A 111685-nucleotide genomic window follows, 5' to 3' on the forward strand; every position below is an offset into this window, starting at 1 on the left:
TCATTACGTTTGAAAAGAGTTTGGAAAACCACTAGGCATCACAAATAACTTAGTGCCTTGCCAAACTTAGGGTTTTGTTTACTCACTAGTCAAAACTACCGATCGCTTGTTTAGATAATTTGAGGAATTCAACTATTGATTCAGGCATCAAACAATCAAAGTATTAAGACCCTAGAACGCATACTAAATAGGCCTCCAAACCATATAAACATAGACTTCATAAATGAGAAACATGGTGAACTAAACCTCAACTTTATTAATTAGAAAACATGTTGAAGTCAAAGCATGTTCTCTAGAACTAAACCTCTCCTTCAATTCCCATTCCCAATTTTCGTTTCCACTACTTCTACTCAAGACCCAATTAGGGTTTCACTGTTTCTGATCTTTTTTTGTTCTGATGTGACAGAGAAAGAGAGTTGGTGATCGGAGCAAATGGGAGGAGGCGAACATGCGCACGGCGAGGGGGCCCACGGCGGAGACTTCAGGGCGAAGGTGTGGAGCATGAGCGGTGGGCCCTACTGCAGGCCCAAGCACTGGAAGCGCAACACGGCCTTCGCCATGTTCGGAGTCTTCCTCATCTGCATTCCCATCGCCATGAAATCTGCCGAGCTCGAGGTTCGTTCACCTCACCGAAACTCCTTTCTCTTTTGGTTTCGGCTTTGGATTTCTGTTTTAGAAATGTAGGAACCTAAGAGATGGTAAAGTTTCATATTCTTGGGTTGTAGGTGAAGATTGGGTTTTGGATTGTGAAATTAGGGCCCAGATGAACTCTAAGCTCGACTGAAACTGAGGCTGTTAGATATTGTTTTGCTTTAGTTGAGGTTTAGGTTTTTGATTCTTGGAAATGAGTACATAACTAATTAAGTACATGTATCGAGAATTGTTTCGTGGTTTCTAAATAGTACTTAGTGTGATAGTCAGGTTCCGTTGTGATTTGTGGGGAATGGGGTGCTGATCTGGGGTTGTCAGTGTTTTATCATTGTCATCTTGTTCTACAATATACTGTAGCATCTTGTTCTACAGATGAGTTTTTGTTAATGTAGTGACTGAAATCTTGAAGTAGATGAACAACTAAAATTTGGTGGTAGCAGCCAATCAAAAATTGGAATTTGAATAATGTTTTGAAAGAGAATTTAGAAGATGCTGGTATATAGAATTCTCAGAAAGCGATGATGCTCTAACCTGGATGTCGTACCCATTATACCCTGCGGTTAAGATCATCTGGAGGACGGACTTTGCTCCCTAGTTGTTGTACTTTTCATTTGAAGATAAAATCTTTTGCCATCACAAATGCTTTCAATATCTACAACAAGCTACCAGTGTCAGAAACTTTAATACTAGAAATGGTTTTACTTTTGGGTAGTGCTGTTCGCATTCTCTATTACTCCTCACACTCCCTTTCATTTTTACTAATTTTCAATGTTGTGTATGTTTTTCATTCTTTTCATTTCAAAACTACACGGACCCCTTACTATCATCACTACTGCTTTCCCAACGTTTGAAGTCCAGAACCATCTACCTCTCCACCTAAGCTGGTGTACTCCACAATGCCCGGTTACCCAAACCCTCAAAGCAGCGGAGTCTTCTCCTTCCCACGCTGCTCACAGACCCCAGCACTGATAACGACTAATGTTAACAGTTACGGTGCTCTTGCAGCTCCTTAGCGGCCATTCGTCCGACCTGAATCGGGTGGCTCACACATAACCCCATTCAGCGGCCGGCAGGTGCATAAAAGGAACCATGCCAGGCATTGTAGTGGAATGTCATGGATGAATGGGCAACTTTGAAAGACATTATTGACAATTGAAATATTGATTAGGCAACTAGTCTGTATCCATGATTTCCAGAAAGACTTGGAATTGGGTTTTTTTGGGACCTTATCTGTTTGAAAAGTTACTTTTGGTTTTGCGAGTTTGGTGTAGGATGATTGATTTTTAAGGATTGGAGTGGGACTGTTTTGAGCTGGTAATGCTGTATGACTTATCAGACTGAGAATTTTGGATGTCAAAAGATGAAACACTTTGGAGCTAAAACTGAGTATAATATAATTTAGGCTGCAAGTAAATTTCTCTGAAGGGGTGGTTGAATTTCAGATCTCAACTCATTCAGGGGTGAGGTGTGAAGAGATATTTTAAGGATGAGCTTTAGAAACCCATATGATCAAATAAGAAACCATTTATCAATTCATGATGAGTTTCGATGCCCTGTTTATGTAAAGGACGTCGTACCAATCATCCTTGCTTTGTCCAAGACATGGATATCAGGTATGAAGTTTCTATAATCATGACTGCAATATATTTCTTTTTGGTTGAATGTTTTTGTTTGTGGGCTATCAGGAGACTACTGTTATTTTCTACTTCCTATTGAGAAGTACTTTCACTTGTATTTTCATAGTACTGAACTACTGATATTCATGGAAATTTTTGCACAGGCTAAGCATAGAAAATCGCTACTGAATGTTGGTGGACCAGACAGGTTATCCCGTGTTCAAATGGCTGAGACGGTTGCTGATATAAGGGGATACAACCTCTCATTAATTAAATCTGTATCTGCATCATCGGTATGTATACTTTGCTACATTTTCTAGTATTCCATTATGTTTGAGATATTGGCGTTCAACTTCAACACCTTTATGTCAGAATTACTAATACATGACCCATCAGTTTCAAGTTGCATTCTGACTTGGTTTTCACATTTCCCTTGTCTGGACATCTCCTATATGATCGAAACACGCAACTAGAATGTCCAGCCATATGCTTTCTTCTCTTTCGACCAATTAATAGGATAATGATCTGTTGTGTATGCTCGCCAATGAAAGCCTATCATTTTTTAAGCTCCTTGGGGGAGAGTTGGAGTAAGGGTTAGGATTAGTATAGTCATGGCTCAATATCATTGAATGTTCCAAAAATGTAAAAAAGTAAAATAAGGTTTTGGGTTTTGTCGATTAAAAAACTCCGTTCTTTATGTTGCTGTAGTAACCAATTTATATATTTATACAGTATTTCTCTACCTTACAATATTTCACTGTCATGTTCATCTTCAGGTTGATCATGGAGTTGTGTCTCCTGCTGACATATCCATGGATATATCTAAGCTAGTTCAGACGCTTGGTATTTCTCCAATTTCATTTGGAAATGGTGTCAGATTGACGCTTGAATTGTGACCGGTGACCAAGTCTTGATGCCATGAAGGTCTTGTAAATTGCTTCATTATCGTAATAGCGAGGAATACTCATCATTTTCACCGATACTTATTGATTGGCGTAAAAATGTTGTTAAAAAGTGTGTTCTAGAGAGACTTATCTTTTATCCCAAGAAGCTTGAAATTTCTACTTGTTTGAGAATGAAATGCTCATGACCCAAATCTTAGACAGTTAGTCTCATTAGCCTCATGTCTGTCAAAACGATCAATATAAAGATAAACAATTTTAAACAATAATCTGTTTGCTTGTTTCTAATTGGGAGGGTCGGATTCTTTAGTAATTAACTGGATAATGTGATTGGAACGAGGAATATACCCTCTGTTGGATTTTTCATTTTTGTGTAGACTTTTTTTTTGGGGGGGGGGGGGGGGTGTTGGAATTTCTATGGTAAAGGTAATGCAAATGCTCACGTTTGTCCAGAAATGTTGTGGTGACAAAAGACTTGCTTCATAGATGGTCTCCCATGTCCACAAATGTTCTGAATGAACCTTTCGTGCGCAATATATCAAATTATCAATCTCTTCTTCTCTAGTTAAGCTTTTTATAATTTCTGTCAATCCTCTTCCGACATTCACTACTTCTATAGTTCGACATTAAAGCTTGCTTTCTAATTTCTATTTATGCTACATACAATTTTTTGCACACTATAATAAGGGAGCTTTTAATATTCTTAAATGAAGATTGAATATCAGTTCATACAATGTTTTCAAGCACATTGTTTTTTTTTAGGGTTAATTACATATAAGTGCATCTTTAAATGTTTTTTTAGCCATAAGGTCACAAATTAGTTTTTTCCCTCATAAGCCCACTTGATTAAAAAAGATGTTATATTTTAGATATAAAAATTAACATATTTACAGAAATGCCACTATAGTAAAAAGTCAACAATCATTTTCTCTCTCCTCCGGTGAGGTCTCAGGTCAACTCTGCGGGTCTCCGACCAACTTCCAGCAAACTCCGACGGGTCTCCGGCCGACCTTCGGCCAACTTCTAGCGAACTCCGGCGACCACAAAAGCTACTGTGACTAGCAACAAAAGCTACTCTGATGAGATTTCCGGTAACCTCCGGCGAGGTCACAAAAGCTACTATCACTAGCAACAAAAGGTACTATCACTAGCAACAAAAGTTACTCTGGTGAGATTTCCGGTGACCTCCAGAGAGGTCACAAAAACTACTGTCACCAGCAACAAAAACTACTCCTGAGATTTTCGACAACCTTCGGTGAGATAATAAAATCTACTGTCACCAACACCAAAAGTTACTCTCACCAGCAACAAAAACTACTCGAGGAGATTTCCGACGAAGTAAGAAAAGCTACTGTCATCAATAGTATAAGCTACTCTCATTAACCACAAAAGATACTCTTAACAACAACAAAAGCTACTCCAGTGAGAGTTTCAACGAGATAAGAATAAAATGATGTAGGACGAGAATGGACCCAGTTTAGCCGAAAAACCATAAAAGTAAAGAAGCGGTGTAGAATCAAGAAGAGTGATTGGAAAATAGGTAACTCACACGTAATCAGGTTACTAGCCGCTGGAATATTCAAGAAGATTTGGTTTTGGACTTTTCGGGTTTCTCGTGCGAAAAGTCAGGTTTTGATTTTGAATCAGATTTGACTAACTTTTGGCCAGAATGTCCGTTTGAAACGCATGATACATTTCCAGAATGGGAACGACGAGATCTTCAAGACTCACTTTAGTGAGCCCTATCAGATTTAAGCCAAAATGTATCGTCTTAATTATCCGATTCGTGATTTAATATTTTTATGTTAGTTTTACATTCTTTTTATTTTAGGTTTTCTAGTTTATTTTGGATTTGTTTTGTTTTAATCCGTGGGCTTTAGGGTTTCATTGTTAGTCGCCCTAGGGTTTCTTTTCCCATATATAAGCAACCTTAAATGGCTGCAGAACGATCTTTTATCATATTATCAATCAAAATTGAGAGTTTTCTCTTTTATCTCTGGTGGACTCCAGAATCTTTGTTTTAGGTTTATTGCTTGTAAACCTAGAGTTACTTCCGCCCGCGTCATAAAAGCTATTGTCACCAACACTAAAAACTACTCTCGTCAACAACAAAAGATATTCTTACCAAGAATAAAAGCTACGCTTACCAACAACAAAAACTATTATCACCAACATCAGAAAGCTGCTCTCACAAATAACAAAATCTACTCTCAACAACTACTAAAACTACTCTTACCAACTCCAAAAACTACTTTTACCAACAACAAAAACTACGATCACCGCCAACAAAAGCTGCTCTAATCAACAACAAAAGTTACTCTCAATAATGTCAAAAGCTACTCAAACAAACAACAAAATCTATTCTCACCAATAACAAAATCTACTACCAAGTAACACAAAAGCTAATCCCTTAAATTAAGACTAATAACGCTACTCACAATGACTAAGAAATTTGTTCTCAACCAATACAGAAGCTACTATGAAACATCAATTAAATATAAATTGAAAATGTCCACTACTTGAATCAAATTACTCTGATTTCAACTTCAAACATACACAACTCAAGAACTTGATAAAGTAATCATCACTTTCATCCATCTATACCAGAACAAAATGACAATCCTTCTTAACAGAAACTTCAACAATTCTCATTCTATCATACAATTATGAAACAATTTCAAACTAGAACAATTTCAATCAAAATGGAACAAATTCAATCACAACATGACTAATCTGGTGATTTGTTAATACGAAATCAAGGATAACAGTGCCAGAATTCACCGAATCAAGTTACAGAGTGGAGACCGGAGGTTCTAGGCTTCTGGTCGTCGAAGGTCATCGTCCGGATCCACGACCTCAGATCGCTGAAGCTTCTAGACTACGGCTGCGCTACGCTTTGGACTCGCTGGCGTTCAACTGCGTTCGACCACGAGTACAACAGACCTCGTTCTCGCCGTTAACCGAAACAACGGATCTCCTGACCTCAATCTAAGCTCAATCCACTGCAGCCGCGATCCAAGATCCGAAGGTTTACCTGCTTTGTGGAGAACCAGATGTTTCGGGTTAGGCTCAAATTGCTTGCCGTTGATGATCAGATGTTTTGCTAGGGAGCTTGTGAGGTCTGAGGTTTGCAACGGCGTCGTGTGGGTTTGGGAAGGGGAGAGAGAGAGGCAACGGTGTCGTGTGGGTTTGTGAAGGACTGAAGGGGGGAGAGAGAGAGAGAGAGAGAGAGAGAGAGAGAGAGAGAGAGAGAGAGAGAGAGAGAGAGAGAGAGAGAGAGAGAGAGAGAGAGAGAGAGAGAGAATGTGTGGAGCAGAACATTTCAGCTCGTTTAGATAAGGTGGAAGGGCAAATATAAGATGGCCTTGTGACTAATTAAAGTTTTAAAAGAACACTTGTATGTAATTTTTTTTTTTTTTTTGAATTCGGGCAAGCAACACCCGTTAGGTTGGAGTGGTGGTGCTCCTCCCTAAGCTTTCATTATTCATAGAAGGATAGTACACCGAGGGGGACATATAGACTGAACCTCGATTTAACATACAATCATCCTCAATAAAGACGTCCTAAATAATATCAGGAGTTTCCTCCACCCAAAACTCATTCAAGCACATTGTTACAAATAGGAAAGTTCGAGCACATTCTTTTCACACATCACTACAAATACTGACTAAGTTTGCCACAAATTTATTTATTATGTGTTACAAATTGAAAGAGTGTGAGTCCAACGTACAGAAAATTGCACAGAAACAAAGCATAGATCTAGTCCTCATTAGCAAAACGAGGCCAACAAAAAGTTAGGTGCATTGATCTTCACAACCATTTTCAACGTCTCCACTATCTTTTATGGACATAAACATGTCTCCTGCGATGACCAAATCTTTGTTCCAGCAGGGGGAATATGTTTCGAAGCATGTCATACATAGCTCTGTAATACCATTTCCTCCATCTCTTGCAAAACAAAAGCGACCCGATAACAATCCCAAACCCACATGTAAAACCAATTTTGGGAGAGATAATATCCCAATCAATGTCATGTCCAGGATTTGAATGGCTTCCTTCCAGCTTTGGTGATGAAAACCCTGTCTCATTGTCTGCTATTAAAGGAGGCGCCCATAATCCATTATTACCTCCGAATGAAGCTGCATCAAATGTAGAAAATTGAGCACCACTTGGTATCCTCCCGACCAATTGATTATATGAGAGATTCAAGAATGAAAGGAAAGTGAGTTTTGTAAGCTCCAATGGGATTTGACCGCTTAGTTTGTTACTTGAGAGGTCCAAAGACTCCAGCTGACTCGAATTACTTAATGATGATGGAACTGCACCTGTGAAAGCATTGTTGGACAAGTTGAGGGCATATAATGATTTGAGTTCTCCAATTTCCTCGGGTATTGATCCATTGAGCTTGTTGCACGAGAAGTCAATGGAGGTGAAGATAGGTTAAACACTCACCAACTCCATCTCTAAACCTTTGTTTGTTACCGTGATAGTATCTTCTTGATAATAAACTCCATCCTCCTCATATTGAAGTTTACCGATCTTCCATGGGGCATTATCTTTGCTAGTGCTCATGGCCTGCCAAGATGTCAAAGTTGTTTCGGGTACTTCACCACTAAAATTGTTGTGAGCTAGATCTATGATTTGAAGTACTGGCCAAGTGTCATTAGCCTTGCGACATCTAATGCGCCCATAAAATTTATTGGATCGTAAGACAAGGACACGCAAGGTGGATATGTTCTTAAAAAAGCATGGAAATAGTCATGTTATCAGATTGTTTCCAAGGTTTAAAACCTCTAATTTAGTGCAGTTGACAAGAGATTTTAGGAATTGGCCTTGAATCTGATTTCCACTAATGTCTAGCGTTCTTAAATTGTTATTATGAGAGAATTCATCAACATTTGTAAGATTGTTTCTCCTCAAATTGAGTACTACAAGTGTGCTCATTCAGGGGCGGATCCAGGATTGAAACTTTGGGCGGGCTGGGATTTCTTCAACAAAAAAAAAAATATATATATATATATATATTATAGAGAATCTCGACAGTGCGAGAGAATTTTATTAATTTAAGAAAAATGTACACCTAGTCGCCGCGGGGGGGGGGGGGGGGGGGGGGGGGGGTAACGTAGTGAGCCTTACCCCTCAAATGCATATCTATACAAAACTAACAAACAAAATAAACGTGCAATGCAATACAAGAACCTAAACTAACCACAATATAAACCACAATGATATATATGTACTGATGCACAATGAAACTATGAAAGGAAAAGAAAACAGCACCTCAGATTCTCGGAAAGCAGTAGACTCATTGACTCAAGCTTTTGCCATTCACCAAAACTTAATCCCTTTGTGTTCCACTTTGTATTTCCAGATTTGGATTATCAAACAAGACAACAACTGCAGCTAAAAAAAGCAGCAAATAGGTTGGTTCAATGAAACCGCTTGACAGTTTACACAAATCAATCACAATTCTGTGACAGATCACAGATATGTTCCCATTTCATACAATCATACCTCCATTTATAAGTTCTCCATTCGGATCATCCACTTAATCAATTAATCAAACCCACTTAATCAATTAATCAAACATTCAAACCCATAGACTCACTTACCCACATCACATTTAACCCACAGCAATTAAACAATAAAATGATAAATTGCAAATTTGCAAGACAAGGAGAAGGAGAGAATGATCAACAGTCAACACTGCATACCAGATTTCCAGAATTCCAGACGATGAAACGAAGAGAATTTGACCGCAAGTCCCGAAGTCCGCAACCTTCATTCTTCAATGAGTTCAATCCACGAAATCTTCACCTGAATACAACCTACGAACATGAATTTCACATCAATCCTTAAACCCTATAAATTGCCCCAAATTGGATTGACTCAATTAAACAAAATCTTACATTGAATAATTAAATCATTGCCCCAAATTGATGTTGATGTCTTGGAGAAGCCGAGAATGCCAGAGCCCAGAGGCCAGAGCTGCAGATTTGCAGAAGTTTAGAGGAGGAGGAGGAGCCGACAGCTGAGGGTCGGATTAGACGAATTGGGGATGGAGCGTAGTTGAAGAATCAAAGTCGACTAGTAGAGTGAACGAGAAAAAAAAAATTGGACGGGCTTGGGCTGGAGTGCTGGACAATACCCAACTAAAAAAAAAAAATGTATACATCTAATTTTTTTTTTTAGCCCAAAATTCTCGGACGGGCTTGAACCCGCCCCACTTATATACTGGATCAGCCCCTGTGCTCATTGTAGTCAAGCACCGGGGAACCATGCCACTCAAAGAACTATTGGACAGATCAAGAAACTCAATATATTGTATATTGCATAATGATTCTGAAATGATCCCCTTGAGGTTATTACTCGAAAGTGACAAGAATCCAGTGTAAAGAAGCACATCTCCAATGGTACTTGGCATGATAGAGCTGAAATAATTCTTTGAGAAATCTAGATAATAAACAGAGCAATGTGGTCGAAAAATTGGGATATGCCCATGAAATTGATTGGAATGCAGGTCAAGGTACTCTAAACCATTGAGATTGAAGGAACTTCTAGAGAATCTAGGGAGTTGTAAGAAAGATTTAGGTAGTTAAGATTACTAAAACTCCAAATCCAGTTGGGTACCTTGCCATTTATCTGGTTATCTGAAATGTCCAATCTTTGCAAGTTAGATTGATTTCTCAAGAAATTAGGAAATGTTCTCAATTTCAGTGACACCAAGCTCAAAATAGATAGATGAGAAAATGAGAAATTAGTATGATCATGGCTAAGAAACAAGTTATTGTGTGAAAGATCAAGTTCAAAAAGATATCTCAGCTGGTGTAGACCATCAAGAGGAAACGAGCCACTTAAATTAATCACCCGAATGTTATGTGAATATTATGTGGAAGTTTCAGGGGATTCTCGTACATTAATTTCTTAAAATAGTTGATGCCAAAAGTCTTGCTAATTGTGGAAAAGCATTAGCCTTTTTGGTTGTAGTGTATGCTCCTTGAAATTGATTCGTTAGGTGATTCTCCAATTAATATTGCTTGCTTCATGTTATCATGTAAAGTTTTGCATGGAATTTGTGCTTGATCTTGTGATGTGAAGTTTTTCCACATTATCATCTCATTTTCACTGATGATAGCATATGATCCAGTTGTTGAAATTTTTAGAACATAGTCGGTTCAATACGACCTCTTTACCTTCCATTTCTGGATCCAGTTTACTACGACTATTTGATCTTCAAGCATATGTGTTCCACTGCTTGTTACAGGCTACAATTGTCAGCTACTTTAATAATTCCTACTGAAGATATGGCTTAAATTGTTTGCGATGCTTGTGATGATATCGTGATCTTTGCAGAACACACAGAAATATCCAGGATAATTTCGAATTCTCTTACCCTTGACTTATATTAAAACTGTCCCATTGTCATGCTGTCCACTTTCCTTCGCATCGTCTTCTTTAATTAGCTAAGCTTCTAATAGTTTCTATCGATCATTTTCTTTTGACTTATGTAGGAGGACATAATCTAGGGGCTGTATTTTTTTAAATCACACACCTTGCCAATAATTTAGGAGCTCCACAATTCATCATTCAAATTCTGATATTTCATTCTGCCATATATTTATAGAAATGCCAAGGAATAAGCTACTACTGCTGTTGCTGAAAGTGCAATTGCTGCAAATATTAATGGTGTTCCACATGTGCGAATTGAATGACTGATCCAGTTGTGAACATATGTGAGACCTGAAAACGGAAAGGTTTCAAAGGTATTCCTGAATCGGAGATGTCAACATGAGAGAAGTTCAAATTGGTATGAAAAAACTTTTGGCATGAGCATTCGAACAATCACACCCACCAAGCATATTCCTTCTCCGTCAGCAGCTCTAGTTCTTCGACATTCTTGATTTTGCAGTGCAACTGCATCTACAGTCATGACAAAAGAAAACAGCAGGATTAGGTTGTTATGCATCATAGATGGCTCGAATTGCAACAGATAGCAATAGAAAACAGATGGCTAGCAACCATTTGAGCACAAAGAGCATCAAAAGGACAGACTATTGGACAGTTTCATTATCATGCAAGAAATCTGAACCAGAAAATCATGAAGAGTGTCAAGTGTAAATCTAGTTGTCATGCACGTGCAGTGTGTGCGTGTAAAGGATTCAGTGAAGACAAATCTTGGAATAGTAGTGAAACATTGGAATGAAGCATAGTTGGAGAGTCTACTTCTACAGCACTGGAAATTGCCCGCATGATAAAACTTGACAGCTTTTCACCACTCTGGAACATTTTCAGAGAAAATTTTCACTTTTCTTAGTATGATCAAAAGAACCAGTGAAGACTAATCTTGCAGTCTATGAACAAATATGAGTAAATATGGGATACTGTTGTCACTAAAAAATTTCCATACAAAGTATGAGGCATGTTGAGGACATATTCAACCTTATGAATATGATACAGCAGCCCAACTATCCAATACACATGACAAGTAGTCATTAGGCATCATGAAGGATAATGTATTTGTTCCATTGAGAATATTATAATATCAGATGTTATAATCTGAAGTTCTGAACTTACAGGAGTATAGGGATAAGTAAAGATTCAAACCAAATTAGGGTCATGCCAAGTTTAAAGTAACGAAAGGCCATAGGATTTGCCATCATGGAAGACATCATGCATCTACACGCACCTATAATCAGCATACCAATGCGCAACATGCTTATGTGAAAACTGAAAATTCATAGTGATGCAGCACCAGAAGGAATTATGAGAACAATTGAACAAAGCTAAGAGAAACAGAAAAAGGAGAATATTAATGGGAAGAGTTTCTCAAGTTTACTCAGTAGTCTGGCAACATGGACTAAGAAAGCCTTAGTAGCAGTGTGCTCTTTCCTTTCTGTCTAGTGTGGAAGTACTTTCTTTCCAAGTACCTGTAATTCAGGCTCATGGATAGCTAAACAGCTTTTTAGCTGTTTACCTGAGAATGAGGCTCTGAGTTTTAGTCTGTAATTATGTTTGAATAAATAATTTCGGATTGCTCATCCAGCTTGTCAATATTTCTGCAATATTTAAAATGTTTGTTCATAACTGTTGTTGGCCTTACTCCTGTACTATTTTTAGGTTTAAACTTTCTGTTTTTTTTTTTTTAAAGAAATTTTGCCTCAGCTTAAGGTAGAAATAAGCAACAGTGATTCCGCCTGTTATAGTAACCGCTAGGCAAGTGGCCCTTAGGTGAAAAACATGCCCAAGGCTAGTTTTGTTTATGTCAAAAGTATGAACATGTTTTCTTAAGAAAAGGCAAAGGTTAGACCCAAAAGTCAGCATAGGATCTCTTAGGCATTACTTTAGAAAAGACTACCCTTATAGGTCTTTTCCTCTAAGATTTGTGTCAATTGACACAATACAAACTTGTTGGTGCAAGTGGGCACAATACATGTGATTTCTGGATAAAAATGAATTATCCAAAAAAAAAAACAAAAATTGGGCATTAAATTGAATGAGAGTGAGTCTACCAATTCTAAATAAAGTGTGTCTATATTCCAAATACTCAAAAATTCCAAAACGGAGCTCTTTTAGAGAAATTTTAAATACACACCCCAAACTACTTAATACACATCCCTATTATTTTATATTTCAAATAAGATTTTATAGGTACATTAAATGACCAAAATAGACATCTATATATTAGGAGAAAAATAATAATAATAATAATCATATCTTCCTTATATGATTATATAATTATAAACACAATAAATTTCTATACATGCATCCTCATTTAAAACAAGAATAAAGTTCGAAACCATCTAATTTAAATTTTCCTTAAATAAATTGTAATTAAATGGGGTGAGAAACCATATCATTTAGAAATTTCAAAATCAATGGCATATATTTTTAAAACAAATCGCTTGATGTAAAAGTAAATGGAGATTGGAATGGTCTACTCATTTCATTTCGTAGTCCCTTTATATAGGGATAGAGTTACAACGGAAACATTAATTACATTAAATACATTGAATGCTGATTGATCTATAATTGTGCTGATTGATGGTAATCACTGATTCCTTGATTCCCTCTCCGTCAGTTGCTTTGACGAAGGCACACAATATGTTTTTCCTTTAACACTCCCCCTTGTGCCAAGTCAAAGACGAAATGGTGCATGAGTTGTTGCCTCACTAAAAACCTTGCCAAGTAACAATAAAAACCCTGTGGGACAAAAATAAAACTTGGTCGAAGGAAAAGAGCATAACGCACCTTTTACATTTGAGTATGACATGTGTGTGTTAGATTCCCCCTGACGTCTACACCTCCCCCTGATACTTACATTAATCTAGGGAGCTTGGAAAGTCTTCGCATTCCTATGCTTTTCACATGTTTCTCAAATGTGTCCTTAGGCAATGATTTGGTGAACAAATCTGCCACATTCTCCTCAGACCTTACTTGATTCATTTGAATCTTGAGGAGAGTCTGTTGTTGCTGATTGTAGGACAACTTTGGCGATATGTGTTTTGTGTTATCACCCTTAATATAACCTAGCTTCATCTGTGTACATACATGTGCATTTGCAAGCATAATTAGCTATAATGAGCCACGCTCATCGTACCGCCAGGGGTACCAACGCCCACCATATAAGTGACTGGCGTAAAGACAGCTAGCCAGGTTACCGCCTGAGCCCCGGAGCAACCCCAAAGCACCGCCAACGCGCCGCCACGCGCCGTGTCAAGTTAGCATCAGAAGCTACTGAAACTGGGAACTGAAGCACATCAGTCCCACATCGAAAACAAGGAGAAGATCATCCTCTTCCTCACCTATAAAAGGTCCTCTCCTCTCTCCTCATTTATTACGCATTCAATACTTGCTTACTGTTACTTTGTCAACATAAATACATCGACTAACTTAGGCATCGGAGAGCTGAAGACCGCCCAGCGCGGTCTCCCTCTGACGCCCCTTTGTATTTCACTTGACAGGTAACGGGAACTACAACAACATAAGTATCGATCCGCCCATCGGATCAGCGTTAGCTAAAGTCCGGCTACCGCTAGACTTTTAGACATTAACATTGGCGCCGTCTGTGGGAATCCTTGAACAGAAGGTCATCCCATCACAATTACCATGACTAACGGTAGCGGGGGAAATGTCGAAGAGCAGGCAGACCAGTCCGCCGTTCCCCAACCCACCCACCCAGCGGTATGCATCAACCGCGCACTATTCAACACCCCGGTCAACCCAGGCGGTGAAACAAATCCAAGCAGCAGCCGTCCCCCAGGTCAGGACCTCACCGCCTTGTATGAGCTGGCGCTCGCGGACCTCCACAAAGCAAACAGGGAACGCGAGCAGGAACGCAAGGAGAAGGCGGAAGCCCAACACCAGGTGGCCACACTGATGACACGTTTCGACGAGCTAAGGCGGACGCTGGACGCAAACGCCAACCCCGCACGAAGTGAGCATTCACACAGCACCAGACACAGCCGGCCTACCGCTGGTATAGGACCCATCGTGCAAATGCAGGTACCGCCAAACCCACCTGAGCTGGCGGGAATGGGACCACCCCCTGTCCCACAACTGTTGGAGCAGGAGGCGGAGTCATCGCTGCGCACCCACCGCTCGAGGACTAGAGCAAGGACTGAGGGCAATCTACCCATTCCCGGGCGGGGGTTAGTTCCGCGGAGCTCCCGAGCGGGCCCCGCCGGCGACGCAACCACCCAAATTTTGGAGAGGATGCAGCAATTAGAACGGAGACTAATCCTGGCAGAGGCAGGCACCCCGGCGCCAGCCCCAAACCCACTCTTCGCGTCTAGGCCAGGCCCATTCACCGCTACAATTTTGCAAGCCGTCAGACCAGCGTTTGCAAAGACCCCAAAAATGTCACATTATAGCGGTAAGACCGATCCCTTCGTCCACATGGACACGTTCAAGAAAGTCACCAACAACAAGGGATTCGATGACGCCACCCTGTGCCACTTGTTCAGCGAAACGCTGGATAGTGAGGCAATGAGTTGGTTTTTCGAGTGTCCGCCAGGGTCCATCGACTCATTCCACGCATTATCTCATGCTTTCCTCTCTCGATTCATCTTATTGTCCGCCGGTCATCACAACACGAGCCAGTTGTTTGGCGTCAGGCAGGGAGGGGACGAATCGTTGAAGGCATTCGTCACAAGATGGCGAGCGGCGGCATCTCAGTGCCGCGATCTCGACAAAACGATGGCTTCGGCGGCTTTCAAGCAGGGACTCCTCAAGGGACCATTCCTCTATCACCTCAACTACAATCATCCCAATGCGGCGTATGATCACCTTATGAGTGAGGCGGTCATTCATGCCCAGGCGGAATTTATCACATATGGAGAAACCCCACCGCCACCAGCAACACCAAAAAAGTCATCTCAACCCTCCTCCAGCCATCAGGAGACCGCCAGCAAAGCCCCCACTGCACCGCCAGCTGACAAGAAGAGGGAATGGCAGCAGGGCAGTTATCAAAGCAAGAGGCAGAAAGACAACCACTACAAGGGCAACCGCCCATCCCATGGGGACAATCGCAACAAGCAGACGGAATCCTCTCAGCGGTATGCAGTATTCACCGTCCTCACAGCCTCGTACGAGGAAATTTACAATCAATGTAAGGATCAGATACCACCGCCACCCTCACCGAAATTCCCCAAAAAGGGTAAGCCAAAAAACACCGGCATGTGGTGCAAATACCACGAGGACAGCGGTCACAATACCAACAGTTGCAACGCTCTCAAAACGGCCATTGAGACCATGTACCGTGACGGCAAGATGGATCAGTTTAAGGTGCGCCAACCGCCACCTGTGATTGCCAACATTGAGCCACTGGGCCGCATCAACACCATCGATGGCGGGGCTCCAATCACCAACATGTCTCACAGGGCAAGAAAGCGGTATGCACGCGCAAGTCACCCAAAGGAAGTCTGCAACATCCACTACGAGAGATCTGCCAAACTCCCAAAGTCTGGTTGGGAGCCCATCACCTTCTCAGAGGAGGAGGAGCGCGGAGTACATCTACCCCATGACGACCCATTTCTGATCGATGCCATTCTCGACAGATGGTCAGTGGGAAGAATCCTGGTGGACAGCGGATCTGCTGTCAATGTCATATTCAGCGGTTGTTACAACAACCTTAGGCGGAACAAGAAACTACTACAAGACCACGAGCCATTGCTTAGCTTCTCCGGCGATATCACTCAACCGCTAGGTTCTGATTACATGCGGTTAACCGTCGGTTCCAGTCCATGTATGGCACAGGTGCATACTGAATTTATAGTTGTGGATTGTTTCAGTTCGTATAATGCCATCATAGGACGGCCGGCACTCAACAAGCTCAAATGCATCATCGCCGGATACATGCTTCTCATGAAGTTCCCCACACCCAACGGCACGGGCTGTGTCAAGGGAAGTCAGCAATTAGCACGAGAGTGCTACTCAACCACCATTGCGCGGTCAACCCGCCGCCACGAAATCCTAACGGTAGGAAATCAGGCACCGCCACCAGATATCTTCGAGGATCCTAGGGATGAGGAGGAGAAATATGTAAGGAAGGAACCGGTCAATCCGGAAACATCGTTGAAGGTCATCAGCATCTCTGACGAGCACCCAGAGCGGACAGTCCGCATAGGAGCTCAGCTAGACCCAGAGGTGGCCGCAGAACTCACTCAATTCCTGCGGGACAACGCCGCCGTTTTCGCATGGTCATATGCGGACATGCCGGGTATCTCTCCCGAAATCATCACACACAAACTAACCATCAAGCCATCCTTCCATCCCATCAAGCAGAGGCGAAGGGCCTTCGACGAGGAGAAATACCGCGCCATAGGAGAAGAGGTCGCCAAACTCCAGGGCATTGGATTCATCCGCCAGGTAGTCTATCCCCAGTGGATCTCCAACCTGGTCATGGTCAAGAAGCCTAGCGGCAGGTGGCGGATGTGTGTCGACTTCAAAAATCTCAACAAGGCATGTCCAAAGGACAGTTTCCCTCTGCCACGCATTGACCAGCTGGTCGACGCGACCGCCGGGCATGAACTCCTCAGCATGATGGACGCCTTCTCCGGCTACAATCAGATCAAGATGCATCCCAGCGATCAGGAGTGTACCACCTTCACCACCGACAAAGGGCTGTACTGCTACAATGTCATGCCTTTCGGTCTGAAGAACGCCGGTGCAACTTATCAGCGGCTGATGAATGCTATGTTCGCTGAACATTTGGGCAAGATAATCGAGGTCTACGTGGACGACATGTTAGTCAAAAGTATAAAAGCCAGCGGACATGTGGCAAATCTCAAGATCATAGTTACCATCCTCCTGGCCTATGGCATGCGCCTCAACCCAGAAAAATGCTTCTTTGGCGTCACCGCCAGCAAATTTCTGGGTTATATTGTCAGTGAACGAGGAATCGAGGCTAACCCGGACAAGGTACAGGCCATACTCGACCTGGCGGACCCTGAGTATAAGATACACGTCCAGTGCCTCCAAGGCAAGTTAACCGCCCTTTCTCGATTCATCTCCAGGCTCTCTGACAGGTGTGCCCCATTTTTCAAGCTCCTCAAAACGACTCACAAGAAAGTCATCAACTGGAACCCAGAGTGTCAGACGGCGTTTCAGGGCTTGAAGGATTACCTAGCGGCAGTCCCACTACTCTCTATCCCTGTGCAAGGAGAGACACTGTTCATATACCTAGCGGTATCGGTATCAGCGGTGAGTTGCGCCATTGTCCGGCGGGAGGGACAGGACGAGCTCCCAGTTTTCTACGCCGGCAGAGGCATGAACGGGGCAGAAACAAGGTATCCACCCTTAGAACAGCTAGCTCTTGCACTCATCGTTGCCGCCAGACGCCTCCGCCAGTATTTTCAAGCGCACACAATCCACGTGCTGACCAATCAACCACTAAGACAGGTGATGCAGAACCCTGAACATTCAGGGCGCCTCAGCAAGTGGGCCATCGAGCTCAGTGAATTTGACATAGATTACAAGCCAAGAACCGCCATGAAGGGCCAGGCGGTAGCGGACTTCATCGCCGAGCTCACTGAGCGTCAGCCCAATCCCAGCACGGAGAATGAGCCCGGGACGGAAATGGTCACCGCTAAGGAGCCAGCTCCCCTACAATCAGATTGGAACCTGCATGTGGACGGCTCCGCCAGCGCCAAGGCCAGCGGCGCCGGAGTCATCCTCACAGGACCTGGGGGGCTGAATGTGGAATACGCGCTAAAATTCAACTTCAAAGCCTCCAACAATATGGCGGAGTACGAAGCACTCATTGCCGGCTTACTCCTCGCCATCGATTCAGGGGCTGACAGTGTCAACATCTTCAGTGATTCCCAGTTGGTCGTTAACCAGGTCAATGACAGCTTCCAGGCCAAGGACCAACAGTTAGCGGCATACTTGGGGTACGTTAAGACACTCCTCAAGAAATTCAAATTTCATAACATCACACAAATCCCCAGGGAAAAGAACGCCAAGGCTGATTCACTGGCAAGACTGGCAACCGCCCAACCACATCAGAGTCCAGCGGACACAAGAGTGGAGTGTCTTGACAAGCCAAGTATCACAAAAACCCTGGCGGAGATCTTCAACATTGAGGTCAATAAAAGCTGGATGGACGAAGTCATTGAGTACAAGCGCAACGGCACATTGCCGGAAGACAAAGTTAAGGCGCGACAACTCCAGCGGAGGGCAACCCGCTACAACATCCAGAACGGCAAGCTGTACCGCCAGGGATTCACCCATCCCAACCTCCGCTGCCTAACCCCAGAGGAGGGAAAGGTCGTTCTGGCAGCAATTCATAGCGGAGAATGCGGAAACCACTCAGGCGCCAGATCCTTAGCCAATCGCACAATGCGACAAGGCTATTTTTGGCCTACTCTCGGCGACGATGCCCGCCAGGTATCAAGATCATGCCACAAGTGCCAACAATTTGCTGACATCCCGCATGCACCGGCGGAACCACTATCGGTCATCGTCGCTCCATGGATCCACTCAACTTGGGGCCTGGATCTGATGGGAAAATTTCAAACCGCCAAGGGCCAGTTCAAGTACATCATAGTGGCTATCGACTACGACAGCAAGTGGATAGAGGCGGAACCACTAACAGCAATAACTACCGCCAAGGTAATTCACTTCCTCTGGAAGAACATCTACTGCCGTTACGGTGTCCCACACACGATAATCACCGACAATGGCACACAATTCAACAACAAGGAGCTCATCTCTTTCACCGCCAACTTGGGTACTAAGATGAGTTTTGCATCTGTCGCCCACCCCCAGACCAACGGTCAGGTCGAAGCAGCAAACAAGATAATCAAAAAGCTGCTGAAGAAAAAACTCGACAAAGCAAAGGGTCTATGGGCGGAGAAACTCCCGGAAGTTCTATGGGCCATCAGAACAACCCCAACTTCCGCAACTGGTGAAACTCCTTTTTGCATGATGTTCGGAACGGAGGCTGTCCTGCCTATTGAGGTCTCTCAACCTACCGCCAGAGTCGAGGGCTACCGCCCAGAGACCAACACTGACGGCATCAACCTGGACAAGGACCTCCTGGAGGAAAAGCGACACAAGGCCCATCTATGCAACCTGCAAAACAAGCAGCGGGTATCGCGTTTCTACAACGCCAGAGTCAAGGCCCGGAACCTCCAACTGGGGGACTGGGTAATGAAGGAAGTCATTCCACCGCCAACAAAGCTTCGCCCAACTTGGGAAGGTCCATACAAAATTGTGGAAGTCGTTAGCCCAGGCACCTTCTACTTAATGGACAAGGATGGCGTCACAACGACCCACCCTTGGAATACCGAACACCTTCGGTATTATTACAAATAGTCATGCCGCTACCCAAGAGCATCTTGACTTAGCTAAATTTTTGTTCAATATTTAGCTAAGGGAAGCTACCCAACGGGTACTACCCCTCTTTTGTAAACGCTGATCAGTCAGCTATCAATGAAACGAGGAATTATTCAAACCATTGTTACCAAGTCTAGCACTGAGGGCAACTGGCAACGCCAGGAATCGTCAGCGGACCACGTCCGCTACGTGGTGCACTTGGACCAATTTTAATTCCTTTAATGTTTCATTGCTTGGCAAAAGAAAAATCTCTACGTCAAAACTCTAGCGGTACAAACACATCATGACAAACGTCAATCTCTGAAATTTCATTTCAGGGCTGGGACTCCCCACCCAAAGTAGTTCATTATTACAAAGTGTAAAAAAAAAAAAAAAAAAAAAAAAAAAAAAAAAAAACTATGGAAGTCTCAGCTAGCTTCAGCGGTTGTCTTCAGCTTCTACGGCTTCAACAGGCGGCGGCACGACCGATCGGCTCGCCTGATCGGACCCTCGAGCTGTCGGACTGGGAGTCTCTATAGTACCATCCGCCCGGGTGTGTGCCTCCAGAAATCCGGCACGTGACACCTCCGACGGGGTCTGCTGGGGAGTCTGCCGGGACCTTTCCGGCGGATGGGAGCCACTTTCCCCGCTGCCCGAATGAGTACCCGCCGCAGGGTCAGGCACGACTTCTGTCTCCGGCGGGACACTCTCGACCACCGGCACGTCGGGCTGTGACGCCTTTGCAAAGTCAATGGCGCCCTTCCGCTTCAACATGTCTATATTGGCCCGGGCCCCAGACTTCGCCGCTTCGGTCAATGTCTTTTTATACTCCGCCGACAGCTTGAACGCTTCAACGGCGGCGGCCGCTGAGGAACTCTGTTCATTTTTCAGGCGGTTAACCTCCCCGTCCAGCCGCTGCACCTCATCCAGTCTGGCGGCAAACTCCCGCTGCACAATAATGAGCTTCTTATCTTTAGCGGCTATCCACTCCTGCAGCAGCGCGATCTCCTGCTCCAACTTGGAGACGCGCTCATTCCTCTCCAGATCCCGCCGGATGGCCGCATTAAGCTTGCCACGAGCGTCCGCATAATCACACTCCGCCTTGACCAGTGCCCGCTCGACCTCCGCCAGTCTCTCCTTGGCCTCCGCCAACTCCCTCTGGAGACCTCCGATTTCTCCCCTGAGCTCTTCCTCAATCCGGGGCTGCTTAGACGCCGCCTCGAACATACCATGTAATCCCGCAGATATTTGACCAAATGCCGAGCTGAAGGGCGATTGGTCAATTGCCGTCGGGCGCGATAGGCCCGCCAGACCCCCGAACCCCAGCCGCTCGCACAAATGGAAAAGGAACGCCCGCTCCCCTTCTGTCATGAATGGCGCATACTCGGCGAAGGAGTCCAGATCACTGACGGCTGCCGCCTCTCCCTCCACCACGGCAACCTTCGACGCAGCTTGCCGGGCCTTCTTTTGTTGGCGGACTCCGATCACCACCCCTTCTTCCTCTTCCTCGACGGGGGAGTCAGGCTGCCGGCCTTTTTTTCTCCAGCGCCCTTTGTGTCCCAGCAGCGGTCCTCGTCACCCGCACCGGCGGCTCGCCCCTGGACTCGGTGGCAGTCTCCGTCGGCTGCACCGTCTTCTTTTGAGGACCGCGCCGGGTGGTAGGCATCCGCTCCCGCGGCCCGGTAGCAACAATCCCCCTATCCCCGCCGCCCGCTTGATTATCCGCCTGTACTACCGGCAGACCATCCTCACCCAGATGGGAGTGGTGCGGCATCGGCAGCTCCACCGCAACCTCGGACTGGCTCAGCACCAGCGTCTCCGGGTTCACCACCGTCTGCTGGGCCGCCAGCCCCTCGGCATACATAGCCTCCAGAAAATTTTCTATCTCGGCACGATCCATTGCTTTTTCGAAGGCGTCGCGACTAGATTTGTTACCGGGCGGGTTTCTGCAAAGAAAAACACAAACACCCGTCAGTCCGGATCACTTACAAAAAAAAAAAAGAGGTGTGGCGGAAATGTTCTCACCAATAGAACGAGTTAGCCGCAGGTCGACCAGCAATTCCCAACCGGTCAGAAGACGGAAGTCAAGCAAATTGCGGTTCCGCCAGCAGCCACGGATCCTCGCCACGCGACACTCCTCTTCGCGCGTCAAAATGTACCTCAGTCCCGCTGCACAAACACAATAATCATTAACAAAAAGCGCAGGTTTGCAAAAGTTTGAACCCGCCAGTTATTTTTAGCGGAAACCAGTTGCCAACCTCGGATGGGCTGGAATTCCGACTTAGTCTTAAACGTCGGCCCCTCCACATTCGACCTGGTGTGGTATTCCCAGCCATCTGTGGCGACGCAGAAGGTCCCCCGCCAGTAGGACATTGAGTCCCTTAGATTCTCAATCAACTTGGGCGCTCCCTGGCGGCGGCTCAGGTTCACACACCCTCTGCAACCTCGGCGCTTCACATACACTAGCTCGTAGAAATGAAGCACTTCCGCCACGGTAGGCCCCTCGCACCCCGACAAGCGCCACAAGGAGTTCATCGCCAACATCAACCGCCACATGTTGGGACAGATCTGACCAAGGGCAAGGCCAAACTCGCACACAAGAATTTGGAGATTGGGCACCAGCGGGAATGTCACTCCTTGGCGGAATATGGCCTCGTGCACGGCAGCACATCCCGCTGAGAGCATCGAGGCCTTCTCATCCGCTGTCGGCGGGCGCAGCTTCACCGAGCCCGGCAACCGGAACGTCTGCTTCATCCGGTTAACGGCGGCGGCATCCATCCGCCCACCTGCCTCGTCGACGGCGGTGCCGTCTGAGAGGTACCACGCCTACTCGACATTTTGGCCCGGCACTTCCCCTTCGCCAGCGGAGCCGCTAGCAGCACTATTGCTCGCCAAGCTCTCGTCGCGCCTAGCAACCTCACCCGCCCTAGAGCTCTCTGGACGCGAACCACGATCCATAGCTACTTCCCAGGGGATGGTCTGAAGTGGCTCAACTTCAAGCGGTTCTGGCAGTGAGGTTCCTGCATGGGCAGACGGACGCAACGAGTCAATAAAAGTCATATCCGCCACGCTGAACGACACGTCAGACCCGGAATCCTCACTGCTCGAAATCTCTATGACGATGGCCATCCCAAACCCTAAAACCCACATCAGTCAGCACAAATACAGATCTAACCTACTCTCACATCAGATATAGCCAAAGATGTCAAGAACAATTACCCACAAAAAATACCAAAACAAAAACAACCACACACTCAACCCAGATTGGACCATCTAGCAAAACCCAAAACCCCAACTTTCTGTCAAACACCGTAACCTCCCTCAAATCTCTCCCTACACCCTCCGAGAATAACACAGAAGCAATATCATACCATTAACAGAAATACCAAAACCCAGAAACCACCATGGGAGATTCAATGAAACAGGAAAAGGATCCGAAATACCAACCTCACGTCGAAGACTTTGGAGTGCAGCTCGTCTTCACTGACAGATTTCGTCCTCTCCAGTCCGACTACTCCACGCAAACCCGGGGATCTCCTTCGCAATTCGCAGACGAACAAGGCTCGAAGGAGGCAACTCAGATTTGAAGATTTTCCAGAAGTGTCGAAACTCGCTCAGTTCCCCCCTTTTTATGTCAACATCAAGTAATCCTGAGCCGTCCGCTACAAAACGACATCACGTAGCAACCGTACACGTGTCCCACGTCTTCACTAACTCCCTGGATTAGCCGAGGCGTCGCCTCGGTTACGAAATCCATCATTACTCACATTAATGACGAGAAGACGGCTAGGCTTAGCAGACAAACCTCCACACGCTAACCCTCTAGGAGTTGGCCACGTGTCAACCGTCGTCTTCTTCAGCTTCCAAGGGAAGTCACCACTTGAGAAGAAACCCCAAGTGACGGAGTCTCCGCTGAGCGAAACCCCGCCAGCGGACCTTCACTTGCCATTCTCCAAGTGACGGAGTCTCCGCTGAGCGAAACCCCGCCAGCGGACCTTCACTTACCATTCTCCAAGTGACGGAGTCTCCGCTGAGCGAAACCCCGCCAGCGGACCTTCACTTGCCATTCTCCAAGTGACGGAGTCTCCGCTGAGTGAAACCCCGCCAGCGGACCTTCACTTGCCATTCTCCAAGTGACGGAGTCTCCGCTGAGCGAAACCCCGCCAGCGGACCTTCACTTGCCATTCTCCAAGTGACGGAGTCTCCGCTGAGCGAAACCCCGCCAGCGGACCTTCACCTGCCATTCTCCAAGTGACGGAGTCTCCGCTGAGCGAAACCCTGCCAGAGGATTTTCTCACTTGTCATCTCAGGTGACAGTCCACTGAGCGACACCCCGCCAGCGGAACTTTTCTTGTCACCATCGAAGTCTCCACCGGAACTTCCCTCGTCATTCGGTAAATGGGGCGTCCTCCGCTACACAGCACACCGCTAGCGGACCCCCTTTCTCATCTGACAAGCTGCGTACTTTATTCAGCGCAATACCGCTCAATAAAATACCACCAAGCACGTCTACTTGACGCTGCTTCCTGCTACATCTAGCAGGGGGACTTCTGCCAGCGGCGGATCCCGAGGCCACGCCTCTCTGACAACGCCGCCACGCGGAGTTACGGTCAGAATGTCCCTACGGGACACGGGGACTAGTCAACAGTCTACGACAGCCCTGATCAGGTACGTTGACCCCCGTCACTTGGGTGCTAAGATTGGGCTCGCAACCCAACACCCTCTGCTCCGTGCAGCGCTGCTCCATGCAGCTCCCCCTCAACAAACAATAATAACGACCATCCGGAGGTCCATCTTAGCCGGGGAGTGGGGGACTCCCTGGGGGGCCTAGCAGGGGCCCACCCGAAAGGGCACAAAGCGTTTGCTCGGTAAATCCATGGTTGACGACGCACTGACGCTAATTATGCTTCTGCAAAGTCTAGCGGGAGAAACGATTCAAACCGCCGATCAACTCCCCAACCAAGATTGCCCTCCTTGACTGGGGATTTGGGGGACTTGTACATACATGTGCATTTGCAAGCATAATTAGCTATAATGAGCCACGCTCATCGTACCGCCAGGGGTACCAACGCCCACCATATAAGTGACTGGCGTAAAGACAGCTAGCCAGGTTACCGCCTGAGCCCCGGAGCAACCCCAAAGCACCGCCAACGCGCCGCCACGCGCCGTGTCAAGTTAGCATCAGAAGCTACTGAAACTGGGAACTGAAGCACATCAGTCCCACATCGAAAACAAGGAGAAGATCATCCTCTTCCTCACCTATAAAAGGTCCTCTCCTCTCTCCTCATTTATTACGCATTCAATACTTGCTTACTGTTACTTTGTCAACATAAATACATCGACTAACTTAGGCATCGGAGAGCTGAAGACCGCCCAGCGCGGTCTCCCTCTGACGCCCCTTTGTATTTCACTTGACAGGTAACGGGAACTACAACAACATAAGTATCGATCTGCCCATCGGATCAGCGTTAGCTAAAGTCCGGCTACCGCTAGACTTTTAGACATTAACAATCTGTTCGATGCAAGCTGCATTGTGTTCGTAAATGCAAGTAGGCTCTTCAGTGGTAGAACTCAAACCACTAGTCCCTTGAATATGTGCAATGATAGTTCTTAACCATACACACTCAAGAATCGCCTCATGTAGAACAATGATCTCTGAGTGGTTCGAGGAGGTAGCCACAAAGGTTTGCTTGGTTGATCTCCAAGATATCGCTGTGTTCCCATTGGTAAATACATAACCAGTTTGGGAACGATATGTGGGTCAGATACGTATCCAGCATCAGCAAAACCGACCAAAACGTCATTTGGCGTTTTAGTGTAGTGAGTGGCGTTTTCGCCATCAACATTTCCTTTAGGGATTGCAGTTCCATCTGCGGTCCCTCTTGTCTCTCTGTAGGGAAAGAACAGTCCCAAGTCAATGGTTCCTTTTAGGTATCGAAAATGTTCTTGATACCATTCCAATGACGCTGCGTTGGTGCTGAGCTAAATCTAGCTAACAAGTTCACTGAGAATGCAATGTCTGGTCGAGTAAATTGGACTAAATACAATAATGCGCCTATTGCACTTAGATAGGGAATTTCAGCTCCCAACACTTGTTCGTCATCTTCCTTTGGACGAAATGGATCTTTCCTTGCATCCAAACTTCGACTGATCATGGGAGTGCTAGCAGGATGTGCTTTGTCCATGTTATATCGCCTGACTTTTGGACATATGCAGACTGGTGGATTAATATTCCACAAACTCGGTGTTCTAGTTCAAGACCTAGATAGAATCGAGTTTTCCCAAGATCCTTCATCTCAAATTCGGATTTCAAGTAGCTCGCGGTTTCTCTTATTTCATCAAGAGTACCAGTTATGACATATACTACTACAATTTGCAAATCCGGAACTTGTTTTCTTTATGAATACGCAGGGGCATAATTCATCGTTCTTATATCCCTTCCCAATCAAGTAGTCACTTAGACGGGTATACCACATCCGTCTGGATTGTTTCAATCCGTAAAGTGAGCGTTTCAACCTAGTTACAAATGAACTCCGTGGTTTAGAGTCACTTGGCTTGGGTAATGTAAGGCCATCAGGCACTTTCTTATATATCTCTGAATCTAGATCCCCATAGAGATATGCAGTAACCACATCTATGAGCTGCATTTCCAGTCCTTTGGAAACTACTAAGCTAACTAAGTAGCGGAACGTTATAACGTCCATTACGGGAGAGTATGTCTCCTCGTAGTCAATTCCAGGGCGTTGTGAGAAACCTTGCGCCACAAGGCGAGCCTTGTACCTTAGGACTTCATTCTTCTCATTACGCTTTTTGACAAAGACTCATTTCTGTCCTACAGGCTTTACACTTGGTGGGGTTAGCACTACCTGACCAAATACCTGTCTCTTTGTCAGAGAATCTAATTCTACCTGGATTGATTCTTTCCATTTAGGCCAATCTGCTCTTTGTTGACTTTTTTTTCAACAGAGTGGGGTTCGATATCATCGTGCTCTATGATTCCTTGAGCAACAGTATATATCATCAATGTGTATGGAAGATCTTTCTATCAACTCATATGTACTCTCGTAATCCTTTGAGATTTCTTTGTTCTCTGGAATCATTTCAAACATCGGAGCGTCCTCCAGTATTGATTCATGGACATAACTATAATCAGAGACAATCTCATGAGAGGGATTCTATACATTGATGATTGGTTTGTGCCTTACTCACCCTCTTCTTCCTTGGGTGAGTGTCAATCGAACCAAGTGGCCTCCCCCTCTTCCTTGGGGAGCCACGGCCTCAACCACACCTCCACTAAGTGGGGTTGCAGTGCCTCTATCTACCGCACAGTGCCCCTTGTTGGGGATTTCTAACCTTGCAGGCACATTTGCAGCTGGTATATATGATCTCGTCACTTTTACGATATCAGTAAACGCATCAGGCATCGAATCTGCTACGTTCTGAAGATCGATTATTCTTTTCACTTCACTTTCACTTTATGAAGTGTGGGGATCAAGATGAGACAGAGTGGGGACAAACCACGACAATTCCTGTCGTTCCCTTGGAAAATCCTTTTTCCTATCTCCCCCTAACGACGGGAAGACTGTCTCATCAAAGTGACAATCCGCAAATCTAGCGGTAGAGAGATCGCCTGTCAAGGGTTCCAAATAGTGGATAATTGTTGGGGATTCGTATCCAACATAAATACTTAATCGTCTCTGAGGACCCATTTTGGTGCGCTGTGGGGGCGCAATAGGCACATATACTGCTCAACCAAATATGCGTAAGTGTGGAGTGTCAAGCTCATATCCAGTTACCAACTGGTACGCAGAAAATGGTTGGCTAGCTGTGGGTCTTAAACGAATAAGTAAAGCTGCGTGCAATTTTGCATAACCCCATGCAGATATAGGCAGGTTGGTGCGCATAACCAATGCCCTAGCCATCATCTGTATCCTTTTGATGGTGGCTTCTGCGAGACCATTTTGTGTATGCACATGGGATACAGGATGCTCTACATCGATCCAAATAGATATGCAATAATCATCAAATTCTTTTGATGTAAAACTCTCCAACATTATCAAGCCTTATAGACTTGATAGGGTGATCAGGGTGGTGAGCCCTCAAACGTATAATCTCTGCTAGGAGTATTGCAGCATTTCTTGTGGACAATAAAACGACATGTGACCAGTTTGTCGAAGCATCCACCAGAACCATAAAGTACTTGAATGGTTCGCATTCTGGATGGATAGGTCCACAGACATCTCTTTGTATCCTTTGTAAGAATGGAATGTTTTGTTTTGTATCTTTAGCATAGGAAGGTCTCGATCCTGTTTTTGCTAAAGAGCAGGCTTTGCAAAACGAGTGATGTACCTTTGAAATAGTCAATGAGGCATAATGGGAGGGAGGTAGTGCTTCTGGTACTTCAGAAGGCAATGACTGCATTTGAGCAATACTAGAACCGACACCTTGCAGTGTGGCGGATTTTTCTCCCATTTTTCACTCGAAAGAAGGGATGTCCGTGTGAGTTCTTGAAAAATACGGATCATCATGTCACGACCTCGGTGCCATAGGCGGTCATGCAAAAGCCTGTATGAGTCAGTGTCCCACAATTCATCGTTGATGACAGTATAGGATTCAATGATCCGAATCGTAGTGAGGTACAGTCCACTAAATTGACTCATAAGTTTCTCTAAGATGTGTTTCCTTCCACAATCATTAGATGTAATATCAAGGTATTCAATTCCATTCTCACGGTGTGTTTTTACGTGATAACCGTTGGCACAAATTGCTTTGAAACATTAACAAGGTTCGATTAGCTCTTGGTGCATATAGAGCGTCTGTGACTTGAAATGTTGCGCCATTAGGCAGCAAAAAATTTGACAGTTCCTCGCCATTTTATTAGTTTTGATAATCCAATCATCGTAGTCACAGAGGAATTATGGGCTATTAGTTCAATGAATAATTGCCTATTACTTAATATTGTGTGGGTAGTCCCACTATCATCTAAGCACTCAAGTTCTCCTCCATTCATTCCTACAAATAAATGGGAGGTATTTAGAAAATATAACTCATATTCTTTAGAGTATTTCTATTTGCGTAGAATGGTATTCTTTTCATTCTAATAATTTTTCTCTAGATGTATTGCTTTACATCTTTATAGTGCTATGTCGAACCATGTAAATATGTGTAGTAAATAAATTTGAATAAATTCAGTGCTTCAGAATAAAATTCAAAATTTATTAATAAGCCAACGATAATCAAATCAAGGTCTTGTTCAGAAATCTTATTCATCAATCCATGATTGAAAATAAACTTTAAGACCAAACAATAGTCTAATTAAAAATGAGGCATTATGCCTTCACAACTGTCTTTGGAAAATAAAATGAATAAAGCAGATCAGTCAAGATTGAGAGCATCCATTGACTAAGCAAGTTCCTCTTTGCCATTGGAGTCTGCAACTGTAAGGTTCACGTCTAGGTCATGACCTCCTTCTTCCATATAGTGAGCCACTTGTTCTTTAGACTCTCTATACCTCTTGTAATTGGCTACTACTCTGTTGTTTGCTTGGCAGTTCTTGTACTAATGCCCAATGAATCCACACCTATAGCATGGTTCATTGTCAACTCTTTCCTTTGGCATCTTGTTTCCATGATCCCCATGTCCCTTTCCACGTGGTGCATTGTTGCCACGTGGGTAGGGATCAACACGTCTAAACCCCCTTGCATTAGAGTTATTTCCACCTTTCATTTTTTCATAATTAGCCTCGGGAATTTTCTTTGTCCCAGTGGGCCTGGCATTGTTATTCAAGAGAATCTTATTTTGTCTCTCAGCCACTTGCAGTAGGCTTATCAACTTATTGAAGGTTGTGATTCTTTTGTTGTCATAATCCAACTGATACTGGTTCGCTAGTATAAAAGCTGAATTAGGAAAGGTGGTAAGAGTCTTGTAGATCATATCATCTTCTGTGATTTCCCTTCCACAGAAATTGAGACGTGCCTTTAAGCGCAACATGTCCTTGTTGAAGTCATTGACCTTTTTATAGTCAAGCAAGCGGATTCCATTCCACTGAACAGCCAGTCCTGGGAGCAAAGTATCGTGAATGTTCCCAAAACGTCTTTTAAGGGCATCCCACAGTGCTTTGGGTGTCTTCAACTGAAGGTACTCCCAGCGTAGGCTAGGATCAATATGTCGCCTCAGAAAAATTAAGGCATCTGCTTTCACCTTATTAGATAGTTCATCATCTTTGGGATCAGTAATGGTGGCAGTGTAGTCTTTTGCCACAAAGGCAGTTTCCATATCGGAAACCCAACGATGGTACTCAAGTCCTTCTGAGTCCAAGATGTCAAACTCAGGTCGAGTTGGATCAGCCATCTACATAAAACAAGAGAGAAGATATAAATTACGCAGTCATAAAGACATCCACGTGAATTATTTTCCAAAAATATGAGTTAGATTTCAAGACCAAGATTCGTAATGGTCACACATTTTTTTTTTTCGATGCTACGTGAAAATGCATTATCACGGTGAGTATGTATAATGCTCATGAATTTTCATTATCATGGCAAAGCGGATTGTATATGTTGCATTCTAAAATTAATAATAGCACATTTAATAATAAATAATAAAAAACATAGCATATAATAAATTACATGGCATGCTCAAATGTCACAAATATATACCAAAATATATGCCACATATAATAATAGCGATAATATATCATGCGTAAAATAAAATATAAATAATAGCATAATATAAAGGCATGCTTAGGAATAATTATATAAGAGTAAATAAAATTCACAAAACATGCTCACAATTGCATAATAAAAACATGGGATAATGCTCATACACCCCGATTCTACCAAAATACTTCCCCAAAACCCCAGCTAATTATTTCCTTTCCCTTTCACACAAGTATCTGTCTCTTTCTTTCTCACTTGCACAAACTCTCACTTTTTCTTCCAGCTGTACCCTTGTGATGTTTATATATATTTAATATTTCTGTTACGATTATGAAACGTGGTGGGCCCATTCTCAAAATTATTTAAACAGAAGTCTGTTAGTTTTCATCTTCCATTCAAAGATAAACAGTACGATTTACTATTCATAATTTCGATCGTTGACAGACTCGAATTAGTAGCTATCTGCAAACATACTGAAAAAGAACTGCAAACAGAAAAAGAAAAATTGAGAAAATTGAAGGCCTATAGAGATAATCTTAATAGAGAATCCCCCAACTATTGGGATATCATTTATAGACTTCAAAATAGAATTTATAAAATAGAAGAAGAGATAGAAAATCTCTTATATGTTCTGAAAGAGGAACAAAAACCTCTTGATCACTTGAGCATTGGTTAGATCCGCACCCAACTGGTATCAGAGCTTGTAAAAGGCTCAAAGGAGAACCCCTCCTTAATGGGGACAATGTCCGAATTGTTACTAGAGAAAATAAATTCTCTACTAAAAGCTTCTGATGAGAAATATCAGAAGATGTTACTAGAAATATCTAGATGTCAGTCGACACTAGAAACAATACCTGCTATAATCCACCAATTGGAAAGATTGGAAAACAAACTGGATTATATCAAAGAACTTCCAAAACGGAAGAAGAAAGACTGACAAGTGTCAGTAGAAAAATCAAAGAACAGCAAAAAACGCTGGAATCTATACTGAAGGACAAGAAATTGCCTACAGTAAAAAAGAAGACTAATGGGTTCAAACCATTAGAGAAACCAGACTCAAATCGTGTTCCTAACATGATTTTTCTGGAACCATCTACTAGTCATACTAGTATCCGGTATGAAAATCCGGAGAATACAGAAAAAGAGAATTGAAGATGTTAAGCATCTTTGGAAAAAAGAAAGGAGTTCAACTTTTAAATGCCGAAGAATTTGAGTTCAATGAGATTGAACAAGAAGTAAAAAATTCCTCAATCCCAAAGTTAGATTTCAAACAGATCTACAAAAGAGGAAAGTTTGATCTAATGGACAGCCATTATTTTAAACTACTGGAGATTACAACCCCAGCAACCGCCGGTGGAGAGACTGATCTTCTACTGATCACTCTAGCAGAAGTTGCCAGAGCACAAGCAAAAAAATATCAATTTATGCATATTGGAGCAGTCCAAGTAGGCATAAATCTGCTCGCTCGAGAAGGTATAAACTGTTCAGTCCTCTGTGTACTACAGGACAACAGGTTAACAGACTTCCAAGATAGTCTGTTGGGAACACTCGAAGCATCTTTATGTGACCAAGTGGCATATTTCAACTGCTTCCCCAACTTCACCACCAGCTTGAAAGATGCAGCTCATTGTCTCAGACTGAGAGTCAAGACAGATGGCATATCCATGAAAGAAGATATGCAAGAACTAGCAATAGTATATAGGATATACTATAAATTGATGAGTACTACAGTAGCTCCTAAGACACGGATTACAAATATCCCAGGTCTTACTACTGGATTCCTCACCAATCAGAAGAACCATTCACAGCAGATCCACAAAGTTACTTGGAATGAAGTAACATTTCCTCTTGAATGGAAATTATCCGGTCCAAAAAAGCAACCGGAAAGAGCAAAAGCAAAAATCTACGAGAGTAGAAGAACTGGAGAAATCAGCCTCAACTTCGACAATCACAGAAAGAGTGATGTCTGTCCTGAGAACCTCAGGATGAACAGCAATCTTCTGAGAAGAAGCTACAGCACCAGAGAAGCAAGTGTCAGTGGTACAAAACCCACTATTGAAGAACCAATATCAGAAGAAGATCTGGAAGCTGATCTATGCAGACCAGTCCATATGCTCAGAGCTGAGAAGCTCTATGATCTTTACAAAGAAGCTGAGAATTGTGAAAGTCCTGAACGATTAGAAAAACTAATCGAGGAAATGAAAGAATTCAAATGCAGAAAGACAAGAAAAGTCTTTCCTTACCAAGATGTTGAAATGGAAGAAGGAGGAAGCTCCAGAACTTTCATAAAAAAGAAACAAGGGAAATGAAACTCCCAGTTCAGAAAGCCCCCACGGGTAAAAAAGGAGAAAGAAATTCTCAAAGATTCGTCCCCGAGGACAATCTGCCAAGAGTTCCGATCACGAACTATGGCATCTGGTTGAATCTAGACAAGAGTCTAGACAAAAGAAAAACCATTGACCAATGGGTAGATAGCCTGATGATGGCCTCTGCACTCACCCTTGGAAAATTTGAAGCACCAGATTTGCAGGTGTACTATGAAACTACTCTCACTGGAGTAGCAAAAAAGTACTACCTATCTTTCAAAGAAACTACCAGAGGAAGAGACTGGCTTGAAGAGATAAAAAATTCAAAGTCTCCGTATGATTTTGCAGTACCCCTGTACGATCAATTCTGTGGAGATCTCTCAAATCTGAGTGAGAAAGCCAAAGAAACGGCAAAGTCGAATATCTATGCTCTCAAGATCTGTGACATGAGATATTTCGAAGAATACCTGAATGAATTTCAGGAATATTACTGTACAATTGGTGAACTAGAGAATACTGATCTAGTTAATCTGTTGCACAGAAAGCTCCCTGAACCATGGAGAACAGCTGTGAGAGAAAGCATAGCTGAAAAACCAATTGAACGATTTTCAGTTGGAGGAATTGCCGACAGAATCCGGCAACTACTGAAGGAGCAATGCAAAGCCAATCTTAGAGCTAAGATGGCCAAGAAGCAACTCAAAGGAGTTGAAAATTTCTGTTACGGAATACTGGATATACCCACAAACTGGGGATGTCATGAATCCAAATTCCACAGAAAGAAGAAAAAAGAAAAATATTACTCGAAAAAATTCAAAAAGAGTAATCAGAGAAAGAATTGGAGATTCAAGAAAAGCTCCAATTACAAGAAGCAACAGGATGAAGATCCAAAAAGAAATTCTTCAAGAAAAAGAAGAATACTCAGCAGCATAAACAACCTAGCAAGAAAGCTTGCAGATGTTGGTTGTGTAAAGCTGAAGGGCACCATGCCAATGAATGCCCGGAAAAGGGTAACAGATCTACTAAAGCTCTCTTTGAAGAATATGAGCAAATAGTAGAGGTAGCAAATATGAAAGGCTACGAACTAGCCTATTCTGATGATGAAGATGACGACAGGTCAGTCTATTCTGCCTGGTCTGAAGAAGAAGAAAGTTCATCAGAAGAGTCTGAGATAGATTCTGAAGTAGAGTACTTCGAATCCAGACAAATGAACGTTTTGAAAGTCAAAAACTGGGAAGAAAGCAAGACAGAATCCTTCATGTCTTCTTATCAGGTGAACCCTGGTTCATTCGTCTGTGACTACTGTTTATGTCACGAGAAGAATGGTCTCCCTATGTTCTGTGAAGAGTCTAAAAAGACGTATCACAAAGAATGCTTCATAGCTGAAGCAAGAAGAAAAACCAAGAATGGTCTTGTCAGCCAATGGGTTGAGCAAGAATATGAAGAGTATTTCGCTGAGAAAAAAGCGAAAGAAGTTGAAACTCTGTTCCAGGAAACCATGGAACAAACAAAGAATGTTGCAACAACTGTAGTCCAAGAAACGACTATGGAACAACCATCTTCCTCAGAAATAAAGGAAGAAATCATCGGTGAAGAAACAATCGATGAAGATATTGAACTGGTTGAAATACCAGAAAATGTCCATCTCTTAGAAAGACAAGAGATAGCTGCGGATACTGATACATGGGATCTACTTGGCCAACCTTCCGGCAAGTTTGATTACAAAGTCAGATATGATCCTCCCCCCTGGTTCAGTAATCCAGACAGCAAAGAGATAACTCCTACAGATTGGGATGATGATGACAAATCACCCACTCAGGAAAATGTTCCAAAAGAATGTAAACCATTCATTCCAACGGAACAAGCTCAAGAAAATGAGCTTCACCAATCGAAAGTCGTCTCTACAAGTAGATACAGCAACTACATAGAGATCGGACTCAAGTTCCCTGATCACAGGAAATATCATCTACATGCTTTTGTAGATAATGGATCAGGATTTACTGTTGCAAAGAGATTTGCAATTCCAGAAGAACTCTGGAACGAAGACAAGAAAAAGTCAGCTACTGGTGTTACATTCGATGGAAGCCATCTCACCATGAAGAAAGTAGCAAAAAATGTTCATATCACCATTGGTGGAGGAACATTTATCATCCAGAATGTTTGGCAATCTGAAGGCCAAGGATCTGATTTCTTGTTGGGCAATGATTTTATTCTCCAACAACGATTCATTCAGGATGAAGAAGCGATAGGCTTCAGAAAAGGAGAACGGGTGTTCTGGGCTGACCGCCTCACACAAGCATTCAGTGTGGCCGGTCCCGGTTTTACTACTCAGTATCAGAGATCGCAACAGAATAGTGGTGATCTTACCCCCTACAAACCCAAATTTCAACCCATACTCCAAATCAAACAACAAGAAGAACTGCTTGTTGAAGAATCTTCAGAAGAAGAAGAAGAAGCTAGTGAAGATGAAGAAATAGTTTCATCCACGAGCACAACCTCAAGCACTTTCAGAACAAGCTTGAGTCTCAACAAACTCCCACTCTTGACAAAATCAAGAAACTACTCGAGCAGAATGTGGATACAAATCCTCAGAAGTTTTGGGAAAAAGACCCAGTGGTCTGTGAATTGAGATTGCATGACATGAATGCTATCTGCCATGTCAAAGCCATTCCTCAGTACAGAGAGGAAGATCAAAAAGAATTCAGAAGTGATATTGAAGATCTCCTGAAAAAGAGATTAATTCAACCTTCCACTAGCCCTCATCATGCTCCAGCTTTCTACGTGAGAAATCATGCAGAGAATCTAAGAGGAAAAGCTAGAATGGTTATTGACTATAGAGATGTCAATAAGAAGACTGTCAAAGACGGATATCAGATCGCTCAAGTCAGAGTCCTGATCAACCAGCTCAGAGGAGCTAAAGTCTTTTCGAAATTCGATGCAAAGTCGGGTTTCTGGCAGGTCAAGATGCATCCTGAGAGTGTACCTCTCACTGCATTTGGAACACCACAAGGTCATTACGAGTGGCTAGTAATGCCTTTTGGTCTTAAGCAAGCTCCCTCAATCTTTCAAAGAAAGATGGACAACATCTTCAAACATGTAGCGGAGTTCTGCGTCGTCTACATAGATGATATCCTAGTCTTCTCCAAAAACAGAGAGGAACACATGAAGCACCTCCACGAGGTAGCAAAGCTGATAGTCCAGCATGGAATTATCCTAGGAGAGAAGAAAATCTTCTTTATCCTCGATGAAGTTGATTTCCTAGGAATAAACATCAAGAATGGAGTCATAAAGCTCCAACCTCACATCCTTGAAAAGATCTGGAAGTTCCCAGACAAAATTCCTGATGCTAAGAGTCTAGAGAGATTCCTTGGTGTCATAAATTATGGGAGAGATTTCATCCCTAGAATCTCAGGGTTAACAGCAATGTTATCTCCCAAGACAAGTTCCAAAAGGAAATGGAACTTCACAGAAGATGATGAAAAGATCGTGAAGCAGATAAAAAACCTCTGCAAGAACCTCCCTCCTCTTCAACAACCAGAAGAGAATGATGAAATTATCCTCCAGACAGATGCGAGTGATAATTACTGGTCCGGTGTTGTTCTGGCGAGAGCGCCTGGAACTAACATTGAAAAAATCTGCAAATTTTGTAGTGGCAAGTTCAGCCCTGCAGAACTGAATTATCCCACAGGGGAAAAAGAAATTTTAGCTGTCAAGAAAACAATTTTAAATTCTCCAGCTTATCTGGGAAAAACCTTTACTGTCCGCACCGATTGTGCTAGAGTAAAGAATTTTAAAAATTTTAAACTTGACAAAGCTGCTGATAGAGGAAGATTAGCCAACTGGCAATTGTTTCTTAACCAATATGATTATACTGTTGAATTAATTGCAGGAAACAAGAACTATCTTCCAGACGCATTGACCAGAGAACTGGCAATGTTCAGCCAAAGAGAAGACGACGAAGGTCGTAATCCCAGAAGCAGAAGGACTGGGAAAGAACAGGAATCTGAAGAAGATCCAAAAGAAACCAAGGAGAAAATCCTTAAAAGGTTTCTGCTAAGCTCAAAAGGCTTGGCCTCAACTGATCATTCCCAGGGTAAAGGATTGGCTAGCCCGTCTCAAACGGCAGACGGTAAAGGCACATCAAGACCGTTGACGGCTGCTGCTTTGCCAAAAAGCAGACCAACTCCTAGTGGAGTTATAAATGTTTTTAATTATGAATTAAGAACTTTTGATACTCCTGTGTTCAGAACTGGCAGGAGACTAGCGTATCACCAGAAGGCAATCCTGGACAATCTCTTATTTGCCTTTCAAGAAAGAAGCAGTGGATTAATGTTCCCAGCTCTGTTTGCATTAGCTGAAGAACTCTACGAGAATGGTAGACCACAAGGTGAAGAGCTTCATACACAGCAGAGTGCTGTAAGGAAAGAAAAACTATCCTTCCTTGAAAGTCCAGAAAGTGCTAGGGTCCCTATCATAGCACTCAATGAATCAGATTGGTATGAATTCCATAATCTGATAGGAAGGCACAATCCTGAAAACCTAGTTCCTCCAACCCTCTTTATTGTCTCAGGACCATATGTTGGAAGATACCTGGTAAATGTTCAGAGTGAACATCCTCAAGAACACAAGCTATGGCTTGTTGAAAATGGTTTTGTCCATAATTTATGGACTAAAACTAATGATGATCTGAGAGGCTTGCCGCCTATTATTGTCAACACGGTCAAGAACATCAGAAAAGACAACTGTATGCTTCGTCTGAAGTTCAGATCCACACCTCCTGAATGGATCCAGAAGACAGATGGTGAAGTTGAATATATTCCTCCATATCATTATGTGAGAATTATTCAAAGAAGATATCTTCAACCAGCCTGTGTAGCATACAACGGCCAACCAAATTCTAGCATTCCCTGGATGAAGGCCATGGCTCTTGACTACATCAAAAAGATCATCTCTGAAGACATCAACAACACATTCCTGGCAGCAGGAGAAAAGACAATTATCACTGCTTACGATCATCCTGACGTAGTCAGCAGCGATATATTCCTATCTCTAACCAGAAAAGAGATAGACTCGACAATGGCATGCATGCGTTGGGTGGAAAAGCTTGAAAATGACAACCACTACAAGATGTATGTTGATACAGACGTTGAGGATAATGCAACAACAACTCGCATGGCCCAGACAGACAACAACTCCTTTGTCTTTGGCCACCATTCTGAAACGGACGAGAACATGTGAAGCTACAGGTGAAGAATCAGCACCAAAATAGCAACTGTAGAACTTTAGACTTTTCTAAAGCTACTTTTGCTTTTTCCTTTTCAAAAAGAAAAGGTTAAGTGAAAAACATTTCACTTTTTCCTTTTGCTTTTCCCTGACCGACCTCCACCAGCAGGAGCACTACGAAAAGCAGAAGTCACGGAGTTGTCCTGTACATTTTTGTATTTTGAATTCTAGTTTGAGTTCCGCTCCCTATATAAGGAGCTTCAGCTTCTCTTAGAAGGCATTCGAAAATAGCCATATCAATTCTAGATTCGAAAATTAGATCAGAAAATTGAGTAGAAGAGTCTTCTCTCAAGAAGTAAGAAAGCCATAATAAGTAGTGTGCTTTTCCTACCTATTCAGTGTGCAGTAGTGTGCTTTCATTACAAGTAAGTACCTGTTTTTCATTCCTATGGATAACTAAACAGCCTTGTGCTGTTTATCCTAGAATGAAGCTCTGAATTTCTAGCATGTATTTCTGTTGAATAATAAAAGGGAATACCCACCCATGTTTGTCAAATGTAGCAGAACTAATTAACTTTATCTATCACTATCTAGTTTGCATTATATCTGTTATTATCCCTTAACCGTGTTTTCTGTCCATCACCATCTACTTCCTATGTGCATCTAAAGTTTGAAAGGTCTTTTTCACCAGAAAAACTCAGTTTTAAAACCAAGATTAAGACAAGCAGCAGTGATTCCACCTGTTAAAGTATCCGTTAGGCAGGAGGCCGTTAGGAGAAAAACTTGGGTATGTTGAAGGCTAGTCTTGTTTTCAAACTTGCTTTAAAATAAAAGTTTCGAAGATGAACAAAATCTCTAAAACTCAGGATAACACATAGGAACAACCCCTTTTGGTCTTTTTCCAAGCAAATAGTAAAATACGAAAAGGTTGGTGCATTTGGGAACAATACATAGGATTTTTGGGCAAAAGGGAATTACCCCTAAAAACATAAGCAATAAAATATAAAATATGCTTCAACATAATTATAAATCATGCTTAAATATAATGATATAAAACATAAATAATAAGGCATGCTTAAAACAATCAAAATTATCTAATTAAACATGCTTAATAACAAAATAAAATAAAGGCATAAACAATATGGTATAGAGCATGCTTAGTTAAAAATAAAATAAAATAAAGAAAACATACTTGATTTCGAGAAAATAAAACGATCCTAGCACACGCGCGTGTGGATGCAGGCGTGCGTAGCGATGTTTTTGGACTTGAGAAAACTGGACTGCTTCGTCTTTCTTTTCAGCAATGAGCTTTCTTCTTTTTTCTTTTTTCTTTTTCTGTTTTTCTTCTCTGGGCCTTTTTTTCACTTTTTTTTTTTTTTTTTTTTGTGGGCCTCAGGGCCTCCTTTTTTTTCGTTACCTTTTTTTTCTTTGGCCACATGCCTTTTTTTTTTTTTTTGGATTGGATGAGCCGGGTATTCTTTGGGCCGGGTCTTTACTTTGGCCCGGTCACCCTTTTTTTTTTTCTTCGACGTCTTCTTCGCGTCTTCGTCTACTTGGGTGTGGAGGCAGCGCCGACGAGCAGGATGAGGAGGCTAGTCGAAGGCGGCGCGAAAGAGCGAGATGGCTGCAGGTGGGAGGCCGAAGTCGTGCGCTGCAGGTGGGAGACCGGAGTCTTGCGCTCAAGTCTGGAGGCGGAGGCAGGGGTTGGAAAGTCCGGCAAACTCTGCCGGAGGGTCTCAAGGTCTGGGTGGAGCGACTGCAGCCTGCTTCTGCTTCTGATCTAGAGGTCACAAGTGTGGACGACGCAGCAGCAGGAGACCAGTGATCGGTTTCGTCTGGGTGCCCTTAGTAATTCGGTGGAGGCCGGTGGTGGCTTGTGGTGCTCGGCCGGAGAGGCGGAGGTGAGGCCGGTCTGGGGAGGCCGGAGCGACTGGGATGAGTTGGGGCCTATCCGGTGGTCGAGTCGGTGCTGCTGGCCGGTTTGGATCCGTGCAGTGATGGGCGAGCAGGAGGTGGGGAGGAGAAATCGGGATTTTGGAGGATGGAGGATGGGGTTTTCGATCTGCTTCTGCAGAGTTTTTTTTTTTTTTTTTTGAAAGCGGCAGAAAAGAAAAACTTTTTCTTCTTTAGGGTTTGGATTTTTTTTCTTTCTTGGCTATTTGCTCTGAGCGTGCCGATAACGTGTAAAAGTAAATGGAGATTGGAATGGTCTACTCATTTCATTTCGTAGTTCCTTTATATAGGGATAGAGTTACAACGGAAACATTAATTACATTAAATACATTGAATGCTGATTGATCTATAATTGTGCTGATTGATGGTAATCACTGATTCCTTGATTCCCTCTCCGTCAGTTGCTTTGACGAAGGCACACAATATGTTTTTCCTTTAACACTTGACTCCCATTTTTAGTTTTTTTTTTTTAAGTTATGATTAGTCAATTTATTATCTAATATAAAAAATCACAGATATAAAACTTTGTAATTGTTAATTTGTTTGACCATCCAATAACAATTTCATAGTTCAGCCATTGTGGAGAAACTATTGATACAGTCTTGGTTGAATGTTCGACTCAAAATTTTATACTTGATCAATATGGTGTTTGGTGGATGAGAACTTAAATAATACAAAACCTATTTCTAAGCATCTATTTGGAGGGAACAAAAATAATTCTTTATGGATTTCTCAATAACTAACACAAGTAATTAATATGGTCAATTATAAAATACTAATATGTTAATATATACTAATCAAATTAAATAGTAGCCTTAATGTAGTTAAATAATAGTGTATTTCATGGTTTTTTAGATTATGGATATTTTAGGTAATTTGGGTTGTGTATTTAGTAAAATATTAAAATGAGTAATTAAATAATAGGCGTATTGAGTAAGGAGTGTGTATTTAAACTCGCTCTTTTATTCTCGAAAAAAAAAAAAAAAAAAAAGGGAGCTCTTTAGCATACACATGATTTTTTTGTTATCTTTGGCTCTAAAACCAAATGCGTGAAACACACCGGAAACTAATGGATCTCTCAAACAAGCGACACAGACAACAGAAATTTCCTCATAACCCCTAAACCCATTCGATCTGAACCTCTTCCAACCGCCCCAAACAAAACCCAAATCAGATTCACTCCCAAATCTCCCACATTTCCACACACAGAGCAAATAGGATAAGTAGGAAGAGAGTTTTGATAGTTGGAGGAACAGGTTACTTGGGACAGCATGTATTGCAAGGCTTTGCAGAGATTCAAGAAACCACTCCTTGTGATCTGGCATTTACCCACCACTCAAGTCCTCCTCACCAAGCTTTGCTCAATGCATTTCCTAGCGTGATGCCTTTCTCTGTGGATTTGAAGTCTGGCAATGGATTTGAAGCCATTTCTCATCTGTTTGGTCCGGTCAGTTCTCACCCCATTAAGCAATTTCTTGTATATGTTGATTTTGAGTAGTGATTTTATAATGTTGGTGCTATGATTTGAAGTAATGGGTTTTGTGGAAAGATCAATTTTGTTTACTGGGTTTGAATTTTTTAAATGCCATACTGCCCTGTTCAGCTGTTGGGTTTGTTCCTTAGCTGCAATGTACTAGCTTTAATGGGTTTTGTTTTGTTGTTGTATTACATAATTGCTACTCTTTGGTTCCATTTTTCAGAGTTGAGCCGTGTGCATTAGTATGGTTCTGTAATGTGCTCAAGGGAACTTAAAATCTCTGAACATGCTAAAACAATCAAGTAAGCAACTCTTAAGTGCTGAGAGGTGTATTCAGTTGAATTCCCAACCTGATGTATGTGCCTAAATGCAATGATCTAGCTTGCATGGGTTTGTTTTCTTTTTATATGGATGATTGCTATCCTTCTGTTCAATTTTGAGTTGACATGTGTACAAATGCCATTAGTTGTTTAGGGGAAACCTACGCTATCTTAAGTGCTAAAAGAGCTTGCCTTCTGGTATACGATTTGATGTTGTTGTTCAAGTCAACAACTTTAAGTGCTGAGTGGTGTGCTTTGAATTCCCAGCCTGATGTGGTAGTAAACTGTGCTGCACTTTCGGTTCCTCGTGCCTGTGAAATGGATCCTGCTGCAGCTATGTCAGTTAATGTGCCATCTACTCTTGTTAATTGGTTATCGAGCTTAGAAGAGAGTAATTATCTTCTGATCCATTTGTCAACTGATCAAGGTAAGTGACTCTTAATTGTTTCGTATAATGTAATTGTTCATATTCCTAGTTCAGTTACCCGGTAAAGATGGATCAATAAAAGCAAACAAGAGAAACTGGTAAGAACTACAATGGCACATAGTTTTTACTTAGCTTTTGCCATCAAATAAACTTTCTCAAGTACTTGAGAATCTGAGATAGAGATTTAGATTTTTAATTACATTATTTACTTTTTATTGTGAACGACCCCTGTTGGTCTACAGTTGAGGTAAATAAGATAAAGGAAAGGACGATACATATTGTTGGATTAATTAACTTGATCATACAAATTGTTGGATACATAAATAGCTATTTGTAGATGGGACTGATGTGAATTCCCATCAGTTTATGAAGGGGTGAAGTCCTTTTACAAGGAAGAAGATGAAGTTGTTCCGGTAAATGTTTATGGGAAATCAAAAGTGGCAGCTGAGCAGTTCATTACTGAGAAATGCTCAAACTTTGCAATTTTGAGAAGCAGTATCATCTTTGGGCCACAGACGATCTCACCAGTTTCAAAATCTCTACCGATTCAGGTTTGCAAAAGATAAAACAGACATTAAAATTGTACTATTGCCACTTTGTTGGCAGATTAGCTTGGAGACCATATGAAAAATTGAAATTGGATCTAGGCTAGTTTACTTTGTTCAAATTAGTGATACCTGCGATTGATGTAGTGGGTTGATGGTGTCCTCTCCAAAGGAAATACAACCGAATTCTTTCATGATGAGTTTCGATGCCCTGTGTATGTAAAGAATGTCGTAGCAATCATACTTGCTTTGTCCAAGACATGGATATCAGGTATGAAGTTTGTAAACTCATGCCTGCAATATGTTTCTTTTTGGTTAAATGTGTTTTTCGTGGGCTATCACTACACTACTGTTATTTTCTACTTCCTATTGAGAAGTACTTTCACTTGTGTCTTCATTGTACTGATAGTCATGGAGATTTTTTGCAGAGGCTAAGCAAAGAAAATTGCTACTGAATGTTGGTGGACCAGACAGGGTATCCCGTGTACAAATGGCTGAGACGGTTGCTGATATAAGGGGACACAACCTCTCATTAATTAAATCTGTATCTGCATCATCGGTATGATACTTTGCTACATTTTCTAGTGTTCTATTATGTTTGAGATACTGGCGTTCAACTTCAACACCTTTATATCAGAATTACTAGTACATGACCCATCATTTTCAAGTTGCATTCTGACTTGGTTTTCACTTTGCCATTGTCTGGAGATCTCCTATATGATCGAAACATGCAACTACAATGTCCAGCCATATGCTCACTCCTCTTTCCACCAATTAATAGGATAATGATAAATTGTGTATGCTCGCCAATGAAAGCCCATCATTTTTTAAGCTCCTTGGAGGGGAGTTGGAATAAGGGTTAGGATTAGGACAGTTGAATGTTCTTTATGTTGCTTTAGTAGTCAATTTATTTGTTTATACAGTTTTTCTGTACCTGACAATATTTCACTGTCATGTTCATCTTCAGGTTGATCGTGGAGTTATGTCTCCTGCTGACATATCCATGGATATAACTATGCTAGTTCAGACGCTTGGTATTTCTCCTATTTCATTTCGAGATGGTGTCAGATTGACGCTTGAACTGTGACCAGTGACCAAGTCTTGATGCCACGAAGGTCTTGTAAAGTGCTTCCTTATGGTAATACTGAGGAGTACTCATCAATTTCACCCATACTTGACTGGGGTAAAAGTGTTGTTGAAGTGTTCTAGAGAAACTATCTTCTATCCCAAGAAGCTTCAATTGTATTACCATGAATTTCATTTCTACTTGTTTGAGAATGAAAATGATCATGACCCAAATCTTAGACAATTACTGATTTTTTTTTTTTTTTTTTTGACTTTGTCAAGGGGAACCCAAAGGCTTCCTAGGCCCAAGATAAACCCCTTCGGCGCATGTGAAACGCTCCAATTGTGCATTGCAGCACAGTACCTGGCCACTTTGACAGCTTCGGAGTTCAAACCTAGGTTGGGGAGCACACCCAATTAGGCAAGAATCACTAGGCCACTTGCAGTGGTTACTGATTGTCTCCTTAGCCTCATGTGATTGTCTCTTTAGCCTCATGTCTGTCTACGACTCCAGGCCAATTATAAGGATAAACAATTTTAAACGATAATATGAAGCAAAACGACATTTGCTTGTTTCTAATCAAGAGGGGCGTATTACTAAAATTCTTTAGTAATTTTTCAAATGAAATTAACTGGATAATGTGGTGGGAACGAGAAATAGACATTCAATACTTATATAGTTGGACATTAAAGCTTGCTTTCTAAATCTGTTTATGCTAGATACAAATTCTCGCAGACTATAAGAGAGCTATGTATAGTGTTAAATGGATGAATGAATATCAGTCCATACAATTTTGACATCTGCAACAGCTCTGGTAGCCCCAGATCTCAATGTCATTCCGCCAGTTCTTCTTCACCAGCTTTTTAGAATTAGAATATCTACCAAGTCAGGAGTTCACTGTAATTCAGTATAACTTCAAAACACACATAGGAAAACAAGTTACGAACATGACAGTTCGAGCACATTCTTTTCACACATCACAGGCAAATATTGAGCAAGTTTGCCACAAGTTTGCCACATTCTTTTCACACATCACATTCTTTTCACACATGTTACAAATTGAAAGAGTGAGTCCAACATACAGGAAAATACGCAGAAACAAAGCACAAATCTTTGTCCTTATTAGAAAACCGAGGCCAACAAGTAGTCAGGTGCATTGCTCCTCACAACCACTTCAACGTTTCCAGTATCTTTGATGTGCATAAACATGTCTCCTGTGATGACCAAATCTTTGTTCTAGCTGAGGGAATATCTTTAGAAGCATGTTATACATAGCTCTGTAATACCATTTCCTCCATCTCTTGCAAAACAAAAGTGACCCGATGACAATGCCAAACCCACATGTAAATCCAATTTCAGGACAGATAATGTCCCAATTAATCTCATGCCCAGGATTTGAATGATTTCCTTCCAGCTTTGGTGAAGAGAACCCTGTTCCATTATCTACTGTTAAAGGAGGCCCCCATAATCCTTTGTTACCTTGGAAGGAAGCTGCATCAAATGTTGAAAATTGAGCACCGCTTGGTATCCTCCCGACCAATTGATTATATGAGAGATTCAAGAATTCAAGGAAAGTGAGTTTTGTTAGCTCCAGTGGGATTTGACCGCTCAGTTTGTTTTTCGAGAGGTCCAAAGACTCTAGCTCACTCAAGTTACTTAATGATGATGGAACTGCACCTGTGAAAGCATTGTTGGACAAGTTGAGGGCATACAATGATTTGAGTTCTCCAATTTCCTCTGGTATTGATCCGTTGAACTTGTTGCATGAGAAGTCAATTGAGATGAAGATAGTTAAAACATTCACCAACTCGAACTCTAAACCTTTGTTGGTAACTGGGATTGTATCTTCTTGATAATAAGTTCCCCCTCCCAATTCAATGCTACCCAATTCAATGCTATGGATATTCCTTGGGGCATTATCTTTGCTAGTCCTCATCGCCTGCCAAGTTGTCAAAGCTGTTCCAGGTACTTCACCACTCAAATTGTTGTGAGCCAAGTCTATGATTTGAAGTACTGGCCAAGTGCCATTAGTCTTGCGACATCTAATGCGCCCATAAAATTTATTGGATCGCAAGACAAGGACACGCAAGGTGGATGTGTTCCTCAAAAAGCATGGAAATGGTTCTGCTATAAGATTGTTTCCAAGATTTAAAACCTCTAACTGGGTGCAGTGGACAAGAGATTTTAAAAACTGGCCTTGAATTTGATTTCCACTGATGTCTACCGTTGCTAAACTGCAATTATGGGAGAATTCATTAACATTTGTAAGATTGTTTCTCCTTAAATTGAGTACTTCAAGCGTGCTCATTGTAGTCAAGCACCGGGGAACCGTGCCACTCAAAGAATTATTGGACAGATCAAGAATCTGAAGAAATTGTGAATTGCATAATGATTCCGGAATGATCGCATTGAGGTTATTGCTTGAAAGCGACAAGAATCCAGTGTTTACAAGCATATCTCCAATGGTACTCGGTATGGGAGAGCTGAAATAATTTCTCGAGAAATCTAGATAATAGACACGGTAAAGTGATGGGAAAATTGGGATTTGCCCATGAAACTGGTTGGAATGGAGGTCAAGGTACTCTAAGTAACTGAGATTGTTTGAAGGAACTTCTAGAGAATCTAGGGAGTTGCAAGAAAGATTTAGGTACGTAAGATCACTAAGACTCCAAATCCAGTTGGGTATCTTGCCATTTATCTGGTTATCTGAAAGGTCCAAACTTCTCAAGTTAGATTGATTTCTCAAGAAATTAGGAAATGTTCTCAATTTCATTGACACCAACCTCAACTCAAAGAGCCGAGAAAATGAGGAATATGAGAAATTAGTAAAATCATGGCTAAGAAACAAGTTATTGTGTGAAAGATCAAGTACAGAAATATTTCTCAGCTGGTGTAGACCATCAAGAGGAAACGAGCCACTTAAATTATTTGAAGAAACATCTAGAGCGGTAAGACGTCGCAAGCTAAAGATAGACATAGGCAGTGGCCCTTCGAGATTGTTGCTACTCAAATCAAGTTCAAGATCAGGACCATTCAGCAAGAAGGAGGACACATTAGAAATTTCAGGGAATGGACCAGAGAATTGATTGCTGGAAAGATCTAGACGATACAACAGGGGAAGAGAAAACAGAGATGCTGGGATATTCCCATCGAGCTTATTGGATCCCAAACTGATATAAGATAGCTTAGTAAGGTTTCTCCAGTAGGAAGACACATTAGAAATTTCAGGGAATGGACCAGAGAATTGATTGCTGGAAAGATCTAGATCATCCAAAAGGGGAAGAGAAAACAGAGATGATGGGATATTCCCATCGAGCTTATTGGATTTCAAATCGAGAGAGGATAGCTTAGCAAGGTTTCTCCAGTGGGTGGAATTAATAGTACCTGTTAGACCATTGTGGGAAAGGTCTATGCCGACCACATTCTTGGCCCCACTGAATGACGGAATTGAACCTTCCAACTTGTTACCAGACATCCACATAGAAACCAACTGTGTAAGGTTTGTCATTGACTTTGGCATCGGTCCGGTGAAATTGCAACCTTGAATATATATGGTGGACAGCATTTTGAGATTGCCAATAGAATTTGGTAATAACCCTGAAAATTTTGTCCAGCTTAGATGCAGGTGCTGAAGAGATCCATTCCTCGGGAATTCTGGCAAGGAACCATCGAGTTGGTCATTATCTGAAAGGTCAATACTTTGTAGAGAAGGTAACTGAAAGATCTCTTTGGGAAATGTTCCATGCAAGTTGCATCCCGGGAGACTCAAGACAGTCAAGTTTGAAAAGTTGGCAAAGAATCCTGGAACTGGCGCAGAGATATTGGTCCTGTCCAACCTAATCACGGATAGAGACCGAAGCTTAGCAAGGGACTGGAGAAAAGGGCCTGAGAGATCACACGAGGACATGCTCAGGACCCTGAGGTTAGGAAGGGAATCTGATATGGCTCGGCACCACTTCCTCCCCTGTTCTGATATTTGGACACGATCAAGATATAACTCTCTAAGTTCTGTCTGAACAAACGTGTGTAAATTTGGACTTCCAAGTTTTAAGGTGGCAGTATTGTAAGAAAAATCAACAACTACCAACCTCGTCAATCGTGAAATTTCAATGGGAATTTTCCCTGAATAATCATTAAGAGATAAATTCAGATACCTCAAGTTCAGGAGATTTCCGATTGCGGATGGAATTGATTGAGAGTTACTGCCAAGTCGGTTGTCGGCCAGATTGAGGCTTTGAAGATAATGAAGATGGAAGAGACAGCTGGAATTGTCAATTCCAGCTGCGATTCCTTGGCTGCTTATGTCAAGACCCAGAACACGCCCATTACGGCTGCAAGTGACGCCGACCCAAGAACAACAATCAGTACTTGCATTCCAAGAAATAAGCTTGGCGGAATTAAGGAACACAAGGCTGCTCTTGAATTGGAGCAATGATAGTTGCTGGTCTTTAATACACTGGCTGTGAACTGCTGGAATGATGATACTGACCCAAAGTGTGATCAAGAGAAGGAAGAAATGTAGCAAAGTTTTCATTTTGGCTGTGGTTAAGTGAAAAACACTTAATGGTTATGGTGGCTTTTATAAAGTGGAATTGGCAAAATCCTCCATGAGATTTGTGGTCGTTTTGAAGTGTTCTGTACTGTGGCCTAAGTCGACGAAGACTTGGGCCGACAATGACCCTGAGAGTCAATCTTGCAGTGAAGCATGCTTCGGGCAAAGTGGACGAAGACCCTGACACTTGCTTCTCTGGGCGCCAACTTGAACTGCAAAGTCTAATTGAAGTCGAAAAATTTTAAATCACACAATTAAAAGATAAAATTCCACTGTCAGAGGAACCTACAGAAGAATCTATAAGAAAAATAGTTTTTAATCATTCGATCTTATGCAAAGAAACGTAAAAAGGTATAACCAATTGTACTCTACTGCTTTGCCCAAAAAAAAAAAAAAAATTGTACTCTACTGTGGGAAAGCTTGAGCATTAAATTGTGTAACATCTTGAAATTGGTTCAGAGGTTGTTTTCGGTAAACTGCTATATATGTTACGTCAATTGCCCGGACTTTGTTTGAAGTGAATATTATGTTGAAAGTTTTAGGGGATGCCAAAAGCCTTGCTAATTGTGGAAAAGCTAATGCCTTTATGATTGTAGTGTATGCTCCTTGAAATTGATTCGTTAGGTGATTCTGCAATTAATATTGCTTGCTTCATTTTATCATGTAAAGTTTTGCATGAAATTTGTGCTTGATTTTTTGATGTGAAGTTTTTCCACATTATCATCTCATTTTTCACTGATGATAGCATATGATCCAGTTGTTTAATTTTTTAGAAACATAGTCAGTTCAATACGACCTATTTACCTTCTATTACTGGATCCAGTTTATTACCACCATTTGATCTTCTAGCATATGTGTTCTACTGCTTGTTACAGGCTACAATTGTCAGCTACTTTAATAATTCCTACTGAAGATATGGCTTAAATTGTTTGCGATGCTTGTGATGATATCGTGATCTTTGCAGAACACACAGAAATATCCAGGGTAATTTCGAATTCTCTTACCCTTGACTTATATTAAAACGGTCCCATTGTCATGCTGTCCACTTTCCTTCTCATCGTCTTCTTTAATTAGCTATGCTTCTAGTAGTTTCTATCGATCATTTTCTTTTGACATATGTAGGACAGTAGGAGGACATTATCTAGGGGCTGTATTTCCTTGAATTACACACCTGGCCAATAATTTAAGAGCTCCACAATACATCATTCAAATTCTGATATTTCATTCTGCCATATATTTATAGAAATGCCAAGGAATAAGCTACTACTGCTGTTGCTGAAACTGAAATTGCTGCAAATGTTAATGTTGTTCCACATGTGCGAATGACTGATCCAGTTGTGTACATATGTGAGACATGAAAACGGAAAGGTTTCAAAGGTATTCCAGAATCGGAGATGTCAACATAAGAGAAGTTCAAATTGGTATGAAAAAACTTTTGGCATGAGCATGAACAATGGTTTCACCAATCTTGCATTCGAACAATCACACCCACCAAGCATATTCCATCTCCATCAGCAGCTCTAGTTCTTCGACATTCTTGATTTTGCAGTGCAACTACTTCATCTACAGTCATGACAAAAAAAACAGCAGGATTAGGTTGTTATGCATCATAGGTGGCTCGAATTGCAACAGATAGCAATAGGAAACAGATGGCTAGCAACCATTTGAGCACAAAGAGCATCAAAAGGACAGACTATTGGACAGTTTCATTATCATGCAAGAAACCTGAACCAGAAAATCATGTGGAGTGTCAAGTGTAAATCTAGTTGTCATGCACGTTCAGTGTGTGCGTGTAAAACATTCAATGAAGACTAATCGTGGAATAGTAGTGAAACATTGATGAGATTCATTGGAATGAAGTTCGACAGCACTGGAAATTGCCCACATGATAAAACTTGACAGCTTTTCACCACTCTGGAACATTTTCAGAGAAAATTTTCACTTTTCTTAGTATGATCAAAAGAACCAGTGAAGACTAATCTTGCAGTCTATGAACAAATATGAGTAAATAGGGGATACTGTTGTCACTAAAAAATTTCCATACAAAGTATGAGGGATGTTGAGGACATATTCAACCTTATGAATATGATACAGCAGCGCAACTATCCAATACACATGACAAGTAGTCATTAGGCATCATGAAGGATAATGTATTTGTTCCATTGAGAATATTATAATATCAGATGTTATAATCTGAAGTTCTGAACTTACAGGAGTATAGGGATAAGTAAAGATTCAAACCAAATTAGGGTCATGCCAAGTTTAAAGTAACGAAAGGCGCGCCTTAGGATTTGCCATCATGCAAGACATCATGCATCTACACGCACCTATAATCAGCATACCAATGCACAACAGGCATATGTGAAAACTGAAAATTCATAGTGATGCAGCATCAGAAGGAATTATGAGAAAAATTGAACAAAGGAAAAAGGAGAAGATTAATGGGAAGAGTTTCTCAAGTTTACTCAGTAGTCTGGCAACATGGAGCAATGTCCGTATTTCTATAGCGTCCAATAGAACTAGATCAAACATTTGTAAATAGTTTGACATAACTATGCCAGAAAACCAAAGATAACAGCTACATATTTAGGGGAGAGAGAGAGAGAGAGAGAGAGAGAGATATACCACATAAGAGATGAGAGCTGGAGGGGCACTCATAAGAATGGCTTTAAGGCCAAACTCTACAGTAGCAAAAATCTGTTATCAAAGTCACATCAGGCGCAAGAAATTTGTAGAGATGAGATGTGAACTCCATGAGCTGCTCGAGGGCATTGTTCTGCAACCATTCAGTAATGTTTCTTGAAGAAACAACATTGTCGACCACCTAAATCCAAGAATACAGGAAATTAAGCATCCAGGAGAAACACAAGATACATTTATTCTTTCAGAAACCCTTTCCAGGATTAAGAGAAGTAATCCAGGAGCCAAGTTCAGATTGTAACAAATAAGTCCATCCATATGCTAACCACCATGCAATTAAGAGGTTGTCCTGCACTATGTAATCAATGTAATTCCCAAATGCATATTCAGTTTGATGTCATTTGAGTTCTCTTTGCCATTGATAAGTTACTAGCGAAATGTGAAGCCTGGGTTGACTTGAAGCGATTCCAAGGCACCTTTGGTGTGATGCCCAAGGCCGATCTGAAGCCAGAATTATTCTAAGTTCTATCTACGAATGACTCTCTAGGTGTGAAGAAAGGTAGTCTCTATCCCTATTACATTAATACTGTTTTTGTTCTACATCAGGTATCAAGTATACTGAGCTATTAAAAATGCAACATTCCCATTGCTAATTATATGACAGTTTAAAGGAGGTATCTCAACATGAGGTATGATTATATGAACGGTGATCTTATTTTGTAGGATCATACTTCACTGAACAAGAGAAAAAAGGATGCTTCTAGTTACAAACTTTGTTGGTACAGCTAACAATTACAGATTTCTAGGTGAAACCCAGATGTAGAACAAAAAAGAAATTAACCCCAGATTCAGCTAAAAGAAAGAACAATATGAAACCCAAAATGCAGAAAGAGGGAGAATACGTAGTACTTGAGAGAGTGCAGAAGTGCAATTAGTATACAAAACTTGCGAATTTCAGAAGAAATTGAACATTTCAAAAATCCTTAACAATACTAAAATAGAAAACGTGAGAAACAGAGATGTATTACAAGAGGAAGAGTAGCCCAAAACTGATGGAAGTGAAATTGCTTCGAGTTTTCCTAGAAAAATGGTTCCTCTTCTCTGGGTCAGATAAGATGCTATACGAAAACGCAACTCCTTAAGCTTCCCAAAGCGTAATACTATCCTCATATACTAACTAGCAGCAAAACCCAACAAGAAATCACACAAAGCAAACAAGATAATTACCTAGAACAATGAAATGGGTGAATTTCGAAGACGAAAATAAGAGCCGAAATTGAACTCACTTGAGAGCGAGTTTCCAGTTCGCCGTTTTAATTTCCTAATCAGTTGAATGACTTGAATCCCTAGAAACACACAAGACTTCGTACGGGTCTTGCCGGATCGGCAGAGCTGATGTGCCTTTACAATTTCGAACCCGAACCCATCAATCTTGAATTTTTTAAGTTCCAAGAAAGTTGAAAAAATTGAACCAGTATGGATTTTAATACTATTAAGACAATATCACTTATATGTTGTCTGAACTCTGAAGACGTTGAAGAAGTTTAGACAACAAAAAAATAAGAATTTTGTTGTCTGAAATCTGCCGTCCGAAGCGTTTTTTGGCATAGTGAAAATTATGAAATTTTATTTAAATTGTGTATTCATGCAAGTTTTGGTTGTGACGACGTATTAGGTTGTCTTATAATTTTTCGAGTATCAACAAACATGTGGTCAACCGATAGTTGCACTGTTGCCGTGGTGGGTCGTTCTGTTTTGTCTCATGATCAATCGGTGGTTGCATCCTTGCTCTTTTCTTTATAATCGGGGCCTCTTTTTATTCAATCTCCTTCCTCTTGCATGAATTTCTATTTTGACAAGGAAATAAATTAATGGTAGACAATTTTGAATAACGACAAACTGTTATAAAGTAGAGAAAAGATAGAGAGAATAGTTGGAGGGGAAGTAGAAGTGTTATCATTCAGTCTCATTAGCCTCCTTTATATAGAGGTAGAGTTTACATCAAAGTACATAATTAATGAGTATTTACATGGACATCCACATAGATAATAATATTAACAACACTCTCCCTTGGATGTCCACCAATGAATGATGGTATTGGACGCGCTTATTGTTGCCTCATTAAAAAACCTTGCCAGGTAACAAAAACACAGTGGGACAAAAATATCTCTGGTCGAAGGACAAAAAGAGCACAACACGCATATATCCTTGGTAGCATTCTTCTGGATGCTCCCCCTGATTGTTGGAAGCCTCATTCATGTATGTGATAAGCTACATGTACCATATATAGTAGTTTGATGTGTCTATCACTGAAGTGAGACCATGTGTGCTTTGCATGTAGGGGCTCATCACAAATTTTCATACTTGTAAAGTTTAATAAATACCAACAAAGCTAGGCGATTTTCAATAAGCCTTATCTTATATGATAAGATTAGAAACAATCTTATATGCTTAATTTCATACACAAAGTAATAGTTAAACAATATAAAGAAATTGACACATTTAACTTTGTATAATTTAAAACATTGAAAAATCATCATGGCATACCTAGCCATACACATCAATATCTTTGTGTATTGACATGTCTCATATAAGCTCTTCAAGAGCTCTAAGTAATTCATAACTTTGAGAAAGTTAGAATATGTTGCAACATTATATTCATAATTCGAATTCGATTTCGTAGTCTTGTCATATTACTCATTGAGGCAATTTAGGTCACGTTAACTATAACGGAATGAGTACATATGAGCTAGCTTAAGACTCTTTGATTCCATGAGTGAGCTTCAGGCTCTTTCGACCTTTCATGGACTTGAATTTGAATTATTCATGTATTTGAATCCCTTGAGGATTTGATAAGCAATACGCTTACAATGACGCTTTACTTTTGAGATTTTGCTTTTAGCAATGTGTCTTTAAGATCTTCATAATATACGATGACAATGTGCCATGAATCTCTCGTCAATATAACAGCTATATGTAACACTGTATTTATAGAAAATTTTCATTCGTATAAGGGAAGGTATTCATAATCTCATGTCTCTATAAATAGACATTGTGTCATAGTGATTTATCTTCACTTTTGATAAATACCCTTTTGTAACTTGTAGGGTTAAAGGTCCATGCAAGAATTCCATCACGTTTCAAATATTCAATTTCATTGGAATTGCCTCTTTCCAATTTGGCCAATAATATACTTTGTCGACATTCATAATGAAACGTGGTATAGCATCAATACAGCCCTTAATGATTTTTGGTAGCTACCAAATGTAAATTATCATCGATGATCAACAATCATAGATCCCACACATTCTTATATGTATGCATTAGCTATAATAAACTTATTGATATTGGGTACCCATGCCACTTCTGGGGCATACATTGTCGCTTCTAGGACAATCATCTCTCATAGATGAGTCATGTAGCGAATGTGGATCTTTTTACTTATAATCTCGTGTATGAGCATTTATAGGGCTTGTATAATCTTCCCTGTTTTGGGAGCTTAAAACTTTAGACTTGATGGATATAATCCACACAAATTCACGCCGTTATTCAAATGACAGTAGTCTTTCCCACCCCTAACGGCGGGAAGACTGTCTTATTTTGACCATGCTCAAAAGATGCATTCAAAAATCTATCACTTTTTTTGGAGTGAAGATGTTCATTGGCTGGTGGTGAACTCAAACCAAGTTTTAGGTCAAAAATGTTTGGTCCATTAGCATCAACCATATTGATTTATTATTGTATCACTAAGACATCATTTCCTAATGGCGTACCTACACCCTTTGTCTGTGTAGCCATATTAGGAGCTGTGATATTGTTTAATGACATTCTCTTTAGGAGAATCATGTCAATTGGATACACTTGCATCCCACAAATCAAATGGAGTCTACATTGTTTGTATTAATATGGTTGGTCTCTGGGACTTTAACCCAGGCAGATGCCTTTGCATTTAGCATATAATTTTGTCACTATCTTTTATCAAATCACTATCTTAGATATTTTCCAAAATCAAAATGAGACGGTGGATAAATATCTCACACCAATTCATGTCGTTCTTCAGGAACAATCTTTCTCCCCCTCATGGCAGGAGGATTGTCTCATTAAAGTGACAACTCGCAAATATGCAGTAAATAAACAATTTCCTTGTGTGTAAGGTTAGCAGTCATCAAAACTTATAAGTGATTCCACGCAACATGGTAGACAAAAGATCACGCAACTTCACATGCCAAAATAGTGTATTTGAGAGCAAATAGTATTCTCTAACCACATTTGAGGCACTTAGTGCGACAATACTTCAAATTAGGTAACATGATAGTAGTTCATTCGGAGCCACAAAACAAGATCTACAACTCCTGATATGAGTGTTATCTTAACTTTAGTAAACATCAATTGTGAAATATCAACAATTGCAATGGACCAAGTTTATTTTGAACTGCTGGCCAAAATGATATACTCGAAATTTCGAGTTGAAGACTACAATCCATAAAACTTTATCACATGGAGAACCTCACACATATAAATGTGTAGTCATAAAGAGGAGGGACTTCAGGCCCACATATAATTGGAGATCCAAGAAACTTGAGGTTTCAATTTTTCAATTTATAACAACCTCTTAAGGAGCATCAGGTTCCTAGATAATCGGATTAAGAAACATTTAGTTTCAATGGGAACTCAAGAGGTTATAATAAATCTGAGGAATAACACAATAGTGCTTTCAACTTTGCTTATTGTAAGCAAAAGACGTCAGCGATGTGTGATAATCTCAATGTTCTTACAAGTCAATGCAATTTAATTTGACTAGTGCCATTTTGAAAATGACTTGATAAACATCCACCATATAGTGTACCATAGGCGACACACACCCAATTTTTAATTTCCTCACATGTGTGGATGTTGGGGCAATATTTACATTGACTCTTAATTTCTCTCTTGCCATGATCCACTTTTGGTGGCATTTCATGGTATAACCATGTCAATCGGCTTTCTTATTATACAATGAGATCCATGAGAGGGAGAGGTTATACATCTCTGATAATATTGGAGGCACAGGATGCAAAGAGACAATAATATGTGCTCTTCTGGAGCCATCAATCAGATATATGTAAGATCTTAGATGATTGTTATATTAGCCTCATAAGCATAAGCCTTAGTAATGTTTTCTGGACACCATGGATAAAATTGCATTTCCTGAAAGTCACTCAAAACATAAAGTTTGAAGATGACACAAATCAAATTTGCAAGAATTGAACAGTGGATCTTATAGGATATACACGAAACTTGTGGTTCGTGTTATATAGGTAAAACATGACGTTTAATTATTGTATTGTTGTTTGATGTAAATTAACATCAAATGCATTTTGAACTTCTGGCCAAAATGATATATTCGAAATGTCGAGTTTAAACTTCATGACCATAGCTTATGAGTGAAGGACTTTAGATGGTCATCTAGTTAGTATGATCATTGAGGAACTTCATCAGGTCCTCATGTAATTAAGGATCAAGGAGCTACAGGTTCTGATCTCTTTTAATTACAAAAGTCACGATCACAAATTTTAGGGTATACTCATACCCATTCGTCATAAACCAACGGTTAAATATTTGCTTACTTTTAAATTGGTGTCAATATAATTCTCTCAAAACTTCAAGTTTGAGGTTGACCCAGATTAAAGTTGTTCGATAAGTTGTCCATATGATTGAAACTTTAGGCTCTAGTCTGCACAATTAGAACTTCAGGTTCTAAGGTGGAGTGAACTTATGGTATAGTAATTAATGTAAGAAAACAATAAGAATAATGCTTTAAGTAAGCATAAAAGAAAGAATGTATCAATCGACATACGAAAATTCAACTTCCAGTTCGAGTTGACATAAAGTCAAATAAACTATGAATAAATCATATGTGTAATTGAAGCTTCAGGTTCGAATTTTTTTTTCTACAAACTGCAAGTTCTAAGATTTCGTAATTTGAACTTCGGGTTCAAATAAATTTGGTCTTCGAAACTTCAGGCTCGAGGTGACTAAAGTGAAGCTTCAAGTTCACTTTTATACCCAAAGCTTCGGGTTTGAGTTTTATTGTTAGAACTTCATGTTCTACTATGAAATTTTGAACTTCTGGTTCAAAAATATTACATTTGAAATTCATATGTTCGAGATATAGTGTTGCTGGCCCATATGAATAACAAAAAAAATTAAAGGATAAGTATTGTAATGAAAGTACATAGCAGAATAGGAAAATTGTAGGGAAGAGACACTATGCCAAAAAGGCCTTCAGACGACACACTTCAGACGACATAAGTTTTGTTTTATGTCGTCTGAGTTTTTCAGACGACATAATTTTTTTTTCTGTTGTCTGAATATACACTAAAACCATACTGGTTTAATTTGGAAAAATGGTGAACATTCAGACGACACATTTGTGTAGTTGTAGAAGGTGGTGATTTCCTATCTCAAATTTGGATAAATGGTAAGCATTCAGACAACACATTTGTGTAGTTGTAGAGGGTGGTGATTTCCTATCTCAAATTTGGAGGGATATCCAAAAATTGATTGAGCCTTTTCCCTCTCAAATAGCCTAGCCCTAGTTGACTAAAAAATATGGTGACATTCAGACAACATTTAAATGTTGTCTAAGTGTGGAGCTTGTTTTAAAATTTTTCAAGGTATTTTGACCTGTGCTTTTGGACATAGAGACCTCAAAGCCATTCTCTCCTTCTCATTCAGCTCGACCACGACTACATACTCAAACACCACCCCGCGCGCTCTGTCCTCCTCACTCAGCTCTCTCTGCTCGATCTAGAACCCGCGAAACCATGGAAGACTCAAAACACCAGCCTCTCTCCTTCTCACCGAGCTCTCTCATATCTCGATTCTCACTCTCTCCTTCATCCTCTCACCCTCTCGATTCTTCTTCTTAGTCTCTACTTCATCTTTCATGTCCGGATTAATGGAGCTCTCCAGCAAGAGCTGTTTTCAATTCGGATATTGGTAAGCAATTTAGGGTTTCAATCATTTTGTAGTTTAGGGTCTCGACTGGGTTCAATCTTCAATCAATTTTAAGGTTTTATCTACAAATTTTGGGTTAGTTATTATCCAAAACTTTGATTTTATGGTTCTATCTTCGATCGATTTTAGGGTTTTATCTGTAGTTCCAGGTTCTGCAATTCATTTGGGAATCTTCTTGTTTCTAGGTGCAAAGATTCAAGATTTGATTTTGATAATGCCAATCGCCTTTTGAATGATTTTTGGTAATTGGGTCTAAATTTAAGTGAGCTAATTGATTCATTGATTGCAAATTCACAGGTTTTGTTCCAATGGAGAAGGATCAGAAGATAGCATCTGAAGACACCAAGGTGGATATGTTCGAGGACGGTGACGAGTTTGAAGAGCTCAACATCAATCTAGGTAATTTGGGGCCATGTTATTGTTTCTAAACAGATTAAGCTCTAATATTGCTATGTTGCTCTTGTCAAAATTATATTGTTGGTCTAAAATCAATCAGGTTATGTTCTGTTCTGTGTCGTGTTTGATGCAGTATGAGTTTCTATTAGATATTGTAATCTCTGTAAATCTATAAGTCGAAGTTCTATTTGGAGCCATTCAGATATGATTTTATGACTTGCATTGCAGGATAAAAAGGTGTAAGGTAGAGAATCTGGATAGCTTAGAGGAAACTAACGTGTCAACTTCACAAGGACTCTCAGAAGAAAAGTCTAGTAACATTTTGATCTCTTTTGGGTTGTGTTGTGTTTTACTTTTTAACCCCAAACACTAAAAGAGGACTTTTTGATTCTGTATGATGTGTTCTGAACTGTTTAGATGACACATACCTGTTTACTACATACAGCCTAAGATAAGCTTTAGTAAGGGAGCTTTTTGTTTAAAGACTTACTTCAGTGCTCCTATTCACTCATTTAAGGACACTGTGTATACTAGGCTCTCACTAAGCTAATTACCTTAACTAGGTAGAGACGAGTTCTTACATTGTAGTTTTAGGCTTATTCTTATGTTCATAAATCATAATACCCCTAACTTTCCTCTCTCCTATAGATTGTAGGGTTCACCAGGCAGCCCTCCTTTTCAGCTCTGATTAATGAAGAGCGGTTTGGGGGTAAAAGAGAAGTAAGATACCTGTGAGTGACCGGTAGAAAGTTTGGTAGTTTGGACCACTTTTGTCTCCTGCCAAGCACTCTGCTAACTTAAGTGTGTGCCATTTGCATACTTCTTCACTTGCACTATGATCTGATGATTAATTCGATTTTAAGATCATTTATGCATATCAACCATGGTACTAAATACGTGGAACAAACCTGGTAGCTGATATGCGGTCATTCTTTTATTCCTCTCTCTGCTTTTTTTTTTTTTTTTGGAAGGATTTAGACCTTGTAACTTCTCTTGCTTTCAGGATTGTTGTAACTTGTAATGGAAGATAAAAATAGAATAGTCCTTGTAATGTGTTATAGTTTAGCCTCTTTGGTGACTGTTTGCATGCAATATGATTCTTTGCTTCCATTGGGGTATAGTTCAGTTATTCTGTTTTTTTTTCTTCCCTTGAAAATGATTCAATGATGTGGCAGATAGAAGGGGATATTTTGGCTGTAAAGAAAGCACTTGTTGCTGTCTCCGGCCATCTTCAAGATTGTCCACCAGTTGACAAGACAAGGATGACTAGAAGTAGGCCTATTGAGACAGTTCCTCGTGAAACTTTACCTGATATTCGTGTAGATCACCTTTCACAGAGGAACTCAGTGATTTCCAATTTGCCGAGTAGCTCCATGAGTTATGCTTCAGGAGTTTGTCTGCCATCAATAGAGGCTGAAAGGATCTCAACACTGGATACAAGAACACTCCAGCAGGAAGTTACTTTTAAGATTCTTTGCGCCAATGATAGGGTTGGGGGTGTCATTGGAAAAGGGGGTGCCATTGTCAAGGCTCTTCAGAATGAGACTGGTGCTACTATAAGTGTTGGAGGATCTGTGGCCGAGTGTGATGAAAGATTAATTACTGTTACTGCATAAGAGGTTTGTCATTTTGCAACTTGTCATCATTTTCTGTTCTCATTTCTGTATGTGCTAAACTGCTCATGGACTGTCATATCTGTTAGTAATATGTTTTATATTGGTTTCATCTTACCTAGAATCCTGAGTCCCGCTACTCTCCAGCACAAAAAGGTCTTGTTCTTGTCTTCTCAAGGTCTGTAGAGGCAGGCATTGAAAAGAGGCAAGACTCGAGCTCCAAAGGGTCACCTCTTATTGCACGCCTTGTTGTCCCGACAAGCCAAGTTGGTTGTTTGCTCGGAAAAGGGGGTGTAATAGTTTCATAGATTCGGAAGGTAACTGGTACCGGTATACGGATAATAGGTGGTGTCCAGGTCCCGAAGTGTGCCGTAGAGAATGACGAAGTTGTACAGGTGAATTTGCATTAGCTTTTATTTAGTTCCATTGAGTGCATTTTGTAATATTTGGTGGCCTGAAGTTGTTAAAATGAACCTGCAAGCTTTTCATACGTTTAGTTATATACGTTTAGTTATAATCTGTTTTACAGGTGTCAAGAAATTTTTCAAGTGTGCAAGATGCTTTGTACAATATTACTGGTAGGTTACGAGATAACCTTTTCTCCAACACAGTAAATAATTCTGGAAGGAGGAATAGTTCAGCCGTGCTAACAGATACCAATCCTTATGGAAGACTCAGGGATCCTGGTCCCACTGGATTTCAGCCTTCTTCATCAGTTGGTGTTACTCATGGTCTCGGTCGACATACTACTCTAACTCAAAGTATGGATCATCTTGGACTTTCCCATAATTTAGATCATCCTTCTTCACCAAGGCCATGGGCATCACAGGTATGGTACTAATAATACCCTTGTGCATGCATGTGGTTTACTTGTTTTCTTTTCATTTGATTTGTGGATTGGGTTGCAGATGGTTGCTCCAAGGGGAATCTCAGATACTAGCAGGGGTTTGACTTCTCTTAAAAGTGGCTCGGATCTTGGTAGGTTAGTAATGTCGCACAATGCATAGAAAATTATTATATAGAGCTTATCTATAAATAGAGATGAACGTAGGTATCTGCTATCTCTGATTGAATTTGGGTTGGTGATACTACAAAATGAGTTGAACGATCCCAAAGCACTCGCAAGGCTAAACATACCCCCTCGAATGATCTCCCTTGAAATGTAATGTTCTTTATAGGTCCGGATTCTTACTTGACATTTGACAATGGCATGTCATATTTTAACCAATAAGAAAAGTTAAAGAAAACCTGCTGAAAACATTTACAAGACTTTGTTGGTTTGTTTCTCTATTATAAAGATTAGTGTTTTGACTATTTAACCTCACACACACACACACACACACACACACATATATATATATTTCATGTTTTTCTGTCTGTCTTTACCTAAATGTACTTTACTTATGGTTACTAAAATATGCCTCACGTATCCTTAGGACATTGTAACATAACCGATTTGAAGAGGTGCAAATCGGGGTCGAAATGAGTCCAATTGATGACCTACTTAATTCTTGATAATTGTGAGTATATAATTCTCGCCCCTTAGAAAGTTAGAATTATTGTCAATGATGAAGGTTGTTTTTTTTGGGTTTGGTAAAGAAAAGAATGAGCATAGATTCAACGGCTATAAAAGCGTGGGGTTTGCGGTATACCCGGCAGCGTTCCCTCCCTCTCTTTCTCTAACCGAATTTGCAGCACAAATGTCCCCGGCCACTCTAAATCCTCACCAACATTAATCTTCCTCTTCAGAGAGACATCTCTCAGCTCCCAAATTTCTAGGGTTTCTTCTCTGCACGCCTCCCAATGCGGACGCATACGTAATCTAGCTATCTACGTACACTGCAACGTACCTAGCTTATATATTCAATCAGGTTGGTCAAGGTTGCAACTTTATCTTCATTTTTGATCCAATATGCCTGTTTGGAGGGAACAATTGCTACTATTAGGGAAAGATCCTCCTGTAATACATTAATGCATTTGTATGATAGCTAGCTTTGTTGAAGAAGGAGAATATTTTCCCATTCATATTTTATTTTTATCAATATCATTAAGTAATTTTCTGGAAGATGACATTTTGTGTATATTTATTTATTTATTTATTTATCTTTTGGATGAAAGGAGGTGCTAGATTTTCTCCATAATCTACTGTGATTATATACTCGGGTGGGATTTCCTCATGATAGCATGATAGCCCTTGTTTAGCATGAGTCGATAGCATCAGATCATGAGATATGAGCGGTTTGATTTCAACTAAACATTTTTAAAGCTGTTAAATCACCTCATGATAGCAGGGTCAGCTAAATTTATGGATATGAAGTGAAAGATATAGGGACTACGTAGTGTGTTCTTTGTGAATGAATATCATCTACTATGAGATTGAAAGATTGCGCATATACGAAAGAAACTTTTAACTTTCTTTTATGATATTTAGTTCTTTGCTATGAGTAAGACCAGCTAGTGAACTACTTCTGACACTTGCTGAATATAAGCACATGAGTACCCCAAATATGCTTGTCATGTTATATTGGTTCATTTCTGCAAGACTAACATCTTGATTGACAAGATAGACTGCTAGTCAGGTTCTCGGATTTTGGTGACTTAGGGGTGTTGATGTAACCTTACACATTGTAAAGGACTTCACTTGATCTATATTTTCTAGACATTATACTGTGGTGAGTTGCATGATATAATGCTGAAGGTGGACAGGTGACAAGCTTAAATTTTTGGGGGCAATGACATATAGGGTCATTTTTGTTTTCTTATAAAATTTTGCTTATTTAGAAACTTTATTTTTTATTTTGTTTTGCTTTCTTGTTCTTTTAGAACTGAGATCAAGTCTCATGTTTCTACTTTTGGTTGCAGGCTTTATCAGTTTTGAAATTGCAGAAGGGCAATCAAATGCTTGAAGATTACCCCAGATCTTTCAGATAAGCAGCTGCAGTTTTCCAGCATGCTCAAGTGTGAGTAATATGAGAATAGCTTACTTTAGTGATAAGGCTTCGAACTTTTGGTGTTTTTTTTTCATTACTGATTCCTAGCACCTTATTTGCATTCATACAGATATGACTCTGACAAGAAAATTGTCAAGCATATGAGACCCATACCACAAGAGCTTGTGGAGTCCCTTGATGGAGAACTTGATTTCCTTGGATCGTATTTTTTTGTTATTTATTTCTTGTTGTTGACAGGTTAAATTTATACTTACCTATAAGGTTTGCCTATTTCATATCACATTTATTTTCCTTGACCATAAATTGAACTAGAGAAATCCCTTCATCAATAGGCATTGCAATTGTTGAAAGAAAATTGGACCCCATAAGTATGGAGGTCTTTGATCATTTCCCTAGTTCCATTTCTAGACATCGGTCAGATCCCATTAAGAGCCAAATTACTCATCACTTTCAGAGATCTAAGACTGCTACTGTATCTACACAAGTCAGTAGCTTTGTGACCTTTTCCTATAAAACCAGAAAACAAGATAGTACTACGCCTAACTTGGTCTTCTTTGCAGAAATTTTGTCTTCCTTCCTTTAATTATTACCTTGAAAATTCATGGTACTAGAATGCTAAATATTTTCTTATCTTGTGGATTTATCTCATAGGAATTTAGGATGGAACTGATGAATTAAATACTTATCTACACAAGTATCGCACAGAGTTAGATCAACATCTTGGTGCTCTTGTGGGGAGGTAGTGGTTTTGCCCCTAATTATCATTTTCTTTTATTTTGTTATCAGTAACTTCACTTTTTTTTCTTTTCTTTTTTTGCTTTAAATTTCTGAAGCCATGGCAATAAGACCAGCTACTGAACTACTTCTCACACTTGCTAAATATAAATACATGAGTACCCCAAGTATGCTTGGTCATGTTATATTAGTTCATTTTTGCAAGATTGGCATCTTAATTGACGAGAGAGTTGGCTAATGAGGTTCTCATATTTCGATGACTTTGAGGTGTTGATGTGTTGTAGTTTTGTTGTTGATTTTTTTCGGGGCTTGATGCTATAAAATGTTTTCTGTGGCAGATATATAAGGAAGCTAAGAAGTTTGCTTATTAGAATGGAGCAAAGGTGGCTGTTGTTTATGGTGGAACGCCAATGGGTCAGCAAGTTTGTGTCTCTGCAGGCTTACTGGCCATTCCGTTTTCTATGACCACTTCTATGATTCGGGTGATTCCATTCATGATCAGATTGTGAAACTGGTACAGCAGTACACCTAGCTAGTTCCTTTATTAACTTGTGTCTTGTAGAAATTTTTCATTCATTAAGCATTTGAACTTGTCTGCAGATTAGTAGATATGAGTTATTTTGAACTGATGTTCATGATTAGGTTTGTGTACATGAGACAATGGTGGATTAATGGAAATTGCAATGAATGATTTTGGATGTGGATTTTATGGTTTCATGAATGGACAATTTTAATTTCCAAAATGCATGCATACCAATTGTAACAGAGGACTACTAATATATGTTATCTCAAATTGCAAGATACAACAAAAGCACACTAATGTGTGGTTGCAGCTGCACAAAAGCAACACAAAAACCAATTAGAAGTCTATTGTCTTTTTGGCAGTGGGACGACAGAAAATTGTAGTCTAAATGGCAAAACAACAACATAAGTTAGATGGAATTGTTGGCTAAAGAGTATAACAACAACAAATAAGTGTGGTTGGACTTGATCACAGATAATATAAAACACGTACTATTAGTGGTCCTTTTTATATTCAGACCACAAATATTTGTCGTCTTAATAACCTCAAACGACAGTAAATTGTCATTGTAATGAGACTGACATAACAGAAATAATATGATATCTATTGTCTAAACCATTTCCCAACATCACATAAGTACAATTTCAAAACCTTTCACATAACACTTAAATGTCATATAAACCTACCCTTGAACGACACTTAATTGTCCTCTGATGCACTTTACGACCACAGATAATTGTTGTTTAAAGTCAATTTGCACAACATTTAATTGTTGTTGTATGCTAGAAGACACAATAGTATTTACAAAAGTCTGTGGTTGTTTTGTTTATCAGACAATACAAAAATGTTGTTTGAATGCTTTTAAAGATACAGATCACAATGTTCCCAAAATGCAAAACTCATCAGACAACACAAGACTTTTATTTTTTTATGTCGTCTGAAAAATCAGACGACAGAACACTTCTGTCGTCTGATGCCCCCAAGAGACGACACCGTACTAGACGACATATTTTTGTTCGTTCAGACGACAGAACAGTTCTGTCGTCTGAAGGCCTTTTTGGCATAGTGAGAAATAAACAAATAAATAGTGGAAACTTCTGGTTCCGTAAATGAATAAAGTACACAGAACTTCTGGTCTGCTGAACTTTACAAATATGATAATATTGTTTCTCTCCTCTAATTGCACAAGAACATAATATCAAAATAAGGTGAAGAACTTCAAATTCACATTGTTGTGTGGAGGAGGGAACCCCAATTCTAAAATTATTTGAGGAACTTCCAGCCCTCTTATATTGGGGATCAAAAATATGGGAGTTCATATACTCAATTTTATAGGTACGAGGATCTTCTGGCCCTCGTTAATTGCATAAACTTTGACGAACATCATGTTGCAATTTTATCATTTTGCAAGTCTTGAGGGACTTCAGACCCTCTGTAATCGAATCAAGAGACTTCAAGTCTCGATTGATTATAATTACTACAAAATTCCCAACTAGATATGGGTGTGAGTTCACACTTTGCCAATCGAATGGATGAAGAAGGTGTATCAAATGATATCTTTCAATTAAAAGATAGAAATATGAACTTTCAAAGATAATGCAAAATGGAAGCAAGACAAATTTTGACCATATGTAAATATCATTAAAATTGCCTATACCCTACAAGATAATGTGTAATCATAATAATGATATCTGGAGACTACTAACAGTGCTATAAGGCCAAGAATTATATATTGAATGATACAGATCCACTTTGCTGTAAATCAAATTGAAGAAACTATCACCCAGTAGCCTTTTGTTGTAAACACATAGGCATACCAACATATGAGAATAATTATGAAGTCGTGCCGCACAAAGCAGGGAAAAGAATAGGAGGTATAATTGTCGAATGAAAAAAAAAATACCATAATCAGAAATCAAAAGTTATGGGGCACAGTATTGAGACAAACATATATAGAATTCTTACACCCTTTTGACCTTAATTAAGATGTATTCATACAGTCATACACAAACAAAATTCCCTTATGATTTCGGATTATAAAGAAAAGAAGCACATATATACATGAAAGTTTATTAAAACATATAACCAGCGAATGGATCATGACGATCAATGACAGATCATAGGAGTTGTTACAAACACTTTCGTCGGTGAATTGAAAGGGAGTAATAAAATACTCATAGATCAAGTTATTGGTCACAGGCAATAACGCTGCACCATAGAATTGTTTGATCATCATGGAGTGTATAAGAAAGCAAGAAAACCAATAGAGCGGAGCGTGTTGATAACGTGTTATAAAGTAGAGAGAATAGTTAGAGGGGAGGTAGAAATATTATCATTCAGTCTTATTAGTCTCCTTTATATAGAGGTAGGGTTTACATCAAAGTACATAACTAATGAGTATTTACATGGACATCTACATAGATAATAATATTTACAACACAAACCAAATTGTAAGTTTTAGGGTATGGTTTCCAAACCAAACTAGTATGTCGGTTTAATTAAATTTTCGTTGCACTTTTTTGAATGAAAAATCAAAAGCATTGGTTCAGTTTGTGGTTAGTACTTAAAAATTGAATGGATAGAATCAAATCCAACCTTACTATCTTATGTCAAGAGACTAGTAATTTTCAAACCACAGTGAAAATCAATACATCAAAAAATTGGGCATACCGGATCAATTAAATTGAATGAGAGTAAGTGTACCAATTCTAAATAAAGTGTGTATATTCCAAACACTCAAAAAACTTCCAAAACGGAGCTCTTTGGCACACATGATTTTTTGTTATCTTTGGCTCTAAAATCAAATGCGTGGAACACACCGGAAACTAATGGATCTCTCAAACAAGCGACACTGACAACAGAAATTTCCTCATAACCCCTAAACCCATTCGATCTGAACCTCTTCCAACCGCACCAAACAAAACCCAAATCAGATTCACTCCCAAATCTCCCACATTTCCACACACAGAGCAAATAGGATGAGTAGGAAGAGAGTTTTGATACTTGGAGGAACAGGTTACTTGGGACAGCATGTATTGCAAGGCTTTTCAGAGATTCAAGAAACCACTCCTTGTGATCTGGCATTTACCCACCACTCAAGTCCTCCACCCCAAGCTTTGCTCAATGCATTTCCTAGCGTGATGCCTTTCTCTGTGGATTTGAAGTCTGGCAATGGATTTGAAGCCATTTCTCATCAGTTTGGTCCGGTCAGTTCTCACCCCATTAAGCAATTTCTTGTATATGTTGATTGTGATTAGTGATTTTATAATGTTGGTGCTATGATTTGAAGTAATGGGTTTTGTGGAAAGATCAATTTTGTTTACTGGGTTTGAATTTTTTGAATGCCATACTGCCCTGTTCAGCTGTTGGGTTTGTTCCTTAACTGCAATGTACTAGCTTTAATGGGTTTTGTTTTGTTGTTGTATTACATAATTGCTACTCTTTGGTTCCATTTTTCAGAGTTGAGCCGTGTGCATTAGTATGGTTCTGTAATGTGCTCAAGGGAACTTAAAATCTCTGAACATGCTAAAACAATCAAGTAAGCAACTCTTAAGTGCTGAGAGGTGTATTCAGGTGAATTCACAACCTGATGTATGTACCTTAACTGCAATGATCTAGCTTGCATGGGGTTTGTTTTCTTTTTATATGGATGATTGCTATCCTTCTGTTCAATTTTGAGTTGAGATGTGCACAATACTCCATTAGTTGTTTAGGGAAACCTACAATATCTCAAGTGCTAAAGGTATTTTTCTTCTGGTATGCGATTTGATATTGTTGTTCAAGTAAATAACTTTTAAGCGCTGAGAGGTGTATTGATTTGAATTCCCAGCCTGATGTGGTAGTAAACTGTGCTGCACTTTCGGTTCCTCGTGCCTGTGAAATGGATCCTGCTGCAGCTATGTCAGTTAATGTGCCATCTTCTCTTGTTAATTGGTTATCGAGCTTAGAAGAGAGTAATTATCTTCTGATCCATTTGTCAACTGATCAAGGTAAGTGACTCTTAATTGTTTCATATACTGTAATTTGTTCATATTCCTAGTTCAGTAACTCGGTAAAGATGGATCAATAAAAGCAAACAAGAGAAAGTGGTAAGAACTACAATGGCACATAGTTATTACTTAGCTTTTGCCATCAAATAAACTTTCTCAAGTACTTGAGATAGATATTTAGACTTTTAATTACATTATTTAATATTTACTTTTTATTGTTAACGACCCCTGTTGGTCTACAGTTGAGGTAAATAAGATAAAGGAAAGGACAATACAAATTGTTGTATGAATTAACTTGAGCGTACAAATTTTTGGATACAAATTGCTAAATAGCTATTTGTAGATGGGGACTGATGTGAATTCCCATCAGTTTATGAAGGGGTGAAGTCTTTTTACAAGGAAGATGATGAAGTTGTTCCAGTAAATGTTTATGGGAAATCCAAAGTGGCAGCTGAGCAGTTCATTACTGAGAAATGCTCAAACTTTGCAATTTTGAGAAGCAGTATCATCTTTGGGCCACAGACAATCTCACCGGTTTCAAAATCTCTTCCGATTCAGGTTTGCAAAAGAGAAAACAGACATTAAAATTGTACTATTGCCACTTTGTTGGCAGATTAGTTTGGAGGCCTTATGAAAGATTGAACTTGGATCTAGGCTACTTTACTTTGTTCAAATTAGTGATACCTGCAATTGATGTAGTGGGTTGATGGAGTCCTCTCCAAAGGGAATACAACGGAATTCTTTCATGATGAGTTTCGATGCCCTGTGTATGTAAAGGATGTCGTAGCAATCATACTTGCTTTGTCCAAGACATGGATATCAGGTATGAAGCTTGTAAACTCATGCCTGCAATATGTTTCTTTTTGGTTAAATGTGTTTTTCATGGGCTATCACTAGACTACTGTTATTTTCTACTTCCTATTGAGAAGTACTTTCACTTGTGTCTTCATTGTACTGATATTCATGGAAATTTTTGCAGAGGCTAAGCAAAGAAAATTGCTACTGAATGTTGGTGGACCTGACAGGGTATCCCGTGTACAAATGGCTGAGACGGTTGCTGATATAAGGGGATACAACCTCTCATTAATTAAATCTGTATCTGCATCATCGGTATGATACTTTGCTACATTTTCTAGTGTTCAATTATGTTTGAGATACTGGCATTCAACTTCAACACCTTTATATCAGAATTACTAATACATGACCCATCAGTTTCATGTTGCATTCTGACTTGTTTTCACTTTGCCCTTGTCTGGACATCCATCTCCTATATGATCAAAACTTGCAACTACAATGTCCAGCCATATGCTTTCTCCTTTTTCTACCAATTAATAGGATAATGATCTGTTGTGTATGCTCACCAACGAAAGCCTATCATTTTTTGTGGTTTTTGTGTTTTTTTTTTTTTTTTTTTTTTTTTGGGGGGGGGTGGGGTGTTCGAATAAGGGTTAGGAATAAATAAAGCTTTTGTTGATTAAAGAACCTTGTTCTTTATGTTGCCTTAGTAGCCAATTTAATACAGTATCTCTGTACCTGACAATATTTTACTGTCATGTTCATCTTCAGGTTGATCGTGGAGTTATGTCTCCAGCTGACATATCCATGGATATAACTAAGCTAGTTCAGACGCTCGGTATTTCTCCTATTTCATTTTGAGATGGTGTCATATTGACGCTTGCTTGAACTGTGACCAGTGACCAAGTCTTGATGCCATGAAGGTCTTGTAAATTGCTTCATTATTGTAATACTGAGAGTACTCATCAATTTCACCCATACTTAATTGGGGTAAAAGTGTTGTTAAATTCTATAGAGACTTTCTTTTATCCCAAGAAGCTTCAATTGTATTACTATGAATTTCATTTCTACTTGTTTGAGAATGAAAATGCTCATGACCCCTCTCATTAGTCTCATGTCCGTCTCTACGACTCCAGGCCAATTATAAGGATAAACAATTTTAAACAATAATTTGAAGCAAAACGATATTTGCTTGTTTCTGATCGAGAGGGGCACTTTTAGTAATTTTTCGAAAGTAATTAACTGGACATTCTTTAGTAATTTCAATACTTATATAGTTCGACATTAAAGCCTGCTTTCTAAATCTGTTTATGCTAGACGCAATTTTTCAGAGACTATAATAAGAGAGCTATGTATATTGTTAAATGGATGATTGAATATCAGTTCATACAATTTTGACATCTGCAACGGCTCTCTTAGCCCCAGACCTCAATGTCATTCCGCCAGTTCTTCTTCACCAGCTTTTTTAGAATTAGAATATCTATTAAGTCTGGAGTTCACTGTAATTCAATACAACTTCAAAACACACATAGGAAAACAAGTTACAAATATGACAGTTCGAGCACATTCTTTTCACACATCACAGGCAAATATTGAGCAAGTTTGCCACAAGTTTATTTATTATGTGTTACAAATTGAAAGAGTGAGTCCAACTTACAGGAAAATACACAGAAACAGAGCACAGATCTCAGTGCTTATTAGAAAACCGAGGCCAACAAGAAGTCAGGTGCATTGCTCTTCACAACCATTTCAACGTCTCCAGTATCTCTGATGTACATAAACATGTCTCCTGTGATGACCAAATCTTTGTTCCAGCTGAGGGAATATCTTTAGAAGCATGTTATACATAGCTCTGTAATACCATTTCCTCCATCTCTTGCAAAACAAAAGTGACCCGATGACAATGCCAAACCCACAAGTAAATCCAATTTCAGGACAGATAATATCCCAATCAATCTCATGTCCTGGATTTGAATGGTTGCCTTCCTGCTTTGGTGGTGAGAACCCTGTGTTATTATCTGCTGTTAAAGGAGGCCCCCATAATCCTTTGTTGCCTTCGAAGGAAGCTGCATCAAATGTTGAAAATTGAGCACCGCTTGGTATCCTCCCGTCCAATTGATTATATGAGAGATTCAAGAATGCAAGGAAAGTGAGTTTTGTAAGCTCCGGTGGGATTTGACCGTTCAGTTTGTTTTTCGAGAGGTCCAAAGACTCTAGCTCACTCAAGTTACTTAATGATGATGGAACTGCACCTGTGAAAGCATTGTTGGACAAGTTGAGGGCATATAATGATTTGAGTTCTCCAATTTCCTTCGGTATTGATCCTTTGAACTTGTTGCACGAGAAGTCAATGGAGGTGAAGATATTTAAAACATTCACTAGGTGCATCTCTAAACCTCTGGCGGTAACCGTGATTTCTTGATGATAATATTCATTGGCACAGGAAAGGCAATCGATCTTCCATGGGGTATTATCTTTGCTAGTCCTCATCGCCTGCCAAGTTGTCAAAGTTGTTCCAGGTACTTCACCACTAAAATTGTTGTGAGCTAGGTCTATGATTTGAAGTACTGGCCAAGTGCCATCAGTCTTGTGACATCCAATATGCCCATAGAATTTATTGGATCTCAAGACAAGGATACGCAAGGTGGATGTGTTCCTCAAAAAGCATGGAAATGGTTCAGTTATCAGATTGTTTCCGAGGTTTAAAACCTCTAACTGGGTGCAGTTGACAAGAGATTTTAGAAACTGGCCTTGAATCTGATTTCCACTGATGTCCAGAGTTTTTAAACTGCAATTCTGAGAGAATTCATTAACATATGTAAGATTGTTTCTCCTTACATTGAGTACTGCAAGCGTCTTCATTGTAGCTAAACACTGGGGAATCGTGCCACTCAGAGAATTATTGGACAGATCAAGAACCTCAAGAGATTCTGAATTGCATAATGATTCTGGAATGATTCCACTGAGGTTATTGCTCGAAAGCGACAAGAATCCAGCTTCAAGAAACATATCTCCAATGGTACTCGATATGATAGAGCTGAAATAATTCCTTGAGAAATCTAGATAATAGGCACTGAAAGGTGTTGGAAAAATTGGGATTTGCCCATGAAACTGGTTGGAATGGAGGTCAAGGTACCTTAAGTTACCGAGATTGTTTGAAGGAACTTCTAGAGAATCTAGGGAGTTGCAAGAAAGATTTAGGTAACTAAGATCACTAAGACTCCAAATCCAGATGGGTATCTTGCCATTTATCTGGTTATCTGAAAGGTCCAAACTGTACAAGTAAGATTGATTTCTCAAGAAATTAGGAAATGTTCTCAATTTCAATGACACCAACCTCAAGTCACCGAGTTGAGAAGATGAGGAATATGAGAAATTGGTATAATCATGGGTAAGAAACAAGTTATTGTGTGAAAGATCAAGCATAGAAAGATTTCTCAGTTGGTGTAGACGATCAAGAGGAAACGAGCCACTTAAATTATTTGAAGAAAGATCTAGAGTGGTGAGACGTAGCAAACAAAAGAGAGACATAGGTAGTGGCCCTTGGAGATTGTTGCTACTCAAATAAAGATCAAGATAAGGACCATTCAGCAAGTGGGAAGACACATTTGAAATTTCAGGGAATGGACCAGAGAATTGGTTGCTGGAAAGATCTAGACTAGACAATAGGGGAATAGAAAACAGAGATGCTTGGATATTCCCATTGAGCTTATTGGATCCCAAACTGAGATAAGATAGCTTAGTAAGGTTTCTCCAGTGGGTGGAACTAATAGTACCTGTTAGACCATTGTGGGAAAGGTCTATGCTGACAACATTCTTGGCCCAACTGAATGACGGAATTGAACCTTCCAAATTGTTATAAGACATCAACAAATAAATCAATTGTGTAAGGTTTGTCATTGACTTGGGGATCGGTCCGGTGAAATTGCAGCCTTGAATATGTATGGTGGACAGCATTTTGAGGTTGCCAATAGAATTTGGTAATAACCCTGAAAAATTTGTCCCGGTTAGATCCAGGTACTGAAGAGATGCATTCCTTGGGAATTCTGGCAAGGAACCATCAAGTTGGTCATTCAAGGAAAGGTCAATACTTTGTAGACAAGGTAACTGAAAGATCTCTTTGGGAAATGTTCCATGCAATGAGCATCTCTGGAGACTCAGGACAGTCAAGTATGAAAAGTTGGCAAAGAATCCTGGAACTGGCGCAGAGATATTGTTCAATGGCAAACTAATTACAGATAGATACTGAAGCTTGGCAAGAGACTCGAGAAAAGGGCCTGAGAGATGACAATTGAACATGCTCAGGACCCTGAGGTTGGGAATGGAAGATGATATGGCTCGGCCCCACTCACTGATCCCCTGTTCTGATATTAGGACACCATCAAGATATAACTCTCTAAGCTCTGTGAAGTCGTGAACCAACATGGGTAAATTTGGACTACCAAGGTTTAACCCACCATAATTGTTAGAAAAATCAAGAACTACTAACCTCCTCAAGCGAGAAATCTGGATGGGAATTTGCCCTGAATAATCATTAAGAGATAAATTCAGATACCTCAAGTTCAGGAGATCTCCTATGGCGGATGGAATTGATTGAGAGTAATTGCCAAGTTGGTTGTCCGCCAGATTGAGGCTTTGAAGATAATGAAGATGGAAGAGACTGCTGGCATTGTCAATTCCAGCTGAGATACCTTGGCTGCTTATGTCAAGACCCAGAACACGCCCATTACGGCTGCAAGTGACGCCGACCCAGGAACAACAATCAGTACTTGCATTCCAAGAAACAATCTTGGTGGAAGGACCGAAATCAGCAGCGAACACGAGGCTTTTCTTGAATTGGAGCAATGATAGTTGCTGGTCTTTAATACACTGGCTGTGAACTGCTGGGATGATGATACTGACCCAGAGTGTGATCAAGGAAAGGAAGAAATGTAGCAAAGTTTTCATTTTGGCTGAGGTTAAGTGAACAAATCTTAATGTTTATGGTGGCTTATACAAGGTGGAATTGGCAGACGACTCCATGAGATTTGTGGTCGTTATGAAGTGTTCTGTACTGTGGCCAAAGTCGACAAATAAATGGTTGATTACTTCCAAAAGTGTTACTATTTGTGGAAAAGCTAATGCCTTTATGATTGTAGTGTATGCTCCTTGAATTTGATTCGTTAGGTGATTCTGCAATTAATATTGCTTGCTTCATGTTATCATGTAAAATTTTGAATGGAATTTGTGCTTGATTTTATGATGTGAAGGTTTTTCGCGTTATCATCTCATTTTTCACTGATGATGGCATATGACCCAGTTGTTGAAATTCATAGAATTAGAAACATAGCCATTTCAATACGACCTCTTTACCTTCTATTACCGGATCCAGTTTGTCACGACTATTTTATCTTATAGTATATGTGTTCCACTGCTTGCAACATACACGCTACAAATTGTCGGCTACTTTAATAATTCTTACTGATCGAAGATAATGGCTCAAATTGTTTGTGATACCGGTGATGATACTGTGATCTTTGCAGAACACATAGAAATATCTAAGGTTTCAAATTTCTCCGAAAACTGCCGAAATTTCCATCGAAATTTCCGTAATTTTGAAGTACCGAAACAAAATCTATATGTTATATCATTTTCGTGAGGAGTTTCCCGAAATTTTTTGAAATTTTCCTTACATTTCCGTGAAAGTCTTAATTTCCGAAATATCTACAGATAAAAAATATATTTAAAAATTTACACCGAAATTTTGTCCAAAATTTCTCTTAAATTTCTGTGAAATTTGTATATCACCAACAATGATTTTTTTACTTCACACTTTCATGAAGAAATATGAAATTTTGATTTTTTTTTTTTTGCAGTCAAGTTGAATACAAAACGTCCAAAAAAAAATTGAATACAACAAAAAACATTTTTGCTTTTATCTGCTACAAAGTTGAACGCTCCAACAACAACATAATTCCTTTTCTTTGCTTCATCTCAAATGTCGTATGCTTCATAAAATGAAACACCATATTGAGTAATTTCACAATATTCGATATATGGATTGCATGTGGAAAGAGATCAACATACATACAACCCATGTGATGAAGTACCAAAATCATTTCCAAAATTCATGTATTTGGGAGCAGTATTGTATGATATTAAACAGAAACAGTTCAACCAACTAGATCGAACCACATTGTAGTAGCTTTTATATTCTTTTTGTTGTACTTGTTCATTTTCATTAATTTATGGGGTTTTGGTATTACGTCATACTCTTGTTTAATGTGGACGTAATAGCAACCAACCAACACTTACCTATATCATTTATCTCCAACCAAATTTGGAGAAAATTGAAGTACTCACCTTTCAGCACAGTTGAGAATAAAGAAAAAACTTTAAATGCTTGTGAAGACTATAAAGCCTCTCGGCTGCATTTATAAGAGCCAAAACGGTCCCCCACTTGCTGAGGAATGTATACAAAAAAAATGGTGGAACGAGAGTGTGTTAAGAAGCTTAATTGTAAAAATAAAAATTGTATTATTGCCAAATGTCTCGATCAGCATTTTCTGACCAAGAATTAATCAATATCTTGGGGAGGATTTGTTCTACAATTGCCCAGTTATTTACGTCCAAATTAAGATGGTGGACTATTGTGTGCAAATTTTCTTTCGATGGACTTCCTTAAAAATAATAGGCTACAATCATTTTCTTTGAATAATCTACAGATTAAAATATTTTAATACATTACTGATATGATTTTTTCGATTATATACATGATATAGTTTTTCAATTAGATACATGATATAGTTGATTAAAACCATAGTTAGTAATAAACATGACGTTTATAGTATGCGAAAAATATATACTTGTATTATTCGGATATTTTATCAAATAGTTAGATCCTGAGACATAAAGAAAAATCAAGTCAAAATTTGGGAGCAGTATTGAATGATACTAAAGGGAAGCAGTTCAACCAGCTAGATCGAACCACATTGTAGTAGTTTTGATATTTTTTTTGTTGTACTTGTTCATTTTCATTTATGAAGTTTTTTTAGATTCTATTCATACTTTCAAAAATCAATAGTTGGATCTCCTTCAGTTTTTGAAGATTTGGAATTGCAGCGATTTTTTTTTTTTTTTGGAAGTTCATCCTCCGTATACGAGTAACAGAGGTGCTAGCACTTTTTCAATGAATTGTCAACTCTTGGATAGCGTAGGTAACAATACCATGTTTGTTCATCATCTCGTACAAATATGTTTTCCAAATATTATTTTCATTGCATTTAGGTGTCGTTGTCCCTAAACTGATTCTCGCTCCTACTTGTTTCCATGGCAGCTTGAAATGAACATGCATGGTCCTTTTGTTTTAGATATGTATGGGATAGTGTAGAAAATTACAATAATCAACCATGAGTCTAGTGCATTCTCCATAGATTTATATCAGAGGGTCGAATTTTTCATCATATCTATAGAATAGTTCCACATAAAATTGCTCTGCACTGATGATGTGCGGGAAGATCTTGTGGACAACTACCCATTGCTGGGTTTGTCATATAAACGTGCTGAAGTACTGCTTTTTGTCGCTGCTCGTTCACATGTTTGATTGCATTTAGAATGAGTAAGGCTTCATCAACTAAGGTGTCTTTGTATTTCCCATTTTCTCTCCTTTTATTATTATTATTTTTTTTATAGTGCAATGATAGATCTTGTAAATTGTCAGCTATGTGAGCAAGGAAGTCTATCACTTTACGAAGGCAAAATCAAATTCAGAAAATTTTGACTTCAACGTTAAATAACATATCGCCAATTTAGGGTTTACATTGGAAGAGAAAATTTTTCCCAAATTGAAGACTATTACAGTTCGTAGAGATAAGAAGAGGTTTTTTTTTTTTTTCCCCTTATTTGTGTCTTTATTGGTAATTTGACATTAGTTGACAAAGTCAACTATTACTTGGAAAAAGTGAGAGGTCCAAATACCAATTTTGGAGGTATGAATAGAAACTCCCTTTAGTTAGATCCTGAGACTTAAAGAAAAATCAAGTCAAAATTTGGGAGCAGTATTGAATGATACTAAATGGAAGCAGTTCAACCAGCTAGATCGAACCACAATGTAGTAGTTTTGATATTTTTTTTGTTGTACTTGTTCATTTTCATTTATGAAGTTTTTTTAGATTCTATTCATACTTTCAAAAATCAATAGTTGGATCTCCTTCAGTTTTTGAAGATTTGGAATTGCAGCGATTTTTTTTTTTTTTTGGAAGTTCATCCTCCATATATGAGTAACAGAGGTGCTAGCACTTTTTCAATGAATTGTCGACTCTTGGTTAGCGTAGGCAACAATACCATGTTTGTTCATCATCTCGTATAAATATGTTTTCCAAGTATTATTTTCATTGCATTTAGGTGTCGTTGTCCCTAAACTGATTCTCTCCTACTTGTTTCCATAGAAGCTTGAAATGAACATGCATGGTCGTTTTGTTTTAGATATGTATGGGATAGTGGAGAAAATTACAATAATCAACCATGAGTCTAGTGCATTCTCCATAGATTTATATTAGAGGGTCAAATTGACAGGACCCGCCCTGGATTTCACCTTGAAATCCAAAGTGGCCCTGCGGGGTCTACCTTAGAAGAAATTATACTAAAAATTTGGCGAAACTTCCTCTAAAAGTGGACTACCCAAAACCTGTAGAAAGACATTTATACTTCTAAAATAATCCACCATTAATCTTCTGGAGCCACCCTGCTCCCTAAATCACAACATCTCCCAATTTACAAACAATTTTGAACTTAAGAATATTAATCACATAGGTTATCAGAGCAATCTAATGCATAGGCGTACAAGAAGATAGAATACAAGATAAAGAACCGGTACTTCTATAATGCGGAAGCTATGACAGCTATGCCTCAACCTCAAGTACGCTCGACCTCAAGCTAAACTGACCTGCAAACTTGGCATTTGAAACCGAAGGGCCCAGGGGAAAAACATTTGAAAACCGTTAGAGTGAGTGGACGAAAAATAAGTAATTTCGAATGAACAAGTGAAACTTAATGCTTTCCCAAGTTATTCGCTAAAACCTCGCATGTAGTAAAAACCTTAAAAACACTCTTAACACATCATCTTTATTGAAATCTCAATTATGTAATCTTGATCATCTCGAAATCTCTTTAAAATCTCAAATCCCACAAATACATAATGAAATTTCGAACCTCTCGTTAAATTACTCATATCTCAAATCATATCTCAAAATGGACAATGACTAAAGGGGACTGCCGATTAGTCATCTCATGCCACCTGGAGGGGACTGCTGACCAGTGACGCATCAGAGGGGACTGTCGACCGGACGAGGACGTAATGGTTAGAGGGGACTGCCGACTAACCATAGGTAGTTAGAGGGGACTGCCGACCGGAATATTCTGGAGGGGACTGCCGACCAGAATATTGTCTGGAGGGGACTGCCGACCAGACTTACCTGGAGGGGACTGCTGACCAGGTAATGCATGCATGCGCTAACTTATTTACCTCCTCAATAAACTGGAATCAAAATCTTTCAAATCATTGCTTCCAGAAAGAACCCCGATATTACTTCAATAAATCATCAATAATTCACCGAAAGCATAAATCCTCGGTAAATCAATAAATGCTTTCGGAAAGAATCTCAATATAACTTCAAAGCTGATAAATGCGGAGCTCAAAACTTAAGAAATCTCGATAATTCCATCGTGCTCTAATATTTGATAAATCATTCGTATTCGTATATCATCATATAAATTGATAATCAAAATCAATAATTCTCATAGTATTTTCTAAATTAATCACTTCCCGAAAATCATTTCCAACTCAATAACTCATAAATAACTATTTCAAAAATCTACTAAAAGCCCTCGGGAAGGAAATCCACTAATAATCTCGTAACTCATAGAGCATAATAAATCTCAAGAAATCAAGCACATAAAATCATAAAACTCAATAATTCAAATAATAAATTAAGCCTCAATCGGAAAATAATAATATACTGCATGCACAATTAATTTAAAATAAATGTCCACTCACAGTACTATTTAGGCGACCACACTACCGGTTTCCTACGTCGAGCAGTAGCTCGGCACGTCGCCCTGTATACAATTATAATTCGTGAATAACAATCCGGAATTTAAATGTGATTCCAATGTCCTATTCTCATAAATCAACATTTCTATTTCTTCTCCAATTTAACCAAAACTTCATCATTTGCACCAATTCTTTAATTTAAAGGTTCTAGGGCAGAACCAAGAGAAATCCGGCTGTCGGATTCTCGTAAATCGTTAACCGAAATTCTAAAATTAGGAAAAATTCACAATCGATACAAAACTTCTCCAATGTCCACCAAAATCACATAAACAAGCTCTACAATATTTATAGGATTTAATTGGCTAAAAACAAGAATTAAAAACCTGCACTACTCGCCTCCACGCGCCATCTACAGTGGCAGTGCGTGGGCCCCACGAGCCGTCGGCCACCAAATTTCATCCACAACATCATCTCAACATTCTAAGCATCTTTCACAACTACAGCAAATCTAGAAAACGACTAGAAATACCTCAACAATTAAGGAGAAGTTTGAACCCGAATTGTGAATAGTAACCCAGAATTTCAAATCTTCGATTCTTCCTTCTTGCGTCAAATCGCTGTAAAATACCTGGGGAGCATCATCTACGTCCCAAGGCGCTTCCAAAGAACCTAACTTGATCGTCTGGGGTGGCCGGAATCGGAAGAAACCGGCAATGACCTCAATTTGCTACAGTAACCGTCCTCTTCTTCTCGTTGCTGCACCTTCCACAGTTCATAATAAGTTGCCAAACGAACCCAGAAATGAAGAGAAGGAAGGGAGCTTTCCAACGACATCTTATACGTCAAAATCCGTAGTCAAATGAAGGAGTTATGGCCGGAAGAAGGTGAAGAGGTCGGAGAGGAAGAGAGAATCGGGGAGAGAGAAGAGAGAGAGCTCAGTAAGTTTCCGAAAATGGAACCTTACCACAGTAACTTGGCTATTTATAGAAAATTATCATAAATAGTAACTTTACCTTTTCGCTTATAACTTTTGCATACGAACTCCTATTTTTACGTACCACATATGCACACGCTCGGTTTAACGTCATCTACAACTTTCATGAAGAAAATTTCCTCAAATTTTGACCCAAAAAAAAAGTCAACTTTTAGGGCCCCTTAAAAGGTCGAAACGGAGCCGAAAATAAAAATAACTCTCGTTTACCGTCTGAAAGACTAGCAAACTGGTAAATTTGGGTCGGGACGTTGCACGAATTTTTCATCATATCTATAGAATAGTTCCACATAAAATTGCTCTGCACTAATGATGTGTGGGAAGATCTTGTGGACAACTACTCATTGCTGCGTTTGTCATATAAACGTGCTAAAGTACTGCTTTTTGTCGCTGCTCGTTCAAATGTTTGATTGCATTTAGAATGAGTAAGGCTTCATCAACTAAGGTGTCTTTGTATTTCCCATTTTCTCTCCTTTTATTTTTTAATTTTTTTATAGCGCAGTGATAGATCTTGTAAATTGTCAGCTATGTGAGCAAGGAAGTCTATCACTTTACGAAGGCAAAATCAAATTCAGAAAATTTTGACTTTAACGTTAAATAACATATCGCCAATTTAGGGTTTACATTAGAAGAGAAAATTTTTCTCAAGTTGAAGACTATTACAGTTCGTAGAGATAAGAAGAGATTTTTTTTTTCCCTTATTTGTGTCTTTATTGGTAATTTGACATGAGTTGACAAAATCAACTATTATTTGGAAAAAGTGAGAGGTCCAAATACCAATTTTGGAGGTATGAATAGAAACTCCCTTTAGTTAGATCTTGAGACTTAAAGAAAAATCAAGTCGAAATTTGGGAGCAGTATTGAATGATTCTAAATGGAAGCAGTTCAACCAGCTAGATAGAACCACATTGTAGTAGTTTTGATATTTTTTTTTGTTGTACTTGTTCTTTTTCATTTATGAAGTTTTGGTATTACCCAACCACCCCCCCCCCCCCCCCCCCCAGGAGCTTCGTCCCAATTTCTAATTGTTAGTGAAAAAGGGGAGATGACCAAGCCTCCCACTGGATTCCAACCATAAAAACAGAAAAGAAAAGAAAAAGTAAATCACATTCACATTATCAATATACAACACATTTATAATTACACATAGATAAAAACACTAGTTTTGCAACATACTACAATACTAGTTAATTATGCGTCCATATTAAATATCACAATTCTATTATAAAGTATAATTTTAGAGAGGTTACATTGTAAATAGATTAATTATAGATTAGTTTAGTCTATGTAAAAGTTTCATTCAAAATTTCCTTAAATTTGAAGTACCGAAATCAAAACCGAAACTGAAATTTGAATCCTTGGAAATAGCTAGGGTAATTTCGAATTCTCTTACCCTTGACTTATATTAAAACTGTCCCATTGTCATGCATTCATACACTTGCTGTCCACTTTCCTACTCATCCTCTTCTTTAGTAGTTTCGATCGATCATTTTCTTTTGACTAATGTAGAAGGATATATATCATCTAGGGGATGTATTTCTTTGAATTTCACACCTTGTCAATCATTGAAGAGCTCCATAATACATAATTCAAATTAAGATATTTCATTCTGCCATATATTTATGGAAATGTCGAGGAATCAGTGTGTGTTGTCTGCAGCCGTGATAAGGGTATGTCATTAAATCTTGTTATCAAGAGGAATAAGACAGAATATTCTTAATTAGTGATCACCTATATGAGAGTAGAAGGGGGGTCGCTTCTATGAAAATGATATGACTTAATTCTCAAAGCTCTCATGAATGTAGAATTGTTCATGACCAAAATGAACATAACTGTATGAACCACAGTGTATTAGAATAATAGATATGTGAGGCCTATTGTCTTGGTTTACACCAACGGTGAACAGTTCAAAGATTGCATATCTACTGCGTCACCAAGTAAATCTGATAGGTCTTCATTATGAAAGATTCAAGTCTAAAAGACACCTCTTCAAATGCATCTTTTATTCGATTGTACTCTCCAATCCCTTGTCATCTTCATTCATGTGGGGGACTATTGGAAATTATATCAAATACCCAATTAAATATGAATGAAAATATAATTAATCATGACCTTTCAAATTGAAAGGGTACATGTCTTTATTTCCAATAGGTGATTTTAGGAATTAGTTTGTCTCTCAATGAGATAAGTGAACAGACATATTGGTTCACTTGGGTTTCTATCTACTCATAATTATATCTCCTTAAAAACACATCAAGATCATAGATCCAAGAGAACAAGAAAGATCAAGAGTATCAAATTTATGATTTCTTTCTCATTTCTTCTACAAGTCTTCTTCGTGTTAAGAGAGTGCAAAATATAATTTATGATTCGCCTGAATCTAAAATTATAGAGCTTTAATTTTGGATCATGGATTGTTGTATTCTAGAAGATGGATACCCACTGAACTGCAAGCACAAGGGCATGATGAAATCTGTCTTTAGTCCATTGCATTTGCAAGTCTCAATTGGAAAATCAAGCCAGTAATCTCCTTCTCTTATATTGCTTTTATTTTTTCAAGATTACACTCTTACTTGCAATTCTTGTCGTGACGTTCATTTGTCTACAAACTGCACTCATATATTAGCATTGAACCTAATTATTGAAATTTCTGTTATGATTAAACATTATATATGTGATTGAAATTCGAGGCCAACTGCCTTATAGTTTCTAATCCATTACCTTGGTTTGATCCTGTGTATGATGACTTGGTTTGATCCTTTGCTTCTTCGTTCAGGTTGAGCTCACCTCCACTCCTTCAGTTCCCCAATCCCAATTTACGATTCCACTGCTTCTATTCACGACCCAATTAGGGTTTCACTGTTTTTAATTTTTGGTTTTCTGATGTGACAGAGAAAGAGAGTTGGTGATCGGAGCAAATGGGAGGAGGCGAGCATGCGCACGGCGAAGGGGCCCACGGCGGAGACTTCAGGGCGAAGGTGTGGAGCATGAGCGGTGGGCCCTACTGCAGGCCCAAGCACTGGAAGCGCAACACGGCCTTCGCCATGTTCGGAGTCTTCCTCATCTGCATTCCCATCGCCATGAAATCTGCCGACCTCGAGGTTCGTTCACTTCACCTTAATTCATCTCCTTTCTCTTTTGGTTTCGACTTTGGATTTCTGTTTTAGAAATGTAGGAACCTAAGAGATGGTAAAGTTTGGATCTTGTGTTGTAGGTGAAGATTGGGTTTTGGATTGTGAAATTAGGACCCAGATGAGCTCTAAGCTTGACTGAAACTGGGCTGTTAGATATTGTTTTGCTTTAGTTGAGGTGTAGGTCTTTGATTTGTGGAAATGAGTGCATAACTAGTTAAGTAAATGTAGAATTGTTAACGTGGTTTCTGAATAGTACTTGGTGTGATAGTCAGGTTCCGTTGTGATTTGTGGGGAATGGAGTGCTGATCTGGAGTTGTCAGTATTTTATCATTGTCATCTTGTTCTGGGGCTTTAGGCTTGTCAACTTGTTACTGACAGGGTCTTGCTCTACAATATAGTGTAGCATTGAGCAAACAGATGAGTTTAGGTTAATGTAGTGACTGAAATCTTGAAGTAGATGAACAACTAAAATTTGGTGGTAGCAGCCAATCAAAAATTGGAATTTGAATAATGTTTTGAAAGAGAATTTAGAAGATGCTGGTATATAGAATTCTCAGAAAGCGATGATGCTCTAACCTGGAGGACGTACCCATTATACCCTGCGGTTAAGATCAATCCTCCAGATGTCACTCCCTAGTTCTTGTCTTCACTTTAGTAGGCTTCAGTTGACACGCTTTTTGAACTTACTTTGCATTTGAAGATTAAATCTTTTGCTGTCTTGAATGCTTTGAATATCTACGAAAAGCTACTAGTGTCAGAAACCTTAACACAAGAAATGGTTTTACTTTTGGTTGGTGCTTTTCGCATTCTCTATTACTCCTCACACTCCCTTTCATTTTTACTAATTTTCACTGTTGTGTATGTTTTTCTTTCTTTTCATTTCAAAACTACACGGACCCCTTACTATCATCACTACTGCTTTCCCAAGGTTTGAAGTCCAGAACCATCTAACCTCTCCACCTAAGCTGGTGTACTCCAGAACACCCTATTACCCAAACCGTCAAAGCACCAGAGTCTTCTCCTACCAACCCCGATCACAGACCCCTGCACCCATAACGACTAATGTTGACAGTTACAGTACTCTTGCAGCTCCTTAGCGGCCATCTGTCCGACCTGAATCGGGTGGCTCACGCATAACCCCATTCAGCAGCCGCAGGTTTATAGAAGGAACCATGCCAGGCATTGTGATGGAATGCCATGGATGAATGGGCAACTTTAAAAAACATTATCAACAATTGAAATATCGATTAGGCAACTAGTCTGTGTCTATAATTACCAGAAAGGCTTTGAATTGGGTTTTGTTGTTAGCTTATCTTTTGAAAAGTTGCTTTTGGTTTGTGAGTTTGGTGTAGGATGAGTGATTTTTAAGGATTAGAGTGAGACTGTTTTGGGCTGCTAATGCTGTATGACTGATCCGATTGAGAATTTTGGATGTCAAAAGATGAAACACTTTGGAGCTAAAACTTAGCGTGTGCAAATCAAAATTATAGGTTGCTCTGCAATTGAATTTCAGATCGAAACCCATGGGGGGGGGGGGGGGGGGTGTGAGGTGTGAAGAGATAGTTTAAGGATGAGTTTTAGAAACCCATATGATCGAATTAGAAACCATTTATCAATTCATGATGCGTTTTGATGCCTGTGTATATAAAGGATATCGTAGCATTCATACTTGCTTTGTCTATCTGGTATGAAGTTTCTTTACCCATACCTGCACTATGTTTCTTTTTGGTTGAATGTGTTTTTCGTGGGCTATCACGAAACTACTGTTATTTTCTACTTCCTATTGAGAAGTACTAGGGAGACAAAACATGGTGTCATTTTTTCAATGATGTGATAAGTGACAAACTTTCCAGTATACGATCACGTACGTACGTCTGGCTTTGTCTCTTATATATTGTGGCCCGAAAAAGTGTGAAAATTTGTCAAATTAAGTTAGTGGTGGTGGTAGGGTTTGTTAGGAAGGTGCAAAGCAGCTCCCTCTTGGGCTCTTTTTAGCTAGCTGTAAAAGTTAAAGGTTAAAGTTGTTTGAAGTTTTGAACACTAACCCCGTGGCAAACGTAAAGGTTAAAATTATGAAGGAATGGAGGACATACCAACATGGCCTGTCACCACTTTCTCTATGATGATAATTACACTACCCATGATGAAAGAATAAAGCATTCTCCGTTGGAAAATTTTGTTTCTAAAAATGGGTTGGTTTTTATGCCTCACTAGCTAGTGGTGCATCGCAAATAGGTTCATGGATACAATGATCGTCGATCATAAACGCATGTGATGGTGGATCTATAAATCCTTCTTTTGTTATTCTGACATGAAGTTCTTAACAATAAATTATATTTGTCAAAATATTTTTTTAAGACATTTCAACAAACATGTTTTATGAAAAAGGAAGTAAAAACTGAACTACTTAGCTTTTAATTAACAAAATATAAGAATGTCGTATTTTAGATATATGCAACGTAATAATGTTTAGATATTTTATACATAATACAGTGAAAGTACTTTGCTACATGAAGTTCATAGTACTGATATTCATGGGAATTTTTGCAGAGGCTAAGCAAAGAAAATTGCTACTGAATGTTGGTGGATCTGACAGGTATCCCGTGTTCAAATGGCTGAGACGGTTGCTGATATAAGGGCATACAACCTCTCATTAATTAAATCTGTATCCGCATCATCGGTATGCATACTTTGCTTCATTTTCTAGTGTTCTATTATGTTTGAGATACTGGCGTTCAACTACAACACCTTTATATCAGAATTATTAATACATGACCCATCAGTTTCAAGTTGCATTCTGACATGGTTTTCACTTTGCCATTGTCTGGACATCTCCTATATGATCGACACATGCAACTACATTGTCCAGCCATATGCTTTCTCCTCTTCCTACCAATTAATAGGATAATGATCTGATGTGTATCCTCGCCAATGAAAGCCTATCCTTTTTTAAGCTCCTTGGTGGGGAGTTGGAATAAGCAAGGGTTAGGATTAGTATAGTCATGGCTCAATATGCTTGAATGTTCCAGAAATGTAAATAAATAAATAAGGTTTTGGCTTTTGTCGACTAAAAAACCTTTTTCTTTATGTTGGCTTAGTAGCCAATTTATTTATTTATTTATACTGTATTTCTTTACCTGACAATATTTCACTGTCATGTTCATCTTCAGGTTGATCGTGGAGTTATGACTCCTGCTGACATATCCATGGATATAACTAAGCTAGTTCAGACGCTTGGTATATCTCCTATTTCATTTCGAGATGGTGTCAGATTGACGCTTGAACTGTGACCAGTGACCAAGACACCAAGTCTTGATGCCATGAAGGTCTTGTAAATTGCTTCCTTATTGTAATACTGAGGAGTACTCATCAATTTCACCCATACTTGATTGGGGTAAAAGTGTTCTAGAGAAACCATCTTTTATCCCAAGAAGCTTCTATTGTATTACTTTGGATTTCATTTCTACTTGTTTGAGAATGAAAATGCTCTTGACCCGAGACAATTACTGATCGGCTCATTAGCCTCATGTCTGTCTCTACTACTCCAGGCCAATTATAAGGATAAACAATTTTAAACAATAATTTGAAGCAAAACGATATTTGCTTGTTTTGTAATTGAGAGGGGCGTATTACTAAAATTCTTTAGTAATTTTTGAAAAGTAATTAATTGGATTATGTGATGGGAACGAGAAAGACATTCAATATTATATAGTTCGACATTAAAGCTTGCTTTCTAAATCTGTTTATGCTAGATACAATTTTTCAGAGAGCTATGTATATTGTTAAATGAATGATTGAATATCAGTTCATACAATTTTGACATCTGCAGCAGCTCTCTTAGCCCCAGATCTCAATGTCATTCCGCCAGTTCTTCTTCACCTGCTTTTTTAGAATTAGAATATCTATTAAGTCTGGAGTACGCTGTAATTCAGTACAACTTCAAAACACACATAGGAAAACAAGTTACAAATATGACAATTCGAGCACATTCTTTTCACACATCACGGGCAAATATTGAGCAAGTTTGCCACAAATTTATTTATTATGTATTACGAATTTAAAGAGTGAGTCCAACTTACAGGAAAATACACAGAAACAAAGCACAGATCTTAGTCCTTATTAACAAAATGAGGCCGACAACAAGTCAGGTGCATTGATCTTCACAACCATTTCAACGTCTCCAGAATCTTTGATGTACATAAACATGTCTCCTGTGATGACCAAATCTTTGTTCCAGCTGAGGGAATATCTTTAGAAGCATGTTATACATTGCTCTGTAATACCATTTCCTCCATCTCTTGCAAAACAAAAGTGACCCGATGACAATGCCAAACCCACATGTAAATCCAATTTCAGGACAGATAATATCCCAATCAATCTCATGTCCATGATTTGACCATGTCTTATCTGCTGGTAAAGGAGGTCCCCATAATCCTTTGTTACCTTCGAAAGAAGCTGCATCAAATGTTGAAAATCGAGCACCGTTTGGTATCCTCCCGACCAATCGATTATATGAGAGATTCAGGAATGCAAGGTAAGTGAGATTTGTAAGCTCCGGTGGGATTTGACCGCTCAGTTTGTTTCTCGAGAGGTCCAAAGAATGTAGCTGACTCAAGTAACTTAGTGATGATGGAACTTCACCTGTGAAAGCATTGTTGGACAAGTTGAGGGTCTCTAATGATATGAGTTCTCCAATTTCCTTTGGTATTGATCCTTTGAACTTGTTGCACGAGAAGTCTATCAAGATGATCACCAGAGTAGTGGGATTGACCGACTGAACTTCTAGATTATCTAGAGAGTTCCAAGAAAGATGTAGGGATTCGAGATTATTTAAACTCCAAATCCAGTTGGGTATGCTACTTATCTGGTTCTCTGAAAGGTCCAAATTAATCACTGATTGATTTCTCAAGAAATTAGGAATTGTTCTCAACTGCAATGACACCAACCTCAAATCAGATAGTTGAGAAGTTGAGGAATATGAGAAATTGGTATAATCATGGGTAAGAAACAAGTTATTATATGAAAGATCAAGTACAGAAAGATGTCTCAGTTGGTGTAGACAGTCAGGAGGAAACGAACCACCAAAATTATTTGAAGAAAGATCTAGATTGATAAGACCTTGCAAGCTAAAGATAGACATAGGTATTGGCCCTTCTAGATTGTTGCTACTCAAATCAAGACCATAAAGCAAGTTGGAGGACACATTTGAAATTTCAGCGAATGGACCAGAGAATTGATTGCTGGAAAGAACTAGACGACCCAACAGGGGAAGAGAAAACAGAGATGCTGGGATATTCCCATCGAGCTTGTTGGATCCCAAACTGAGATAAGATAGCTTAGTAAGGTTTCTCCAGTGGGTGGAATTAATAGTACCTGTTAGACCATTGTCGGAAAGGTCTATATCGACAACATTCTTGACCCCACTGAATGACGGAATTGAACCTTCCAACTTATTATGAGACATCGACAAAGAAACCAATTGCGTTAGGTTTGTTATTGACTTGGGGATCGGTCCGGTGAAATTGCAATATACAACATTTAGGGTGGACAACATTTTGAGATTGCCAATAGAATTTGGCAATAACCCTGAAAATTTTGTCCATCTTAGATGCAGGTTCCGAAGAGATCCATTCATTGGGAATTCTGGCAAGGAACCATCAAGTTGCTGATTATATGAAAGGTCAATACTTTGTAGAGAAGGTAACTGAAAGATCTCTTTGGGAAATGTTCCATGCAAGTTGCATCCCTGGAGACTCAAGATAGTCAAGTTTGAAAAGTTGGCAAAGAATCCTGGAACTGGCGCAGAGATATTGTTCCCGTCCAACTTAATTACGGATAAAGATTGAAGATAATGAAGATGGAAGAGACTGCTGGAGTTGTTAATTCCAGCTGAGATATGTTCGCTGCTTATGTCAAGACCCAGAACATGCCCATTACTGCTGCAAGTGACGCCGACCCAAGAACAACAATCAGTACTTGCATTCCAAGAACTAAGCTTGGTGGAATGATTGAACACGAGGCTTTTCTTGAATTGGAGTAGTGATCGTTGCTGGTTTTTAATACACCGGCTATGAACTGCTGGGATGATGATACTGACCCAGAGTGTGATCAAGAAAAGGAAGAAACATAGCAAAGTTTTCATTTTGGATAAACTCTTTAGAGACACTGAGGTTAAGTGAATGACTCTTAATGGTTCGTGGTGGCTTTAATAATTTGGAATTAGCAAACTCCTCCGTGAGATTTGGGGTCACTTTTTAAGTCTTCTGTACTGTGGCCGAAGTCGACGAAGACTTGGGCTGACACAGAGTGAAACTCGCAGCCTAAGTGGACGAAGACTTGGACTGACAATGACCCTGAGAGTGAAACTCACCGAGGCATGCTATGAGAAGTTGAGGTCCCTGCAATATCTAATTGAAGTAAAAAAAAATAAGCAAATTACCAATAACTACAATCTTAGCCCATTTATTACCAATAGCAGGCCTGTTTTTTTCTAATTCCCTTGCGGTACTGTAGCTAAATCCAAATTACCAAAATAACCTCTATAGACTTAATGTACTAGGCTTCAGTATCATTCGGAGGAATTGCAGATTTAATGTACTGAGCTTTAGTATCATTCTGACATACACAACTTGCAGTTCTTTCCAGTTTCTAGAGGCAATTCTAAATGATTAACTGATTGAATTGTTTGTATACACATAAAAGAGCAAACGTTATGTGACCTTGCACCATTTTTTTTTGTTTGAAACTCAGTAATAAAATCGATCCATTAACATTAACCAATAAAGAAGACTTCAAAAAGCCTGCATCTCTGTCGATTTACTTTCATCAAAATCCTATCAACTCATAAACACAAATCCATATCCGCAAAAGATCAACATTTTGCTATTAATCTCACTTAACAAAACAAAACGATTCAAAACGATTCAAAATGATCAAATGTAAATCCTAATCCTAATCCAATCCAACCCATGGTCTTTGATTGCCTTCAATTATCACATACTTTCGAATACCAGCTCTTGTCAAGGTGAAGAATCTCTCCACCATGGTTCTTCTCATGTTCTTCAATCGGTACATCCTTTTTGTCTTTTGTAGTAGCTTTCCTCTTTGCCATTTGCGATTAATCTGTGTATATGATAAATGCAAATATATGAGTTCTGACCCTCAATAGTGTACTAACCCTCAATTTGATTAAAAAACCATTGTAGTTTATAAGAATACAAAAGATCTAATTAAAAGATCCTCACAGTTGCAGCAGATCAATGACCAGAATTTCAAGCAAAAAAAAAAGAAGACTAACAATAGTAATAAGATCAAACATCCATAGAGTCTATAAGTAGACATAATTTCAATGACCCTTCCATAAAGTAAAGCTAACAAATCTGTCCAAAATTGCAAGCTCAACTGAACCAATAATAGATTTGAGTTGAATACCTCATGCAATCAAGCGAATGTACTGATGAAGCTAAAGCTATTGATCCTCATATATAAACATCAAATGAGGTTGCAATACACATAGGGTTCCTGACCCTCAATAGCATACTGACCCTCAATACACATGGTTTTCTAAGTTCAGTTATACCATTCACAATCTCAAACCTCTTAAATCAACCATCACATACAGAAAGGCAGATATGTCATCATTGCATATTAGAAACTTAAAGATGTCACTCAAAGAATGATCTTGACATGTTAATGAAGTAATCATTATGGAACATAAACTCGATACAATTCGGCACCATTTTGTATCCAAACATTTTAAGACCCCCTGTCTAAGTAACACCAACTGACTTACAACAACATTCTCCAACAGAGCATGTCAATTATGAAGATCACAAAAAAATAGATTGAATCAGCCTCTCTATTCTACAAAGCTCCAGCAATATCATCATACCAATTCGAAACACTCATAGTTATTCTCCTAACACAAGTTTGAGGACAATAAACAGAGTGTTAGTGAAATCATGAAGCTAAGGCTACTAACCCTCAGAAACTAAAGCTCATACAATTTCTTTTGTACTATTGAGTCACAAAACTCATCATTTTCCATCAGAACAAGCAAATCTCAGAAAGCTACTGACCCTCAGAAACTAAAGTTAATGATCTTTAGAAGGTCCATAAAATCATAGCTTGCACATACTGCAGCATTTTAGTGCTATTGACTCTCAATAATCATAGATTGCACATATTGCAAGCATTTTAATGGTACTGAGTCTCAATAAGCTCATACAATTCATCATCAGTCACATAACATCAAGTTTCCCTGCTTAGCAACTCATCTCAATTGATACTGACCTCGCTCTTCGGTGGATTTGCAGGCTGAGAACAAACCCTAGCTTCATCGCGTTCCTTGCCGGTAGATTTGCAGGCCAAGACCAAAAAATAGGTTCTCCGTCTAGCTTCGCCGCCTAGCTTCACCGCCTTGCTTCTCCGATCTCATCGATGCCTCGCTTCTTTGCCCAGCTTCACCGCGTCGCTTCTCCGATCTCAATGCGAATCTAGATATTGATCTAGATCTCTTCTCCCCCTCTCTCTCATTTACTATTCAAAATTCTAGTTTGAATGAGAATTTCAAATTCATCGTCTTGATTGATTTTGATCTTGACCTCGATCTCAATCTAGATCTGTTATCTCTCTCTCTCTCTCTCTCTCTCTCTCTCTCTCTCTCTTTCTCTCTCCATCTCCATCTCTATCTTTATCTGTCTCGTTATTGATTATATTCCTCTATTAATATGTTTAGGGACATTTTGGTCAGGAAATAGGCCGCACGGGGTTTAGGCCTTGCGCATGGGTCAGAAACAGTACCGCAAGGGAAATATAAAAAACAGGTCTGTTAATGATAAATACTAGACTAAAAGTGTAGTTAGTGGTAATTTGCTAAAAAAAATTATCTCACACAATTAAAAAATAAATTCCAGCATGAGAAGAAGCCTGCAAAGGAATCTATAAGAAAAATAGTTTAAGAGCTCCATAATACATCATTCAAATTCTGATATTTCATTTTGCCATGCGAGGAATCAGTTACTACTGCTGTTGCTAAAGCTGAAATTACTGCAAATGTTGATGTTGTTCCACATATGTGAGACATGAAAACTGAAAGGTTTATTCCAGAATATCGGAGATGTCAACATAGGAGAAGTTCAAATTGGTACCAAAAAACTCCCGGACCAAACAAAAATTGGCCAGAAGGGCCGTCCCCAGGAAGCAGTGGTAAAACAATTAAGAAGCAAATTAATTCAAAACGAATAAATAATAACAGAAAGAAAGGTCTAAGAAATGAAGATATGGATTGGTTAGGCAGGTTATCTGTTTTCCTCTATGAAGAAAGGTCTAACAAAAGAATGGACCACTGCACTTTTGACTCCAATGAGTTCAAACCTTGAAAATCATACCCAAAATTAGAGAGAAGCTTGAACTTCAAATTTTCATGAGTAAGATGGTGGAATAGTTTGGAGTATGATCTATAAATGGCTATTCCAATCAATTTTTAAAACTTAACTTAGCCTAGAAGCTGTGAAGAATTCATATACTTTGTTTGGCTCCAGTTTTGTTGGGCTAGTTAACAGTCTCTTCTGAGTGAATGTGATTGTGCGGGCGTGCCAACACCGTGTGGTGTAGTCGTCGGGGGTGTCCCTTGACCTGACTTCTTTTCGAGTGGCTGTGGACGAGGAGAGTACCAACCTCGTCACCAGGTTCTTATCTATGCCTCGTGAGTGAGGACTTTTGCTTTGTCTCTTCGCGACACCAAATCGATACTCAATGTTTTAGATTGAGCAGAGCAATCACTAGGAAGTAGGAGAGAAGCAGGGGTCTTGCTAAAGAGTGAATCTAGCTTCGCTAGTTTGCGAGGGCATTATCCTTACTTCACTGGTTCAACTGACGTTGGTGGCAGTTCGCTCTGGGGAGGCTTGGACTGTAGTGTGGTCATCGGTGCTAAAGCGTGTCTTTAGCTTGGCGAGGTTGCAAGGGCGCGGCGTCTTTAGCTTCACGAAGTTGAGGGATAAGTTGCTCTAGAGAGACTTTGATAATCTGTAGAGATTAATCGATTGATTGATCGTCCTTGTAACTTCGTTGTAGCCTCGTATATAGGCCATTCTTTGAATTCCCTCCTCCTAAAAGGTCAGAATGTTATAATCTAGGCCATAGGTATTGGCCTTGCAATAAACAACTGTGGGAATCTTAGCAGCCATTATAGATAGATAATTGTTAATTATCTGTTGATCTAGCTATGGCTAAATTAAAGGTAAAGTCGACTGCTTATTGGACGCAAGTAGTCGGGATATGATACTTAAACATATCTTCTCGAGCGTTCCGTAATGGTGGCGCACTCATATAGTCATGATGATATATTCCTGTTTCTCTGCCATTAAAGGCAACTGTTCTCCTTGGCACTCCTGGCACCTCCCCTCCATTGCGGGAGAAACCTTCGCTGTATTCTCTGAACCCCATGTGGGAACGAAATCTTAATGATTACTCGGGTGGTCCGCATTGTCCCAGGCTCTCTTAGGCCTTAAGTGGGCCTCTTGCTGACACTTCAAAGATATGTAACTTGGGCCGCTACTATTGGCCCACTATGCTTAATCCTTTACAGGATAAGTCCAAAAGTACTTGTGGGCTCAAACATTGCCCCCCAGGACTCGAGATCAGGCTCTTGAATATTGTAACTGATAGAAGGGGGCTTGAAGCAACACGTCCGTTTGATAGAAATAAGACCATTAATGAAGGGTGGCGACCACTCGGCGAGAAACGCCTTTTGGTCGCGTCTTTTCCCTCACAAAATCCTTTATTTAAATTTTGACTCAAAAGTCCGAATCCATCATATCAACAGCCCTTGTCAGTTTCTTTCTCTAAACCCAGAAAACCATCCTTCTCCGAATTTCACCCTTCTCATTTCAGAAACCCAGAAATGGCTCCTCAAAAGAAAATCGTCATCAATCAGGACGAGGAAATCAATGAGAATGCTGCCTTTACCTAGCGTGTCAATATGGGTGCTCGATGAATGGCCCACACCTCGATCCAGAGGCCTTTTCTGTCTGGTTTTGACCAAAATCAGGCTGGATTGGGTCCCACCCCTCTAGATAACTTGCCAAAAGAGGCCATGGCCCTTTACGATCTTCCAATTCGCCGTCTTATTTCAGCTCTCTGATGGACTCCTGGTGATTTCAGCAGTTGGGGTCTAAGAAAGAAAGTAGGGTTCTGGCCCTCCGAACGCCGACGAAGTCGAGTGATACCACAATGTCAGAGAGAGGGACTTGGCTCGCTAGAATGCAGTGGGCATCACTGAGACTATTGATTTGTACTTCCATCTTCCCGACGGCACCGCTTGCCGTTGCCTTCTACCTTTGGAACACTTCCAGCAACACTTTCGATTTTTTTTTTTTTTTTAAATTAGAAGTTTTTTTTTTTTTTTTTAAACCCACCCCATTCCCACCCTTGATGGGGCTCGAACTCCTGACCTCTTATATATGAGACCAAAGCCTTACCACCCCACCAAACACACACACCCAAAAATATTATTAATGGCTTACCACCCCAGCAACACTTTCGATTTTAGATTTAGGCAGATGAGAATAACACTGCTGGACATCCTTGCCATCACAGGGCTGCCCATTAATTACGAGCCTTATGGCATTTGATACCATGCAATTCCCTTCGCTAATGGTTTAAACCGGTTGCACTAACTTCAGCAAGTCCTATCCAATTTAGCGAAATCATTATCGCAAACAACGGGGGCATCACCTTCATGGAGTATTGACTCTGTATTGACTTTTGCCAATAAGCCCACTGGTACTTGGGCCTCTCTGGCGTCCGCCCTCTATAATGGTCGCCGTGTCGACCTTAGGCAGCCTGTATTGGGTTCGCTATATCAAGCCCTTTACCAAGTTGTCATGCACCCCTTTGAGACCAACATCTCCGGCCCTCTCTGAATTTTGGACTTTTGGCTACAAATTTACTTCCATCACTTCCTTTGAGAAAACATTCCAAAAAAATCCTCCAGATGATTCCCTCTTGGGAAGATAGCTCTGTCGCGAAGATAGGTACAATTCTCCACCATGTTCTGAGTGCTTCACTTACATGTACGTACTAGACGAGATGCTAGACCTAGACCTAGTCCTTTCTAGGTGGTATCTCGTTCCCATTCAGCGTGGCTTTTTGCCTAGCGGGCAGAACCATAGGGACAAAGCTCTCCTGGACTTCCGTCAAGCTATTTCCTGCTCAGAGATACCTCTCTCGGCCGATGATCTGAGTTATGAACTCTATGCTCCCAACCATTTTGCTCGCCAACTTGGGTTAGCCCAACTAGTACCTTTTTCTTTCTATGACTCTGTCAATTACTACACTTCCTGGCGAAGAGCGGCCCCGGTTGGGGCTGCTCTTTCCAAAGTTAGTTTACTTTGATAGACCTTCCTCCTTGGGTCAATGTGTTGTATCCTGTCAATGGAATTGACGAGGATTATGACGATTGGTGGAAGAAAGTCTCTGTCAATTGCTGGGACCTGTCGGACGACGAGGTCTTTGCGCTGATTTTTCATAGTTGAGTAATCTCAGCGCCGTGGACCCTGTGCTTGATCGCTTCCCTACTCGGGAGGATCGGCCTCCAAGGCCTGAAACTAGGGTAGTGATTCACGACCCGCACCAATCAGTAAGTTTCCAGACCTTCCTTAGTTATTTCTTCACTCTTCGACACTCAATGTTCTGATTTTAATTGATATTTTTGCAGCTAATCAATACCGGATAAGGAGGAGTACTAGAAGGAACTGGCGGCCACTGGTCAAGCCGAGAAGCAAAAGGCCGTGGTGGTGGAGGAACCCATCACTATTGATTCTTTTGACGACGAAGACCTCGCAGAGGTATTCCTTTGTCATTGATTTGCTCACTTTTAAGAACTAGATATCTTCCTCTTCTAAACTTTGCTTTTCCCTTTTCTTAGGTTGCTGCTGCCCTTGCTCGTAAATGGGATCGCTCCAGCCTTATCGAGGAGAGCTTCGAAGATAACGAATTGTTGGCATCGCGACTAGTAACTTCTCAACTCGACTTGCTTGTTTGAAACTCTTGATTTTAGGTGGATGTTCCTTGAACAAGTATTTTCTCTTGACAGGTTTGCCAAATGACCACCGGCCTGTCTAGGTAAAGTGGGGTAGGCTCTTCCGATGTCGCGGGGGAAATGGTTTCTTCTCAAGTTCAGGCACCTTCGAGTTTTGTGGTGTCTCTTCCTCAGCCCCGCTTGGCTGAGCATCCCCCTGAGGCTGTAGTAATGGTGTCGATCTCGGACCGTACTTCTCCTGAGCATGAGAATGTGGTCCACGTGCCCAAGATTTCTACTAATCCAATTGAGAACCTGGCGGATGCAGAGATTCCCGCGACAGTTGAAGCGGAAAATCCTCCCGATGTCCAAGATGTGGTAGTTGCGACTAGCAAACAACAAGCCAATGAAGTAAGTCATTGTCGCTACACATTTTCATTTTTCTCTCTTTAATTTTGTTCTCCCCCTTGACTCCTTTTTACATGCTTAGGGCTCTATTCGCACTGAGGAGGTAGTTATAGACGCTGAGGACCTTGCCGGGAACATTGCCTACCAGAATTTGGAGGATGAAGCGAACAGCGGTGATGCCCCCAACCTTTGCAGGTGAATGAAGTTAAGGCTGAAGATGATGTTCTTGGAACTGTTCCTCCTCAACCTGCCATTGAGGAGCTGAGAGATGAGCCTTCAGGGACCACCGAGGCCGAGGCAATGAATCAACCTCAAATGGTCGTTGGGGAAGAGGATGTAGAACCATTCAATCCCCTTGCGGTCGTAATATTTGACCTGGCTACTCATTCGCTGCCCCCTCTTGCAAAACCTACCAGACTTGAGAAGTTAGCTCGTGTTCTTGAAGTGTTGCCTAGTGACGAGGTTAGGACGGTGCTTCGCGAGCTTCTGGGACCCAAGTTGCTAGAGCCTAGTGCACTATTGCTAGTCTGGGAGGCCATGATTTTACTTCGTCGGGATAAAGCGCTGACTGCCACCCAGCTTGGTGCCATAGAAAAAATGCTGAATATGACCTCGCTACTTTTTGCGAGAGCAAATCTGCTGCACAAGCTCGTGCCCACACTGCTCGCAAAGAGCAGACCCAACAGATGGATACGTTGCATGGTTCTTTGGATAAGCGGGCTGCTTGCCTGAGGGATATGGAGCTCGAAAAACGAAACCTGGAAGCCCAAATCCAGGATCTCCAGGCCCAGCTAGCACTTGTTGTTACGTCCTGGATCTCAAGTTACTGTTTTACAAGTCTTTCGGACGATAAACGAGAGTTATTTTTGTTTTCGGCTTCGTTTCGACCTTTTAGGGAGCCCTAAAAGTTGACTTTTTCTTTCGGGTCAAAAATTTGATAAGAAAATTTTCTTCATGAAAGTCGTAGAGGACATTAAACCGAACTTGTGCGATGTTGTACGTAAAAATCGGAATATGTATGCAAAAGTTATAAGCGAAAAAGTAAAGTTATTGTTCATAGTAAATTAGTATATATTAAAAAAGTTACTGTGATAGATCAGAACCTACCACTCTCACTCTCCTCTTCGTTTCTCTCTCCCCGACCCAGTCGGCTTTGGCCAGCGGTTTCTCCCTCGTCTAGCAACGGATTTGGACAAGGTGGGCGGCATGGAACCCTCTCTCCTCTTCACGTCTGTAGGACTTTGGTGGCACGATTTGGGCCGTAGGAGGTGTAGCAAGGCGGTGAACGCGGTGGCCATTTCGGGTCTCCAGAGATTTCTTATTTTTTGGCCACTTCTAGCCGCACCACCACCCATTTCTTGAAGTTCTCTTCATCCTGGGATGAATCATGACAGTGGGTTACGGCAATTTTGCCAGATTACGACGAATCGACGACGAGAACCTCCACATAGATTTGAGGTAAATTCGAGTATCTAGACTTGAAATTGAGTTTAGCCACAGTTATGAAAGATGCTTAGAATGTTGAGTTGATGATGCTGGTAAAATTTGGTAGCCAGATATGGTGGTTGACCGGCAGCACGTGGGGCTCAGGCGCAACCGCCTGTGGAGGTGCGTCCGGTCGTGCCTGGTGGCTGGTGTTGGTCTGTTGGGTAGTATATGTTGTTATGAATATAAAGATAGGTGTTTGGTGGAAATTGGAGGAGGTTTGGATATTAATCGGAATTTTCGCAATTTTGGAAAGTTCGAATTTTGATTTGGGAAGATCCGACTGTTGGATTGATCCTATTTTCGATATGTTGTTATAATTATTGATTGGAGATAACGTATGAAGTTTGGGCTCATTCCGTATTGGTTTCGAGCATCCAATGATTTATTGGTTTTACGGTATTGAATTTATTATCGTAAATTAAGTCTTTGTTCTTGAGAAACAATTATTTATTATATTGTTTGTTCAAGACGACGGATATGCCTATTTGAGGAAGGGATAGTTGGACGGCCGTCGTAGCCGCAAACTGTGAGTGGACATTTATTTTAAATTAATTATGCATGCAGTATATTATTATTTTCCGATTGAGATTTAATTTATGATTTGAATTATTAAGTTTTATGATTTTATGAGTTTGGGTTTCTTGAGATTTACTTAGTGAATTACGAGATTATTAGTGAAGGAAATTCACTAATAATCTCGTAATCTCGTACTAAAAGCCCTCGGGAAGGAAATTCACTACTAAAAGCTCTATGAATTACGAGATTATTAGTGAATTTCCTTCCCGAGGGCTTTTAGTAGATTTTTGAGCTATTTATTAATGGATTATTGAGTTGAGAAGTGATTTTCGGGAAGTGATTGATTAAGAAAATATTATGAGAATTATTGTTTTTGAATATCGATTTATATGATGATATATGAGTACGAATGATTTGGCAAACATTTGAGCATGATTGAATTATCGAGGTTTCTTGAGTTTTGAGCTCCCTACTTATCAGCTTTGAAGTTATATTGAGATTTCTTTCTAAAAGCATTTATTGATTTACCGAGTATTTGATTTATGCTTTCGATGATTTATTGAGAAATTGAGCCATGATTTATCGAGATATTCTTAAGTTATGCTTTCGGTGAATTATTGATGATTTATTGACTTAATATCGGGTTTCTTTCCGAAAGCAATTATTTTAAAGAGATTGATTCCAGTTCATTGAGGAGGTAAATAAGTCAGCGCATGCATGCATTACCTGGTTGGCAGTCCCCTCCAAGTAATAGTCTGGTCGGCAATTCCCTCCAAAATATTTTGGTTGGCAGTCCCCTCCGATGCTTCATCTGGTTGACATTCCCCTCCAGATGACATGAGGTAGATAGTCGGCAGTCTCTTCTAACCATCACCTCCTCGTCCGACCCGCAGTCCCCTCCGATGCGTCACTGGTCGGCAGTCCCATTTAGTCATCGTCTATTTTGAGATATAAGTAATTTAACGAGATGTTTGAAATATCATTATATATGTGAGAGATTAGAGATTTTAAAGAGATTCGAGATGTTCTATTTTGAGTGATTGAGATTTTTGTAAATATGATGATTAAGAGTATTTTCAAGATTTTTACTGTATGCTTGGTTTTTAAGAGAATAATTTGGGAAAGCACTAATTTTATAATTGTTTTCCTTCGAGATTAGTTTTTCGTCCGCTCACTTTAACGGTTTTTAAATGTTTTTCCCCTAAGCCATTCGGTTTCAAATGTCCAGTTTGCAGGCTAGATTATCTTGAGGTCGAGCATACATGAGTTTGAGGCATAGCTGTGATAGCTTCCGCATTATAAAAAGTATCGATCTTTTATCTTGTATTATATCCTCTTGTACGCCCTGTGCATTAGATTGCTCTAATAACTCATGAAATTAATATCCTTAAGTTCATAATTGTTTTGTGAAATGGGAGATGTGGTGATTTGGGGAGCAGGGTGGCTCTAGAAGATTAAGGGTGGATTATTTTAGAAATGTAAATGTTTTTCTACAGGTTTTGGGTAGTCCACTTTTAGAGGAAGTTCCGCCAAATATTTGGTAGAATTTCTACTAAGGTGGGCCTCGTAGGGCCACTTCAGATTTCTAAGGTGAAATCCGGGGCAGTTCCTGTCACTTGTGAACAACAAGATCGAGGCAAAAGAAGCCCAATTGGATGATCCTCTGGCTGTTTCAGAAGCGCTGAGCCACAATTTGGCCCAAGCCCAAGAGCAGGTCGATTGGACTGAGAATGGTGCCCTGGTGGCTAGTTTCTGCATGGATGAACTCTGCCTGAAACTATTCTACGCAGGAAAGAAACTCTAGGCTTCTTAATATTTACGCCCATGGGACTCTTTTGTAATTTGCCTTTATTTTAGTCCAATAGTAATAAAATACCTATCTATTTCTATCCTATTTTGGTCCACTTGTTGGCCCAAGGGTGACTCTTTGTTTCCAGATTCATGATGAGTTGTAACCTTGCATTAACTACTCATTAAAAATGGTTGTGGAAAGATAATCTTGAATATAGAACAGTTACCTCATCAAAAACTGTTCGGTTTCTCCACGCGCCATTAATCCGCCTTCATTTCCAAGATTAAGGCATTTAATAGGGTTAATGATGCTGATCTCAATTCTTCAACCGCCCATCCAAGGGTTGAAATTCACACGAGCTGTTCTTATAAATAAGTGTGTTTTGGGGGAGAGATGATCAAATCAAACCAAGCTCAAAAAATGGCATTCCAAGCTTTGCTTCTCTTTCTCCTTCTTCACAAATCCCCCCCCCCCCCCCCCCCCCCTCATGATCTCACTCTTTGCCTCTAGAACTTAGGCTTTATGGCGAAATCTCAAGCCTGAGCTAGGCCTTATGGCTTAATCTCAGGTAACCTCTTTTCTTTGGCTTACGAAAGTCTGGATGGAATGTATTAGGCTTTGGTAAGTGCTGAAGAACATGAGGCTCTCCTGCTTGGGAAATCTACCCCTGAGGGCTCTTTTTCTTAAGGATTCCTCACGCGGAGAAAATAGGAGAAGGGTCGGAGGACACCCAAGGTCAACCGCTCTTCTTCGGGGCCTTTCCTTTAGGGATCAAATTATCAAACTTTTGTTTTATCCCTGAAAGGAATGGGTAACTTGGCAGTCGCTCACTTCTGGAGTCTTCCCCTGCAGAAGTGCTTCTGACAGAATCTTAGAGGGATGATCGAGGATGGACTCGCAGAAGGAATGGGAGTGGTTAAAGCATGGCCATTCCCACACTTCACGCCTGGAAGATGGCGGCTGCTAAGGTGCAAGAGGGGGCAGAGGCTGAAGCTCCATATTCAGTTCTTTCGCTACATGCCCCTTGAAGAAGATTCAGAAGACTTCAAAGTTTGTATTTTAGCCACTTTTGGCTTTGTAATTTCGCGAATGTATTGAATGTACTGTTTTTGGCGCAAAGCCACTTTATGAATATAATAACATTTTCTTTTAGACTATTACTTGAATGTTCACGAAGCCTCAGATATAGGCCTCAAGTTGTTATTCAAAAATTTTCAAATAACCGGACTTAAATATCTCTCGAATAAATAAATCCTTAAAATTTACCAACTTTTGGCCCATTCGCTAGCCACTTGCTTGGTACATTCGCGAGCCAACTGTTGAAGGCCACCTTAGTGTATAGTGTTGCCCCCTAGTCTTGCTAAACGAGGTAAGGATAATGATGTTGGGCCTCAGAAACAGGCCTTTATGGATGGGGCTTCGTGAGTGTAAGAAGACTAAGGTTGCCCCCCAAATTCTGGAAGAGATGTTGTTGGTGGATCCCCAGATTCCCAAATGCTAGAATAATACTTTTTCAAGTATCTACCATTGATGAGATTGTGATGGATATCCCCGTCGAGATCTTTGAGATGAAAAGCTCATTTTCTCCAAGATCTTGTAAATGATGTATGAGCCTTCCTATCTAGGAGTCTATTTGCCGCGACTGTCTAATTTCTCGCCAAGCGGGAGGACCACTTTCCAGACCAACTCTCCTTCTTTATAACTGCGACCCCATGTCCGCTTGTTGTAGGCGCGAGCCACTCACTGTTTTTCCATGACTAAGCTATCTAGTGCTTCCAAATTCCAATCACTTTCTATTGAGGGCTCTGTGTTCTTGCCACATAGCTTGAACATAGTCTTCTCTGATTAGGTGATGTTGCCCTTGCACTCGCAACGAGTGAACATTGATTTCCATATGCAGGACTGCATCGTGACCAAACATCAAAGTTTAAGGTGTTGTAGCTGTTAGATTACGCTTAGATATGCGGTAAGCCCAGAAAGTCTCATAGAGCATCTCGTACCATTGTCGAGGATTCGCTTCTAACATCTTTTTCAGAAGGGTCATGATAATCTTGTTGCTAGCCTTTGCCAGACCATTAGATTGAGCGTAATAAGGGGTGGAATGAATGAACTGTATTCCCCATTCGTTTGCCAACTTTTTGACTTCGCCTCCCATGAAAGTCGTCCCCTTGTTCGAAAAGAAGACTTCTGGGATGTCAAACCTGCATATGATATTTCAGAATAGGAATTGTCGTGTGGTACCAGATGCTTCTTTTAGAGGCTTTGCCTCAACCCATTTCATAAAGAAATCAATAGCGACAATGATGAACTTATGTTGAAGTGACAAATGTGGATGAATCATTCCGATCAAGTCTAGTGCCCACTCTCTTGCAGGCCAAGGCTTTATAACAGGCGGCAGGGGTATGTTGGGCATGTGCTGGACCGTTCTATGAGCTTGACAGTCCAAGCAACCTTTCGCGAACGTGATGCAATCCTTCAGAATACTTGGCCAGTAATATCCATGTCGTCTGAGTAGCCATCGCATCTTTGGACCTGCTTGGTGGGTGCCGTAAATGCAAAAATGAGCTTCTCGCATGAGACATTTCGCCTCACCACCGTAAACGCATATGAAATCTGTATCGTCTTTTCCTCGTCTATGAAGCTCTTCATTTCTGAGGAAGTATTTAAGAGCAAGATAGTGAATCCTCTTGTCAGCCATTTGATATGGGTGTTTGAGGTACTTGATCAACTGGACACGTCAGTCCACGTTAATGGATTCCATGATCGCCACCATGGTGTCTTCTGGAGGATCCTTCCTTGCTAACCAGGAAGGAAGCGTTCGCCACTCTACCTTCAGGATTCGCTCGCAAACACCATACTTTATAGTTATCCCTGTTGCCAACTAGGCTAGCTAGCTTCTTTGCTGAAAAATTTCGCTCACGAGGGATGTGTTCAAGGTCCACATCATCGAACTGGTTCAGTAACTCCAGTGCTCTATCCAAATATGGGGCCAATAAGAAACTAGTGCATTTGAACTTCTCGAGCAACTGATTGATGACAAGGAGAGAATCTCCAATTATATGTACATCTCTGACTCCTAGTTCCAACAGCACCCCCATGCCTATGATTAGGGCCTCATATTCTACTTGGTTATTGGTGCACCGAAATTCCAACTGGAAAGAGTATGAAAAGTGATCTCTGGCTGGATTCTCCAAAGCAATGTAGGCGTTAACCATCATCTCCATTCTGGAGCCATCAAAGTACAACACCCAAAACTATAGATAATAGTTGCCTGATGGACTATCGCGAACTCAGGAATAGATGTGTGGTGAAGTCTTTCCAGTGAGCGTGCTGCAACCACCAATTTGCAAACCTCTAGGGTATCCAAAATTGGATGATGGGCTAGGAAGTCTGTGATGGCTTGCCCCTTAACAGCTTTTTGAGGAACATACTGTAAAGAGAACTCTGAAAGGGCCAAGACCTATTTTGCAATTTGGCCCCTAAGTATGGGACGCAATAACATATATTTGACCAGGTTGGTCTGAGCAATTATACATGTAGTGAAAGATAGCATGTAGTGGCGAAGCTTACATGCAGAGAAGTATAACGTTAGACAAAGCTTTTCCATTGGTGTGTACCTTGTTTCACAATCTGTTAGCGTTCTACTGAGATAGAAAATTGCGTGCTCCACTCCTTCTTCATTATTTTGCTCTAATAAACTGCCAATCGAGGCTTCCGCAACTGAGATGTAGAGTTTGAGGCCTCCTGATGCTTTGTTTCCCACACAAATTCTGTCTGCCCCTACAGCTTCAATAAGGCAGAGAAAGGTTGGATCTTGCCAACTGAATTGGAGATAAACCGCCGTAAGAAATTGATCTTTTCCAACAGCCTTTGTAGCTCCTTCATTGTTCGGGGGGGGGGGGGGGGGGCATTAATAATTGCTTTAGCTTTATCCTCAGACACTTCAATGCCACTTTGATGTACGATAAATCCCAAAAAGTCACCTATTTGAACTCCAAACATGCACTTCGCTGGGTTCATTTTCAACTTGTGTACTCACATGTGCTCAAAGACCTTTTTTATGTCCGCGATGTTGTCTTCCCGCTGTTTGGATTTGACGACCACATCATCAATATAAACCTCTAAAATATTCCCCAAGATTTTATGGAAGATTAGGTTCATTGCTTGCTGATACTTGGCTCCTGCGTCCTTCAAGCCAAAGGGCATGACCAGATACTCAAAAACTCCAGCGAAACCTGGGCATCTAAAAGCAGTCTTGTGCCTGTCTTCTTATGCCACTGGGATATGATGATAGCCGGCAGTCTCATCCATAAAGGACAAGAGTTTGTGACCAGCTATTGCGTCTACCAACATATCTGCGACCGGTATGGGTTACATATCTTTTGGAGTAGCACTGTTGAGATCCCGGTAATCAACACACACTCTCATTTTGTCGTTCTTCTTTCGAACAGGTACGATGTTGGACAACAACTAATTATACTTGGCGACCCTAATGGTTCCTGACTTGTGCATTTTCTCGACTTCTTCCTTAACCAAGACCTGGGTCTCTGCATTCATTCTCCTGGGTTCCTACTTCACCGGTCTTTGGTCCGAGAGGGTCGGCAGCTTGTGGCAGACCAAGTCAGGAGCTAGGCCTGGCATGTCTTCATACTTTCTCAGAGAAACAATCCTTGTACTCCTGCAACAAGTCGGTAAGCCACTGTCTTTCATCGGGCTCCAGATTTGCCCTGATTGCCACCTCCATTGGCTAGCTTCAGTTCCCAAGTTTTCCTTTTCTGTAGGATCTCTGACTTTTGGCGGAGTATCATCCAGTGCTGCCGGGGCTAATTGAATTGGTTCCTCCTATTCCTCATGATCAGAGAATTCTTTATCTATGTATTCCCGGGTGGCAACTTACTTATAGGCCTTCTTTTCAATTAAATATGAAGACAATCTATCATATAAAGAATGAAAGGCCTCTACCTCTTCTTCTGGAAGGTTGTGATCCATCAGTTATCATCTGGAGAGTCACCTTTCTCCAGGCTTGTCTTGAGCACCAGCCCCCACTGTGCTAGTTCAGAGGCTGTCACCCCTATGGAGCGGCCTTTATTGTTGATACTGCAGACCTGTAACGGAGTAATTAACTCTAGGTAATACCTTGCATCTACGTAGTTCGTGGAGACGGGGAAAGGTCGCGGATCTGCTTTGATCACTTCCGCCTTGTCTGTGATTTTGTCCCACATAATCAACTCTTGATGATGGGTGGAAGGAACACAATAGCTCCTATGAATCCAATCATGACCTAGAATCGCGCTGTAGGTAGCATAGCTATCCTTAATGAAGAAAGAGTAGACACCTTCTGCTGGACACACTTTGATTTGCAAGAAGAGTAAGCCTAGAATCTTGGTCACTATCCCCGCGAAGCTCTTAAGTGTAAGGGATGTGGACTGGATCTTTTCCTTCTTGATTCGCAGCAAGTGCATGGTTCTGGTAGTGATTACGTTAACAACTGCACCTGTATCTACCATAATCTTGTTGACCTTAATGCCATTGATGTCAGCTGTGACATACAAGGGCCTTATGTGTTGCACCATCGCCAATGTTGGCTTGTCGAAACTCATGGAGAAGCTTCTTCTTCTGACGTCCTCCGTCTCTCAGATGACAGTCTTCTTTTCTGGCTTCATGACTGTTGATGTGATCTCTACCTCTTGTTCACCTGATTCTTTTGGGTCTATCGCCTGGAATTCTTGAGCTGCCATCGGTAATGCGTAATTTGCTGGCAGAACGTACACCATGTTGCATGTAGTATCTACCATTTCTAGTTCCTCTGCTTCTTTTGCTAGGAAATTTAGGTTGACTTATTCATCAAACTTTCCTACGACATAGGCGACCAACGACCCTTCTTCCAGAGTCATAATCTGAACTTGCTCGTCCGCTATGAGAGGAGATCCCTTCTTTAGTAGGTCCTGCCTCTGCCCCACTGCTGAAGCGTCTTCTGAGGTCGCAACCACTATACTCTAAATCTTCTTAGGCCTTCAATGTTCTATCGCGGACGGATTCTCTTTGCTCCTAGTCTCTCCAAAATTGAAGGTTTATCATCTCGTTCGTTGAGGGAAATCCTGTACCAAACACTGGGTTTTCTGTAGTGGTGAAGATTCCTGCTTCGCGAATGGCTGATAGCTTTCCTTAATGATTCTACTATCAATGCTGGGCTTTGGTACCCTAGGTGTTGCCTTAGGGCGTCTTTGGAAAGCTTGCAGGATAACTAAAGGTTTGGCGGCTAGTGCCTCCATCTGTCTCTGGTACTGCCCTAGAGATTTCACCAACTGCGATGGTTTGATTAGTGCTTGGTCCAAGGCTTCTAGAGTCCGCTTCTCTTCTTCGAATCTCAGCTGGAGCTTTCATTTTCTTCAAGAGTTAATCTCTACAACCTTGCCCTTTTCCTTTATATACCATTTTCCTTCTGGATGATGGATGTTGGCACCGGAGGGATATAAGGCTTGATCAGGATATTCTGCTGCTTGTTTGCCTCTATGGAGCTCTTCCTCCCTTATTCTTTTACAGCTTTTAACTTCTTGAATAGGTTAGAATCCTTTAGAGAGTAAACTTATGGTCTACTGTGTACTTTTGGGCTACAGGGCTGGAAGTTTCTAGAAGGTGATACTAACCTCATTGGTGGAAAAGAACCGAAGCGAAAAGTCTGGCCAACCTCCTTTTGTAGTTCCTGGGTATATCATTCCTCCTTGCATCGCGAGCACAAGAACACGAGTGAAACTGTTTTGGGTCTCCGCTCCGCAAGTTGTTCTTGTACTGCCTCTCTCAAACCCTTAGTAGTACAGTCTGGAATCCGATTCTGCTGGTCCTTCGTGTTCTAAGCCACATCAACCATGTTGACCCCGGTGTCTGGAAAGGGATCTAAATCCACAAGCGCTGCTACTGTTGCCGACGCCTCTACCTTTAGGCTACCATTATTTAACCAGATCTGGATCTGGTTTTTCAACTTGACACAGTTAGCTGTATTGTGGTTCCACAAATTGTGGAGCTAACAGTACTTCTTCCTTTTCAACTACTCTGGTCTAGGGAATGGGCTGAAGTCAGTCTTCACCATATTCGCTGCAATCATTTCATCTAGTATTTCGTGCACTTTGTCCGCGTCGTAGGTGTAACTCGCGGATTCTGGTTTGGCGAATACTACCGACTTAAGCTTAACTGGCTCTTTGCACAGTCTTAGCTGCTTAAGCGTGGATCCCTTCTTCCCCGTGAGCTCTAATGCGGCTACCTCATCTTCCTTAGAGTCTTCTTCCTCTGCTGTGCCTATTTCTTCACTCCGGTAGTAAGGATCATAGGAGCTTGGGTGATAGTTTAACGTGGCCGCTATCCTACGTTTTCTTGGGATGTACTTCCCTTTTGAAGAGTTCTTTTTGGCATTGGTCTCCCTAAGCAAGTGCTCGAAACTGCCAACTTCCATTATCAGCTCCCATGCTGCTTTTTACGTCGGCTAGGCTCGAGACCTTTGATTGCCAACTTGACTAGCTCTTTCTCCGACAAGACCACGTTCAGCTTTCCTTTCTGGATCTAGAATCGCTGGAGATATGCAACGGTAAATTCAGTGGGTTTTTGAGCCATCTGAGTGAGTGAAGCTAGGTCAACTTCGAGTTCCACAGTACTGTAAGTTTCTCTAAAAAACTTCTCCATTGCAGGCCAATCCTTGACTAACCCAGGCCTTAGCTTCGCAAACCAAGTGAACGTGGCTCCTGATAAAGAAGTGGCGAAGATCTTGCATTTCAGGCTATCATCGTTATGATATTGGCCGTATTGCACCTTGAACCTCGCCAAATGAGTTGCGGTAGTCTTGACATATTCCCCCGAGAAGGTTGTGAATATAATATTCTTATATACCCTGGGGTAGAGCGTGAGCATAATATGTGGAGGGAAAGGCCCCTGATATACCTCATCGAGGTTAGGCTTTTGGTTCGCTGCCCTGATCATCTCCTCAATCTCCTCCCTTCTCATATATTATGAGCTAGGAGGATTGGGTGGAGGGGCCGTTTGGCGTTCAGGCAACATCCTGCTGGTGGCTGGCTCTTCCATGAGCTGAACCAAGTGGGGTCTAGGTGATACTATCAGAGTAGTAGCCGGCGCCTGCTGATCCTTTGCGACCACTACTATTTTGACTGGGTTCCCCGCTTGGTCAATCCCCTGGTATTCGTCTGCCAACTCCTGAAAAACATTCTCGGCTCCGTCACTGTCATATTGGGCGAATATAATACGGCTAATGGAAGTGCCTTCTCCGATCCTTGGCGCTTTGCACCTCTGTTCGTAAACTGGCGCCACCTTGGATTTTTCGCTGGAGAGGGTTCTATCTTTGCCCGTAGCAGATAACAAGGCTACCTCTACTACTGACATAGTGGTACTGTTCGTGTTCCCCTTCTCTCTCACATTAGGAGGAAGGCACTTAACTGACCCCACCTACTGCGTACTAGTACTAAGGATTGTGCCAAGCTTGATTGTCGACTTTTTCAGTACTTCTTTGACCTCATCGAGCTCACCCTTGTGCATGCTAACTTGTATGGCCAGGGTCGCCTTATCCTCGCATAGGGCTGTGAATTCTGAATTGATCTTCTTGCTTTGCATCGCGCCATAGCATTCAGAATCTGTTGTTACTTTTCCTGCAGGTCGCGAGTGTTGTGACTTGATCGGGTTTTTGCTCTAGAGTTTCCTTCGCATTTCACTCATTATATCTTTTAACTTCTTGAGTGTTTCGTTCAGCCTCTTGAGAGTTTTGCTCCATGCGGTGATTAAACTCATGAAGCTCTCTCTGCGAATCTTCCAGTGTTTTATTCACTTTCTTCCAACACAGATCGATATTTAACAGCATAATCGTTAGCTGATCCTCCAGGCTAGCATTCTCTGGGATGGGTAAGGTGCATATTCGTAGCTCGCAATGGCATTGGAAGAGTCCAACAAGTCCGAAAGGAAGACTTTCATCCTTAACGACGGGTTGTGGATTCTCATTTCATTCAGAATCCGTCATTTCTGATGACGGTGGATAGTTGATGTAAACCTTCTGGTAAGGATTATCGCTTGACTTCCCAATTGTGATAATCGTTGAAGAGACTGTATTGTAGGTCCCATTGGGTGTGCCAAAATGTTTGGCTCCAGTTTTTTTGGGCTGGTCAACAGTCTATTTTGAGTGAATGTGATTGCGTGAGCGTACTAACACCGTGGGGTGTAGTTGTTGAGGGTGTCCCTTGACCTGACTTTTTTTTTTCTAGTGGTTGTCGACGAGGAGAGTACCAACCTCTTCACCAAGTTCTTCTCTATGCCTCGTGAGCAAGGTTCTAAAAAACGCTAGGCGCTAGTCGGGCGGAAGCTCGGGGACTAGGCGGTTTTTTTTAAATTTTATTTTTATTTTTATAACATATAATTATATGAATAAAACTATAAAAGATATTATAATGTTTGAAATACAATATAAAATAGATAAAACCCATAGACCCTTGGCCCAATGCCTTCACTTCCTTATTCGCATTACCAAGACAAAGGCCTACAGTTTAGCATAGTTTTACAGGTTAAATCCAAAAAGCATACCAAAAAACTATTTATATACTGTAGCCTAATTATAGACCTTGATATTTATTCAAAGCCAACAAGCCACGCAGGGGCCAGCCCCCTTCTACTCATTCTGGTGATTCTGTCAATCTATCATTCATGAGGCAAATTCCTGATAGAATCGAACAAGCATATAAAATGAACAGAAATCTTAACTAAATGCACTTGTCCAGTTGTCCATTAGTCCATATCACGTAGCTATCAATATATCTATCATTATTGGATACAATTTCAAAACTGGCAAAACAGATGCCAAATATCAAAAATTCAAAAGTTCAATAGTTTCTGGCAAAAAGAAATCGAACCCAGATAGGACCAATACAATAGATACAACTCAATTGAAAATTCTCAAATTTGAAATCACTCAAATCAGTAAGACAATAACAGGAAGACAATAAGCAAATATTCATACAACTCAAATAAGTTACCAATCATTCATTATTCATAGTATCATACACAAGAACTGAATACCCAGAAAGGCAGCAACTTACCAAGCTTGAAGAATTCGAAATCGAACCAGAAATCGAACCAAACTTGAGGACGTCTATGCTTTGTTGCAAATTGAACGCTGAAATTGAAAACCCAGAAAGCAAGAGACTGATTGATTGAAGAATAAAGGCTTGAAGAGTGAAAAAAAGAAACCGAGAAACCCATACTTGAAGATTGAAGACTTACCAATGCGACCATGCCTAAGAGAGAGAGAGAAGACGGCGACTGCAGTCACCCTTTATGTTTTGAGGAGTTTAGGTTGATTTGAGTCCAGAATTCGAGTGCTTATAGTGACGAGGAGTTTAGGGAAAAAAAAAAAATTAGAATAGAGCGCTTAATCGCGACTGCCCAGGTCCCAGCATACCCGCCTAGCGCTTCCCAGGAACCTCCTAGACCAACTAGGCGGCCGATTTTCAGCCCAACGCCTAGCTTGATCGATTAGGCCAAAATCGGAATGGCTTAGAGGCGCCCAGCGCCTAGGCGGCTGCCTAGCCCGTTTTTTAGAACCTTGCTCGTGAGTGAGGACTTTTGCTTTGTCTCTTCGCAACACCAAATCGACACTTAATGTTGTAGATTGAGCATCACAATCACAGGGAAGTAGGAGAGAAGCTGGGGTCTTGCTAAAGCGTGACTCTAGCTTCGCTGGTTTGTGAGGGCCTTACCCTTGCTTCGCTGGTTCAACTGACGTTGGTGGCAGTTGGCTTTGGGGAGGCTTGGACTGGAGTGTGGTCACTGATGCTAAAGCGTGTCTTTAGCTTCGCGTGGTTGCAAGGGCGCGACCCAAGCTTGACTGCCCAACCGAAGTTGGGGGATAAGTTGCTCCGGAGGGACTTTGATAATCTGTAGAGATTAATTGATTGATTGGTCGTCCTTGTAACTTTGTTGTAGCCTCGTATATTGGCCATTCTTTGAATTCCTGCTCCTCCTAAAATGTCAGAATATTATAATTTGGGCCATAGGTATTGGCCCTGGAATAAACAACTATGGGAATCTTAGCAGCCGCTGTAGACAGGTAATTGTTAATTATCTGTCGATCTGACTATGGCTAAAATATAGGTAAAGTCGACTGCTTATTA

General features: G+C 40.4%; 7 protein-coding genes and 4 long non-coding RNA genes across 23 annotated transcripts; 7 read left to right on the plus strand and 4 right to left on the minus strand.

Annotated features, from left to right (window-relative positions):
* The first annotated feature begins 176 nt into the window (after positions 1-176).
* LOC112181046 lies at positions 177-3314 on the plus strand. Of its 4 annotated transcripts, none has more exons than XR_005807871.1 (4): positions 177-615; positions 2054-2264; positions 2432-2560; positions 3044-3314. XR_005807871.1 is itself a non-coding variant. In XM_024319632.2 (3 exons), the coding sequence occupies exons 1-3, from the start codon at positions 433-435 to the stop codon at positions 3161-3163; spliced, it is 432 nt and encodes a 143-aa protein (XP_024175400.1). In that variant the 5' UTR covers positions 191-432; the 3' UTR covers positions 3164-3314. The 4 variants fall into 4 exon arrangements, 1 of the variants encoding a protein (XP_024175400.1); XR_002928670.2 differs by having other exon boundaries at positions 179-615; positions 2094-2264; XR_005807872.1 differs by lacking the exon at positions 177-615 and adding an exon at positions 622-2037 and having other exon boundaries at positions 2094-2264.
* Positions 3315-41172: 37858 nt separating this feature from the next.
* LOC112180982 (methionine adenosyltransferase 2 subunit beta) lies at positions 41173-44176 on the plus strand. Of its 2 annotated transcripts, XM_040515901.1 has the most exons (7): positions 41456-41568; positions 41822-41900; positions 42186-42345; positions 42709-42896; positions 43038-43161; positions 43319-43449; positions 43858-44176. In XM_040515901.1, exons 3-7 carry the CDS (start codon positions 42237-42239, stop codon positions 43975-43977), a joined length of 672 nt encoding a protein of 223 aa, XP_040371835.1. In that variant the 5' UTR covers positions 41456-41568; positions 41822-41900; positions 42186-42236; the 3' UTR covers positions 43978-44176. The 2 variants fall into 2 exon arrangements, with proteins under 2 accessions (XP_024175342.1, XP_040371835.1); XM_024319574.2 differs by lacking the exon at positions 41822-41900 and having other exon boundaries at positions 41173-41568.
* Positions 44177-45130: 954 nt separating this feature from the next.
* Positions 45131-48490, minus strand: LOC112167938 (receptor-like protein 7). The gene has a single exon (XM_024305047.1). The coding sequence runs from the start codon at positions 48488-48490 to the stop codon at positions 45131-45133; it is 3360 nt and encodes a 1119-aa protein (XP_024160815.1).
* A 1564-nt stretch (positions 48491-50054) lies between these two features.
* On the minus strand, positions 50055-52747 carry LOC112181145. 2 transcript variants are annotated; one of them, XR_005807887.1, is made up of 4 exons: positions 52435-52744; positions 51880-52325; positions 51134-51332; positions 50055-50071 (listed from the first exon to the last, which is right to left on the minus strand). It is a non-coding gene; the product is annotated as an uncharacterized LOC112181145 (long non-coding RNA). The 2 variants fall into 2 exon arrangements; XR_002928712.2 differs by having other exon boundaries at positions 51134-52325; positions 52435-52747.
* Positions 52748-59895: 7148 nt separating this feature from the next.
* Positions 59896-60834, plus strand: LOC121052068. Its single transcript, XR_005807902.1, has 3 exons — positions 59896-60162; positions 60279-60551; positions 60686-60834. It is a non-coding gene; the product is annotated as an uncharacterized LOC121052068 (long non-coding RNA).
* A 13-nt stretch (positions 60835-60847) lies between these two features.
* LOC121052067 lies at positions 60848-61113 on the plus strand. The gene is made up of 2 exons (XR_005807900.1): positions 60848-60985; positions 61065-61113. It is a non-coding gene; the product is annotated as an uncharacterized LOC121052067 (long non-coding RNA).
* A 707-nt stretch (positions 61114-61820) lies between these two features.
* Positions 61821-64540, plus strand: LOC121052063. Of its 6 annotated transcripts, none has more exons than XR_005807895.1 (5): positions 61821-62027; positions 63019-63116; positions 63217-63846; positions 63941-64084; positions 64181-64540. It is a non-coding gene; the product is annotated as an uncharacterized LOC121052063 (long non-coding RNA). The 6 variants fall into 6 exon arrangements; XR_005807893.1 differs by lacking the exon at positions 63941-64084 and having other exon boundaries at positions 63217-63637; positions 63759-63846; XR_005807896.1 differs by lacking the exon at positions 63941-64084 and having other exon boundaries at positions 63217-63344; positions 63440-63846.
* Positions 64541-67129: 2589 nt separating this feature from the next.
* LOC112180966 (UDP-glucose 4-epimerase) lies at positions 67130-70244 on the plus strand. The gene is made up of 6 exons (XM_024319553.2): positions 67130-67571; positions 68195-68354; positions 68725-68912; positions 69054-69177; positions 69334-69464; positions 69921-70244. Exons 1-6 carry the CDS (start codon positions 67344-67346, stop codon positions 70008-70010), a joined length of 921 nt encoding a protein of 306 aa, XP_024175321.1. The 5' UTR covers positions 67130-67343; the 3' UTR covers positions 70011-70244.
* A 654-nt stretch (positions 70245-70898) lies between these two features.
* Positions 70899-74096, minus strand: LOC112167946 (receptor-like protein 7). Its single transcript, XM_024305056.1, has one exon. It carries the CDS (start codon positions 74094-74096, stop codon positions 70899-70901), a length of 3198 nt encoding a protein of 1065 aa, XP_024160824.1.
* Positions 74097-82312: 8216 nt separating this feature from the next.
* Positions 82313-86754, plus strand: LOC112181067. 3 transcript variants are annotated; one of them, XM_024319635.2, is made up of 4 exons: positions 82313-82692; positions 83063-83271; positions 85901-85984; positions 86475-86754. In XM_024319635.2, exons 2-4 carry the CDS (start codon positions 83089-83091, stop codon positions 86592-86594), a joined length of 387 nt encoding a protein of 128 aa, XP_024175403.1. In that variant the 5' UTR covers positions 82313-82692; positions 83063-83088; the 3' UTR covers positions 86595-86754. The 3 variants fall into 3 exon arrangements, with proteins under 3 accessions (XP_024175403.1, XP_024175401.1, XP_024175404.1); XM_024319633.2 differs by having other exon boundaries at positions 82330-82692; positions 85855-85984; XM_024319636.2 differs by lacking the exon at positions 82313-82692 and adding an exon at positions 82732-82946.
* Positions 86755-87219: 465 nt separating this feature from the next.
* LOC112180989 (receptor-like protein 43) lies at positions 87220-89492 on the minus strand. Its single transcript, XM_040512842.1, has 2 exons — positions 88340-89492; positions 87220-88234 (listed from the first exon to the last, which is right to left on the minus strand). Exons 1-2 carry the CDS (start codon positions 89444-89446, stop codon positions 87476-87478), a joined length of 1866 nt encoding a protein of 621 aa, XP_040368776.1. The 5' UTR covers positions 89447-89492; the 3' UTR covers positions 87220-87475.
* Positions 89493-111685: the final 22193 nt, after the last annotated feature.

The sequence above is a fragment of the Rosa chinensis genome, chromosome 1 (genome assembly GCF_002994745.2).
Source record: "Rosa chinensis cultivar Old Blush chromosome 1, RchiOBHm-V2, whole genome shotgun sequence".
NCBI classification, from domain to species: Eukaryota; Viridiplantae; Streptophyta; class Magnoliopsida; order Rosales; family Rosaceae; genus Rosa; species Rosa chinensis.

Excerpts from the sequence above, each read along its gene's own strand:
- LOC112181046 (XM_024319632.2), top strand. The coding sequence starts at position 433 with ATGGGAGGAGGCGAACATGCGCACGGCGAGGGGGCCCACGGCGGAGAC. Across the intron at positions 616-2,431 it reads TGAAATCTGCCGAGCTCGAG|GCTAAGCATAGAAAATCGCT; the intron begins GTTCGTTCACCT and ends ATTTTTGCACAG. Across the intron at positions 2,561-3,043 it reads AATCTGTATCTGCATCATCG|GTTGATCATGGAGTTGTGTC; the intron begins GTATGTATACTT and ends GTTCATCTTCAG.
- LOC112180982 (XM_024319574.2), top strand. The coding sequence starts at position 41,503 with ATGCCTTTCTCTGTGGATTTGAAGTCTGGCAATGGATTTGAAGCCATT. Across the intron at positions 43,162-43,318 it reads GTCCAAGACATGGATATCAG|AGGCTAAGCAAAGAAAATTG; the intron begins GTATGAAGTTTG and ends GATTTTTTGCAG. Across the intron at positions 43,450-43,857 it reads AATCTGTATCTGCATCATCG|GTTGATCGTGGAGTTATGTC; the intron begins GTATGATACTTT and ends GTTCATCTTCAG.
- LOC112167938 (XM_024305047.1), bottom strand. The coding sequence starts at position 48,490 with ATGAAAACTTTGCTACATTTCTTCCTTCTCTTGATCACACTTTGGGTC.
- LOC112180966 (XM_024319553.2), top strand. The coding sequence starts at position 67,344 with ATGAGTAGGAAGAGAGTTTTGATACTTGGAGGAACAGGTTACTTGGGA. Across the intron at positions 68,913-69,053 it reads CAAAATCTCTTCCGATTCAG|TGGGTTGATGGAGTCCTCTC; the intron begins GTTTGCAAAAGA and ends CAATTGATGTAG. Across the intron at positions 69,465-69,920 it reads AATCTGTATCTGCATCATCG|GTTGATCGTGGAGTTATGTC; the intron begins GTATGATACTTT and ends GTTCATCTTCAG.
- LOC112167946 (XM_024305056.1), bottom strand. The coding sequence starts at position 74,096 with ATGAAAACTTTGCTACATTTCTTCCTTTCCTTGATCACACTCTGGGTC.
- LOC112181067 (XM_024319633.2), top strand. The coding sequence starts at position 82,580 with ATGGATTGTTGTATTCTAGAAGATGGATACCCACTGAACTGCAAGCAC. Across the intron at positions 82,693-83,062 it reads TCAATTGGAAAATCAAGCCA|AGAAAGAGAGTTGGTGATCG; the intron begins GTAATCTCCTTC and ends CTGATGTGACAG. Across the intron at positions 83,272-85,854 it reads TGAAATCTGCCGACCTCGAG|AGGCTAAGCAAAGAAAATTG; the intron begins GTTCGTTCACTT and ends GAATTTTTGCAG.
- LOC112180989 (XM_040512842.1), bottom strand. The coding sequence starts at position 89,446 with ATGAAAACTTTGCTATGTTTCTTCCTTTTCTTGATCACACTCTGGGTC. Across the intron at positions 88,235-88,339 it reads ACCAACTGAGACATCTTTCT|TTGAGAACAATTCCTAATTT; the intron begins GTACTTGATCTT and ends GTGTCATTGCAG.